The 123650-nt window shown below is 46.0% G+C and overlaps 3 protein-coding genes and 1 long non-coding RNA gene across 8 annotated transcripts; 3 read left to right on the top strand and 1 right to left on the bottom strand.

The window, feature by feature from the left end:
* Positions 1–34084: 34084 nt before the first annotated feature.
* On the top strand, positions 34085–34743 carry LOC128340230 (uncharacterized). Its single transcript, XR_008313534.1, has 3 exons — positions 34085–34211; positions 34349–34553; positions 34643–34743. It is a non-coding gene; the product is annotated as an uncharacterized LOC128340230 (long non-coding RNA).
* Positions 34744–55652: 20909 nt separating this feature from the next.
* On the bottom strand, positions 55653–104487 carry LOC128340228 (uncharacterized). Of its 3 annotated transcripts, XM_053285153.1 has the most exons (10): positions 104395–104476; positions 67112–67434; positions 66715–66885; positions 66382–66509; positions 63817–63912; positions 61629–61764; positions 61066–61160; positions 60421–60573; positions 60202–60298; positions 55653–59333 (listed from the first exon to the last, which is right to left on the bottom strand). In XM_053285153.1, exons 2-9 carry the CDS (start codon positions 67335–67337, stop codon positions 60257–60259), a joined length of 1047 nt encoding a protein of 348 aa, XP_053141128.1. In that variant the 5' UTR covers positions 67338–67434; positions 104395–104476; the 3' UTR covers positions 55653–59333; positions 60202–60256. The 3 variants fall into 3 exon arrangements, with proteins under 3 accessions (XP_053141128.1, XP_053141129.1, XP_053141130.1); XM_053285154.1 differs by lacking the exon at positions 67112–67434 and having other exon boundaries at positions 104395–104487; XM_053285155.1 differs by lacking the exons at positions 66382–66509; positions 66715–66885; positions 67112–67434; positions 104395–104476 and adding exons at positions 64508–64607; positions 65247–65312.
* LOC128333511 (uncharacterized) lies at positions 82129–85791 on the top strand. Its single transcript, XM_053269034.1, has 7 exons — positions 82129–82383; positions 82616–82777; positions 83007–83171; positions 83387–83514; positions 84357–84488; positions 84930–85009; positions 85647–85791. The coding sequence occupies exons 1-7, from the start codon at positions 82158–82160 to the stop codon at positions 85789–85791; spliced, it is 1038 nt and encodes a 345-aa protein (XP_053125009.1). The 5' UTR covers positions 82129–82157.
* Positions 86248–108031, top strand: LOC128340229 (maestro heat-like repeat-containing protein family member 1). Of its 3 annotated transcripts, XR_008313533.1 has the most exons (8): positions 86248–86444; positions 87803–87907; positions 91112–91247; positions 91719–91813; positions 92312–92464; positions 92568–92664; positions 105905–106418; positions 107738–108031. XR_008313533.1 is itself a non-coding variant. In XM_053285157.1 (7 exons), the coding sequence occupies exons 1-7, from the start codon at positions 86385–86387 to the stop codon at positions 105985–105987; spliced, it is 729 nt and encodes a 242-aa protein (XP_053141132.1). In that variant the 5' UTR covers positions 86248–86384; the 3' UTR covers positions 105988–106518. The 3 variants fall into 3 exon arrangements, 2 of the variants coding, with proteins under 2 accessions (XP_053141132.1, XP_053141133.1); XM_053285157.1 differs by lacking the exon at positions 107738–108031 and having other exon boundaries at positions 105905–106518; XM_053285158.1 differs by lacking the exons at positions 105905–106418; positions 107738–108031 and adding an exon at positions 93538–93666.
* The last annotated feature ends 15619 nt before the right edge of the window (positions 108032–123650 follow it).

Here is a 123650-nt window from a genome sequence, read left to right as displayed (position 1 = left end):
GCGCACATGCAAGTTCCGGGTAACTGCAGTGTGGTTATTTCTATTAGAAATGGATGGTGTAAAAAACAAACAAACCCCAAAGCAGAATAAAGCACCAGGGTTGCCCTAATCATGTGGATAATGGGGAGAAAGGTATGTGGTGTGGGGGTGAGGGACGGCCATGCACCCTCCAAGAAACGAAAAAACGAGACTCTTCAAAATAGCTGTAGAAATTAGAATGAATTGCAAAACCACATCATATGCCGGAATGCACCACATATCTGGGGGAGGAAGAGGCTGCCACAGGGTCTCCCCAGTCCCTAACGAGGCCATCCAAGGCTGCAGCCCGCGTGGGGCAGGACCCTTGTTTGGAGTGACAAGGACACTTCCAGAGGTCTGGTGGGCAAAGGATGTGTTTTCCCCTCCCCACCCTCCCCAGACCTTCCCCAAAACCAGCACAGAGAAGGCCCCGTCCTGCGTGTACGACAATTGAACTTCAGCAGGGCTTGGCACATAGAGCAGGGTATTCCCAACTGATCTTGCGTGCTGGGAAGCTTCACTTGGCAGAAGGCCGTGCTTCAAGGAGCCGGGGCCCAGACATGGCTGCTGTGTGAGATGGGTATGCGAAAAGATTGCTCCGGGAGCTGGAAGGGATGAGGTCGTAGCTCAGTGGTCGAGCGGATGGAGTCCTAGCTCAGTGGTGGCTCTGGGCACGCAGAAGGTCCCAGATCCCATCCCTGCTGTATTCTCCAGGTAGGCTGGGGAAGAGTTCCTGCCGGAAACCTTGGGAAAGCCGCTGCCTGTCAGTGTAGCCCATCCCAAGCTAGATGGACCAAGCATTGGGGGATCATAGGGCTGTAGCTGAGTGGGAGTGCATCTGCCTTGCAGGTAGAAGGTCCCAGGTTCCATCCCCGGCAGCATCCCCAGGAAGGCTGGGAAAGCGTCTTCCTGAAAAGCTGGATGGACCAGTGGTCTGATAGGGCAGCTTGGTAGGAGTGAGAGGACAGACAGGAGAAACCTTGGATGCCGAGAAGGGAGAAGGAGTGAAATCAAGGATGGGTTCCCTGGTACAGCCGTGGAGCTGTTGTTGGTGCTGACCCAGAGAAACAGGCTTTCTCATCTGCCCTCCTCATCTGGCCAATGGCATCACCTCTACCAGATCTGCATTATTCTCCTCCAAGCAGAGGCGTAACTAGGAAAAACAGCGCCCGGGGCAAGCATTGAAATGGCTCCCCCCCCGCCCCCCCCAACATACTACATTATACTTAGGTTTTTCCTCACAAGCGCCCACCGCCAAGCCAGGCCACTGACTGGCCGCCAGGTGCCAGCAAAGCAATGGGGGGGGGCGTGGGCAGAACGGAAGGGACCGCTCATGGGGAAGGGGGCGCCGACGCGCTCGCTTGACTGCTGCAGCGCTGCTGCACTGAGCAGGAAACATTTGTATTAACAAAAAAATTTTAAAAAAATTAAAAAAAAATTTTTTGTCATGGCGGCGCCCCCCATGTGACCAGAAAAGATGGCGCCTGGGGCACGTGCCCCCCCTGCCCCCCCTATAGTTACGCCTCTGCCTCCAAGAGTTGTATTAACTCTTCAGTCCAGCACCCCCTGCTGGCTGATGCTGGAATATCCAGCCAAATGTGGCCTAGATCCAATGGGGTCTGTGCTTATGCTCTTTCCCCACAAAGCAGGGTTCTCCCACTTGGGTCCCCAGACACTGTTCGACCATCACTCCCATAATCCCCAGCCACAATGGCCACAGGAGATCTGGGGTTCTCGCATTCCCAGATGGCCAACACGGAGAATCCCAGCCATAAGAGCTCTGCAAAGACCTTCTGGTGGAAGAGGCCATGGCAGGACCAGAAATCTCCTTGCTTTCCCCTCTGAAAAATGCATTCACAAAAGGCAAGAGAGAAAGAATTCTGGCTCTGCATACTGAAAAATAGCAGTGTTTCTTTTCAAACTGGCGAGCCCTCCCTTTGGAATCATGAGAAGAATCAATTGCACGATGGCGATTCAGGGAGATTAAGCATCCCAGCCTTGTTCAGGAGCTGTGCGTGCTCCAGTTCGGTCAGCCTGTGCGAGGGGACAAGCCAGGTCAGTTTGGGAGAGAGGCGCTGGCATGGATGGTGCTGTCCCACCCTGCTCTGGTGCCCAGCACTTTACCCAGGTGGGCGGAAATGCCGCCAGAGGAAGCTCCTCCCCCTCCGACCTTGCTGGTCATCAAGAGGACCGGATCACCAAATGGGAGCACCCACCACAGCTCCCAACTAGGGTGGGCTGCTTGGCCTGCCCCGATCATGTGGATCTTGGAGATTCCCAGATGGAGACGGAGAGCAGGCGATTCCAGACGGAGTATTTGGTGAACCTGTTCCACTTGCACAGATGAAAGATGCTCCCTGAGAACTTGAGCCCTCCACTCGCCCATCTGCTTGCAAAACCCAAAAGGACCTTCCCATCCATTCCCTGCTCTGGGTGCTGCTGGAGGGGAGGAGATGTGGAGGGGGGGGCCTGACTGAGATCATGCAGGGGCTCTACTCAGCAGCAGCAGAAGGTCTGGGGAGGAGACCCACCCGAAAGGGCACCCCCTTTTCCGCCATGAGGAAAACAGCCTCTTCCAAAGTCTAAATTCATCGAAGGCTAAGCAGATGCTTGCACTTCCCACAAAGCTCTCCGTTTGCTTTTGGACAGCCAGCTTTGGGGATATTTGAATACAAGTCAGTCTGGCTTTTGGTCTAGGGCCACCGCAGGAAGTCTCCACTTGCATGAAGTATCAGCATCCAGAGCAGGGAAAGCTGAAGGCGGAAAACGGAAGCAGCAGGACATGCATTTCAGTTCTCCAGGGGAGAGCTCCAGTTCTCAGCGGGTCTCCATCCTCCCTCCCTGGAAGTGGAACTTCTCTTCCAGGTCTCACCCCATACACAATGGCCGGGGTTCCCTGAATTGGGTCCCCTAATGTGGCTGGACTACAACTCTCATTATCTTCTGCTGCCGCAATTTCCTTTGTGGCAGTGGATGATTGGGGGAGTTGTAGCCAGGGGTGAGACATCTCAAATTGGGGGTGGGGGGGCGGATGCACTGCATGGCATATGGGAGGCCTTGGGGTAGTACGCATGACTGGTCCCCTTTGCTAAGCAAGGTGCACCCTGGTTTGTATTTGCATGGGAGATTCCAGGTGAGCAGGGCAAGACTTTCCCCTTAGGGGATGGGACGCCACCTGCATGCAGAATAAGCACCACCACTTGGGGAGCGGTTCTGCTCTCCCACAGCGGCAGCGGCAGCAAGCCCCGCCCCCGAGGAGGAGGAGAATGAGGAGGGGAGGGGCTGCTGCAGCCGAGGCCAAGCTGGGGTGGGCGGGGCAATGGGAGGAGACAGCGGGGCGGGAACTCGGCCCCGGGAGGAGGAGTTAGAGCGTCTCCCCTCTTCTCAGCCAGTTGCCCAGGCTTGGTGGGGGTTTCCAAGGTTAGGAGACAGGCCGCCATCAAAGAGGTGTCTGCTAAAAAGTGTTGAGAGCTAATGATGACCACACAAAATGCCCCAGTTGGTGCAACTTAATGAGGAGCTGGACATGGAAAACTGACCCTCTCTGATAAGAAGAGAGATCTGCACACTGAGCAACCGCTTCCTCTATGCAGAAGCCACACATTGCTTCGCTCTGATTCCATTCCTCTCCTTGGCCTGTTTTTCTGAAAAGAGAAGCTGGCTCATTCCCTTGGTCCTGCATTCTCTGGCCATCAGAGCACATGCAAGTCAGACCGGCAAGAATCTGCCTCTGCACCTGGGAAGAAGCTGCAAGGTGGCCTTGGTGAGCAGGGCACCTTCTGGCTGTGTTCATTTCCACCTCACCACAGCCAGCTCTCCTGAGGCCACTTGGCAGAACCAAGCACTGCCCTTTTGCCCCCTTTCCCCATGCCGGGCAAGCACGGAGGAAGTTTCTCTTTGGCCCTGAAGAAATAGCCGTAAACACCACTTGGCATAAGCATCTGCGCGACCCCTTGCGCGGAACTCCTGGCCCCAGACATGAAGTGTACAAGCAGCACACTCTCGAGGGCAGACCAGAAACCGGCCAGTTTCCGAGCAGAGTTCAGGCCATCTCGTTTGGGCTCAAGCTCTACAAAGGCGGGAAATGGGAACCGGAGGCTGACGCTTTGACAGAACTGCCGCCACCACCTGATCAGCTGTGATGTTGTGCAACGTCAGCAATTGTGCTGCCCTGCAACTTGCCGTCTGTGCACCCACACTCCTCCTTGGTCTTGGAGGCCCAGGTGAAGATGAGGAAGATGGAGATGCTGGCCCCAGCCATGATGCCCCATGGTGTCCATGTGGCTGCATCCAGGCAAGAATCCACGAGGCGAGGGGTTCCCAACCTGTGGGACTCCAGACTGCAACTCCCATCATCCCCAGCCACCATCAATTGAAGCTGGGGATGATGGGAGTTGTAGTCCAGCAACATCTGGAGTTTTACAGGTTGGGAACCCCTGCACTAGGCATTTGGTGGGTCAGCCTTCGAGCTTCATTGCAGGACGAAGGATCCCCACCTCTCTCTTTCTCAAGGGACTTAATAAACTGGGAAAGAAAGTTTACTCAGAATACTGAGTCCCATTAGCTCTGCCCAGCTGGTTGCCTGTAAACTGCTCTTGGAGTCCATGAACATTCCGCTCCATGGAGTTCCATTGGGCAGTTTGGGGTGAATTGCCCCCTTTGGATTCTTTTCCTTCACAGGTTTGTGAAACCAATTTATCTACTGGTATTTCTGAGTCCACCTTGCCCACAGGTGTTCCGGTTCTGCCTCCATAAGAGATTCCATCTCTTTCAGAAATAGATCTGAGATGCTGTTCCTGAAACTCTATTTCTGTGCCCCACAGGGCTCATCGAAGCTTGAGGGGCAATTTTAGATCAAGAAAAGGGAACTCGGGAAAAGATCCAAGAGTCATTGCTTGAGGAAAGGGAAACTGCTGCCAGCCAGAGCTGGGCGGTGCTGGGTGAGACGGAATGTTGGCGTGTCTGCCAATCTGCTGTCTAGTTTGAAATCCCAATTGGGGGAAATAGATATCTTTGGCCTGAATGCAAATAGGTGACTTTTCCTTCTGTTTTGGCATGCACAGCACATGTAATGCTTCCATTGGCTAATACTCAACATAAATAAGTAGATGGCATGTGTACAGATGTGTATTTGCTTAGGCCCCTGATATCCTGCCCTTCCTTCAGGATGGTGTACACAGTTCTGCCTCCCCACATTTATTCTGACAACAGTCTTGTAAGGAGGGTGAGGATGAGGATGAGAGAGAGAGAGTGTAGTGGCCGAAGGTCACCCAGTGAGCGTTAGGGCTGCATAGAGAAAGATTTGCACCCAGGTCTCATCCAGCCCTCTAACTACCCCCCCCCCCCGGACTCTCAGTTGTGCAGGGAATTGGCTGCAGGAAAACAAGGAGATGGAATTACCTCATTTTAGCAGGGAAACAGGGTAGTGTGTTGGCTACATGTTGTTAAGATTGGCTGGCATAAACTTTTAAGCAGTTGAATCTTGTTTCATCTTAGGAGCTCCTGGAAACTGGTCTTGCTTGGGGCCGAACAAATGTTAGAGAAGGAGGTCCCACATGTTCCAATTGGTGCACAGCCCCACATCCCCCCAGGGACGGCCCTGCTGCAAGCTCTGCACTGCTTTTCTGGGCTTCTCAATGTCACCATTGGGAACCTTTCTGAAGATAATGCATCTGAGCATTACTCTGCCAACGATTGGGCACTTGGATTTGGAGGCCATGATTCAACAGCCACCAGGTGTGGATCACTTCAGCGTGGACGAAAGCTCACCCCAGCCCCAAACTTGATGGGCGACATCTTGTAGGTCCATCAGGAGAATGTTTTGTATGGCCCTAGTGATGTACAGTAGTATCACACCTCAAAGGAGAGAGATACTGTAGGAAAATGAGGTTTGAAAATCTGTCTATAAGGCTAAGGCCGGATGTGGCAAGCCCCTCCCACACAGTGCTTTGCCAGTCGGAAAAGAGAAGTTGGCTCATTCCCCGGGTCCTGTATTCTCTGGACATCAGAGCACATGCAAGAGCTGCAAGAATCTGCCTCTGCACATGGGAAGAAACTGCAAGGTGGAGTTGGTGAGCAGGGCACCTTCTGGCTGTGTTCATTTCTGCCTTACCACGGCGCTCATCCCCTTTGCTGAAGCCTGTGGGCTGTCTCATGCATGCCCAGGGGGTCTTGGCCTGGGTGCTGTTGGAATTGGGGATGGGCAGGCGGACATTGGTGCCCTACCCTCTACGGCTAGGTGGCCATCCCCATCTCCCACCGGGACCAGGAAAGCCCACAGCTTGATCGCGGACGGTGTGCCTTCTCTACAGAACGGGCCAGGTTCCCTCCCTGGCAGCATCTCCAAGATTGGGCTGAGGGAGCTTCCTGCCTGCAACCTTGGAGTAGTCCCTGCCAGTCTGTGAAGACAATACTGAGCTAGATAAAGCAAAGGTCTGACTCAGGATATGGCAGCTCCATGTGTTCCTAAGCAGGCAAAACCTAGTTCTAAATGACTCCTTAAGGGGAGGTCAATATCCACTTCACTGCAGTTGCCAGAGCACCCGCAAGCAGCTCCCAGAGCTTGGCCCCGAGAGCGAGCCCAGGCATGCCGAAGGCAGGAGATGTGCACCCAGCACCTGGACATGGCCGCATGCTTCCCACTCGCCCATCTCTCCCCACAGTGGCGCTCTGAAGCTCTCCTCCCGTCCCTCACAAAACCAGGCCTCCGTGGCTGAGCTCTCTCCAGTCCAGCTCTTCCGACCCGGCGGCAGCTCCACAGTTCAGCCCCAAGCGGCGTAGCTCATGGTGCCGTTCTTGGATGGGCGGTTGGGCTTGGGCTGCTTTTGAGGGAAGGGGATTCGGGGAGGCTACGTGATTCTGGGTCCGTGCACACAACGGACTCCCTCTGCATTTCACATCCTACCCCCAAATGTCGGAGCTTGTGCCAATTTCCAGCTCAAAGGCTTCTCCTGGAGGTCATAGAGCATTTTTAGTGGGGTGAATCGGTTGTCCCAGAACTGGGTCCTTGCCTGGCGTGTGTTGAGCCAATAAAACACAGCCAGGGTGGAGATCTCGAAATCAGCTTTTATTCTGCAGAATAAATGGTTCTCAAGGGAATCATTTCCAAAGCAAAAAGCACACCCAGCACATTCAGCCTCAGCGTTATATAGGAAAAGCCACACACATCGCACTCCGCTAGTCCTCCTCCCTTTCTGCTAGTCAGGCAAACATGCTTGAACATCCAGGATCCCTCTGCCCTCTTAGCCTAACCTGCTTTGCATTGATCTCTGGCAGTTACAGAACCAAGAACCAGGAAGAAAGAACCATTTTCTTCCTTCTTTCGCAGGGGAAAGAGAGGTGATTCATACAGGGAGTCATGGTGAATTTGTTGCAAGCAGAAGGCTAAGCTAAGCTGGCAGTTAAAGCCCTCAGCTGACTTAGTGGCCTTACATCCAGGGGAGGGCCAAAATGGCTGCACCCTGGCTCTTCCAATCCATTCAGCAGCTCCCCGTTAGGCAGGGTTGTGCTTCCCCCACCAAGCCTCCTGTTTTAAGAACTTCTTTTAAAAAGATGATATACTTTTCCCCGGCAGAGTCCAAACGCTCACCCATGGGCTGAGGGGATTTCCATGACGGGAGAGGCCTGGCTGAGTGGTGTGGACTTGCTTTGCCATGAAGGCTGGGAAGTGGTTTGGAAAAGGACATGCAGGAAACCTGCCCTCTGGACCTCCCTGCAGGACTGATCCCAAGTTTCGATGCTGGCCAAGAAGGTCACGCTGCAGGGGAGAGAAGAAGACCACGAGGTCCGTGTAGCTGGAGCTGGTTCTAGGACGCAAAATAAACTCTCCCAGCCCCAAAATATTGCCCTCCTGCATGGTGTGCCGGTATGGGGGGCAGGGGGGTTATTTTCCATTTTTCTCCCCCTTGCAGAAATGGTAGTGTGGCTGTTCGAAGAAAGGGAGGGAGCGGGGAGCTCTTTCTTGCTTCTTTAAAGACTTTTTCCTCAGAAACCGCTGGGAAGAATTTCTGACGGGGCTGGTGAGATCTGCCCCACCCGCCCCCCAGGGATGGAGAAAGCTCTTGGCCAGAGAAGGGCGGCCATTCTGGCACTGGAGTGATGATGTCCCTCACGTCTCTGAGGTGACGAGGGAGACTGGCTCGCTCACAGAGGCCTGGGCTCCATGGCCTCCTCCCTCGTCCCTCCCAGCGGGCAGTGGCCTCTCCCTTCCTTTGACCTCAGCACTGCCAGGCCTCAGTGCTCCTAGTGGGCGAAAGGAAGTCTCTTCTTAAGAGTGCAGAGGTTCCCAGCCATGTTACTCCAGGTGTTGCTGAACGACAAATCCCATCCTCCACAACCATGAATTGTAGCATGGGGGTGATGGGAATCGTAGTTCAACAACATCTGGTTGAGCACTGGCTGGGGACCCCCATCTGAACCGGTTCCCCAAAAGATGGGCGGCTTATTTCAGCCCAGCGTATCGGGACTGATGCTCTGCTTTTCTGTTTCTTTTTCCCAGAGTGGGGAGCTTCCTGTACAGAGCTCCAGAGGAGCAGCTGACGGACATTTCCTCTGAGGCTACACCTGTCCTCAGTTTCCGGTGAGAGACATCCCTCTTACGACTTTGGAAAGGTATCCTCCATCTTCCTGCTCCTTGTTCAGACCTATCCCATGCCCCTCAATCCTCTAGTCATTCCTTGTCCTTCTTTAGGCCCATTCAGACATTATGCTGTACAACTTGAACACATGTTGGTGTGAATTACTGTACCGGGGTTCATTACAAAATTGAACCTCGTTACGGGACCTTCAAATGCATTGTACAGATTGGGATTACACTGTACCTGTGTTCAACATAACATGGGAATGACTGTAGCTGTGCACAGAATTGTACCTGTGTGTATACTCATTGTATGTGTGTTGAACATCATGTGTGAATGGGCCTAATGTCTTTGCACTTGGAGAGAAACACCCAGACACCCACAAGGGCTTGACTGTGTATGTGAGTGCTGTATATTCACCACCTGCAGAATAGGATCAGGCCTGTTCTCTCTATTCTCATCCCCATATACTGCTGATAAAAAAAATTCACAGAATATCATTAGGAGTTATGATTAACATTCATGGTGATGATGATATCTTTGACCTGTGTTCTTTTGGAAAATAAACTGGTTAAAGAAAAATAAAACACAAGCCAGTTTAAATGGAAAAAATCAGATTTTTTTAAATTAAAAAACAAACAAACATGGGTTTCTATCAACTCTGGATGCAGCCTGAATTCTATGCAACATGTAGTTTATGTGATTTGAAAATTAAGCCATATAGATCACAGACCTGACCAAATCATGCATGCGGAAGATCTCTCCTTTCAATACAACAACAACCACAAAATATTTATAAACTGCTTTTCAACCAATGTTTCCAAAGGGGTTTACATGCAGAAATAATAAATAAAAAAGATGGATTTCTGTCTCCAAAGGGCTCACAATCTAAAAAGAAACATAAGACAGACACCAGCAACAGTCACTGGAAGTACTGTGCTGGGGGTGGAGAGGGCCATTTACTGCTCAATAAAGCAGAATCACCATGTTAAGAAGGTACCTCTTTGCCCAGTTAGCAGGGGCAAAGGATTAATTCCTCTTTAAGAACCTGGGTTTTCAACTGTTAATGAAACACACAGAGAGAGAGAGCTATTTAGAAATCTTTGCCCTACACATCAGTGAGCATAAACGAGAGCAAAACAAACTCACTTTTTGACTGAGAATGTACGTAGCATATTGGTCTGTCATCTTATTGTGATCTTCCCCTTCCCCTTAGGTTGTAAGTAAGTGTGATACCGCAACAGGGTTTGGGTGGGTATACCTGCTCCTGATGACAAGCTGCTGAAGCAGGTCAAGTCACAAAGGGGGAAAGAAAATGACGGCATCAAATATGAGAAGAGAAAGAAGAGAAACCTGCTCCGTTCCACACACACTCGCACTGACACACAGCATCAGAGTGGGGCAGACAAGACAACGGAAACCATGTGGCCCTTCCGCACAGGAAGAATTCCTCTTCCTCCTTCCTGAAACTCCAGGAAGCAGCAGCCGGCCTCTGTAAGTAGAATGCCATGACCACATGGTGCCTGGGGGACTGTGTAGAGTATTCCGCTTTGTCCAAAGCTGCACACAGGCCCAAAGAAAACTCTGTCACAGTCAGGATTGGACAGCCACTTAGGCTAAATGGGCCTGCCGCCAAAGAACACTACTCTGAGGGGGAGCAAGATTCTGGCAGGAGGTTCAGGACCTTGGATAGCTCCAGACAGGGACCCTTGAGCCGGTGGGGGAGATTAGAGCAGTGTAGACGTTGCTTCAGCAATGTTGACAAGTCCAGTGCAGGATTGGATCTTTGGCTGGCTAGTTAGGGTGGCTGGCTAGTGCCTCAGTTTTGGACTTCTGCAACCTCCTTCCACCAGTGCTCTGCTGCTGTTCTGGAAGGAAGCCACCACCCTCTGAGCAAATGTGTTTCTGGCCCTCCTGGTACTGAGCCTGTGCTGATCCTTTTTGTTGCAGTTCAGAAAACCTTGCTTCGTACGAGCACCTGTCACGTCTCATATTGAATGTGAGATGCAGACCGAGCAGCCAGGACCTGTCCACATAAGTTTAATGCAAGCCTTATGTTCCCTATGGACTAAGAATGGGGGCTGGAACCCGAGGTGGGGGCTCCATCCTTGGGCCATGGAGGGAGCGCTAGATTTTTCTCCCATCCCACTTGTGTAAAGGGTTCCAGTGAAGTGGAGCCGTCTCCGTCTGAGCATGGGGACTTCATAAGTCAGGGATAGGACAGTGACTTGGAAGAGATCTTTCCTTCTCTTCCTCCTCCCCCCACTGCTTGGTATCACGACTGTTCCAGGGAGCAGAAAGAAAAGCAAGAGAGGGATGCTTCAAGGTGAATCACTGCCGCATCTGGTACTCTCCGTCTAGCATGACTTGGTCCAAATATCCCCCCTCAGCAGAAGCCTTTTCAGGCTGAGGGACGCCTCAGCCTTAGGCCAGCTAGGAGAACCGTCAGTGCCGAGCATGACTCTCTTTCTTTTGCTCATCCCATGCCCGCTTGCATATGTCTGCGTAAGGCTTGCTATTGGAGCTTGTCTACCCCTCCACACTTCAATGGGTTGAATCTCCCGCCATCCCCCGGAGCAAACTTTTATTGTGTTTTCTTTGCATTGCCACTGAGGTCAAGCAGCAATTCATACAATGAAAAGAAGAGAGATCTCTCCTTTGACAACATTACAGAAATAGCTTGGAAAAGAACATTATTTACAGGTCTGGAAAGAATATTCGCCAATGCACTGGATAGAATAGAAAAAAGAATTCTCTTAAGAGAATAGAGAGCCAGTGTGTTGTAGTGGTTAGAGTGCTGGACTAGGACCGGGGAGACCCAAGTTCAAATCCCCATTCAGCCATGAAACTAGCTGGGTGACTCTGGGCCAGTCACTTCTCTCTCAGCCTAACCTACTTCACAGGGTTGTTGTGAGTAGAAACTCAAGTATGTAGTACACCACTCAAGGCTCTATGGAGGAAGAGCGGGATATAAATGTAGTAGTAGTAGTAGTAGTAGTAGTAATAATAATAATAATTATTATTATTATTATTATTAGTCTCTGAAATATTCTCTTCATTTCTAATCAATGCATTGATGAATATTCTTTTCCAAGTTGGGGGCTGTTACACTTGCAGGGCATACTTTCAAACTCTCTCTTCAAGAGAAAATGGATAGGCTAATGTGCTGGTGTATGCAGGCACAGTCAGTTAATCATGAAGCCTGAAATATTGCACAGCCTCCAGATTTTTCCTCCCCTCTCTTTCCTCGGGGAGCAGGAGAAATCCTGCTGCAGGCCTGTGTTAAGACCCCTATTCAAAAAGCAACACTTTTGTTGTGTCCCTTATGATGATTCAATAGACAACACACTACAGAGCTCTTCTCATGGCCATTCGCTTGATTGGACAAGCTCCCAAGTCTGTCTCAGGAGCTGTGCGCCTTCCCAAGACTGAGTCATGTATGAATCAAAAACTAGATCAGAGAAGAGTGAAATGAAGCCGTGGGAGGTGGACACAGACTCTGACAGTCTCATCCTACCCAGTCTATTACCCAAGGGGGAGGAAATAACTTTCAAGTCTCAGGAGCAATCCAGAACTCAGAGCAGTGATCTTGACACTTTTCCAAGTAGGGTCGATTTTGGCAGAGACCTTTCTCCGTGAGAGCCATTTCCCTGCACAGCCATTTCCCTGCACAGTCCTGTGCTTGTCTCAGTCCGTGGAGGGCCGTTGCAGAAAGAGGAAGCCCTCTCTGAAGAGCTCTCCGGGAAGGGCTGCCCTTCCCAGCCCTCTCTGCAGGCCTTCCCAGACAGTGCAGGGGCTCAAGTGGAATCTGTTCTCCTTAAGGGAGCCTCCACCTTCGGGCCTGCACAGATGGCAGCACTATCCTGCGGGGATGGTCGTTCCAGGGTTTTCAGCTTTCGCTGAATCTGCACACAAGCCCAATCAACAATTGGTCAGACTTAGGGCTAGACAGGCACCAAGAGTTCAAGGAGCCTGCCGCTGAGGATCGGCTCTGACGGGAGAAAGATTCGGTCAAGAAGACCAGGAACTTGGATATCTGTGGGCAGGGACAGTTGAACTGGAGAGGGACAGGGTAGAGGTTCTTTCAGCAATGTTGACAAGCCTGCTGAAGGATTCGATCTTTGGCTGGCCAGTTAGGGTGGCTGGCTAGTGCAACGGTTTTGCACTTGGGCAGCCTCCTCCCAGCAGTGCTCTCCTGCCACTCTGGATGTCAGCCAGCATCTGAAGAAATGCATTTTCAGCCTTCTGGGTACCAAACCTGACCTGAACCTTTCTGCTACAGCTTCCAGAGCCTCGGCGTGCCCAATGACTAGTTGGATTTTGCTGTGAATATCAGCACTGGCTGAAAGAACCAGCACATCCCACGCCAGAATCTGTCCATGTACCTTTGATGCAAGCCTTACTGGGGCGTAGGAGCCCAAGGGGTGTGCTGAATGCTTGGGCTATGGAGGGAGTGCTGGATGCACTTTTGCAAGGGGATCTGGTGAAGTGGGGCCATCTGAGCTGAGGGGACTTCCTAGCTCTGAGTCAGGGAAAAGACAGTTCCTGGGAAGAGAGCTTTGCTCCCCCTCTCCCTCTTCCTCCTCCCACTGCTGGGCATCATGACTTTTCTAGGGCACGGAAAGAAGAGCAGCAGAAGGATGCTACAGAGAGAGTCACTGCTGCATCTGGCAGTGTCCCTCTAGCTTCAGGTGGTCCAAACATTCCCCCTCCACGGAAGTCTGTTCAGGCTGAGGTACTCCTCACTCTTCGCCCAGCCCTAGGGACCATCAGGGCAGTATTCCTGGGATGTAGCTGAGATTTCAGAGTTGGGTCTGTGTTGTTTTCTGGATTCCTTTTAGAAGTGGAGACAGTTTGTGGCCACGGAGGGTTTAAGGGAGCTCCGCAGTTCGGCCTGTAGGATCCTGCAAGCGCTGGAAGCCACACAGGTAATGTTGAATCAAAAACTTCATCAATAAAGAGGGAAAGGAATCTGTGGGAGGCGGGTGCAGATTCTGACAGACTGTGACTTCCTACCCAGCATGTGGTCTACCCAGCAAATAACCAAAGTAGAAGAAAATACCTTCAGAGTCCCAGGAGCAGTCCAGACCTCAGAGCAGTCATCTTGACTCTTTTCCAAGTGGGGGCATTTGGGCAGAGACCCTTCAGCGTGAGAGCCATTTCCCTCTGTGCTGACCTCTGCACCGTCCTGCACTTTTCTCAGAGGGGGAGGGCCCTTTCAGAGGGATGGAGCCCTCTCTGCGAGGGGTTGCTCTTCTCAGCACACTCTTTGCAGAGGCTCAAGGGGCTTCCTTTTCCCTTAAGGGGGCAACCGGACACCCCCGGGGCGGCACAGAGAGCAGCACTGCATTGTGGAAATGGTCACGCCCACATGAGGACAGGGGGACTGTATAGAGTTCTAGGTTTGGGGTGAAGCTGCACACAGGCCCAATCAACATTTTGTCAGGGTCCAAGACACTCACCTCAACCCAGGACTGGGTGCCTCTCACCGTGAATGTGAGCATCGCCCTGAGCAACCAGTCAGTCGCATGGCGAGACCTGTCCATGTACGTTTTGGTGCAACTCTTAAATTCCCAATGGAAGAGGATTGGTGGTTGGAACCCGAGGTGGGGGGGGGCTGCATCCTCGGTCCATGGAGGGCCAGATCTTTCCCCCATTCCACTTGTGCAAGGGGACTTCAGACTTCAGTTTGTTGAATCCTGCTTCACTTTTATGGCGGGATCCTGGAGACTGTTGTGCTGTGAGAGTGATGCAGGATATTGGAAGAAGACTATGCCACATCTTCACTGAACGGCAATTCCCAGGAGTCTTTGGGGAGCACCATGAAAGCTCATGCACTTTCCAACGACTATATGCAGATGCGCTGCCAGTCTTGGTGGGGGGGGGGGTGTTCTCAACTGTGAAAACTGGAGCCCTGAGAGGACATTGACTATTCCCGTGCCGTAGCTGAGATGTCAGGAGTGGGTCTGTGTTCATTTCTTGCTTGCTTTTAGAAGTGGACATAAAGTTAGGGAATGCAGGTTTGTGTTGGCCACTAATTGGCACATTGTTAACCTTCTTGCCACAGGAATTCTTTGCAAGAAAATCCATGGACGGATTCTATGGGTCAGGCAACTTCCATCATAGCATTATGGAAACCGTGAAGGTGACAGAAGCCATGCAGGTAATGTCTGGAAAATGCTAGTAATTATGAACAGAAGATAGGGAGGACCAGCAGAGCTTCACCAGACAGCGCACTAAAGAGCTGTTCTCATGGCCATCGACTGGGTAGGACAAGCTCCCAGCCAGTCTCTGGAGCTGTGCGCCCTCCCAAGCCCCAGTCATGAAGAAATCAAGAACTAGAACAAAGAAGAGGGAGAGGAACCTATGGGAGGCGGGTGCCAACTCAGACCGTGTCCTCCCACCCAGCATATTATACAAGTATGAGGGAAAAGACTTCAGGATTCGGGATCCGTTCCCCTTAAAGCAGCCTCCACCTTCGGGCCTGCACAGATGGCAGCACTATACTGTGGGGATGGGCATTTTGGGACCTCCGGGTACGGAGCCTTTACTGAACCTTTCTGTCGCAAGTCCCAGAGCCTCGGCTTGCTCCAGGAATGGGTAGTTTTATTCGAAAACCTCCCCATCACAGGTTGAGACCCAAACCTGTATGTATGATGCAAGTCATTCCCGTACGTTCCCTACGTAAAAGGAATGGGGGGGGGTCGGAACCCCAGGGAGGGACTGCATCCTCGGGCTAAGGAGGGAGTGCGAGATCTGCCACCCATTCCACTTGTGCCGGGCTTTCAGTCAAGTGGGGCTATTTGGGTCTAAGCTGAGGGGACATTCCTCAGGCAGCTTGGAGGGTGAGCAAGATTCTGGCAGGATGGTCAGGACCTTGGATAGCCCCAGGCAGGGACAATTGAACCGGAGGGAGACACTGGAGCAAGGTAGACGTTGCTTCAGCAATGCTGATAAGCCCACTGCAGACTTGGATAATTTGCTGACCAGTTAGGGTGGCTGGCTAGTGCATCAGTTATGCACTTGTGCAGCATTCTTCCAACAGCGTTCTGCTGCTGCTCTGGATGTCAGCTACCCCCTGAGGAAATGCATTTTCAGCCCTCTGGGTACCAAACCTGACCTGAACTTTTCTGTTGCAGGTTCAAGAGCCTCGGCCTACCCAAGGTCTAGTTGCATTTCGCTGGGAATATCAGCAATGGCTGAAAGAACCAGCACATCCCACGCCAGAATCTGTCCACATATGTTTGATGCAAGTCTTATGTTCCCTATGGAAGAGGAATGGAGGTAGGAGCCCTAGGGCTGTGCTGCATCCTTGGGCCATGGAGGGAGTGCTAGATCTGTCCCCCATTCCACTTGTGCTAGGGCTTTCCAGTGAAGTGGGGCAGTCTGAGCTGCGGGGACTTCCCAGCTCTGAGTCAGGGAAAGGACAGTTCCTGGGAAGAGATCTCCACTCCTCCGCCCTCTCCTCCTCCTCCTCCCACTACTGGGCATTACGACTGTTTCAGAGCACAGAAAGATGCTACAGAGAGAGTCACTACGGCATCTGGCAGTGTCCGTCTAGCATCAGGTGGTCCAAATATCCCCCCTCCGTGGAAGCCTGTTCAGGCTGAGGTACACCTCAATCTTCGCCCAGCCCTAGAGCAGTATCCTGGGATGTAGATGAGATTTCAGAGTTGAGTCTGTGTTGTTTTCTGGATTCCTTTTAGAAGTGGACACAGAGTGTGGCCATGCAGGGATTGGGTGAGCTCCGCAGTTTGGCCTACTGAATCCTGCAAGCGCTGGAAGCCACACAGGTAATGTTGAATCAAAAACTTCATCAATGAAGAGGGAAAGGAATCTGTGGGAGGTGGGTGCAGATTCTGACAGACTGAGACCCTGAGCCTTTACAGGCTGATTTACTCTTCAGTCTGAGGTCATCCTACCCAGCATGTGTTCTACCCAGCAAATAACCAAAGTAGAAGAAAATAACTTCAGAGTCTCCGGAGGAGTCCAGACCTCAGAGCAGTCATCTTGACTCTTTTCCAAGCGGGGGCATTTGGGCAAAGACCCTTCAGCGTGAGAGCCATTTCCCTCTGTGCTGACCTCTGCACCGTCCTGCACTTTTCTCAGTGTGCGGAGGGCCCTTTCGGAGAGATGGAGCCAAGGGATGTGCACGGAACCATGGAGGCGGCGTTAGGGCTTTAAAGGCACATAGGATTGATGGGGCCTGCCGTGGAAGAACACCATCAGCTGCGTAGGACAAGCTCCCAGCCAGTCTCAGGAGCTGTGTGCCCTCCCAAGCCCCAGTCATGTATGAATCAACAACTACATCAGAGAAGAGGAAGAGGAACCTGTGGGAGGTGGGGGCAGACTCAGCCAGGGTCATCCTACCCACCACTTTCACCCAGCTTATCACCCAGCTTATTATTAAGTAGGAGGAAATGCCTTCAGAGTCCCAGGAGGAATCCAGACCTCAAACCAGTGACCCCCCCTTTTTTTAAAAAAAGAGATTATTATTTAAAAACACCAGACACCATTACAATACATTTATAAAAACTATCATTAAAAAGAAAAGCAAGAAGAGGCCCAAGCCGATGACTACAAAACATTCAACATATAATACTCTACAATGTCGTTCTTGGGTTGTCCTCTCCTTACGATAATGTTTCTAGTTCAAAAATAATCATAGATTCTGCTTGGTCCTAATAAAAGACTAGGATGGAATTACACCTTTTCGAATCTTTAAAGAAAGTTAAAAGTTGGAAATGGTAAGGAGGAAAACAAAGTTGGACTGCATGGCCTAGGAAACAGAAATGAAACAGGAGAATGACTTCTTCGTTTCTGCCAAGCCAATGATCTCTTCATTGTTAACACATTCTTCAAACAACCAAAGCACGCCTATACAAATGGACTTGACCAGATGGAATACGCAGAAATCAAGCTGATTATGTTCTTGGTGCAAGGAGGTGGAAGAGCTCAGTTATAACAGCAAAAACGTGGCCGGGGACCGATTGAGGAACAGATCACTAACTGCTCATGTGCAAGCTCCAAGTCAAGCTAAAGCAGAAAAACCAAAGCTATCCGGCTTCCACGATATGACCTCGGAACGTAGCCACCATTTTCAAAGAGCACATCAGGAACCACTTTGAAGTTCTGAACCTCATTGATAGGGAACCAGAGGAACTGTGGAATGAAAAAAGAAGTTGCTAAGGACGAATGTGAAAAGAGACTGCCAAAGACCAAGAAACAGAAGAAAGCAAAATTGCCCAGAAGAGGAGAGAAGCCAAAGTCAAGAAAGAGAAAGACCTCAGGAAGGAACTTAATAGGGAATTTCAGAAAGCTGTAAGAAGAGATAAGGAACAGTACTACTATGACATCTGTCAAGACCTTGGGGATGGAAATAGACACGGAGAAATGAGGAAGGTTTTCCAAAAGATCTCTGAACTCAGAAGCTGGTTCCAACCTTGAATTTGTATGTTCAGGGATGCCAAAGGACAGACAGTCACTGATTCAGAGAAGAGCCAACAGAGATGGAAGGAGTATACTGAAAATCTGTACAGTAGGGATGACAACATCCAAGAGACTCTAGAAGATATTCCCTACTTGCAAGAAGCTCTAGTATGGGAAGATGAAGTTAGATCAGCATTCTAAGAACATAAGAACAGCCCTGCTGGGTCAGGCACAAGGCCTATCTAGTCCAGCATCCTGTTTCACACAGTGGCCCATCAGATGCCTCTAGAAGCCTACAGGCAGGAATTGAGGACACGCCCTCTCTCCTGCGCTTACTCCCCTGCAACTGGAACTCAGAGGCATCCTGCCTTTGAGGCTGGATGTGGCCTATCGGCCTCCAACTACCGTAGTAGCCATTGATAGACCTCTCCTCCATGAAGTGATCCAAACCCCTCTTCAAGCCATCCAGGTTGTTGGCTGTCACCACATCTCACGGCAGAGAATTCCACAAGTTGATTATGCGTTGTGTGAAAAAATACTTCCATTTTTTGGTCCTAAATTTCCTGTCAATCCATTTCATGGGATGACCCCTGGTTCTAGTGTTATGAAGAATTCCTCTCCATCCACGTTCTCCACACCATGCATGACTTTATAGACCTCTACCATGTCTCCCCACAGTTGTCTTTTTTCCTAAACTAAATAGCACTCTGGACATTACCAAATCAGAAGGCTACAGGAATTGCTAGAATAGCTACAGAAATATGGCAAGAAACAGAAGAAGAATCAGTCAAGGCTCTAACCAAACTATGCCAGCAAATTTGGAGAACAACACAACGGCCAACAGATTGGAAGAGGTCAGTCTACATACCCATACCAAAGAAAGGAGACTGAAGAGATTGCGCAAACCATCACACAATATCCTTCTTTTCACATGCTAGCAAAAGAATGCTCAGGATCATCCAATGCAGATTAGAGCCCTACGTGGAAAGAGAAATGGCGGATGTTCAAACTGGTTTCAGAAAACGCCGAGGAACAAGAGACATCATTGCTGACGCACGCTAGATAATTGAGAAAGCCAAAGAATACCAAAAAGAAGTCAATGTGTGCTTTATTGACTACAGAAAAGCCTTCGATTGTGTCGACCCTGTCAAGTTGTAGAATATCCTTAGGGAGATGGGTGTCTCAGAACATCTCATTGCTCTCAAGAGAAACCTATACACAGGACAGGAAGCCACAGTCCAGACAGAACATGGTGAAACAGACTGCTTCCAGATCGGCCAAGGAGTAAGACAAGGCTGTATACTTTCTCCTTCTTGATTCAACTTACATGCTGAACCTATAGTGAGAGAAGCTGGATTGGAAGAAGATGAGTGTGGTTTTAAAGTTGGGGGAAGAAACATCAATAATCTGTGCTATGCTGATGACACCACTCTGATAGCTGAGAATGTGGATGATCTTTTCCTCTAGTAGGGAAGGTCAAGGAGCACAGTGAAAAAATGGGACTACGACTAACTGTAAAGAAGACTAAACTAATGACAACGGGTACAGCAACCAGACTCAGAATTGACAATAAAGACGTTGAAGTGGTGGATAGCTTCTGCCTTTTAGGATCTACCATCAGCAGTCAAGATCCAGCAGTCAAGAAATATTCCACAGAGTAGCACTTGGTAGGATTGCCATGAAGGCCTTAGAAAGGATAACTAGATGCCGTGACGTGTCTATACCTACAAAGATTCGAATTGTTCGGAGAGTGGTTTTTCCTGTGACACTCTATGGATGCAAAAGCTGGGCTTTGAAGCAGCAAGACAGGAAAAGTATGGACACTTTTGAACTCTGGTGTTGGAGAAAACTTTTGAGGATACCATGAACAGCCAGGAAAACAAATAAATCATAGAAGAAATCAATCCAGAATTTTCACTCGAGGCACAAATGACCAGGCTGGGAGTTGATCTTGCATAGCTTCAACATTATTGGATGTTTCAAAAGTTTCCAAGGTACTCACAGCCTCCTCAGAGTTTAGATTTTTTGGGGCATCCTAGCTTGTTTCTCCCCGCAGAGTTCTCAGGGCTATTTCTCTGTTTCCTTTTTTGTTTCCCCCCATCCTTCACGCAAGGTCTCACAAATGGGAAAACAATAATCAAAAAACTGCCAGAGAATTCCAAACAAAATCCCAACAGACTGTCATTTTGAGACATAGAAGACATCAAAACCAAAAGCAAGGCAAGACATTCTCAGAAGAGGACGTGATACAGACTTCCACTCTGATGCCATCTTAAAATGCCATCTGATTTTACCCAACTGATGGGTAAAAGTGCCGGGTAAAATGACACTGAGAGTCTGTGCCCGCCTCCCACAGATTCCTTTCCCTCTTCTCTGATCTAGTTTTGGATTCATATGTGACTGGGGATTGGGCGGGGGGTGGGTTGGGTTGGGTATGCGGACATATCGCACAGCTCTTGAGACAGGTTGGGAGTGTCACGCCCTCGGTCTCAGATAGCGAGGAGGAAGGGGAAGCTGTCAGCTTTCTATTCACCGCTGGAAGACAACGTTTGTCAACCTTCGTGTCGACAGCTTTCAGCCCAAGCCAGATAGAAAGAACTATTCTGAGCCGTGTCTTGTTTCTGCAGCCCAGTTTGTATTGTGGACTTCCCTGCTGGGTGGCCAGACTGCTGACAGGGAGCATGTCCTACCCAGTTGATGGCCATGAGAACAGCTCTTTAGTGTGTTGTCTATTGACCCTTTACATGCTCCGCACAATTCAGCACTCCACAGAGGCTGCGAGTGCTGAACTGGGATCTAAACACAGGCCTGCAGCAGAATTTCTCCTGCTCCCTGAGGGAAGAGAGAGGAGGGCAGGGAGGAGAGAGGAAATCTGGAAGCTTGAGGTCTACTTAAGGCTACACCGTTAAGTCACTGTGCCTGCATATACCTCCCCATCACTTTACTCCCTTCCTTTTATTGACTTAAACTATTTCTATACCGCCCAAAACCTGCGTCTCTGGGCGGTTTAAAATGAAAATGATTTAAAACATCAAATCAATTTTCAATTAAAATCATTTAAAAGATTTAAAACATTGGAAACCCAGTATTAAAATTTCAAAACTATCAATCTAATTCAAAGCCTGGGTGAATAAATGTGTCTTCAGTGCCTTTTGAAAAGGTGTCAGAGATGGGGAGGCTCTTATTTCAACAAGGAGTGCATTCCAAAGTCCAGGGGCAGCAACCGAGAAGGCCCGTTCCCGAGTAGCCACCAAACGAGGTGGTGGCAGCCGCAGACGAACCTCTCCAGATGATCTTAACAGGCTGTGGGGCTCATGGTGAAGAAGACATTCTCTTCAATACCCAGGAACTAATACCGTTCTCTTCAATACTCAGGGTTTATGGCTTTAATGGTAATAACCAACACCTAGTATTTTCCCCGGAAACGTATCGGCAGCCAGTGCGGTTCTTTCAAGAAAGGAGTAATATGGTCTCTCCGAGATGTCCCAGAGACCAACCTGGCTGCCGCATACTGGACCAACTGCAGTTTCTGGACTAGGTACACAGGCAGCCCCACATAGAGCGCATTGTAGTAATCTAGTCCGGAGATGATCAGCAGTTGTACTACTGTTCTGAGGTCTTTCATCTCAAGAAACGGACGCAGCTGGCGTATCAGCCGAAGCCGGGGGAAAGGGCCATTAGCCTATCCATTTGATCTTTAAGACAGGTTTTGCAAGTCTGCCACCAACTTGGAAAAGAATATTCACCAATGCATTGACTACCACTGAGGAGACTATTTCAGAGAATTCTTTTATCCCTAACTGCAACCCGCCTGGGAACCAGGGAAGCACAATGGGAGCCCGAGTCCCTCTCCCGGCGGCATCATCGCTCCCGCCTTCTCATCGGCCTCACCGGCTGGCCAGGAAACCACCTGCCCCATCCAGAGGGCTTGATCGGGGCCACAGAGGCTGCGGTGCAGTGAGGAGTTGCTGAGAGAGAAAGGCGAAGGGGCCTCCACAGCTGCCTCCATCTGGCTGTAGAGGCCAAGAAAGGTTCCAAATCAGAGCGGGCACATCGGATGGCACGGGGGCGGGGCCTCGAAGCCCTTCTTTGGAGGGTGTGTCACACCCAGACATGACAGGGCCAAACAGACCAGCCGCGGTGGAGCCCCTGGTACCAGTTGACCTTCATGGGGATGCCCCCTCCACCCCGCCTTCAGGTGTGCTTTAAACAGAACCACCCACATGGCAGACCTGGTTTCAAGATTGGCAGGATAAGTCTCTCCAACAGTCCAGGTCATCCAAGGGCCAAGGTGTCCAAGACCCAGGAGGGACCCATCATCATCTTCTTCTTCCTCAGGAAGCCAGACTCCCAGAAAATCTAAAAAGAAAAGCAAGGCAAAGAGTATAAGGCATATGCCAGATGCAGGGGGAGAGCAACAGGCCCTGTCTATCCCAACAGCACAGCATCCCTCCAGTGGCAGTTGCTGGGGTCTGTCTTATGTTTCTTTTTGAGACTGTGAGCCCTTTGGGGACAGGGGGCCATTTTATTTATATCTATGTAAACCGCCTGCAGAAGTTCTTGTTGAAAAGCGGTCAATAAATATTCATCGAATTCTTATTTGTAAGTCGTGCCTCACCTTCCGGAGGGCCAGGATGCAGCAGGCAACCTCCTCACGCCTTTCTTCCTGTCCTGGAATCCAGGGGACTCAGCTGCCCACCAGACCCGGGCCAGGAACACCACCGCAGCCCCTTCCTCCAGCGCCAACTCCAGTCCCGCCCAGCACTGCAGGCTCCCCCGAGAGCACCGGAGAGGAGGTAAGCAAGCACTGCCCCTCCTGCACGGCCTAGCCCAGACGGGAAGGAGCGCCCCATCTTCCAAGCAAACGTGGCCAGCCAGAGGTCCCCCGCCCCAGGCCAGGAAAGCCCACGGCTCAGTGGTAGACTGGGTACCTTCTCTGCAGCAGCTCCCAGCTTCCATCCCTGGCAAAGGGCAGAATCCTGTCCAGTCTCTCCCAGGGACCCATGAAGGCGAATGTGCCGTTTGGAGGGCAAGGCAGAGTTGCAGGCCAGGGTGGGAGACAGAAGAGGAGCAGGGAGCTCCCCATCCAAAGATGAGGGCAGAGGCACCTCTTCCGGCCGTAAAGGTGTCGCCTTGCCTAGCGAGTGATTCGGGCTCACGGGCAGTGGGCATAGATATCGTTGATATCTATGTAGATTGCCTGCAGAAATTCTTGATGACAAGTGGTCAATAAATATTCACCAAATTCTTATTCGTAAGTCGCGCCTCAAGGCTGGGTGTATTCCACGTCTCTCACGTGCTCACTGCATACAGCCTGGGAATCTAGCATGCATTGGGCTTTCTGCATCTCAGCAGAAAGAATGAAACATGAAGGTCCAAAGCGACCTTTGTCGCTTGAGACCCTTAAGCAGTTCAAGCTGATTTTCTCATTCCTGTCCCAAAACTGGACCCGGATGGTAATTAAGAGCCACTTACGGTTCCTTTCCCAGATGAGGTTCCTGGACCATCCAAATCTGCATATCCTGTCAACCTGAAGAAAAGTGTCATTAGTACATTTTATTTATTTTAAATAAAATTTATCTTTATTTCGTTCATTAACTTAATTTATACCTATGTCAACCGCTTTGAGAACTTGTGTTGAGAAGCAGTATATAAAGATTCATCAGCTTTGTAGAATTACCACACGCAAAATAGAAGCCATTATTTAAAACTATATGGAAGGGAGAGAGAGAAGAGAGCTGGAAAATGGCCCATTATGGCTAGGAAGAGACTGTTTACTCGACCTATGGAGTCTGGCAAGATCTTCCAGTCAGAACCAATATCACCCCAAAGAATCACTGTAGTTTTGGAAACCCTCTACATGACTTTCTTTCTTTGAGGTCCTCCAACTGGGTCCCCGTATGCTGTTGGACTACAACTCCCATCATCACCCCTGAAGGCCACTGTGGCAGGGGATGATGGGAGTTGAATTCAAATGACCTCTGGTGACCCAGGCTGGAGAACTCCTGCTCTAAGAAAAGCAAAGCCAACTGAATTCCCACACTGAAGCTCCCTAGGCTGATAGGTTCTGCAGGAGACCAGCATGGACAGAGCTGGATGTGCTAAGCCCTGTTTTAATGGGCTCCATGTTTTGAGACTTCAAATGCTTTTTAGTCTAAATAGAAGGTTTGAAGTAAAGGCCAAAGATGAGTTCCCTTGGAACCTTCATACTTGCAGGAGGGAGCAACCAGGGTTTCCAGACAGCATAGAAGGTCACGGCATTGCTGACCGACAACAAGATGGGAGAGATCAACTCTTTGGTACCCAAGCTGTCACTCTTCTAGAGAGGCAACCCATCATTTTCCAGGCAAGGACACACACAGTTCTAGACTGGATGGCACAGCAGCAGATAGGCCACATCATGCCACCACAATCAGGTCTGCAGCGAGGTTGCAAAGCTGGCAACCAGAAAAGACTAAAAAGACTCAACAGACTTGTGTCTCGATGGGATGGGTGGGAAAGCGATGTCCTTTCCCTGCAGCGCCCCCATGCCCTGGGATCCTGGAATAGACACGTGGCCAGTATCCCCAAGTCAGTCCATGAACCCCACCCCCAGAGCTTAACGTGCAGGTAGGGAGAGGAACGTCACCCCCCATTTATGCTCGCGGGTTTCAGACGCTCCGGACTCATTCCAGTTACTGAATGCCATGACCAGGGGCAAGATGTACTCTGAGTCTGCTGAGGATCTTGCCTCACATACTCAGCAGTCTCTCTTTTCAAGGGATTGCAGCTGCGAGGGGTGTGTAGTGGGCTGTCCTTAGGTTCAGCTTGTCAAATCCCTGCAAAACCCAAAGCAAGCAAAAATCAACACAACCACCACGACACCGACCCGTTAGACAAGGACTCCAAAAACAACCAGCCAATAATCAAATCCAAAAGTGCTCCTGCGCTTGGTTGTAGGACTGGGCCAATTGCTTGGGGCCAGAACTACCACAGACCTCTCATCCCAGATCTCCCTCTCTCTCGGCAAGGTTTTGTTTCATGAAAGCTTGCCAGATCAAGCCTTTTAAAACGATGCACGAGTTACAAGCAGCTCGGTCCCTTTCGAGAGCTGGCAATTTCTGTTCTCAGCCAACGCCATTCAATATCTCCCTGGGAGAAGAGAAGAGCAGCCTTACTAGATCAGACCCAAACCTCTCGAGTCCAGCCTCCCGTACCACACAGTAGCGCACCAGTGGAGCCATCTGGGAAGCTAACCACCAGGAGATGACGGCATGCGTCCTCTCCTGCTGTTGCTCCCCTGGAGCTGGTATTCACAGGGGCCCTGCCTCTGAACCTGGAGGTAGCCTCCAGCCATCAGGACTAGCTGCCACCGAGAGCCCCGCATGGATTGATGTCACTCTCTTTATATCCAAGGAGCCCAGTGTAGTGAACAGGGTTCTGCTTCCCCCCACAACCACCCTGTGAGGCAGGTTATGCTGAGAGAGAAGTGACTGGCCCAGAGTCACCCAGTGAGGCTCAGGGCTGAACGGAGATCCCATCTCCCTGCTCCTCGCCCAGCACTCTAACCACTACACCACGCTGGCTCTCAAAAGAACCCTTTTCACCCCAGAGGGAACAAGTTTCAAAGTTGTTTATTGCCAGCACAATTAAATACATACATCAAAGATCGTTTCAATGGAACTTTGAGAACTAGTTCTAATTGGAAGATTTGGGTTTCATTTTTTTTTAATGGTGCGCAGCTAGAATGCAGTACATTTCATCGTGACCATTCCTAGGAAGAGATGAGTTGCCCTTCTCTGCCCCTTGAGACGCAGAGGCCACTGCCATGTGTCCAGCTGAGCCCCTCTGGATTTGGGCTTGAGAAGGAATTCTTCGGAGTCCTACAATGTCCTGGGGGAAATGGAAAAGATGGAGGATTCACGAGGATTGGCTGGAGAAAGGACGCCAGCAGCTGCTCTTGCAGGAATCCACTTGGCTCAGAACAAGCTGCCTCTCCCAAGCAAAACTGCAAAGATGCTGCCTGACCAATTCTTCACGGATGCTTTCCAGCGCCGTTCTGGGGACCATCATTCTGAGCCAATTCAGGGGTTCTGCAGCAGCCCACCAAGTGAAACAGCACACGATGCTCCTTCTTTCCCTTCACTGGAGGCTTCCCCAACTTGGGTCTCCCAAGTTGTCATGGACTCCCATCATACAAATCCTGGGCTGCCCCGGCTGGGAATCCCCACTCAGCTCATCAGGAAAACGGGCAGTCACAGCATGCTGTCCTGCAGGGGTTCGAGGACTGGGAGGGCTGCCAGGGGGCCCTCTTGCCCCGAGGTGGCCCCTCCCCAGGCTGCAGCCAGCTGGGTGCTGAAGCTCTGCATCCCCTCTTCTCTTTCTCCCCAGCCTCGAACCCAGCACTCCCCTTGACATGGACCGGACAAGACTTCCATGAGACGGCTTCTTGGCAACTTGGGAGGGGACAGAAATAGCCACGAGCCAGTGACTGGAGTCGCCCCCACCGCACCCCCTGTTGTGTTTTTAGGAGAGCACACACACACTCTTAGAAGGTGACAGTTGTGAGATGGGCTCCTCCAATCCCTGACTTGCATCCAGATTCAGTTCCTCCTCCTCCTCCTCATCAACTCATTCTAATGGGACATGTAAACCTGTCCCATTAATTTTAGTGAGTGTACTCATGAGTAAAGTCTGGATATCAGTCAGTGACTGGCGTCTCCTGTCTCATAACGGCCGCATTTATGATTTACACACACACACACACACACACACACTCAGTTGCTGCTATGGGGTACCTGAGCTGAAGGTTTGCCATGGGACGGGTACACTTCTTGTACAGGGTTGGGACCCCTGCTCTCTAGAACTGTACAGAACATGATTCGGCTGCATGCCACTGCATGCTCCCTCTTCAGGTTCTGTTTGGGCAGGAGGAAGGGAAGTGGGGTCTGTCTATCGCAATTAGAATTGCCTTGAGATCATTGGCCTCTCTGAGGGCAATTTGTTCAGTGCTGCGTTGTGCCTCCAGTGCCTCCTCCTTATGGTTAGGATCTGGTTTCATCTCAATTGCTGCCGCTCCTGCTTGGCTGCATCTCTGGAGTTCTTGGCTGAAGCTGATCTTTCCCCCAATTGGTTTGGCAGCAGAAACACTGACTGGGAGGCTCATTCCAAACTGGCTGGAGGAGACCCCTGCCGGAAAAATGATCCATCTCTGGGTCTCCCTCTCAATACTCCTTATCTCTGGGATACCAGAAAGCCAAGATGAGTATATGGGACACTGACCTGCAAAGAGACCTGAGCTTGGCCCCAATGCAGGAGACTGGAGAATTCTGCTCCCAGCAGATTTACTCCTGTCCTGCTAGAGATTTTGGCAATCTCACTGCCTTGCGCCATCGGAGAGCGTTCTTCAGGCTGGCCTGCTAGAAGACTGGGCAACCCTGGAGGAAAGATTGCGGGACATCCCTGACCCTGTGTGTCTCTGGGATTCGGCTATGAGCTCTGGCCCTGTGAACACTCTCCTTATCCCACCGATTATAACCAATTATTATCATCTGGGTGGACCAGGTGAGTTTGACTTTACCTGTTGTGATCATCCTCATCAGACTGCGGGGCTCCTCCTTCCCCTGCTCTTCTGCTAGGGACAGAATCGAGGGCAGCTGCTCCTCTCAGTGGCCAGCACAAGAGGAGGACATATATTTCAAAATAAATATGCTGCCAAGAAATACATTTCACTGAATACACACACACACACTTCACAATAGATAGTGATATACATTGAATACTATATATTTGTGCTACTTTTAATGCCTAGAACACACTAGAAACACTAATGATTAAAATGGGCCCCTTGCTGCAGATTAGCAAAGGAGACTTTCAACCATGCAGGGTGAGCCTATGTCTGTTTTCTCAGAATTCTGAACCAATTCAGTCAAGTTTGATTCCAGGAGGTTTTTCACAAGAGGCTTTGAAAGCCCTTTAACACACATCTCCTCTGGAATGGAGGTGCTGCATTCCCATGTTGGCCAGATTTACCCTGAAGTCCCTGCAAGTTATTGGGGAGCAGTTCACACACAAGAAAAATAAAATAAAAGCACCACACATGCTTCACAGTTCTCACTCAGACCTTCTGGGTTGCAAAACAACTTGAACATAAGTGCATTTATAAATGAATGAATGAATGAATAAAATTAATAAAATACTGTTCCAGAAGTTTTTGCAATTTTCTGCCATGAAACAAGCCACTTATAGGACTTTTTAGATAGTTTTTTTTAAGCCAGCAAATTTTCCAAGCTGTTTCAAAATAAATATTCAGAGACTTCTCGGTCCCTCCCCCCCCCCATTTCCAAGCCCTATGGCAAGCAGATCCCTATATATGGGAGGGGGGGCGGGAAAAGTAACCACAAAAAGGAGTTCACACTCTACCTGGCAAATGCTGGTCTGGGTTAAGCAGGGCAGCAAGGGGTCTTCTGCTGCCGAGAACACTCTGGCTGCCTCCTCCTTCCTGGCTGGCTTGGGCCCTACTCGAGTTCAGGCTTCACTGCGGCCTACACGGAGGCCTCCCTGGAAGCCCCGCCCACCCGCCCATCAGCTGGGAGGCGCCCGGGAGAAAAGGAGCTCTTTGCAGCTTGTCTGCTGCCTGCATTGCCGGCCAGGAGAACAAGCTGGAGAGACGGCGAACAGGGCAAGTGGCTGAGAGGCTATGGGGCTGGGCAGGGGGCAATGGGGAGTCACATGAGGTGCCTCTGGGGGGCCCCTCCAGGCAGTGGGGCCCCCAGACAACTGTCTCCCCTTGCCCTATCATTGTTACTCGCCTGGCAGATCTATTCCTCTCTCTCTCTCTCTCTCTCTCTCTCTCTCTCCATCTTTATTTCTATCTCAGTTGTTTATTCTTTCCCCCCATTTGGGAGGGTTTCTTTTGGCTCTTTAAAAATGTCTTTTTAAAAGCCCTTCCCATTGCGCCTCTCTGTTCTCTGGGGTGGGTAATAAAGGGCAGCTCAGTCTTCCAGTAGAGTTTTCTCCCTCCTGCCCCAACTGGGCAGACGATCCAAGTGCCTGGACTCACTCCTGAGCCAATTCACTTCAGAGATACTTTATGGGCACGATAAGTTTGCATGCCTAACTAAAAATCTTGGGGCTGACTCAGCTGTGTCAGCTTTGGAAGTGCACAAGGCTCCTCAATGAGCACTATGGAAGAGTTCTGTGTAAGTTGAAAGTTTGCAGATTGGTCTGGTTTTTATTTTTATTTTTGCTTTATCCTGCAAATTCTCCCGTTTCTGTATCTCTTTCAATGCCAAGGCTTATGTGGTGATAAGTGCCCTTCGATCCTAGATAAAATGTGTAGAAAAAGCAGGTTCTCAAAATACTTATGTCGGGATGGAACTGGGAATGATAATGCTCATATTAATAAGTATTAATACTATTATTAATCATATTAAATGTGCATATCTCACCATCACACTGATTTCTAAGCAAAATACAGCTATGAAATGGTTCCTTTGCTTAGTCCAGCCTGGTTAGAGAAGAGAGAAACTTTCACTCTGGCTGACAGAAGCCCCACGGGGTTTAATTTGGGGTAGTGTCATTAGGGTGGAAGATGTCGCCACAACAACATCCCAAATGGCCAGAATGATGTCATTCACTGGCCATTCATAAAAGAAGCTGCAGTTCTTGGAGGAGAGCTGGTCTTGGGGTAGCAAGCATGACTTGTCCCCTTAGCTAAGTAGGGTCCACCCTGGTTGCATTTGAATGGGAGACTACATGTAAGATATTCCCCTTAGGGGATGGAGCCACTCTGGGAAGAGCATCTGGGTTCCAAGTTCCTTCCCTGGCATCTCCAAGATAGGGCTGAGAGAGATTCCCGCCTGCAACCTTGGAGAAGCCACTGCCAGTCTGTGTAGACAATACTGAGCTAGAACGACCTATGGTCTGACTCAGTATATGGCAGTTTCCGATGTTCCTAATTTTGCAAAGTTTTCCTTTCAGGAGAGAATCATGAAGCATGTTTCCAATTTGGCAAATCCTGCTTTTCTCAGCAGTTCTGGTCTCAGTCATCCTGCAGAGAGCTGGTCTTGTGGTAGCAAGCATGAATTGCCTCCTTTGCTGAGCAGGGTCTGCCCTGGTTTGCATTTCAGTCAAGTCAAGTCAAATTTTATTTACGGTCTTAGACCAAAACAGAAAACATATACCTCTGTGAATACAATTACATCTATATGATAATACATTACCATCCTAAAAACGATTCCCCTATATACATCCTGGAAGCAATATAACAAAACTTAGCTACTGAGTTAGAAACTGGGGCACCCTCATCTGAAAGTGAAAATTTAACAAGATGTTCATCAGACTGGTTTGACAATCTACATATCAAGGGGAAAATAAAACATATCCTGTTTTTAGCTTGATGTTTTTACTGTTTTTTACTGTATGTTTTTAATTTTTGTAAACCGCCTTGGGGTTTTCTTTTAACGAAAGGCGGTATAAAAATGTAAAAATAAATAAATAAAATAAAATATCCTTACGTTTGAGTGTAATCGACAGTGCAAGAAAATGTGGTCGGTGGTTTCTATTTCCCCGGATCCACAGCTACAACAGCATGCTTCTATGGGGATACCTTGGTATCTCCCTACTAACGCTGAAGAGCTATTAACCCTAGCTCTTGTGAATACCCAGCGGAGTTTACTAAGGAGAATGGAGGACAAATAATCAGCGGGCGAGAGAGCCATCCCAGACCTTTTTCCTTTCTAAAACTCTGGTAGAGAGGCTCAGTTATTTTGCAACTCAGTATCTACCAGACGTTGTCTCACTGCTCTTTTAGCCTTAGTCTGGCCCAACTCCACCAGCTGTTCAGGAGCTATTCCTAAAGAGGTGAGCTTATTGCTTACCGCTGAATACCAAGTCGGCTGAGGAACAGCCACTAGGAACTTGGGAATTAACCCAGTCGGCCGCAAGTGTACTCTCAGCCAAAAATAAATAATTAGGAGCCAAGCACGTGATTCAATTTTTAGAAAACCAGCCTCCATACGCAAGACCACATTTAGAGTGCATCTTGAAGTACCAAATAAAGTTCTCAAAAACCCAGATTGATTCCCCCCCCCCCCAGCATAATAGGAACTTGAGTATGAACCCAATTGAATGCCATACAATAACTGAAGGATTACTTTGGCAGAATATAATGTTAAGGCTGCAGGGATAAAACCTGCGCCTTGCGTTCTAAAGAATCTATTAGTTGCCGCCACACTGCATTTTGCCGACTTGGCTACCATTCTCATGTGCGCAGATTTCCTGGCATTTTGTTGAAAAACGACCCCCAGATATTTTCTTTGAGTGACCTGTTCTAATTGAGGTCCATTCAATGTCCATATAAATTTCTTTGCTTTGTTCTTAAAACACATAATTTTTGACTTATCATAATTGATGTTTAACTGCGCCTCATTACAATACGAGGCTAGGACATCTACATGTGAGCACTGTACATTATGTTTTCTCAACATAATTCTCTTCCACTATGATGATGCTCCATCATTTTTTATTTGTAACATTTTTTAAAATATTGATACCCGACTTCTCTTTCTGAGAAGCCCAGAGGTTTCATGGTTATTTTTAGCCTCACAACCACCCTGTGAGGGGGTTGGGCTGAGAGATTAGTGACTGGCCCAGAGCCCAGTGAGTGTCATGGCTGAATGGGGATTTGAACTTGGGTCTTCCTGGTCCTAGTCCACCACTCCCCAATATACTCCAAGGTATATTACCTAATGGTCACAGAGGGCTTCTGGAGCTCTCCATTATAACTGGATTCCATTCCTATCTGTTTTCAGTACAAGTGATATATTGTGCTCCTTTTGCATATACAGGTGAAACTCGGAAAATTAGAATATTGTGCAAAAGTCCATTAATTTCAGTAATGCAAATTAAAAGGTGAAACTGATATATGAGACAGACGCATTACATGCAAAGCAAGATAAGTCAAGCCTTAATTTGTTATAATTGGGATGATCATGGCGTACAGCTCATGAAAACCCCAAATCCACAATCCCAGAAAATTAGAATATTACATGGAACCAAGAAGACAAGGATTGTAGAATAGAACAATATCGGACCTCTGAAAAGTATACAGTGTACTGTGCTTGATTGGCCAGCAAACTCGCCTGACCTGACCCAATAGAGAATCTATGGGGCATTGCCAAGGGAAGGATGAGAGACATGAGACCAAACAATGCAGAAGAGCTGAAGGCCGTTAATGAAGCATCCTGGTCTTCCATAACACCTCAGCAGTGCCACAGGCTGATAGCATCCATGCCACGCCGCATTGAGGCAGTAATTGCTGCAAAAGGGGCCCAAACCAAGTACTGAATACATATGCATGCTTATACTTTTCAGAGGTCCGATATTGTTCTAGTCTACAATCCTTGTCTTCTTGCTTCCATGTAATATTCTAATTTTCTGGGATTGTGGATTTGGGGTTTTCATGAGCTGTACGCCATGATCATCCCAATTATAACAAATTAAGGCTTGACTTATATCGCTTTGCATGTAATGCGTCTGTCTCCTATATCAGTTTCACCTTTTAATTTGCATTACTGAAATTAATGGACTTTTGCACGATATTCTAATTTTCCGAGTTTCATCTGTATATAAAATGTACACGGTTTCTCCTCCTCCTGTGGTCTGTTATTGTTGCGTTACCCTGTTTTCTGTGGCTTCTTTGTTTTGGGAAGGGGGGGGCCTTTCCCCCTCCCATTGGTCTCCCATCCAAAGGATTGGTTGAGTTCACCCCTGCCCAGCTTCAGGAAACATTTGGAGAGCCTTCTTCCTGCCCCATGTCCTCCCTTAGGCCTGATTGTAATGTATTATCATTTGTTGCTTCAAATTCCATGGCTTCCCCAGTATTGTATCGGCTTGAACAGCCTGTAATTTGTGCTTCCCTGCATGGTGCTAATGCTGTCTGGCACTTGGGTTACATCCAATTGCACCTTCTGGGCAACCCTGGCGGGGAGGATCACCAGTTTGGGCAGCAGAACTAGTTCAGCCATGGGATCCGTGAAGTGTCCCTGAGCATGTGGTTTCAGCGCCAGAGCCCAGCAGTAGTAGTTTATATACATACCTGGGCGGAGCCTAAGTAAGGGCAAGTGAAGTCAGAGCCTAGTAAGGGCAAGACGTCATCAAGCCCCACCCACTGAAGGGCAAGATGTCATCAAACCCCTCCCCCTGAAGGGCATGACGTCACCACAGCAGGGAGGAGTTGAAAACCCTCCAGAGAACATCTCCAGGCATGCCCAGAGCCTCCTGTACTATGAGGGCTACCCACCTGACCTGTGAGGACCAATAGGAACGAGGTCCCACCCTGCGTGTCATTGAGCTCTTATTGGTTGAAAAGGGATACTGTAGGATATAAGTAGCAGGCTAGGGTGTAGGTTCCTGCAAAAGGGGTTGTTGTACACTTTTGCAGAGAGGATGTCTGATTACAGGACACCCTTACGCCCCATGACCCTACCTTTACCGATGGCACCAGTGAAACCTAGAAGGGGTCGTTCCAAATATGGTGTAATGAGGAGCCTCTCCTACTCTCCACCCTCGAGCCTGAAAAATGGACTAGATCTGGACCCCTGTGCCACTCCTGAAGGTGTGCCTGTGGAAACGGAGAACAGAGACCCTCAAGAAGTAGAGTGGGAATCTGAGAGCCGAGAACCACCAGTAACAGCCCTAAAGCAGAGAAACGTAAGTTCATCATCATCAGATTCTGAAACAGAAGCTCCTGTGAAACCAAAGCTGCGTAGGAAAAAGCAACGGTTTAGGAGCAGACCCCACTTTGATTGGTGTGATGAGCAATGTTGTGATAGTTCATGTGGGGAGTATACTTATTCTGATGAGTGTGGGTGCGGATCTGAGCAGTGGTCATCCAGGCCAAGGGTATCCTATCGTGTGCTCAAGTGCTGCAGTTCGAGCGAAGATTGGTCATCATGTGAATGTGAGACGCCGAGTCCTAGCCAGAATCATTACTCTTATTGTAGGGCTGTCTGTTTCACATCAGCATCTGAGAGTGAGGAGGATGTCACTGATGGCTGTGTACTTACAATACCTACAGAGAAAACAGCAGCTGAGGAGCAGGACGAATCGGTCAAAGAACCATCTATGGGAACTGGACCCCGAGAGTCTGAAGAGGTGATTGTGGAACCTGAGGGGAGAGAACGAGTACCCCCCAATCCCAGAAACGTGAGTTCATCATCATCAGATTCTGAAACAGAAGCTCCTGTGAAACCAAAGCTGCGTAGGGAAAAAAGGGTGAATAAGAAGCATCAGCTGAATAAGGGTGCTGATGAGTGTGGCTCCCTATCTTTCATGTCAAACAGGCCTCGGGAGTACCGGTGTGTCGATCAGAGTTGTTGGATGTGCAAAGATCGTGAGACACCATGGCCATCCAGCCCTACAGAGGATTACTTAAGGGATGTAAGCGTTACATCAGCAGCTGAAGGTGGGGAGGAATGTATGGATAGTGGTCTGGTAACCACGGCCATGCCTGAAGAGCAAAATGTAAATGAGGAGGTTCCCAAGATGGTGAGCCATATGTCTTTTATTTTGTATGATTAGTTTGTTTTACTTAATGCTCAGTTTTATTAAAGTATTGTCCCCTCTTATTTGTACAGGCCAGGACCATTGAGAACATGCATCTAGGCGATGTCAGCGTTTCCTGTATCACATGTGTCTGTACTGAAAACGATCAATAAAAGAATTTTGTTTGAAAAAATGTGTGTTCATACCTGTGTTAAGTAGCACCATGGCGGAACAGGAGAAAATCCTAAAGAAAATATATTATACACCAGGGAATGTAGGGAGCTATGGTGGTGTAGAACCTCGATATCAAGAGGCCCGGCAGAACACTAAAGAGTTGAGTAAAAGACAAGTGAAGACATGGCTGTCAGAGCAGGATGCTTACACTCGGCATAAACCTGTGAGGATACACTTTAAAAGAAACAAGACGGTTGTTTCAGGGGTTGATGTACAATGGCAAGCCGATCTAGTGGACATGCAGCAGTTTTCTAAATACAACGATGACTACAAGTACATATTGACAGTTGTGGATATTCTATCTAAATACGCATGGTGTGTACCTCTAAAAGACAAAAAGGGTAGGGAAGTGGCCAGGGCTTTTAAAGCTATTTTCAGTGAAGGCCGAAAACCTAGAAAGCTCCAGACGGACAGAGGGGGTAAATTTTTAAATAAGACAGTAGGTGCCCTATTAAAGGAACAAGAAATACACCATTTCATCACGAACAATGATGTCAAAGCTGCTGTGGTTGAACGTTTTGACCGAACACTAAAAACACGAATGTGGAGGTATTTCACAGCTCACAACACCTTCAGAGATATTGATGTTTTACCTGAACTCATAAAGAGCTATAACCACAGTTTTCACAGAACCATACAAAACAGGCCTGTGGATGTGAAGCCTTCCAATGAGTTGGCTGTATGGAAAACTGTTTACGGTAACACTAGCCACAAAAAAGCCAAGACTCTTACGCTAAAAAAAGGTGATCATGTCAGGATTTCAAAGATTAAAGGAAGGTTTGAGAAAGGCTATGAACAGAACTACACCACAGAATTCTTTATAGTGGACCAAGTCATCAGAAGAAGGGAAAGACCTGTTTACCTGTTAAAAGATGACATGGGGGAGGCTGTTCTCGGCAGCTTCTATCCGGAAGAAATGCAGAAAGTTAAAGAGGGGGTGGACAAGGTGTACAGGGTTGAAAAAATTATAGATACAAAAGGCCGTGGAAGAGTAAAACAACATTTAGTGAAGTGGGCAGGTTGGCCTGATAAGTTCAACAGCTGGGTGCCTGCTTCAGATCTATGCAAACCGGTGTAGAATGGCAGGCAGAGGGTTTTCTGTTACTCTGCCCAGTAATGCCAGCCATAAGGCCTTCCCACAGAACACTAGTTCTGCCTACACGATCCAATTAGCAAAGCCCCTGGATCTTCCTGGAGAGTGGGAAGTGGGCCTGGTTGAGATACAGTACCCGCACAGCTAGAACACTATTACGGAGGAGACACCCTTTGAATAGACCAGGTGGCCAAGGACGCGGCTCTTTACTGTACGAAAGGGGTATTACCCAAGCATTACAGATTGGGTTGACAATAGTAGTAGAATAACCATACTTGATTTCAACATGATTAATGACCCTAGGGTCAGGAGGTCAGGCTTACGTCAACAGTGAAAGAGAAGCATGTTTATGGCAGATACTGTTTTAAGGAGGTACAAGCAGACAGCTATAACTCTATAGAAAGTGCAGCTGTTTTGAAAGCTGTATTTCCTTTTGGGGGAAGTCGAGCAGAATTCTGAAAAAAGCACTATAATGTATACATACATGTATAAAATATATATATTGGCGAATAGTACCGTTTTGATTATATTGATTTGTCCTTCAGTTTCTTTTGGATTAGCAAAATGCCCATCGCTTCTTCAGCTGCAGTCCCTTACCCCCACATTTCTTATTGTGTGTCTATGGCTGTACAGTATATGTATGCTGAATATGAATCTGAGAGTTCCAAGATAAGTCTTCTGGATCATGGTTGAAGCATCTTCATTTGTTTAGGGTTTGATTCCCCTGTATCACCTATTGGCTAAGTCTACCTGTGCAAGTCTGTGGTAGATGGTGAGAATGGAGTGCCCATGTAACTTTACTCACACTGATCAACAAGATTTAAGGTCACAGCCAAACTCACATGCATAGGCCTCCTTGAGAAAGATTTGGAATTATTCGACACAGTCTGCTATAGAAGTGAATAGTTTCTTAGAATAGCTTTGTGCCACCATCCTGTATCAACATTCTCTTGACATCAGAATTGGCAACATGGAACTTTTGGGAATTCAGTCTCTATGTAAAACTATATATTTCTTTATTTTTATTTTTTATAATTACATTTTGAATTTTCATTACAAAAAGACTCAGTACAAAATACAAAAAACCCTGAAACAACACATTTCCTAGCATATCAACATAGCCATACAAAAAATTTCAACATTCATAATACTAGCTTCATATAAACATTAAAATCCATATCAAGTTTTCTCTTCCAGATACCCCAAAGTGGATCCCACCAAATTAAAAAAGAAAAGAAAAGAAAAAAGATGATCTCATTTGCCTCCCTTCTTCCTATCTTATGAATTCTGTTATTTTTATCCTTTATCACTTCATCTGTAACAAAGTAAATGGTACAACATAGATGTAAAATCATACACTTGGCAATCATTGCTAAAGTGTTTGGAATAAACCCGTATAAATTTGAACCACCCCCCAAACCCTTCTGCACCATTCAGTTACAGAGAGAGATTCATAGTCTTTCAAGTGTCTTGAAATTATCTTTTTAGCAGCAGTCAGGCCCTATTGTCAGAGTTCCCAGTTTAGAGGGGAGATTTACAAACCATTCCATCAGAACCACTTATTTATTATTTTATTTTATTTTATTTAACATATTTTTATACCGCCCAAAACTTATGTCTCTGGGCAGTTTACAAGAAGATAAAAACAAAAGTAAAACATTAGTAAAAAAAACAAAAACAAGAAATTTAAAACACAATCATTTAATTTAAAAACCAACCAACAAACAAAAAAAATATTCTAAGAACAATATTAAAACAACCAAAACAATATCAGTTAAAAGCCTGGGTGAACAGATGTGTCTTTAAAGACTTTTTAAAATTTGTCAGAGATGGGGAGGCTCTTATTTCACTAGGAAGCGCATTCCAAAGCCGCGGGGCAGCAGTGGAGAAGGCCCCGTCCCTGAGTAGTCACCAGAACACTTAGATGTTCTTTCAATTATTATGTTTGTTATTCTTTCTAAATTATCTAATACCGCCTTCCAAAATTTATGAACCACAAGGCAATTCCATTTCATATGGGAAATTTCTGCATTTAAATCTCCACACTTCCAACACCTCACAGAGCTTTTGTATACCTTATTAAGTTGTTTAGGTGTCATATACCATTGATACAATACTTTAAGAAAATTTTCTTTCATATTAATACAAATAGCTTTCATTGCTTGGCTGTTGAAAATATTATGGGATGCTTTTTAATTGGGTAATGGGGGGCACATGAGAGTAGGTTGCTTATTTAGGAGAAGGGGCAATTTTGGAGGGGCAGCACTGTTGGGGAGAAACAAAATGATTTCAAAAAGACCACATACATGAGAGTTATAGATTATTACTGTTGTTTTCTAGATGTCATTGTGGTTTTGCACAATTCTTATCATAGTACATGTGTACGACAGACAACCAGCTAGGGCATCAGCACATTTAATGTCAGCATGCCAGTCACCTGCAAAAGTATGACTGCTAGCAGCAAAAGCAGTTATCTAGAGAAATTCATGGTTACTGCTTGACTTGTCTGAGTCCCCATTTCTTAAGGGTCAAATTCACACATGATATTCATTAGTGCCCCAAACTAACATCAAGTGATGACTTGCATACATGAAAGAGTTATCACAGCTCAAACACAACCGTTTTTAGTTATAGCAATTCACACAAGGTCAAGTAATGGGCATCTAGTGATGCACGCGAACGTGTGAATCAGCCACCAGGCAAGCCTTGAAGATAAATTCTTAAGAGTTTGAAAGTAACAATTCCGGCTGTTGTTGGCTTGTAGTCTTCCATTGTTTTAAAAATCAACACACACACACACCCGACAAAAAATAAAAATTACCAGAAGTGAAATTCACAGACAAGAAATACTTTAATTCAAGATTGTGTAAAATGAACATTTTTATACAGTTAAATATCTGAAAAAATGTACAGATAAAACAATCTTATTGTAGGGTCTTTAACAGTAAAATCTACCATTTAGTGCAGTTTTCCGTTTGGAGACAATGAAGCAATGAGTGCATTGACTAATTAATCTAAAACACAAACAGATTGCAATTATGAAGAAATGTGCAAACTTTCTAACATTTGGAGGGGCAGAAACAGGGTGTGTGGCCGCTCTGCAAACATGCCCCACCAGTTGGCATGAGTTTCATGGCTTTGAATCACTCCATGCTGCTTGTGTGGAAAAGAGTGGTGCTTGTAGTCCCACCAATGTAAATTCATTTTTGTTTACCTACTGTAACACAGAGCTTCAGAAGATGAGCTTTTTAGGGGACAAGCTTAGTATATGAGACATGCTGATGGAACCAGTATCTTCAAAACACATTGAAATGCTACAAAAACTTTGTTTAAAGATTTTATTTAAACTGTTAAGAATCAACCGACTGCTTCATGAACAATTCCATTTTATTTCCTGATCTTCTCTCATATTTTCACATTTCTTGGTCCTGAAGAATAAGGAAAAAGCCATACCTACTTTGTATAAAGTTTCTGATTACGTCTTGGCTATGTCTAGTACTTGCTATGTATGTGTCGGGGAAAACTTTGTGGATGCACCATTTTGATTATCATGAAACACTGATGAAAACGCCTCCAAAACATGTATCTCTATAATGTGATTTTTATTTTTTAATTTAATTTAATTTAATTTATTTATTTTGGTGGTATAAAAAGGGGGGCCAAGGAGGTATGAGCCAACAAAACTGGGAGGAAAGGATGAAAATATGATTTAGGATAATTTTGGGTGTTGGAGGGTGGGAGGGTTTTTCATTGCTTAACTTCATCTTAATGAAATGAAACTTTGTAACTTATTATAGTTAGAAATTGTAACTTTGATACTGAATTCTCTTGCCTTCAACAAGCACACTGACAGAGACAGAATGCTACAGTCTGTTGGTTATATATATTTCCACTGCTAGAGCTTCCTGTTAAGCAAGTGCGATCTGCAACATTCCCCCCCCCCAAAAAAAAAGTTTGCTAGCACTATATAATGTTGCATTCTTAGGCTACTGTGAAGTCTATGTTTCTTGTACCAGAAAATTGCCCTTTTGACTTCTAGATCCTGCTTCCCTAATGTGTTTTGTAATTGGTTATAAAATTGTAGACTTTTGTGATTTTGCCAAAGTTGTAGCTAAATTTTTATACACTTGTCTTGATTTTCCCCCCCAGATCCACTTAAATATTTAGAAAAGTAAATTTTATTCCTTAAAAAGATAAGGAATAAAATAGTCATACTTTGCAACACTTTCTTTCACATAAACACTTGCAATCACCAGGGGAATGTATTTTGTAACATATCAATTATAAATATCGTATTTACCTTTGAAATTTTGTATATTGCTTTTCATCATTTTTTCTTGTATGTATGTTTTTGGTCACTTGACTGGTATTGTGATGTTGTGAAAAGCATTAAGCCAAGAACAATTGCCGCTCGGCGTTGGGGGAGAGTCCCGACATCCATGCTAGGATCTTTAGGAATTATATTATCTCTCCATACCATGCATAATTTTATAGACTTCTATCATGTCTCCTCTTAGTTGCCCCCCCCACCCCTTTCTAAACTAAAAAGCCCCAGAGGTTGTTCTAGGCTTGCCTTGCCTTGTAAGAAAGGTGCTCTAGGCCCCTAAGCCTTTTGGTTGCCCTCTCCCGCAGCTTTTCCAATTCTAAAATATAGTTTTTGAGATATAGTGACCAGAACTGTACATCGTACTCCCAGTGTGGTTGCACCATAGATTTGTATGAAAGTATTATAATACTTATAATACTTGTTATAAGTATTATCAGGGTGCTGATGAAACCCAAATCTATTTCTCCTCCTCCTCCTCGTCCTCATCCTCATTATCATGAAATTTGCTGGTCAATGACTGAATAAACTTATAACTTATAACTCATCATGAAATGGCATTCACTCCCTAAACGCCTGCTTAAAATTGAGCTTCAGGGTAGAATTTCCCCAGTGTGCCTCAGTGTGCCTTGTATACATATGCATCTGTAAAACTGTGATAGTAAATAAATGCTTCAGGTCATATAGCTCCATGTTTCACTATTTCACTAAATTCACAAAACATACAAGGACATTTCTTAGCATACTATTCTTAGCATGATATGCTGACAGTCTACCATACTCTGTGAATAAACTGTGTCTTTTGAAACTCCTTTTATTCGAACTTGGACACAAATCAGTTTATTCATGGATCGCTGTAGTTTTTCGGCAGATGGCACTAGGAATACCACACAATCGTCTTGTACATTGTGTGTATTTCTTGTTTTATTTAAGCTGAACTATATCACCAATGTAGAAAAAAAACCTGATCCATACATTATGGCTGAGTTCAGAGATGGCATGAAATTGGAGTTAAATGGGGATTGGTTGGAACTCCAGTAATCGAAAATCGAATAAATAAATAAAATAAATGTCTGAATTCGTGAAACCATGTTTTTGCAGCAAAAATGATCTGCAGTTTGCCTTGACAACCTCCAAATTGAACCTTCAGTTTGCACAAAAGTTTGCCACCAAGACCACTGGTTTGGTCACTAAAGGGTTATGTCTGAGCCCAAAGGCTGCTATAATCATGGGTTTGTGCTGATTTTCAAAGTGGTGGTGGCACAAATGTGCCAGGGATTGCAGCCGCTTCATTGCTTCTGTGATTCTCACTGGTCACCTCTCTGAGCACCAGCCCCACCCCTCCTGTCACCTATCCAGCTATAGAGTTGCCCCCCAACAGGGACACCACCACATCCCACCCCCAGATTTGTCAGCCTCACAAGCAGTGTAGTCACACAAGGGCATTCCCCTCTTCCCACTTTGTCCCTTGCTCCCCCCGACCCACAACCTGGCAAGCAGGAGGGAAAGGGGACGGGGTGATAGGATGGACACTAAGTGCTTTGCTCCCCAAGGAGGAAGCAGCAATGATATATGTTCACAAGCACAAACACTCTAGGTGGCAACATAAGCAGGGCACCCCATCACAGCACTGGGAGGGGAACAAATGGCTGGTGGTGTGGTGCCTGGGATCAGGTTTAAAAAACAGCCCCAACCAGGAATTCTTGAGCAGCCAAATTCATTTTTTTTCCCCACAGAAAGGTTGGGGAAAGGGGGGCCCCAGAGTTGGCAGATCCCCTTTCCCAGCAGATCTGCATATGATGCAATGCCAGGCCAGGCCTGACTTAGGAATTTTGAATAGATTAAAAGATCCACCCACTCACCCACCCACCCCCATCTATGTGCACGGTCAGGCTCTGACATATAGAGTGTCAAAATCTCCTTTGGGTGCACAGAAAAAGGGGTGGGTGGGGTTGCAGGGATTCTTTTTGTATATTTTTTTTAACCATGGAGAGTTGGGGACCCCACACAAGCTTTGTTGGGTTAGCTCCACTCATGAGTATGTAGTCTACAGGGAGACCTAGGGGTTTCAGCTGCATGGGCCTCCCTAGTAGACTGAACCTCTAATGAGAGGCCTAGCTTACCAGCAGCAAGCTGCCAGAGGAGCAGGATTTTGGTTTGGTCTGCATGGACTGCTTTGACAGGGTGATCCCTTGCAACACCATCCTAGGTCACAGTGGAACAGATACCCCCACCCCCACCCCGGCAGCAAGGACCCTTTGCCCTTCCGCATACACATGTCCCCTCCTAGGAAGTCTTCATGTTCCCTTCACTTTCCTCAGAAACCGGGAAATTATGTCCCCCATAGACCCTCTGCAACTGGAATCGCACTTCATTAAACCATTTCATTAAAATCAGCTAATAAAGTTAAACACGTTATCTTACTTGTATTCACACTTCTTCTCCTTTGCTTTGACTTACAATGGCCCCTGTTGCAATTTGGGGGCCATTTACATTGCACCAGACGTCACAGGATGTCTGTTTGGACAACACCATATCATATGAATTAGAGAACCTTTAGCAACATCACAGCATCAATATAAGGGAGAAAGCAGTGATATGTTTATGAAATAAACATTACGGTATCCAATAGGTGGAGAAAATCTGTTGGATGAGCTTCAATTTAAGAATCAGTGATTGCTCATACGACCAACCCAACAGGGGCAGGACAGGGCTACCCCAGGTAGGGTGGGTTGTGCGCAGTGCCAGGATCACTCCCGATCCTGGCACTCCACCTCAGATAGCTCTGCTTTCATTCCCAGGCTAAAAGTGAAGTCGTAGGAGGCATATGCACTTCCTACCTCATGCCCAGGCCGTGGGGTGCTTTGGCTGCCACAACCACCATTTCCATAGAACTGGGAAGAGGGAGGGGGAGTGGCCCCGCAGTGGGAATTTCCCAAATGCACCATGCAACTCACACAGTGCATTGTGGGACTCTAGGAGGCCCAGTTCCCTCCCCCCTGCTCTTGATTCCCGTATCATTGGCCACTTGCCACCATGCCATTCTTCTGGGCATGCAAGTGGCAGAGCACTGAGGAGCCACCATTCATGTGGGGGAGGTCAGGTGGGCTCCTGCCTTCTCCCCAGACCCAGCTGATTTGGTCATGTGAATGATCTTCTAGTGTAGAGGATTTTTTGCTTCCTAGAACATTGGTCCATTCGACTGGAAGGATCTGGGTTTCCAACTCCTCATGTTGCTCGGCACATAGGAGCAATAAGTCAGACTTATCATGTGATGTATCTACGGTATATGGATATGTTTGGTTTCGGCTGGTCACCAATGCAAATGATATCTTCTAAAACTTTAGGGACCTCAGAAGCACTTAGAGCAGAGTGCCCAAATCTGGAAGTTATAGTGTGTTTCAGCTGCAGGTATTGCTACTTATCTGTCAGGGGCAGATCATCCTGTATGCACAAAAGGCAGGAAATTGTGATCGGTGTCTAATATCTGGTCAAGAGTTAGAAGATGATTTATGGCCCCATTGTTCTCCATAAACATAATACCAGATGTTTTGACTGCAAGATTATATCAGAGGGTCATTTTGTCATGTAAGGATCAGAGTCATTATGTCAGCACAGGTAGCTCCAGTCTGTTAAAATCTGGAGCACAGTCCAATCCAGTCCAATTTGGAGCCCAATACAGGTCTGATTGATAGAGGCTATACAAGCAAACCTCAAGAGTGGACCATGCTGAAGGGTTGGGAAGATCATATTTTAATTTAAAGATCCAACTAAGCCAATTTGTTCTATGATGTTGTAAAATAGCTGAGAAATTAAGATCCCCTTCTAGGACTGGTAACTGTAAGCTATGAAGGGAAAAACTGAGATTGTATGTATGTATGTATTTAGTAAATTTGTATTCTAGCCACTACCAAAGTCTCTAGGCGGTTTACTGCATAAAACAAACCAAGAATAAAACAAACCAAGAATTTAACTGTTTAACATAAAACTAGATTTAAAAATCCATAAAAACATTATGCCATATAAAGTGTCAGAAAAGTTTGAGAAAGTGTCTGAAGGGTTTTCGGGGAATGAATAAGAGGAGACTCCTTAATACATAAATCAAACAGGGAAGAAGATTTATTTTAATTATGTTTATTGTACTCCAAATGCTGTTAGCTAAGGAGATCCATGTATCCACATCAAGTTTCATTTGAGTGACAGTTTATTTTGTTTACAAAAACATAAAACAAAATAAAACAGACATTAAAAAACGATTTAAAACCACAAGTCTAGTTAAAAGGCTTTGGTGAAAAATGTTTCTTGAAAGGCTTCTTTAACGTTGTCAGAGATGGGGAGGCTCTTATTTCAGCAGAGAGCACATTCCAGCGTCTGGAGGTGGCAACAGAGAAGGCCCGTCCCTGTGTAGCCAACACTTGGGCTAGTGGCAACAGCACTGCTCTAGGGCTGGGAGCTTGTGCTTGGCCCCATCCAGGACTTCAAGCTCTTTCCCTGTCTCCTTTGGCCCCTCCCCAGCAGCCACCCCTCATGCTAGCACAACCGAGAGGTATCACTGGGACCCGGGCAGAGGAGCCACCTTGCCAGGATTCTAAGTTTGCATCTCTTCCTCCCACACACTGCCCGTCTTTTGCACCCCATCTCCGGACCTTATTTCATTTGAATGATTTGGTTGGTGTTCTATAGTGTTCAGTCCTGCTTCTTTAAGAATGCTTTGAAAATCATCATTTTGAGTGGCATCATTTTGCAGTGATGCCATTTCTTCTCAAACTGCCAGGATGACATCAAGGGCATGGGAAACAGAAATATCTATTGAAAACAATTCCAGAATAGCATTAGCTGGATGTATCAATTTTGACATTTGTTGGGCGGGGGGTGGGTGGTGTCAAGAAGTGTGCCAGAAAATGGGTGGGTAATTTTTTAGAAGCAGTCCTTTGGCTTCAGTGCTGATGGTTGCATCACATTCAGGGTCACTATCAAAGAATTTGAAAAGTTGTACTAGTGGCTATTCACTCCTAGGTCTCCATCACAGTTTTTAGAAAGCATGTTAAAATGTGTCTTTTTACCCAGGCTTCTATTTGATTGTCTCTGCTGCTGCTCTTTTTACTCTGTAGTGCTTTTATGCTTTCATTTTAAATTTTTAATCAGATTTGTTTTATATTTTTAGCTTAATATTTTAATGGTGTCCTTTTTACAACCTTGTTTTTAAATTTTGCTGTAAACCCCCTTGGGATTGTTTTAATTAAAGGCGGTATATAACTTTAACAATTAAAAATAAATTAAAATAGTTCCTTGTAACTTCAGACAATAGCTTCTATAGATGCAAAATGCCCTATTCAACATTCTTCCAAGAGATATTTCAGTTTAATGCTACTGTATTTCACTGAAATGGCTGGCATGAATGAAATTGTCAGAGGGAAGGCGGAGCAAGCCACGGACAAGATGGTATGTTAGCTCAATCTCTCTCTCCATGTCAGCCCTTTTATCAGACCTAGCCTTGAGAGTTTGGCAGCTACATTTGTTAATTTGAAGTGATATTGGAGGAAAAATGTCCAAGAAAGAGTTAAGCAGAAAGGGAAAGGAATTAGTGCCTTCTTGGATGATTTGAAGCCAGCTGGTATCCCCCCCGCCCCCAATATCGGAGCGGAGGACCAAGATGACGAGATCCAGGAAGAAGCTCAACTGCAGTTACAAAAACAATAAGAAAAGCCTTTGGATACCTCTGGGCGAACCTTGGAATTACAATTAATTGAACATTTGATAATGCAGCTTAATAATGAACTACAAGTGGAATGGAGTAACTTGTTTACAACTGTCCGTCAAGATTTGGCAAGTATAACTGATCAAATTAATAAGCAATTTAAGGACCTTTCACTGCAAATCTCTGATATTGGACAAACAGCTAGTAATGCCTTTGATCTGGCGAATAAGAATGCCCTAGAATTATCTGCTACTCAGAAGAAAGTGGAAGAAGTATGATAAAATATGATGATTATCCAAGATCGCGATAGAAGAAATAATTTAAATATTCGGGGCATTAGTGCAAACTTGCCAAATGTGGATTTAATGAGCTATGTTATCACTAAAATGAAGAGGTGTCTTCAAACTTGCAAATTGTAGAAAGAGATCTGGAACTAGTTCATAGGATCTCATATAAACTGAGAGACGTCCTGGTGAGATTCGTTAATTCTGGCTTGAAGGACAGAGAGCTATATAAAGGACGTCAAAAAGAGGTAATCTGGGATAATGAGAAAGTACCATTTTTTCAAGATATTAATACACCAACATTGCAGCGGCATAAAGAATTCAAGCCCTTGACTGAGATTCTCTTTTCAAAAGGGATTCGATACCAAGCGGGGTTTCCCTTTAAAATAATTGTCTTCAAACCTGAAGGGAAGCAAGTTATTACATCTCTGGAAGAAATGCAAAGAGAAGTAGCTGAGCTGGAAAGTCTCACAGAGAACTAAACAACTTGGCCTTGAGTTAACTGGGAAACAGAAGAATTCGTTTAAGATATGCGTCTCTGCTAAGATTTTTTTTTTTAACTGTCTCCTTTGAAACTAGGCCATTTGGAATCTATGAGAAGCAGCTGGAAGATTTGATAAATTACTATAGTAAGTGAATTTTAAAAGAGAAATGAGGAAGAAGGGAGGAGAATGCTAAGGTGATTAGCTACGCTGGTTGAATATAGGTAAGTAGTTAAATAGTCATTTGGTTATAAGGAATATTGGGCTGGAATGGAGAGAGGGCGAGCTGATGCTCCTCTCACCCCCCCCCCCACAAAAAGTTAGATAATTTATCTCTTCTGCAACAATGTTTGCTTTCGGTCTGAGTGTACCAGGGAGGGAAGAGGGGGGGAAGGGGTGACAGGAAGAGGAGGCAGTTGGAGGGAAGGGTTTTCTGGGAAGGGGGAAGCATATTTTAAAAAGGAACAGTTAAATACATTGTTTTGCATTCTATAGATAGATATACTAAAATAGAAATGGGTGATGTGAGGGGATTGGAACTATCTGGAATTTGGAAATTAAATCATTTCTAGCTGACCCCGTACAGAGCATCTGTGTGCTAGTTGGGCCCAGCTGTGCCCCCCAACATGCTGGCATGGCCGGCTTTCTGACTGGCCAGCCAGCCGACTGGCCGTCCCCGTCCCCCACCCTCTGCCTGCTTTTGGCCCCCCTCTACTTTCTCCCCCCTCCTCCCAGCGGCCAGGCCAGGGCCTGCCACCACCTCCTCCTCACTTCAGCAGTTGGGCTGGGTGAGCCAGGGCCAGCCATTCGGCTGCTGCCTCCTCCTCATGGCGGCCTTGGGCCGTCAGCCACCCTCCTCCTCAGGCCGGCGGGGCTTTGCCCACTGGTGGTCCTCCTCCCCAGTGGCCGCCCTCCTTCTCAGGCCAGCGGGGCTTTGCCCGCCAGCCATCCTCATCCCTGCCAGCTGCCTTCCTCCTCTGGCTGGAACGTTCCACCAGGCATCCCTGCGCATCCCCATGCATTCTGGCATAGAGAAATAAGTTCTTCGTTCTTGCTGACAATCTATATAATTGTCAGCAAGAACTAAGAATCAAAAATGAGTGATTACAGTACGGTTGTTTCCTTGAAAATGAGAGGTTTGGGGGATGCAATTAGAAGGGCCAGGATATCTAAACATATTAAGTCCTTTAACCCTGTTGTGGTCTTTGTTCCCAGACCCTAGCCCAAGAAGACACGGAGACATGTATATGGTGAAAAGGGCCACAACTTTATTAAAATTACAACATGGCGAACTGGAACTTTAGGTGATTAATCACCGCTAAACAACAGTGCGGGCTCCTAGGCATGAGCAAGGACCCAAAGCCCTGCACATAGCCTGCATGGGTGACACACCCTGGCTCAGGAAATAGGGCAGGAATGACCCGCCCAATCCCTTCACAGCCAACCACCCCCTTTTCAGGAAGTGATCTGGATCCTTCAAGGACTTCAACCACCCCGGACCGCAGAGCCCAAAGGCTGGTGAAGTCTTGAAGCTGGTTTCTTGGCAATCGTTCTCCCCGTGCCGCACAGGCAACAAAGGAGCGATTAACCAATCAACCTTAGAATACCCAAGGGTGCTCACCGAGATCTAACCTCAATTTCCCTTAGCCCGCACTGCTACTGCCACACAGGGAGGTTAGCCCACGCTTGACCTCCCTGCCCCATAAACCTCCAAGAACTCGGCAAGCCCCCTCCGAATATTGCTCAGGTACAAATCGCACCAAACCTCGGACAAATGAACCCCGTCGGGTCGGTACAGCTGAGGTAGGCGTGCAGCTATCCCTGGTTGGAGTACAACTTTACCTCCAGCAGCCCTAACCATATGGCCTAGGGCCGCTGAAGCCTTGCGACGGGCTTTCTCCACCCCAAGACCCGAAGACACCCCCCTCCAGACTCTACGCTGGAGCCAGTTAACCCAAAGGATGTATACCCCCGGGATCCAGCTCCGAAGAACCTTGAAATCGGATGCGGCTTGCCGAATAATTGAGAGGCCAGTTCGCCGGCCCAAGTCATTCTCACCTAAATGTAAAATTGCCACTTGAGGGGCAGGAAAACTATCTAAATGGTTCCTAACCGTGGGGAGCAGCTGGCCCCATAGCATGCCACGCATGCCCAACCAATATATAGAGGCCCTCCGGCCGAAACCCAACTGTGTGCCCCACTGCGAGGTGCTGGCCCACCTGAAGGCCTAGAAGACCAGCGAATGGCCACACACCAGGACCTGGACTGGAGCCGCCGCTCCACCAGCACCTGCAGGGAGAAACACAGAAGAGAAACCATGAGACGTTGGCCACTGTCAGCGCACATACCGCCTGACCGCCACGGACCTCCAACGCCCAATCCGCCGCACGGCATCCTCAGTCATGCCCAATCCGGAAGCAGTAGAGGCAGCCCCTATCCGGAAGAAATGAAGGGTGAGCCCAGCTGTGGGGATCCTGGCTTCCTTAAGGACCTTCCTGATCACTGTCAGAAACTGATATTGCGTCAATGGGCAGCCGCTCCCATGAAGAAACAAGCATCCCCCAGGCCGGGGACACAGTCCAATGTAATGCCTAAGGGCTGCCACCGGGCAGAGCGCAGAACCAGTAGCCTCTGCTAACTTGACCAAGTGACCCTTGCCCCTCTGATCCGTCTTAGATCGACGGAGGCACAGGTTAGCCGTACCGGCCTCAAATGTTAAGTCAGAAAGTTGGAGACAACAATCCCGTGGGGAACAGCTGCTACGCGGCAGCAACTCAGAGGGGCGAAATGCGCCAAAAAAGGCAACCAGAAGCGCTGCCCTAAAGAGGAAAACTTCCCAAGGGCTGGAGCAACAGCCGTCCAGGCGACCCAAAATGGAAGCCAACATGTCCAGCATAATCGGGCGCCTGCTGTCAATCAGCGCCGGAGACATCCTGGCCCATCCCTCCAACATACGCCTGATACGTGGATCGGAGGAGGAATCCCCGACCCCCCTAACCTGAGCCTCAAAAGACAAGGCCGACAAGTAACCGCCCAAAGTAGACCCAGATCGCCCCGCTTTGTGTAGTGAGACTAAAAACTGCTGCAGGTGACCAACCGGGGCAGGCCAAGACTCTGCCAAACCTTCAGCCTTCCGGAATTGGGCAAAAGCCTCTATCTTGGCTGCGTAACTCGCCCTGGTACTAGGTGCCAGTGACGCTGCTATGGCCTGCTGGGCTTCCAATTGCCAAGCTGCCACAGGACTGCTGGCATGGGGTCCGGGAGCCGCGCTGCCTCGGGAGCTAACGCCCTGAATCTGTCTATCTGAAAACGAGACAAGGCGTCAGCGATCTCATTTTTTATCCCCGGATCATGGCAGGCCTGAAAGACTATATTCGCCCGCAGGCATTGGAGAACCAGTGCTCTGACCAAGCACATGACCCTCCGTGAGTGTGAGGTTTGGGTATTGACAATGTGCACCACGGCCTGGTTATCACACCAGAACCTCACAGAAGAGTTGGCAAACTCCCCCTCCCAGATGTGGACTGCAACCACAATGGGGAACAACTCGAGAAAAGTCATGTCCCTAACTAACCCTCGTTCGACCCACAATGCAGGCCAGGGGGCAGCACACCACCGGCCCCTAAAATAGATCCCAAACCCGGCCCCTCCAGCCGCATCCGAATGGACCTGCAAGTCGGCTTCTAAAAGCTGTTCAGACCGCCAGAGAGAGGTACCATTAAATGTGAGAAGAAAGGTTTCCCACAGGGCCAAATCGGCCCTGACTCCTTCGGAGATCCGCACACTGTGGTGCGGGGCCCGAAGGCCTACCATGAGATCGCAGAGTCTTCTCAGAAAAGCCCTACCAGGGGCAACCACCCTGCAGGCAAAATTCAGGTGACCGGCTACCACCTGCAGTTCCCTCAGGGAAGCCTTGCGGGCCTGCCCTAGGGTCCTAACCAAAGCCAGCAAGGCTTGCAACTTGTCAGGGGGCAACCTGGAGCACCCTGCTACTGAGTCAAGCTCAATGCCTAGGAAAGACAACCGGGTAGCTGGGCCTTCCGTCTTATCTTGCGCTAGAGGGACACCAAGTTCCGCTGCTAACTCCATGAAGGAGCACAGCAGGTGACAACATTCCCCAGAATTGCCCCTCCCTACAAAGACAAAGTCATAAAAAAAAATGGGCCGTTGACACAAGCCCCGCCCTCCGCCGCACTGCCCATTCTAAAAAAGTGCTAAAAGCCTCAAAGGCCGCACATGAAATCGAGCAGCCCATGGGCCATTAAGTACTATGTACTTAAGTTTGTCTTTCACAACAACCCTGTGAAGTAGGTTAGGCTGAGAGATGTGTGACTGCCTAGTTTCATGGCTGAATGGGGATTTGAACTCGGGTCTCCTCTGTCCTAGTCCAGCACTCTAACCACTACACCACGCTGGCTCTCGTGAAAAATGAAAAGGTTTGCTGGTAATAATATAGTGTTGGGGGGGGGGGCTTTAATATTGATGCCACTAAGTCATCTAACGAGAATAAATCAAGATCTTTACAATATAAGAAACAAGTCTTACTATAATTGAACTTTCAAAGATTGATGCATAAATATGAGCTTATAGATTCTTGGCAAATGCTTGATCCCTCCGCAAAAGTTTTACCTTTTTTTCAGGAAGACACCAATCTTATTCTAGGTTGGATTATATATGGGCATCTAATACTTTTTTAACACAAATCCATTTCATAAAATTTCATAAGGGAGAAATTGGACCCATTCTTGTTTCAGATCATGCCCCAGTGATCTTTAATTCTATCTTTCTATTTATTTATTTGATACATTTCTATACCGCCCCAAACGCAATTTCTCTGGGTGGTTTATAGACGATGAAGGCAGCCAATAAAAGATTAAAACATTTCAAAAATTAAAATTAAAAAGTTAAAAATTTTAAAGCATAATTAAAACACAATTAAAACAGTATCTAATTAGAGGAGAAATTTTTATTCTTCCCGGTTTGGCGTTTTAAACCTAGATTACTTGTGGACTGGGTGTCAAAGCAACAATTGGCCTAAACATTAAGAATTTTTTTTAAAATGAAAATGATAAGGAACATACATCACTAGTAATGAAATGGGATGTGATGAAAGCTGTTATTAGAGGGGAGTGAATTGATCAGATGAGCAGGATTAAAAAAGAATCAACACAAATGCATGATAAACTAGAATTGGAGAGTAAACACTTATTGGCAATATTTCATAGAACAGGGTCTGTTAATGCCTTTAAGCAAATAGAGAAGAAAAGGAAGGTGCTCGTGGTTTTGGAAATGACAAAAAATTCTACTCAACCCATTTATTTGAAACAAAGTTATTATGAATATGATAATAAAATTACAAGATCGTTAGCCTATAAATTAAAGAAAGTTAAGGAGAAGAGGCTTATAAAAGTAATAAAGGATTATAAAGGTCGAACCATCACTAACGCTAAAGATATCAGTGATCAGTTTGTTAAGTTCCTTGAACAATTATATAATTCTCATAACCCAACACAAGGGAAAATCCATAACTACTTAGATAAGACTAGTACCATGGTATCAAATACCATGGCTAGTTTGGTTTCAAATTAGATCTATATTGATGGATAGTAGTAGTAGTAGGGGGGAGTCTGGGGAGATTCCAGGCTTGAAAAAACCTGGAGGACCCTGGATGAACCCTCAGGAGAGACCTTTCTGCATTAAGCATCAGGCTGAATGGAGACAGGCTTAACAACATGCCTTCTGAAGAACGGCTTGCTATTTATCTACTTTTTTCTTGCCTATCAAATCTCTGAGATGACCATGGCTTTTGAGCTTGCAAGATCTTTGCCATTTCTTTTTACTTCTTCTGGCCTCCCCTTTTTTTGGTCTTTATTACTTTTGAGCCTCCTACTGACTTTTCCAGAGGGAATGATGTAAACGGCATTAAGAAGAGGCTTGGCTGGGAGAGGAATGAAGTCTTACATGACCAATGTGTGATTCTACTGCTTAATTTTTTGCAGAACCCAGCCTCTTATTTCAATCAGTTTTTAGTTTTACCTTGAAGAATTCCTGCGAGTGGTTTTGCAAAGCGTTTGATGCTCTAGTTACTAATTACTCTCATTTTGAACTCTAATCACAGCACTGGAATTCCGGCACTGATAAAAGTGTTTTATGGCTGGTAATTAAGTTCTTTGCTCTTTGTGTGGCACTCTCTGTTTCGAACATTTAGTAGCATTATTGAAGTTGGGATGGAATAGATAAATGAATGAGGGTTTTTTGTTTTTAAAGGTTTGAATACAGTATGTATATGGAAGTTTGAATACAGAAGCTCACTTGTGGTACAATTATGTTTATGTCTCTTGCTTGCTGCCTGGAACTTTTAGCAACATTATTGAAGTTGGGACTGTAGAGACAAATGGAAAGGGGATTCTTAATTTCTGAGCTTTTGATGCCTCCTTTTCATTATATTATGGATTATGGTGATGGAAAAACAGGGGAAAAGAAAAAACTCTGAACGTTACGGCATCCTTTGGGAATTTTGGACTCTCTTTATTTTCTGCTGTTGACTAATTGGATGAATACCTTCTACCACCACTGATGGAGTATAAATATTACCCAGCATTGCAAATCCTATTCAGAAATCTGGCCTGAAAGTCAACATTTGAAATAGGAATAATCACAAATAGAAGACCTAAGACTTTTTATATTTACTACACGTAACCTGATAACACACTTTCCCATGCGCAAGCTTTCTTTCATATGGAGCTAGTTCCGGCAGTGTTTAGTCTCCCAGCAGAGTTTCCTCTTATCTTTCTACCTGGAATGTTTTGAAGACTTTCAAGTTAACCCCTTGATGGACTACGAAAGACTCTTAATAGTATCTACTTATTTGATGTGATTTTTTCTGGGACTCTTTACTATTTTGCTTTGATGTTGGAAAGTAAATGATACCTGAGAATTGTAGTCCCTTGATGGGGGTGGTTTGATTTGAACCGGTTTGAACTGGTTTGAACTGGTTCAGACATCAAAAAATTGGTAGGATGATAGCTGGCACCCAGGGGTACCTGCCACCCAAACCCAAAAGCAATTGGACACTCGTACGGTTTTTAATGAATTTTTGAAATTTATTTTTATTTTTTTCTTAGGTATAATGGGACTCGAACCAGCCCATTATTCCTTATTGTGGAGCAACCATGGGTGCCAACAACCATTGAAATCCTGAAGCAATTGGACACCCCTATGATTTTTTATGAATATTTGAAATATTTTTATTATTTTTCTCATAGGGTATAATGGGGCCCAAATCAGCCCATATCCCCTATTGTGGAGCACCTAGGGGCACAAAGGTGGGGTTCATGGTAGACAACCAGGGGTGCCTACTATCCACAAAGTTCCAAGGCAATCAGACACTCCTCTGATTACTGGTGAATTTTAAAATTATTTTGGAATTCCTCATAGAGAATAATGAGGATTGCAGCAAATGTATAGCTTCACGTCAGGGAGAAAGGGGTGTCCTAGAGTGGAGTGTGGCGGGTGGTAGTTCCCAAGGTGGGCAAGGAAGCTATCAGAATTATTTGAAAGGAATTGGGCAAAGGGCTGATTTTAAAGTGATTTTTGAAGTTTACGTGACTTTAAGGTTTTTCTCCATAAAGAAGCATGGAGGTGTCAGCAAATGTATAGCTTCATGTCGGGGGAAAAGGGGTGTCCAAGAGCAGAGTGTGGTGGTGGTAGTGCCCAAGGGGGGCCAGGTAGCTATCAGAATTATTTGAAAGGAATTGGGCAAAGGGCTGATTTTTGAAGTTTATGTGTCTTTAAGGTTAGCAATGAGAGTGGATTCAGTTTGTCATTGAAAATCTCATATGCTACCAAAGAATGTACACTCAGAACACTTCAGAAACAACAAAACCCAGTACCCCATGGGTTAGCAACCCATGGGGGTGGTTGGCACCCTCTTTGCACTAGACCACCACTCACTCTGGGCCACCCCAGCACCTCACAAGTGGCTTTAAGGTTTTTCTCCATAGGGAAGAATTCAGGTTTCAGCAGCCCCATAACTGCACTTGGGGGTGCTGGGGTGGCCCAGAGAGAGGGTGCCAACCACCTCCATGGGTTGCTAACCCATGGGGTACTGGGTTTTGTTGTTTCGGAAGTATTCTGAGTGTAGATTCTTTGGTAGCATATGAGATTTTCAATGACAAACCATGAATCCACTCTCATCTGCTAACCTTAAAGACACATAAACTTCAAAAATCACTTAAAAATCAGCCCTTTGCCCAATTCCTTTCAAATAATTCTGATAGCTTCCTGGGCCCCCTTGGGCACTACCACCCACCACACTCTGCTCTTGGACACCCCTCCCCCCGCCCCGACCTGAAGCTATACATTTGCTGACACCTCCATGCTTCTTTATGGAGAAAACCCTTAAAGTTGCATAAACTTCAAAAATCACTTAAAAATCAGCCTTCTGCCCAATTCCTTTCAAATAATTCCAATAGCTTCCTTGCCCACCTTGGGAACTACCACCCGCCACACTCCACTCTAGGACACCCCTTTATCCCCGACGTGAAGCTATACATTTGCTGCAATCCTCATTATTCTCTATGAGGAATTCCAAAATAATTTTAAAATTCACCAGTAATCAGAGGAGTGTCTGATTGCCTTGGAACTTTGTGGATAGTAGGCACCCCTGGTTGTCTACCATGAACCCCACTATTGTGCCCCTAGGTGCTCCACAATAGGGGATATGGGCTGGTTTGGGTCCCATTATACCCTATGAGAAAAATAATTAAAAATATTTCAAATATTCATAAAAAAATCTTAGGGGTGTCCAATTGCCTCGGGGTTTGCGTGGTTGTTGGCACCCATGGTTGCTCCACAATAAGGAATAATGGGCTCATTCGAGTCCCATTATACCCTATGAGAAAAAAATAAAAATAAAATTCAAAAATTCATAAAAAATCGTACGAGTGTCCGATTGCTTTGGGGTTTGGGTGGTAGGTACCCCTGGGTGCCAGCTACCATCCAACCAATTTTTCGATGTCCAAACCAGTTCAAAATTGTTCAAATTCAAACCGAACCAGGGGGAGGTTTGAGCAAAACCAAAACCAAACCACCCTCTCCTGGTTCTAACCTCGTTCGAATTTGAACCGAACCGGGCAAACCGGTTTTGTGCACATCCCTAATTTTTAATTCCTATTGGTTTATTTCAAGATAAAAATGTATACATTTAGATTATCACAATTTATACTAATATGTTTAGTTTGTTATTTTAGCTATTATTATATGCTTATTTAGAGCCCCTGGTGGAGCAGTGGTAAAACTGCCGCCCTGTAACCAGAAGGTTACAAGTTCGATCCTGACCAGGGGCTCAAGGTTGACTCAGCCTTCCATCCTTCCGAGGTCGGTAAAATGAGTACCCAGAATGTTGGGGGCAATATGCTAAATCATTGTAAACCGCTTAGAGAGCTCCGGCTATAGAGCGGTATATAAATGTAAGTGCTATTGCTATTGCTAAGTGCTATTATTTAATATGAACATATTCAATTTATTCCCTCTGATGAAATAGCAAATGTATGATATTGGTGAATATGGAAATCTGTGTTTAAAGGCATATAGGTGAATTTATCTGTTGAAGCTATTAGGTTGAACTTACTTATAAGAGATAGATTTTACTGAAAGCTGATTAATTTTCCCCCATTGGATTCCCTGTTATTGCAGTTTCCAAAAGTATTATAGAGACTAGGGAAATTAATTTATACATTTATACGTTTCATCTATAATTATAATTACTGCTATGTTTTTGGCCTGTATGTGTAATTAGTCTTTTCCAATATGAAGAATTGGTTTTATGGATTCCCTGTTAATTTAACAGCTGTTATCAAAAATTCTTGTGAAGAGGAAAATCTTTATACTAAAGGGTATTGTTTTTTCTCTATTTTTTTCAAATCATGGGTTAAAACTGAAGTTTAATTGGATGGTATTGCATGAGATTATGGCACTGAAGATGTGTTTGGTTTTCAGAAGATTGAGAGTTCCAGATGCAGTTTGTTTGTTTGATTTTTCATTGAGGAATTTCATTTTAGTATTTCATAAGATCTCCTCTTCTCTTTAAATTAACTTTTCCCCCTTCTCTCAAATTCCTCCCTGTTGTTCATCTCTTTTTTATATAATAGGTTCTAGATGCCAGTCATGAACATTTGCCAAAACGTCTCGTATTTGGTGTGCATGGGTTGGGAATTTTGTCTTGGCTCTGGGTTTAAAATATCCATACTTCATGTCTTCGCATGGTCAGTTTCTTCCTCTCTAATAATTAACTTTCTTCTTTCCTAAGCCCTTGGATTATCTGGACAGTCGAATGGGAAGTTCAAAATCCATTTTTAAAATCTTTTTCATTAGACTTTAGATCTATTTTTGTCGCTATCCCTTTTGTTTTAAATGACACTCCCACAATTGAGAATACCTTTTGAGCTTATAAGTACTAACAGGATTCCTTGCATTTTTGTTCCTCAGTCTCCGTGTTTCCATCATTTTTGAACCTCCCATGGACTTTTTAGGAGGCAACTATGCTGTATTGTGTATTGAGAAGAGAGCCAGTAGGAAGGGATTAATTAGTTCTGCTTGAGGGATCCTCCTGCTTTATTTGGTTTGCATTATGAAGGGTTTTATGACCAGATAACTACATTCTCACTTTAGAGCTTTCACTACCAGCACTGAACCTATGGTGACGAAATTTACAGCTTTCATTGGGGAAGTCTGCTGGCAGGAGCTTTTCTTTTTCTAGATCTTTTCTTATTAGAATTATGCTTCTTTAAAGACTTTGAATTTTTCTAATCTTTTCTCGATTTTTAGTCCCCCCCCCCCTGCCGTCTATTAGTTTAGCACCACTAATGGAGCTTGCATTCATTGCCTATACTACTCAGTATTGAAACCCTGATTGGAAATTTTGTCCAAATTCCTTCATCTGCTATTCACAGAATGAAACTATGACTGGAGAGATAGGTGTGTCTGAATGGAATTTATAGCTTTTCACTGAAGCTTTTTTATGTCTTTGTGTTATCAGAGTAAGGATTTTAAAAGACATTGAACATTTCTGGCATTTTTCTAGATTCGTGGATTCTTTTTGTCTATCTTAGACTCTATCCCTCCATTAGCTTAATAAATAGCATTATTAATGGAATTTGTACTCATTACTTATATCATTCAGTATTCTACATGGATTTTTTAAATTTGCTATTCAGAGCTGCTGGGACAGAAAATATTAGAAGATTTATGACTTTTTATAACCCTTTTAAAAATTTAGCACTGGAGAACATTGTAAGTTTTTTAAAATTCATCTCTTTCTGTTAGACTCAGGATTCTGAAAGCTTCAGAATAATTCTGAATAAAAAAAATTGGAGTGGGGAAATTTACATTCATTGATTTTATTGATCTGTTTTGTATGCGGACCATTAAGTTGTGGATTTCTTATGTGGATACTCTATGAAGGTTTTATTTCAGTGGGTTTGAGTATTTCTTTATTATGCGACAGCCTTTAAAAAAATCTATTTAATTAATTATTATTATTTAACTAATCAATTTTTCTCTTCTTTCTTTCTGGGTGCTTGAATTACTGATATTGCCTATACCTGCAGTACTTCCTGGCAAAAAGACTCCTGTGTGGATGGAACAAAGGGAAATTGATGCAGCAAGAGAAGCTGTAGGTGTGGATGTCCCATGGTGGCTCCTCCCATTATCGTTCATCATGATGTGTGTGAGCACATACAGTTCATAAGATGGCAATGAAGAATGTCATGTTAGCAGAGTCCAAGGGCAAGTGACAAGAAAAGAGTGATGGCCAGATGTTGCAGATGGATGAAAGGTGCTCTTAGATCTCCATATCATTGAGGCTATGGTGACCTGAGCTGAAATATCTGCCCATAGGTTGTTCTTTGTTGAGATGGCAGATTTATGGTTCCTGAAAGATGGCTTCAGGTCTGAGGATGTTTTGCCTTCATAGCGCATATGGCAATATGGATGTTTGCACTCTTTAATATATACGACAGGTGGATGTATAGGTGAGTTTCCCCCAGATATAATAGGTTTTCTTGGTAGTGGTACTGCTAAAAGTGATGATATCCCTTAGAAAAGTGAAAGTAATGAAGTGGCTGGATTGACAGTGATGTGATCCAGGATTGCTGATGAGTGATTTTTGGACAACTCTCAGTAATTGCCTGTACAGATTAGGTGGTTGATGGAAAGCAACAGCTTTAGCTGTAAGCAAATTCTGAACTTCTGGGAAAAGCTCTCAGGGTAGTGGCTGTCTTTCTACTGCCTGGTGATAGTCTGGTGAGGCAGGATGAAAGTCTACCAAAATGGGACCCTCTCTTCTTTTTGCATATTTTGCCTCTGTAGAGAATCCCTTGATATGGCTGATGTCCTATTAATGTTGTAATCTTTGAGGGTATCCACATTTTCAAAGGTGTCATTTCAGTTTCCTGATTCCTTTGAAGAATTTTGATCATGATGACTGATACATTTAATTCAGATGATATGTGATCTTTCTCTTGATATGTTTAGGGTGGAAGGATGTATCGTTCAAGTATGAGTGTTTCATATGGAAAGGAAGGAAAGGTGTCATGGGAGGGAAGGAAGAAGGTTTCATGGGAGGGTAGTCGGCTTAGCTACACTGCCAAGGTCCATCAGTAAGTCACCTGAATGGAAGAGAAGAGAAGGAAAAATATAATGATGCCAGCACCATTTGACTAAGGAAAGTGTTAGGGATGGGAATCGCTGTAGAACTCCTAATGTAATAAGTGGAGGAGTTGTATGTGGAGCTGGTGTTAGCATTCAGGCTCTCAAAGCAAATAGTACCGTCTGCTTCCAAAGCAGTAGGTTCTTTCGCAGAAAGAACCCTGTTGGACCTATGTCATGGCTGGTATTTTTTTCTAGAATAGTCCTGTGGTAGTAATCATTTGAGGCCACAGCATATAAAAGATGCAGCTAGAAAGCAAGTCATAGGTGTAGCTTGTATTAAGTGCCATGGAAGTTAGGTGGGCCGCTGAAAATTGGCTCTGAAAATAATCCCGCATTAGTGGATTCATTTTCTAGATAAGCATCCACGTTCATAAATTCCGCCCGAATTCTGCATTAGGTCCACATTGAATTTCTGGGTCCTGGCAGCAGGAGGAGAGGGTGACTAGGAGGGTGACATTCACAATAGGATTACTAGATTTAGATTTGAGGTCCTTGGATGTTGCCTTGAGCCTGTAGCCCCTGAAAAAGCAAGGAACTATAGGAATTTCTCTCCCAAAAGTTCCATCTTCCCAGGATGCACTGCACATGTGCATGTGGCCTTAAAAGCAATGACTTAATGCAAGAACTTGGATAAGGTTTTCTGACTAATCAAGACATGACCCCTTGGGAAGTCCGGGTCACACACATTACAGCAATATGTTTGGGACCTTTAACTCCTAAAACCAGCTATGGTACAGGGGATGGGTTTCGGTGGGTGAAAGTACTTGCACTGTGGCTCCAGGGATGTGGTTCTCCCCTCCCCAATTCCTTGGAAATAGAGATTACCTTGGTTTTTATAAAGACCTTGGAGTTCTTCAGGCAGCCCTTTGCTCTTTTTAAATTAGCGGAGACGACACCAGATTTTCCTCCTGATTTCCTCCTCCTGTGGAGATGGGGAAAATGCCCACCCCGCCAGAATCAGAGGCCCTTTTTGATTACAGGAAAGGGCTGGGGCTGTGTGCCATCCCCCACCCCCACTGCCATGCAGCTTAACCAGTGGCTCACCTCATGCCCCATCAGTGCATCGGCCTTGCCCAGGAGGGAGTACAGCAGAATCAGACCAGCCTCTTTAATCCTGTGGAGGGGATGATCAATGGCCCAAAGAGTGGTCCTCAGGAAGGATCTTCGCTGATCTTTGTTAAAGATCTCCCCGAAAACCTAAAATCAAGAATCAGCCTCAATTAATTCCCCTGAAGCCCAAAGATGTGCAACTTGATTCACATGCATTCAGCTCATACGCACTGCTTCTCCTATTCTCCCTCTTCATTCCTTCCTTCTTTGATCTCCTCCACAGTCAGAATTGAGATGACAAGCTGCTTGGGGAAGGACCTGCTCTTCTGCTCAGGCTACTCAGTAAAGGACCATGTGCATTGATAGATGTAGATATTCCAAATTAATCATCATTATCTTATCAAGGTGTCATGCCACTACAGCAGGTTGAAAGTTGCGTTTCCATGAACTAACATGCTCTGCAGTTATTTAGCCCGTTGTGTCTCTGGAGAGTGTTCTGTCAAGATGTCCTAATGCTGATTCTGGCACTTCTTGAATGCAGAAAGTGATGAGGACGCCTCTGCCCATCTCACACTCTCAAAAGGAGGGACAACGGGCCATTCTGGAACCCAAGGGAGCCACACAGAGGGATCTTCTTACCTCCCCAACTCTGGCTGTGTTGAGATAGGCCAGAATTCTCTCATCCTGCTGCCATCTCCGGCTCCACAGCTCCCCAGCTTCTTTGCTGCTCTGGCCTGAGAAGGAAACATCAGGGGCTAAATAGTTATACATCCTGATGACATAGGGGGTTTCTGACAGAATGGCTGGAAGTTTTTCTGGATTCCCCCCCCAAGAGGAATTGCTCATTGCAGCAGTGGTCCGAAGCCAGACTTGAGAAATAAGAGGTTCGAGTCTGGTTTATGAGAGGGCCTGTATACTCATTGTCTCCATGTTTGCTTATGGGATGGGGTCTAGTGGAGAAGGGGAGATGAGGAAATCCAGCTGAATCAGCTGCTGGTCACTCACTAGTAGAGTCATCTTTGTGGAGGACACATCCTTATTGAAGCACCTTTCAAGGGACTCGGCTGAAATCAGTAGATATAAATGGACGAAGCCAAAAGACCAGGGGCTATAATCTTATTTACTGGTATTTGAAACTAAGGCATTTGTTATAGAACACATAATAATCTAGAAAGCAGTGTTGGTCTCACCAGCTTCCTTACCTTTGTGGTGGAGAAGCACCTCTAGGAGCCGGTAGATTCCCTCCCTGGCGTATCGGCTCACATCCCTCCTGGAATCCATAATGCAGATTCCCAGTTTGGGCACATTGTGGCCCAAACTGGGGAGTTCTGCAGAGTTCTAGCAGGAAGGAAAATGAGAGGGATCTCTGTCATCGACATTTCTTTGTCAGCCCTTCCCCTTCTTTCATTGGCAATTGATATTCCTGGGTTGGGTAGACCAGTCATCTCTTCCCTTCCTAACGCGAATAGACAAGTAGGTCCCTCCAAGGGGGTGCATTTTCCTCTCTGTCTTGGCAAGGGGTTGGTGACAGGATGAACTTGATACCTACAGGTATATTGCCAGAAGAGTAAACTTCTCTAGTTTCATTTGCTTTCTATAGATATTATATAATCTAATGAGATCTATGGTTTTAAATTTGTAATGTTGGTTTTAAACTATTTTAATGTTTAAATAATTTCCATTGGTTAATTGATTTAGTTTTGATTTTAATTGTTAATTGATTTTATTTGTTTTGATTTTGATGTAAACAGCCCTGAGCCATTTCTGGGAGGGCGGTATATAAATCAAATCAATCAATCATTTTTTTTTAGTTTTTGTGTTTTTTAATGTTGCTTTCAACCATCACAAATTCTAACTTCCTTTTGCTCTATACTAGTTCCCAGCCTATACTAGTGCAGTCATCCCTTGCCAACTGCAGTATTCCCAACGGTTCCCGCAGTTTCAGTCTCTGCGACTGGGAAATGGTGTCCGGACTCACCAACCGCAAACCAAGTATCCGTCCACATGGGTTTTGGGGGGGAATCGGGTGGTTTCAGGGGTTCATACTGTTCATTCCTCTTGCTGGCCCTTGATTACCCTTGCCCATTTAAAGTACAATTGAGTGTTTCGCCGCGGTGTGTGCGTGTGTGTGTGTGTGTGTGTGTGTTGTCCAAAAATTCCCAGAGGTTGCCTTTTGCAAAAGGCAGAGCATCGGATGTGGCAAGGAGGGAAAATGTGGAAGGGCAGTAGCAGTAACTGGCAAAGGAATGTTGGGGTGGGGAGACAATGACAGGTCGAGGAGAGCTGTAGTGGCTGAAGGCAGTGGCAGGTCTGTGGAGGCAGCCAGTCTGCTTGTCTGCCAATCCACCACTGTAAGATGGACTGCCACCCTTCATCTCTTGGGAGCCAGAGACCCCTGATGTCAGGGATAATCCTGGGCTGAACCCTCCTCCTAACCTATTTTGTCTATGCCTATGGACTATTGCCTTTCATTTTTATCCCTATGGAATCCTTTAAAACATTGTTATTGTTAAAGAGGAGCATGAGGATTAGTCCAGTTTTGAAGTCCCTTTTGTCTCTGTCACGCCTTCTGAACTCTTGACTATCCCCGGGCCTCATCACACAACTGCCTCCCGCATGGACTTAGTCAGGAACTCCTGTGAAGCCTCTGGTCTGGAAAGAAGGAGTCAGATTTCCTCCCATTCTCACCTCTCCTCTGTTTTTCTGTGGGAATCTGTCAACTGCTCATACTGAGGTGTCGGAAGCCTGTGTGATGCACCTGTGAGGGACCTATCTAGCTTTCTCATGCCCCTTTGCCTGGATTTGAAACTATTCCTCCAGCCACTCCTGTACACGTATAGCAGAATTTCTTCACAGAGCTGGTGGCAGTTCTTCCCCTATGCCCTTATATTGGCTAAGAGTCAAGTTGAGAATCCTTTTGGGGGGAGCCAGGGTCAAGGGCAGTACTGATTTGCCACAGGGAGCATTTAAGTATCTGCTCAGCCACCTGCTCCCTAAAGTGGTGCTTTCAAGGAGAAGCTTTACCTCTTGAATCTGTGCATGTATAGTCTAGCCCTTTGTGTCCAGGAGAGGAAGTGAGTGGCTTCCCAGAGATCTCTAGGATGGAACAGGTGAGTCTGCTCAGTTGTTTCTCTCCTGCGTCTCTTTGATTTGGGGATACTGTTCCTGATCAAGCTTTTATTCAGAGATGTGTAGAGCATATGTGATGCTGTTCAACAGCATGTTGTATGAGATTGCGCATGATGTTCCTGCCTTTTCCGTTGGGCTGCCAATCACAGAAGAGCCACAGTGGTGCATGGTGGGCATTCCCGCTGACTACATGTGGCCCAGGTGTCCATCTCTCCCTGCTGGGCTCTCCTTCCCACCTCACCACCTCTTCAATGTTCTTACCTCCAGGAGGGACAAGAGATGCTGTGTGGTTGGGGCCTCTGACAAAAACCCCCTCAGCATCAGCTCCAGATTGTCTGCTGCGAGTTTGTGCAGAGCCTGAAAGAAAAGAGAGAGCCAGTGTGTAATTGCGGCACTCCCCCCAGGCCCCGCCCTCCAGCATGTCAACAAAGAGGAGCTCAGCACAGTCAAGGCGAGAGCCTTCCATCAAAGCCATTCAATGGATGAGAAAATAGACCAGTGACCTTCACTGGTTATGCGGCAGAGGCTGCCGGCACTCGCCCATTCTGCTGCCACTTCCACATCTCCTTCTGCCTTCTGCCACAGGCCTGTGATTGGTCCAGTGCCCGCACCCCTAGCAGCATGTGACCCAGTGGCGAGCGGGGAGTGTGCACACTGAGGGGGCTCTCCAGGCACCTTCCTGTCTTTCCCGTCTCTCGCTGCTACTCAGAAGGCACAGCAGAAGGCATGGGGGAGCATGGGCCTCGTCGGCCGAGGGGTGAGGACAGGGAAGTCGAGGCCACCAGCGGCCCACAAGCCATGCAATGAAGGAGATGGAAAGAGACTGTGTCAGCACCCGTGAATCACCTCCTCTGCTTTTTTTCCCTTTGCACCCCTGAAGATAGAAGGTATCTCAGGGAATTAACAATCATGGCTCCAGGAGGTGTGTTTGATGAATTCCATAAGAATGTACCTGTTTGTGGACATTTCCTGCTTGCACTGTTATGAGCCCACGAACAGCGAAGTGCAGGATCGCAGACTCTAGTTCTGGGTCAGTTGGAGGCTTGATTTTGCTGGCAGGGTAGGGGGGAAGTTAAGTTATGCAGGGTGGGGGAGAGGCTGTCATCCTCAGGTGCAGCCCAAGGCATTTGGGAGCCTGAGGTGAGGTGCAAATTGCTGCCTCACCTTGCTCCCCCCCAAGTCCTACCTGGAGCTTTTACACACATGGCTTTTAGTTTGAATATCCTCCAGAATAGAGAGCGTGAGTCCACATATCAACTGGATTTACCCCAAAGTCGTTGCAGGCTATCGGGTCAGTTCAGACACGACTCTGTTGCCTCCCGAATAATGGCTCCGCATTCTGGCTTAGCCCGAATTACTGTATGTCCAGCAATAAAAAATCCTTGATTTTCAGCAGCTTCCAGAGGAATCAAAACTCCTCTGGGGCCCATCACAGAGCCAATACATCCCCGTTCTTTTCCCAGCCACTTGTACTGATAGTGTTGTGGGCCAAAGGGAAGACCCCTTCTTTTTTATAGGCAATTTCCATTTCCTTTTCTGCCCGTGTCTCTCCCCTTTATTTTAACTGCTCTGGTGTCTTTTGTGCAAGTCTGAAGGTTTTCTCCCCTCACTCGCCACTTTCACTGCACCCCTTTTTGCCAGCCATCTTGGCTTATTGTGAAGAGAGATCCCCCTTCTCCCAGAAAAGATACCTGAGGCAGGAGACGGCAGCCATGGCATAAAGCAGGAGAATGGTAGGCCCAGACTGCACAGGGGACTTCTCCATCACCACCTGAGAAAGACCAAGGGCCAAAACAAAGCAGAGAAGCATCAATTCATGATGCTTCCTAGTGTGGCTATTTCAGCCCACTCTTGAGCTTTCCTTCCAACCTCACACAACCTTCCAAGCAGAGATCCAGACTCTCCTGGCCGCTCTTATATGAAGCCTTGCAGCAAGCACAGATGACAGCCAGGAAATGGACATCCTCATCCTGATTGTTGGCTCTCTGAAGTTGCAAGAGAGTCAAGCAGTTAGGTAAGAGAAGACATTCTGATAGGGTCCAGCACCCATCCCACGGTGGCTCTGAATGGAGAAGAATTGAGGACCTTCCCACCCTGCATAGCATTCTGCTAGTGCACAGAGAGAGGGCGGAACTGAAAAGGGGATGGAATCAAAAGGGGTGGGATCCGTAGGCCACCATGGAAATTGTTCTGGACTCCGTGGCTGCTTCTGCTCCAGTCATTTCGTCCCAGAGGCACACATTTCCTCCACTCAGTGTTTTCAGGGGATCCAGATGACACGGAGGGGAGAGCAACCCAGCACTTTCCAGTAATTCCAATGATGCCCTCTTGTCTTTTTCCACACCCTCTTTGTGGTGCAATTTGGGAGTTAAAATGCAAGGGCAGAGCCAGAATATCCAGGCAGGGCACTCTGGAGGCTTCCCAGGACTTCCGTCCCTTAAAGGAAATCCTTAAATAGGCTTCTGCCCCTTGTCTCAGTTGTTTCCTGTTCACTTGTGTGCCTCTGAATAAGCCCAAGTTGCAGAAGCCTCTTGGAAAGAAAGGAGTGAGGACTGAGGAGGCAGAAATGGAATAAAGGAGCAGGTGCTGAATGGGGCTTAATTCTGAGTCTCATCATGCAGTAAGATCATGACGGTCGGGAGAGGCATTGCTGATTTTCACAGGGAATATGGCCGTGACAGTCCTATATGACATGTCATGTGGAACCACCGTTCGTGCCCACCCCCCCTCCCTTCCATCTGATGGCAGAAAAGCCATTGGAAAGGTAAAGGTCCAGAACATGGAAGCAACCTGTGGAGGAAGCACCTGGGATGTGGGGTTTTGTACCTCCTCTCTGTCCTCCATATGCCTGTGGATGATTTTGATTAGTTCTTCATCCACTTTGCAGTCCTCCACCTCAGACTGGTAGGAGCTGGAGGAAAAAAGGGAGCAGTGCATGCTGCTGACTGATGAATCTGGGGGAAAGAACAGGAAGAATGTGCAGACATATTAATGCACCCATCTGTGTCCTTCTTCCAAAAAGGACCCAGGTTCTTCTCACTGAAACCCTCTTTGTTTAGGAAGAGTATAGCTACCTTGGAACCTGCTCTGCCTCCCATCCTCACCTATTGGCCTCAATTTCTAAGATTTTCAACCCCTAAATCCTGAGCATCTCCTCACCTCCAGATTGGTTTCCAAGTGCTCTGGAGCTTTGCCTCTCAGTATCGCTCAGGTCTTCCCAGACCATCTGTGTGGAGCGGTCCACCATGAGCTCCTCACCCAGTTTTAGGTCCTCCAGCTCTGATTCATCTGAGGAGATGAGGGTGCAGTGCATACTGCTGACTAATGAATCTGGGGGAAAGAACAGGAAGAATGTGCAGACATATTAATGCACCCATCTGTGTCCTTCTTCCAAAAAGGACCCAGCTCCTTCTCACTGAAACCCTCTTTGTTTAGGAAGAGTATAGATACCTTGGAACCTGCTCTGCCTCCCATCCTCACCTATTGGCCTCAATTTCTAAGATACTCCATTCCCAACCCCTAAATCCCCCCCCCCCAATCCTGAGAATCTCTTCACCTCCAGACTGGTTTCCAAATGCTCTGGAGCTTTGCCTATTTTTGTGTGCATCTCTCCCATCCTTGACAGCGAAAGCCTCCCTCCTCCTGCACAGATGGTACCATTTGGTTCTGGGAGGGGCTGATGGAGTGCTGATGCCAAAACTCCCCTGCCGTTCAGGATCCTGGTGGTCTCTTGGCTTTCTGCAGCAGGCTATCAAGTGCCAGCTCTTGGGATAAGCAGCCATGGGCACTGTGGCACCCTCTTCTTATCTTTTGCTGCTTCCTTCTGGTGGACCAGACTTGGGCCTCCGCTTGCGCAGGAGGTTCCGCAGCCTTTGCAGCCTAGAACCGAGTGGAAAGAAGATGAGAGGTGGGGCTTGCAGGGTCCTCCTGCTCTTTGTCCCTAGAGTGAGCTTGGGCCACCTGTTTGGAAATGTTGCTGTAATATGTCCAGCCAGTAGGTGGCACTAGCCTTTGCTTAAAAGGGTCAAATGAATGGTTCAGCACCTGGACTCATGAAGATACACACACAGGTGTAGTGAAGCATCAGAGCATGCCCTGAGGACAATCTCTATTAAAAAGATCCTTGCCTTAGATAGAGAAGAGGAAGCCCCAAGGCTCTCCTGAAATCACAAAGAGAATGATAGAATCAGAAAGTAGAAACCTCTATGAAATCCTACTTACATCTTGCTCCCTTTGTGTTTCTCTGACTAACAGAAAGCTCAAGCACAAACACAGATGCACGTGTGCACGCTTTCTTTCTCTCTCTTTTTGTCAATATAGTGATCCAACACTATAACACAGCAGAGAAAAGCATATGCTTCTGCTCCCAGATAGCACCTCTGCTCATGTGACCGATGAGTGAGCAGGGGGAGGTGTAACAAGAGAGGTCATGTCCCAATGGACCATTTTTCCTCCTGAGTCCCAATGTTTCATTTCTCTGAGTGGCTTTTGATCTATGTTGAGCCTCTGAATTTACTTCTGATTTTCTAGATATGTTTTCAGTGGCTCTTGGACAACCGGTTCCATAATCAGAAGGGCACCTAGGGAATTTTGGAGCATGGACCTAAAGGTTTTTGAAGGCCCCTCCCACACACACAAACAGTATTTCACACACACTTTTAGCGTGACCACACCACCCGGGACAGACTAAAAAGGATTTGGGGTCCCCCAAGGGGACTGGAGGCCCTGGACTTCAGCCTGGAAGTCCAGGGGTAAGAGCGCCTCTGTCCATAACCATGATAACCAAAATACTTTAGACTTATGACTAGAGAAATAAGAATGAGAAGGAATCAGAAAACCCTCTTTCTTTATCTTTGGAAGATTGTTAAAAGTAACTCCTCAGTGCTAACTGCAGGGCCGGTGTTACCATCAGGCCAACTAGGCAGCCACTTAAGGTGCAGAACTCAGAGGGGCGCAGAGTACAGAACTCAGAGGGGTCACAAAATAGTCTGGCACCGGCCCTGGCTATCTGGCCTTCCCACAATTCTAAGTTGGCATTTCAAAGTAGTGCTAATGGACTGACAAGGCCACCACACCTATTTGCATGGCATTACTTCGTTTTGCATTCCCTTTGGGGTTTATGATTAGTGCCGCTTATAGCAGATTCAAGCTGTATGCAGCATTGTGCAACCCTCTTTTGAATGTAACATGGTAATAGCTTTTCTTTTCCACCGAGAGTTGAGAATTAACTTGAGCACAAAAAAGCTTTCAAAGCAGTTATTAGCAAATTAGCAAAATAATTGAGAAAATGGCTCCCTGCCTAAAAAAAAATCCATGAATCTAGCAAAACCAAAAACGAGTTCAGTGAATTTTAAAATCCTTGTTCTATCAAAACAAGGGTATAACAGGTTTACTGCAGGAACCTCAGCAGCAGACCACCACCAAATGTTATAAAGTTCAGTTGCACCTATCTTCCACTTAAATTTCAATGTTATAAATAAGAGATGAAGGAATCTAAACGGAATTCACGAATTCAATCCTGCTAATAAGAACTCTAAAATAGAGATGTAGTTTTAAATGTATCTCAAATGTACGTCTCACATATGTCTTAGTATGTAATTTTAAATGTGCTTCAATGCACTATATAATTCCAATAAAATAAAGGGGGAGGATCCCTCAGACAGAAGATACGCTGGTTCTGCATGGTTCTGCGCCCAAAGCACACCATAGATCACATCAGTCACTTCATACTGGCTGTCTTCTCCAAACGCAGTTCAGCACAGCTACCTCCTAAAAAATCCATGAGAGGTTCAGAAGACAGCAATACAAAAATCATATTAGTATCTGTAAGCTCAACTATAAATCTAATCGTCAGAGAAAATAGAACCTAAACCTCTCACAGAACACTCCCCCTGAGTTTAATTAGTTATTAGGCAACTATATATTCAAACCATTCCAAACAAGATTGATCAATGGAGAAGAAAACAATTTTTAAAAAACACGCTAGTTTTGCCATAACAGAAATAGTATGTGTATTGTAAATACAAAGCCACATATCCACCAATAAATAATCAAAATTCCCATCTCGTCCTAAACAGGTGAACAAAACACCACAATAAAGTAATTGACAGAAATCAGCTAAGCCTTTAATAGTCCCCCTCCTTATATAATGAAAAAATAAACAAACCAACCGGAGAGATAAATGGAAAGATATCCTTTCATGAAGAGGGAGACTAAATTCAGCCATAACTGATCTTTATAACCTACAACTGGGAGCATCAGCTATCACACACTATGACAGTGAGATCTCCCCCCTATATCTAATCCTTCACAATTTCCTTCCAATTGTTTCCATCACAAACTGTTCATTCAGTTAAGCTTCTCAAAGTATTGTTATAAAGTATTCATAACAAATAATAAAACCATTGCGGAAGAGAAAGGAATATCATCATCATCTTGAAAGAAACCGTGGAAATAATAAAGATATATATTTCTAAAAAATTGAAGATCAGGACATTTTAGTAGAGCATACTGTCAAGTTTAAATGACCACCTAAGTCTCCTTGAATTGATATTTCCAAGAGCTTTAAGATAGGCTCAAAATACTTTTTGTGCAAAGGGAAGACCGGCACGTTCATTCTTAATTCCAATGGTCTGCTGATGGTCACTAAAGACCTGGGTACTTATTGTAAAGCTATTGACACTTGTTTGACTTAGAGATTAATATCTCATCAATAGATCAACTTCCTGCTAGAGTGCTGTAAGTATATTTGCCGGTAAGGTCTCCACAAGTGGAGCCATGTAAGTGTCTCAAGCGACTCCTCAATTTAAACTGAAATCATGTAAAACCTGCAGCATTGATAATATTGTCTTTAGAAACTCTTTACTCCAAAGTCCTCATCATTTCCTCCTGCTTTATTAGACTTAGAGGAATAAAAGATATAATCCATTCAAGCATTGAAATCTCCAGCCATGACCACGTAAGCTGATGGGTGTTGAATTCCTGACTTCAATAGACATTGTTCTTGATTAGTCCAGCAGGTCCCCTTACAAATTTGAATTGGTGGGTTGGAGAGATATAACTAATAATCAGATAAATGTGTCTAATTTTAACAATAAAAGTTATTGCTACTGCCTAAATAAGCTCGTGTGGCATTTAAAGTAGAAGCTAGAACGCTGGCATCTCATCCACATGGTCTACGTTTCTGCTCGGCTGCAACTGCTTCTAATGTCAAACCCTGATGCCTATTTAATTCTATTCTATTTTGGGCCCAAGTTTCTTGAAATCATAATATATCAAACTGATGTATATATTCCAAGAATCATTGAAGCTATTCTCACGAGCAGCAAAGACCAGGCGAGGGAAGCCCATCCCGGTTTTTGCTGCTCGTGAGAATCGCTGGGAGCCACACGACTCCCGGTGGTGGCGCGGCAGTGAGGCCTCTTACGTAGCCCACCACTTCACTCAGGTTTTGGCCGCGAGTGTGCCCAAACACCGGGCTACCTGATCGTGTGCCTGCTGCAGCTGCTTGCAGCCGTGGCGGACAAACTCAGAGGGGAGAGGGGCTCCCAGGAATGCACTGCGCACTTGCACAATCGTGATTGGGGCCCTGGGGGTAGGACACCATGCAGCAGTACTTCCATGCGCCAGACCCCCGGAGCTGCTGGGCAAGGCCTGGCGAGGTTTGTAAAACCTTTATCTATTTCTATATGTAATTTAGCTAAACAACCACCTAGCATTACTAAAACTATCAAGATTCCTCCTAACATGAAAAGAATGTCACTAATTAATCCAGTTAAAGAAGCAATTCTGAGTCCAGAAACAAGTTCTGTCAAAAAGGGTTTTAAGTGATAGATCTTTGCAAATAGAAAGCCCAGAACCTGAAGAACAACAACTATTTCAATCCTTCTCCATCTTGCTTTAATTGAACAACAAGCTATTATAAATAGATCAGTGTCTTTAGAATGCGTTAGTAAAAGAAATGAAGAGACAACTGAAGAGGATTTGACCGTTTTTTCAGAAAATCCACAAACACGTGCAGTAGTACATCCACAAATTACCATTGATAAGAATAATGAAGTAAATCGAAGTCAGTAGCCATTTTTCTCCAAAGGAAATTGACTCAGTATTAGTTAATTTAAAATCAATGCTCCTTCAAGAATAGCAAAGTCACCAACATAACTAACCAGGTTGAGCTCAAACCCTACGAAATCACTTACTGAAATGAAGGCTCAGAAATCAGAATAAACCCCAAAACTGGCAGTACCTACGTTAATCAGCTAGGAATAACTGAACCTACATGTAGACAATCTAAGATCCAAAACATATTCCAGTTATTTCTACTTTCTTTCATGGAATTAGCTGGATGGGCTAATAAGACAGCAGATAATGAAGCCCATCTCACGATGGGCGAGAAGGGCTACCCTCTTATGCGGGGAGGAAGCCTGAAAGCGCTTACCTCCCCACAGAGGATCACAGTGAGGTCTCTGGGCGTGCAAATCGCCCTCCCAGATGGGTGTTGGCTCTCCTGCGGGCCACCTGTGCTTCGCCAGGCCTTGCCCAGCAGCTCCGGGGGTCTGGTGCAGGGAAGCACTGCCGCATGGTGTCCCACCCCCAGGGCCCCAATCATGACTGTGCAAGTGCGCGGTGCATTCCTGGGAGCCCCTCTCCCCCCTGAATTTGTCCGCCGCGGCTGCAAGCAGCTGCAGCAGGCACACGATCAGGTAGCCCGGTGTTTGGGCACACTCGTGGCCAAAACCTGGGTGAAGTGGTGGGCTACCTAAGAGGCCTCACTGCCGCACCACCACCGGGAGTCGTGTGGCTCCCAGCGATTCTCACGAGCAGCAAAAACTGGGATGGGCTTCCCTCGCCTGGTCTTTGCTGCTCGTGAGAATAGCTTCAATGAGTTCTTAGAATATATACATCAGTTTGATATATTATGATTTCAAGAAACTTGGGCCCAAAATAGAATAGAATTAAATAGGCATCAGGGTTTGACATTAGAAGCAGTTGCAGCCGAGCAGAAACGTAGACCATGTGGATGAGATGCCAGCGTTCTAGCTTCTACTTTAAATGCCACACTAGCTTATTTAGGCAGTAGCAATAACTTTTATTGTTAAAATTAGACATATTTCTCTGATTATTAGTTATATCTCTCCAACCTGCCAATTCAAAAAATTGTAAGGGGACCTGCTGGACTAATCAAGAACAATGTCTATTGAAGTCAGGAATTCAACACACATCAGCTTACGTGGTCATGGCTGGAGATTTCGATGCTTGAACGGATTATATCTTTTATTCCTCTAAGTCTAATAAAGCAGGAGGAAATGATGAGGACTTTGGAGTAAAGCTGAGAAACTCTAAAGACAATATTATCAATGCTGCAGGTTTTACATGATTTCAGTTTAAATTGCGGAGTCGCTTGAGACACTTACATGGCTCCACTTGTGGAGACCTTACTGGCAAATATACTTACAGCACTCTAGCAGGAAGTTGATCTATTGATGAGATGGTAATCTCCAAGTCAAATGACTGTCAATAGCTTAACAATAAATACCCAGGTCTTTAGTGACCATCAGCAGACCATTGGAATTAAGAATGAACGTGCCAGTCTTCCCTTTCCACAAAAAGTATTGTGAGCCTATCTTAAAGCTCTTGAAAATATCAATTCAAGGAGACTTAGGTGGTCATTTAAACTTGACAATATGCTCTACTAAAATGTCCTGATCTTTTATCATTAAAACCATAGAAAGTGATTCATTAGTCTCAGAATTAGTAGCTTATGACACCGTGATTGTAGTTCTCTATAAACATTTGACTATTACCCAGTCAATTGGATGTTTCAACTCAATAAGGGGAAATCGTTAGTTTGATAGAGATTGAGGCTGGTCTCACGATCAGTGAGACCTGCCAGATAGCGTTCTGCGGGGAGAGCGGGATTAAGCCGCTCTCCCCGCAGAGGGAAGCAGCCCATGGCAGCCGAACCAATAGCCGACTCTGTCACGGAGCTGGCAAGGGATCAGGGGCCACACGGTGCCACGTGAGCGCACAGGGCATGATGGAGAGACCCCTGAGCCGGGAGGCTGCATTAGGCTCTCCGCCAGGGGTCTACTTGTGTTTTGCCACAGTGCAGAGTCATACCATGGCAACACACGACCAAAATACCCGGGTTAGCGGAGCGCTCGGTCCGCTAATCTGGGCTAAGAGGAGGGCTGCCTCATTGTATAAAACTGAAGAGGAATGTTCATGATCAATATTAGCAATACAGAGCTTCTAGTGTCAAAGTATTACCACATACCTATGTTCAGCTGAGGAATAATTATAAGAATCTCTTAACCAAGAAAGAAAACAGCAGAAAAAAACAGCTGGGAAATATTGATAGTGGCCACAATAAATAAGAACAGTAAAGTGTTGGCAAATGATCACAGCAACACTTACTGGTTATGACATAGCAAACGATTCCTGAAAATCACATGGGAACATTTCCCCCCACTTGTAATGGTTTTGCAAGAGAATTAAAAGTAAAGTGTGCCGTCCAGCCGGTTCCCTATTCAGAATGTTAAATCAGAGTTCCCCACTGAAGGGTTGCCTGAGTAGAAACCAGTCTCAGAGCTGGAGATATTCAATTTTATAGCACAGTTAAAATCTGAGAAGGCTCCAGGTCAATTCCTTCTGAATTGTTCAAATCTAATGTTCACTGGTGAGTAAAACCTCTCACTTCATTGTTCACCCATATTGATATTTTTGGCTGTATTCCCCAAAGCTGGCTTAAAACACTTTATAAAAAAGTTGATCTAGCAAGAACCAATCAGCCTACTTTCCTTTCACTGTCTCTTCATCTGGACTAAATTTGGTGCAAATCAAGGTCCACAAGTTCGATCTCTTGTGCCTCAAATGTTCATATGTCCACTATCTTGGATTGGAGTGGATGTCATAACTACGAACTGCACCATTGAGGTGTCCCTGTGTGTCATTCACTACAGCTGTTCCAAATTTGGATCAAATCGGCTAGACAGTCCTCAAGTTAGTGCACTTGCGCCTCAAAAGTTTATGCATCTGCCATCTTGGGTTGGGTTGGGTGATATCACAACAAACTACCCAGTCAACCAGATAGCCGTTGAGGTGTCTCTATGTGTCACTCACTGCAACTGTACCTAATTAGGCTTAAATTGGTTAGACAGCCCACAAATTAGTCCGCTTGCACCTAAGAAGTTCATGTGGCCACCATCTTGAATTGGAGTGGATGACATCATCACACACCACACCATTTATTATTTATTTGTTTATTCAATTTCTATACCATTTGGAAAGCCCTATGTGTCTCTACATCTGTAGCAAATTTGGTTCAAATTGGTTAAGCGGTTCACAAGTTAGCTCACTTGAGTCTCAAAGCTTTATGCTTCCACCATCATGAGTCAGAGTGGATGGCATCATCACAAACTACTTCACTGAGGTGTCCCTATGTATCACTCACTACAACTGTACGTAATTTGGTTCCGATCAGTTAGAAAGTACACAAAATTAGCCCACTTGAACCTCAGGTGTTCATGTGTCCACCATCTTGGATTGGGGTAGATGACATCATCACAAACTAGCCATTGAGGTGTCCCTATGTGTCCCTACAGCTGCAGCAAATTTGGTTCAAATCAGTTAAGCGGTCCACAAGTTAGCCCTCTTCGGCCTTAAAAGTTTATGCGTTTGCCATCTTAAATCGGCTTTGATGACATGATCACAAGCTTTGCCATCAAGGTGTCTGTGTGCGTCACTCACTGCAAACATACCCAATTTGGTTCAAATAGGTTAGGCAGTCCACAAATTAGCGCACTTGTGCCTCAGATGTTCATGTGGCCGCCATCTTGAATTAAAGTGAATGACATCACACACACCACACCATTAGGACATGCCTATGTGTCGCTACAGCTGTAGTAAATTTGGTTCGAATCGGTTAAGTGGTTCACAAGTTAGCCCACTTGAGCCTAAAAGTTAGTCCGTCTGCCATCTTGGATCAGCATGGATGACATCATCACAAAGAATGCCATTGAGGTTTTCTTATATGTCACTCACTGCAACTGTACCTAATTTGGTCTAAATTGGTTAGACAGTCCACAAATTAGACCACTTGCTCCTCAGATGTTCACGTGGCTGCCATCTTTAATAATAATAATAATAATAATAATAATAATAATAATAATAATAATAATAATAATAAAGCATATTTTAAAGAAGAAACAATGCTATTCTGGGGAAAATTATGGGACAATCCAATAGATTATAATAAAAAAGCAGACTGGATGAAAGAGGTCAAAAAATGTAACCAACAAATGCAAGATCTAACAATAACCAGAATTAATAAGTGAAAGAGCAAAGATAATTAAAAATTGGAGTGCTCCAGGCGACGATGAACTGCATGGCTTTTGGCTTAAACACCTAACAAGCCTTCATAAACAACTATCAAAACAGTTCAATCACATTTTGCAAGGAGGTGATATTGAACAACGGCTAACAACTGGGAAAACTCCCCTCATAATGAAAGACCCAGCAAAAGGTGCATTTCCAAGTAATTATAGACCGATAACCTGTCTGCCAACCATGTTCAAATTATTAACTGGAATAATAGCAGATGAAGTGATGCAACACTTATTAACTAACAAACAGCTTCCAGTTGAACAGAAAGGAAATTGCCCAAACACCAGAGGCACAAAAGACCAGCTGCTGATTGACAAAATGATTTTAGAAAATTGCAAGAGAAGAAAAACCAATCTAAGTGTTGCATGGATTGACTACAAGAAAGCCTTCGATTCATTGCCTCACACATGGATACTAAAATGTTTAGAAACAACTGGGGTCAGCAAAAACATTCAGATATTTATATAAAAAAGCAATGAGCATGTGGAGTGCACAGTTAACAATCAATGGTGAGACACTTGGACAGGTTAACATTAGAAGAGGCATTTTCCAAGGGGACTCACTATCCTCTCTGTTGTTTGTAATCGCCATGACCCCACTTTCACAAATACTCAACAAAACAGGCCTCGGATACCAAACATCTAAAACATCCAGTCAAATCAACCATCTGCTGTACATGGACGATCTGAAGTTGTATGGAAAGTTCCAGTCAGAAATCGAATCACTGCTAAACACTGTCCGTATATTCAGTAGCGATATAGCAATAGAGTTTGGACTAGACAAGTGTGCTGCATTAATAATGAACAGAGGGAAAATAAGAAAAACAGAAGGAATAGAACTGCCCAATGGAAGCAAGATCAAGAACCTGGAAGAGAAAGAACATTACAAATACTTGGGCATTCTCCAGGCTGATAACATCGCACACACTGAAGTGAAAATAAAAATTGGAAGTGAATACATCAGGAGAGTTAGAAAAATCCTCAAGTCCAAACTCAATGGCGGGAACACCATACAAGCCATAAACACCTGGGTTATACCTGTTATCAGATACACTGCAGGAATAATAGACTGGACCCAGGCAGAGCGAGAGATGCTAGAGCGTAAGACCAGGAAAATCATGACCATCAATCATGCTCTTGCTCTGCACCCCCGCAATGATGTCGATAGGCTATACCTCCCTCGCAGCTCAGGTGGAAGAGGAATGCTGCAAGTCCATCAAACAGTAGAGGAGGAGAAAAGAGGCCTTGAAGAATATATCAAGGGCAGTGAAAAAGATGCACTTCAAATGGTCAATAATGCGAAACTATTCAACACCAATGAAACAAAGCAGGCCTACAAGAAAGAACAAGTCAAGAACCAAGCAGAAAAATGTTGAAATAAGTCCCTGCATGGCCAATATTTGCACAATATAAGTGGAAAATCAGACATCACCAAGACCTGGCAATGCCTTAAGAATGGCAACTTGAAGAAAGAAACAGACGGTTTAATACTGGCTGCACAAGAACAGGCACTAAGAACAAATGCAATAAGAGCAAAAGTCAAAACATCAACCACAAACAGCAAGTGCCACCTTTGTAAAGAAGCAGATGAAACCGTGGACCACCTAATCAGCTGTTGTAAAAAGATCACACAGACTGACTACAAGCAAAGGCATGACAAAGTAGCAGGGATGATATACTGGAACATCTGCAAAAAATACAAGCTACCTGTAGCCAAAAATGGGTGGGACCATCAAATTGAAAAAGTTGTAGAAAATGGAAGATGTAAAAATATTATGGGACTTCCGACTACAAACAGACAAACATCTGCCACACAATACACCAGATATAACTGTAGTCGAGAAGAAAGAAAAACAAGTCAAAATAATCGACATAGCAATACCAGGAGATAGCAGAATAGAAGAAAAAGAAATAGAAAAAATCACCAAATACAAAGATCTACAAATTGAAATTGAAAGGCTATGGCAGAAGAAGACCAAAATAATCCCAGTAGTAATTGGCACCTAGGTGCAATTCCAAAACAACTTGAAGAGCACCTCAATACCATAGGGGCCACAGAAATCACCATCAGCCAATTACAAAAAGCAACTTTACTGGGAACGGCCTATATTCTGCGACGATATGTATAATAATATCAGCAACAACATTGATAATAAAATTCAGCCATCCCAGGTCCTTAGGAAGGACTCGATGTCTGGATAAAACAAGCCAGTCAATAACACCTGTCTGACTGTGTAAAGAACAACAACAACAAACATATTTATACCCTGCTCGGCTTGCAGCACACTAGCAATAGTAATAGCAATAGCACTTACATTTATATACCGCTCTATAGCTGGAAGCTCTCTAAGCGGTTTACAATGATTTAGCATATTGCCCCCCAACATTCTGGAAGGATGTTGACCTCGGAAGGATGAGTCAACCTTGAGCCCCTGGTCAGGATCGAACTTGTAACCTTCTGGTTACAGGGCGGCAGTTTTACCACTGCGCCACCAGGGGCTCTACTACTTGGGGCAGCTCATAACTACTTATCTACTGATCTGTTCCCCTAAGACAGTTGTAATTAGGGATGTGCTACATTTTAAAATGACATAGGAACATAGGAAACTGCCATATACTGAATCAGACCATTGGTCTATCTAGCTCAGTATTGTCTTCACAGACTGGCAGTGGCTTCTCCAAGGTTGCAGGCAGGAATCTCTCTCAGTTCTATTTTGGAGAAGCCAGGGAGGGAACTTGAAACCTTCTGCTCTTTCCAGAGCGGCTTCATCCCCCGAGGGGAATATCTTGCAGTGCTCACACATCAAGTCTTCCAGCTAAATATGTGATGTAGTTTTATGTTGTTTGCCATCTGAAATGACAGAAAAATTAGTGACATGCCATTTTATGTGGTGCTGTTTGAAAAGCTGCTTCACTTTCACCCACAGAACACCACCCTGATCAGAGTGAAAGACCAAATCATGCGTGTGACCTGCAATGTGCGTTGGTCTCGAGACCACCTGAGATAGGCCCATAATCGTCATAGCTGCTATGAACTCCTGAGCCTGGACAAATTGGTCCCGAAATGAACATTGAAGTTGCCCAGCACCACAAGCCTAGGCGACTCCAATACCAAACCCGAATTGGAGTGGATGACATCATTCATTCTTTCATTCATTCATCCGATTTCTATACCGGCCTTCCAAAAATGGCTCAGGGAGGTTTGCACTGAGAAATAACAAACAAATAAGATGGAACCCTGTCCCCGAAGGGCTCACAATCTAAAAAGCAACACAAGATAGACACCAGCAACAGTCACTGGAGGTACTGTGCTGGGGTGAATAGGGCCAGTTACTTTCCCCCTGCTAAATAAAGAGAATCACCACATTAAAATGTGCCTCTTTGCCAAGTTAGCAGGGGGATGCCATTTGGATGCCATTTGGAAATCCCTGTGTGTCTCAACAGCTGTAGCAAATTTGGTTCAAAGCGGTTAGGCGGTTCACAAGTTAGCCCACATGTGCCTAAAGGTTTAGGTGTCCGCCATCTTGGATTGGGGGGGATGACATCATCACAGACTATGCCGTTGGGGTGTTCCTATGTGTCCCTACAACTCTACCCAATCTGGTTCATATTGGTCCAGGCGTTGCAAAGTTGATGGGGGGCGGGAACACATGGATGGACAAACACACGGACGGACACACAGACACAGACACAGAATGCCGGGTGATCTCATAAGCCTACTGGAAAGTAGGCTAAAAAGGTTCTAAACTAGATCCTTAAAATTATAAACCTATAAGTCTCCTGTCAATAACTGGCAATCTGTTGGAGATTCAGTTCCGCATGGCATCAACCTTTTGCACCAGTAACCCTAATGACAACTAGGCATTGGGAGTAGAGATAGTCAGTCAGGGTCTCCTACTCTTTCCCGATGATCTCTGCCGCTATGACCCCTCAGTTGATTGAATGTACTCAGAAACTTCCTGGGAGTGACTTCCTCCTTCTCCACAGAATGCTTCTAGCTTGCTCGCTCAGCACCATGTTTCTATAGGTCTCTCACTGACCAACATGTAGCCAGAACCTAGACATAGGTTCATTTCATTGTAAGTCATTTCCTCCAACACAAACTCTATGCCATATATCTTAATTAAAAATTAGTTGAGGGGTGAAGTGAATAACATCTTTAGTACTGAACAAACTGCATTCTGAAGGGGCCACTCCACTTTAGATCATGCTACTGAAAGTTTCTGGAATGTAGGGGGTTGCCCACAACCCATATTAGCATGCTGGTGTCTACCTTATTTTCCTGTTTAAATTATGAGCCCTTTGGGGACAGGAAACCATCTTAATTTTTTTAAAAAATTCTGTGTAAACCGCTTTGAGAACTTGTGTTGAAAAGTGGTATATAAGTAGTAGCAGCAGCAGCAGCACAATTGAACTTGCTTGTGTGAGTTGGGGGCTCAAGTACTTTTATTTCAGGCATCCAGCCTGCCTGGAACTGCCGGTGGTAGCAGAGAAAACCCTTCTTGGAGGAATCTGGGGGTGTAAAGGCTTGGAAAGTAACATTTCTCACATTGCTGTTGATGGTGTTTCAGTTGTGTTTATTTCTAGATTGTAGACAGGGAGCCATTTTCTCAATTATTTTGCTATGTAAACTTTTTTGTGCTCAAGTTAATTCTCAACTCTCGGTGGAGAAGGAAAGCTATTACCATGTTACATTCAAAAGAGGGTTGCACAATGCTGCATATAGCTTGAATCTGCTATAAGCAGCACTAATCATATGACCCAGAGGGAAGGCAAAACAAAGCAATGCCATGCAAATAGGTGTTGTGGCCTTGTCAGTCCATTAGCACTACTTTGAAATGCCAACTTAGAATTGTGGGTAGGCCAGTTAGCCAGGGCCGGTGCCAGACTATTTGCGACCCCTCTGAGGTCTGCATTCTGCGCCCCTCTGAGTTCTGCGCCCTAATCGGCTCCCCAGTTGGCCTGATGGTAACACCGGCCCTGCAGTTAGCACTGAGGAGTGACTTTTAATAATTGGACAATCTGGGCAGGAGACCAAAGCTGCCACCAAAAATAAAGAAAGAGGGTTTTCTGATTCCTTCTCATTCTTTTTCTCTAGTCATAAGTCTAAAGTATTTTGGTTATTATGGCTATGGACAGAGGCGCTCTTACCCCTGGACTTCCGGGCTGAAGTCCAGGGCCTCCAGTCCCCTTGGGGGTCCCCAAATCCTTTTTAGTCTGTCCCAGGTGGTGTGGTCACGTTAAAAATGTGTGTGAAATAGTGTTTGTGTGTGTGAGAGGAGCCTTCAAAAACCTTTAGGTCTATGCTCCAAAATTCCCTGGGTGCCCCTCTGATTATGGAACCGGTTGTCCAAGAGCCACTGAAAACATATCTAGAAAATCAGAAGTAATTTCAGAGGCTCAACATAGATTAAAAGCCACTCAGAGAAATGTCACAATGGAACTCAGGAGGAACAATGGTCCATTGGGACATGACCTCACTTGTTACAACTCCCCTTTGCTCACTCATCGGTCACATGAGCAGAGGTGCTATCTGGGAGCAGAAGCATATGCTTTTCTCTGCTCTGTTATAGTGTTGTATATTGACATATACAACATATATAGTTGTATTATATTATTATTATATTACATATATCGTTGTATATATGTTGTATATACAACATATATAGTTGTATATAGAGAGAGTATAACATATTGACAAAAAGAGATAGAAAGAAAGCGTGCATACGTGCATCTGTGTTTGTGCTTAGGCTTTCTTTTAGTGAGAGAAACAAAGGGAGCAAGATGTAAGTAGGATTTCATAGAGGTTTCTACTTTCTGATTCTATCATTCTTATTGTGATTACAGGAGAGCCTTGGGGCTTCCTCCTCTCTATCTAAGGCAAGCATCTTTTTAATAGAGGTTGTCCTCAGGGCATGCTCTAATGCTTCAATAAACCTGTATCTTCATGAGTCCAGGTGCTGGACCATTCATTTGACCCTTTTAAGCAAAGGCTAGTGCCACCTACTGGCTGGACATATTAGAGCAACATTTCCAAACAGGTGGCCCAAGCTCAGTCTAGGGGCAAAGAGCAGGAGGACCCTGCAAGCCCCACCTCTCATCTTCTTTCCACTCGGTTCTAGGCTGCAAAGGCTGCGGACCCTCCTACGTAACCGGAGGCCCAAGTCTGGTCCACCAGAAGGAAGCAGCAAGAGAAAAGAAGAGGGTGCCACAGTTCCCATGGCTGATCATCCCAAGAGCTGGCACTTCATTGCCTGCTGCAGAAAACCAAAAGAGCAACAGGAACCTGAGCAGCAGGGGGGGGTTGGCATCAGCACTCCACCAGCCCCTCCCAGAGCAAAATGGTATCATCTCTGCAGGAGGAGGGAGGCTGTCGCTCTCAAGAATGGGAGGGATGCACACAAAGACAGGCAAAGCTCCAGAGGACTTGAAAACCTGTCTGGAGGTAAGGAGATGCTCAGGATTGAGGGGGCAGGGTGGATTTAGGGGTTAAGAATCTTAGAAACTGAGGCCAATAGGTGAGGCTGGGAGGCAGAGCAGGTTCCCAGGTCGCTATACTCTTCCTAAACAAAGAGGGATCCAGTGAGAAGAAACTGGGTCCTTTTTGGAGGAAGGACACAGATGGGTGCATTAATATGTCTCCACATTCTTCATGTTCTTTCCCCCATATTCATCAGTGAGCGGTATGCACTGCTCCCTCGACTCCTCAGACCAGTCCCAGCTGCAGAACCTAGAACTGGTTGAGGAGGTCATGGTGGACCGCTCAACACAGACGGTCTGGGAAGACCAAAGTGAAACTGAGAGGCAAAGCTCCAGAGCAGATTGGAACCAGTCTGGAGGTGAGGAGATGCTCAGGATTTGGGGGGATTTAGGGGTTGGGAATGGAGAATCTTAGAAATTGAGGCCAATAGGTGAGGCTGGGAGGCAAAGCAGGTTCCCAGGTCGCTATACTCTTCCTAAACAATAGGAACCAGTGAGAAGAAACTGGGTCCTTTTTGGAAGAAGGACACAGATGGGTGCATTAATATGTCTCCACATTCTTCATGTTCTTTCGCCCATATTCATCAGTGAGCAGTATGCACTGCTCCCTCGTCTCAGACCAATCCCAGCTGGAGGACCATAAACTGGATGAGGAGCTAACCGTGGGCAGCCCAAAAGAGCGGGTCTCCAGATGGGAAAACATGGGCTACATGGACAGCCAAAGCTCCAGAGCAGTTTGGAACCAGTCTGGAGGTGAGGAGATGCTCAGGAATTGGGGGGATTTAGGGGTTGAGAATCTTAGAAATTGAGGCCAATAGGTGAGGCTGGGAGGCAGAGCAGGTTCCAAGGTAGCTATACTCTTCCTAAACAAAGAGGGTTTCAGTGAGAAGAAACTGGGTCCTTTTTGGAAGAAGGACACAGATGGGTGTATTAATATGTCTGCACATTCTTCCTGTTCTTTCCCCCAGATTCAGTGGTCAGCAGCATGTACTGCTCCCTTTTCTCCTCCAGCTCCTACCACTCTGAGGTGGAGGACTGGAAAGTGGATGAGGATCTCATGGAAATCATCCACCGGCATATGGAGGACAGAGAGGAGGTACAAAACCCCACATCCCAGGTGCTTCCTCCACAGGTTGCTTCCATGTTCTGGACCTTTACCTTTCCAATGGCTTTTCTGCCATCAGATGGAAGGGAGGGGGGTGGGCACGAACGGTGGTTCCACATGACATGTCATATAGGACTGTCACGGTGATATTCCCTGTGAAAATCAGCAATGCCTCTCCCGACCGTCATGATCTTACTGCATGATGAGATTCAGAATTAAGCCCCATTCAGCACCTGCTCCTTTATTCCATTTCTGCCTCCTCAGTCCTCACTCCTTTCTTTCCAAGTGGCTTCTGCAACTTGGGCTGATTCAGAGGCACACAAGTGAACAGGAAACAACTGAGACAAGGGGCAGAAGCCTATTTAAGGATTTCCTTTAAGGGACGGAAGTCCTGGGAAGCCTCCAGAGTGCCGTGCCTGGATATTCTGGCTCTGCCCTTGCATTTTAACTCCCAAATTGCACCACAAAGAGGGTGTGGAAAAAGACAAGAGGGCATCATTGGAAATACTGGAAAGTGCTGGGTTGCCCTGCCCTCCGTGTCATCTGGATCCCCTGAAAACACTGAATGGAGGAAATGTGTGCCTCTGGGGGGAAATGACTGGAGCAGAAGCAGCCACGGAGCCCAGAACAGTTTCCATAGTAGCCTACAGGATCCCACCCCTTTTGATTCCATCCCCTTTTCAGTTCTGCCATCTCTCTGTGCACTAGCAGAATGCTATGCAGGGTGGGAAAGTCCTCAATTCCTCTCTCATTCAGAGCCACCGCGGGATGGGTGCTGGACTCTATCAGAATGTCCTCTCTTACCTAACTGCTTGACTCTCTTGCAACTTCAGAGAGCCAGCAATCAGGATGAGGATGTCCATTTCCTCGCGGTCCTCTGTGCTTGCTGCAAGGCTGCATATAAGAGCGGCCAGGAGAGTCTGGATCTCCCCTACAGCAAAGGACAACTGATAAAAGCAATCGTGGTGAGTGAGAAAGAGGACCAGAAATCGAGTGAAAAGATGGAAGTTAAATAAGGGGTGGGACTGGGAGGTCAACACATTTGTGTAATCAATATAGATTCCGCCTTTTAACACCAAACTGCTCCCAGGGCAGCTCACAAGCTTATCTTGAGAAGGTTCTGTAAAAGAAAGGCTTGCGGATTTGCTAGAGAGTAGGACAATGCAGCCTTTTGGAACAGGACCACTAAGTCCACTTAAAAACAGCCACAAGACTGCGGAGTAATTATAATTCCCACTCAAGGGAGTTAAGTGGTCGATGAAGATAAAGACAAGTGCTTTGGAAGGAAGGTTGGAAGGTTGGATGGGGTTGGAAGGAAAGCTCAAGAGTGGGCTGAAATAACCCCTACTAGGAAGCATCATGAATTGATGCTTCTCTGCTCTGTTTTGGCCCTTGGTCTTTCTCAGGTGGTGATGGAGAAGTCCCCTGTGCAGTCTGGGCCTACCATTCTCCTGCTTTATGCCATGGCTGCCGTCTCCTGCCTCAGGTATCTTTTCTGGGAGAAGGGGGATCTCTCTTCACAATAAGCCAAGAAGACTGGCAAAAGGGGTGCAGTGAAAGGGGCGAGTGAGGGGAGAAAACCTTCAGACCTGCTCAAAAGCCCCAGAGCAGTTAAAATAAAGGGGAGAGACACGGGCAGAAAAGGAAACGGAAATTGCCTATAAAAAAGAAGGGGTCTTCCCTTTGGCCCACAACACTATCAGTACAAGTGGCTGGGAAAAGAACGGGGATGTATTGGCTCTGTGATGGCCCCAGCGGAGTATTGATTCCTCTGGAAGCTGCTGAAAATAAAATATTTTTTAATGCTGGACATACAGTAATTTGGGCTAAGCCAGAATGCGAAGCCATAATTCGGGAGGGAACAGAGTCGTGTCTGAACTGGCCCGATAGCCTGCAACGACTTTGGGGTAAATCCAGCTGATATGTGGACTCACGCTCTCTATTCTGGAGGAGATTCGAACTAAAAGCCATGTGTGTAAAAGCTCCAGGTAGGACTTGGGGGGGAGCAAGGTGTGGCAGCAATTTGCGCCTCATCTCAGGCTCCCAAATGCCTTGGGCTGCACCTGAGGATGACAGCCTCTCCCCCACCCTGCATAACTTATCTTTCCCCTCTACCCTGCCAGCAAAATCAAGCCTCCAACTGACCCAGAGCTAGAGTCTGCGATCCTGCACTTCGCTGTTCGCGGGGTCATAGAGGTGCAAGCAGGACATGTCCACAAACAGGTACATTCTTATGGAATTCATCAAACACACCTCCTGGAGCCATGATTGCTAATTCCCTGAGATACCTTCTATCTTCAGGGGTGCAGTGGGCAAACAAAGCAGAGGAGGTGATTCACGGGTGCTGACACAGTCTCTTTCCACCTCCTTCATTGCATGGCTTGTGGGCCGCTGGTGGCCTCGACTTTCCTGTCCTCACCCCCGGCTGACAAGGCCCATGCTCCCCCATGCCTTCTGCTGTGCCTTCTGAGTAGCAGCGAGAGACGGGAAAGACAGGAAGGTGCCTGGAGAGCCCCCTCAGTGTGCACACTCCCCGCTCGCCACTGGGTCACATGCTGCTAGGGGTGGGGGCACTGGACCAATCACAGGCCTGTGGCAGAAGGCAGAAGGAGATGTGGAAGTGGCAGAAGAATGGGCGAGTGCTGGCAGCCTCTGCCGCATAACCAGTGAAGGTCACTGGTCTATTTTGTCATCCGGAATCCATGGAATGGCTTTGATGGAAGGCTCTCGCCTTGACTGTGCTGAGCTCCTCTTTGTTGACATGCTGGAGGGCGGGGCCTGGGGGGAGTGCCGCAATTACACACTGGCTCTCTCTTTTCTTTCAGGCTCTGCACAAACTCGCAGCAGACAATCTGGAGCTGATGCTGAGGGGTTTTTTGTCAGAGGCCCCAACCACACAGCATCTCTTGTCCCTCCTGGAGGTAAGAACATTGAAGAGGTGGTGAGGTGGGAAGGAGAGCCCGGCAGGGAGAGATGGACACCTGGGCCACATGTAGTCAGCGGGAATGCCCACCATGCACCACTGTGGCTCTTCTGTGATTGGCAGCCCAACGGAAAAGGCAGGAACATCATGCGCAATCTCATACAACATGCTGTTGAACAGCATCACATATGCTCTACACATCTCTGAATAAAAGCTTGATCAGGAACAGTATCCCCAAATCAAAGAGACGCAGGAGAGAAACAACTGAGCAGACTCACCTGTTCCATCCTAGAGATCTCTGGGAAGCCACTCACTTCCTCTCCTGGACACAAAGGGCTAGACTATACATGCACAGATTCAAGAGGTAAAGCTTCTCCTTGAAAGCACCACTTTAGGGAGCAGGTGGCTGAGCAGATACTTAAATGCTCCCTGTGGCAAATCAATACTGCCCTTGACCCTGGCTCCCCCCAAAAGGATTCTCAACTTGACTCTTAGCCAATATAAGGGCATAGGGGAAGAACTGACACCAGCTCTGTGAAGAAATTCTGCTATACGTGTACAGGAGTGGCTGGAGGAATAGTTTCAAATCCAGGCAAAGGGGCATGAGAAAGCTAGATAGGTCCCTCACAGGTGCATCACACAGGCTTCCGACACCTCAGTATGAGCAGTTGACAGATTCCCACAGAAAAACAGAGGGCAGAGGAGGAGAGGTGAGAACAGGAGGAAATCCGACTCCTTCTTTCCAGACCAGAGGCTTCACTAGAGTCCCTTACTAAGTCCATGCGGGAGGCAGTTGTGTGATGAGGCACGGGGATAGTCAAGAGTTCATACGGCGTGACAGAGACAAAAGGAACTTAAAAACAGGACTATGACTCCCTGTTTCCTGGAAAGAGCCCTGAGTAGCCAAGCATTCCTTTTATACGAAACATACCTGTTTGTTTGTTTGTTTGTTCGTTCAATTTCTATACCGCCCTTCCAAAATGGCTCAGGGCGGTTTACACAGAAAAATAATAAATAAATAAGATGGATCCCTGTCCCCAAAGGGCTCACAATCTAAAAAGAAATGTAAGCGAGACACCAACAACAGTCACGGAAGGTACTGTGCTGGGGGTGGATAGGGTCAGTTGCTAAATAAAGTCAGGCTTTTGGTTTATCATTTTAAAGTTTTAGGTTTTAGAGTTTTTAATCTGTGTTCTAAACTCTTTTAATTGGGTTAATATTTTAACAGGGTTTTTTTTAAGATTGTGAACTGTATAGGGACTTGCATCTGGGGTGGTATAGGGCCATGTTAAATACTGTAAATAAATAAATGTTAGCTGCATGTAATGAGATTCTGCGGTGCTGTTTCTCTTTCAGCACATCAACATCTGGATCCTCTCCAGGAATGCCCAGGAGAGAGCACGAGCCAGCAAACAATGCGCCAGCTTGCTCCGCTTTAGTGTCATGATGCCTGATTGTGATGTGAGTATTACCACACACAGGTTGGCATAACTTGGTTTTGAAGGCCAAGAGAGTCCTTGTTTTGGGAGGCAACCATAGCAAGAGAAGCAAGTGGAAATCCTTATTCTCTTCTTGCTTTGTGGAGTGAGTCTGAAGGCTGGACTCCTTGCATCGAAGTGGCCTGAAGACTTGTCCCAGTCTCTGGAGCTGTTTCCTTTTGAGCTCACATTTGTCCCTTCGATTTGAGGGCAACAGAGGGAAAGCCAAGAATCAAAGTGGGGAAGTGAGATTGGCCTTGTCTGCACCTTCCTCTGGTCTCCGAAGACCAGAGATGCATTTCATGGAGCTCTGAAACCAGGCACAGTTCTAGCTCAGGATAGCGGGACTCTGTGTACTAAATTCAAAGCGAATCAGTCACTTGGCTGATTTTTAATTTTTTTTTTTTCCCTGACAGGGAGGGCATTTCACTTTTTTCTTTTTTTAATTTCCCTGTTGATCTTGCACAAGACTGCAATCAGCCACCAGGTGGCAGCCTTGTGCAAGAGCAACAGGGAAAGCACCCTCCCTGTCTAAAAAATTATTAAAAATCAAACCATTGTCTCAAGGGCTTCAAATTTAATACACAGAATCCTGCTATCATGTGCTACAACAGAGCTTGGTTAAAGAGCTCCATGGCCAGCCCTCCCCAACTTAAGAATTTTTTTATAATTTTCCATTGATTCCTACGTTAAAAAACAAAACAAAAAACACCCTTGTAGCTGGCAATAGAGACATGTCGCTGCTTGGCCAAGATCCATGACAAATTAATTTTAATTTTAAAAAAATGAGTTGAGCTTTTCAGGAAGGAAGAATTTTTAAAATTAAAGAAAAAAGAGAAATGAATGAATGGAAGTTGATTCCAGGGCACAGGAAACAAGTCTGCCCAGAGTGCTATCATGTCAGCAAAGACTCGGCAAAGCCACCCCTCCATCTCATCTTGATCCACTTTATCTGTGGGGTCTCTCCACACATCAGCATCGTATCTGCAGAATGACAGAGTATCCCAGGAAAACATTTTAGGAAGTGCAACTCTTTTTGGATGCAGATACTCTGAATTAAGCTCCATTTGTAAAGATAAAACCTGTATAATTCCGCTTGCTAGGTGAACAGTACCTTGCTGACATAGTAATGAATTTGGTCTAAATCCCACCCTCATAGGAATACACCCCAAGCCCCATGTGGAAAAGCTCCAGGAGGGGGCAGGCAGAGTAAGAGAGAGGTGATAGTTAAAAATCAGTTGGATGACAATTGGTCAGACAATGAAGAGGGAGAAGCTAAGCTGGAGGCTTGGGTCAAGGGAGGAGTAGTGAACAGGAGGGACTTTTCTGGAGAAGAGAGAAGTGAGGCTTAAGGAGAGGCAGAGGATAAATCCAGAGAGGCGGAGGGTAGATCTGAACGTCCTGAGAGGGGAGGCACATCAGGAAGAAAGCGATCAGGTTAGGCACCTAACCCCTATGTGGAGAGGAGGAAAAGTAAGAAAGAAACTTAACTCAGAACATTTCTGTAAGCTGTAAGTTATAAGAATTTTAACATCATTCTGAAACCACTATGCTTATGTATATCTGAAACCTTGTTGTAATCATCACGCTTAGATTCCCCCCCCACGCAAAAAACCCAATAAAACTTGTTACTTAGGTATGTTTTATTTCCTCTCCCTCAACACCAGCAGAAGGACTATGCTATCACACAAACAAGATGGGGGGAAAGTGAGAGTTGGTCTCAGATCCTTTCTAATGAGGTCTGAGTGGTGGTAGCAAAGTTACTCTTGGCAGCAACGTTACTCACAGGCCTCTTATCCTTTCATCTCAGAGCTAAATGGGCTTCTTTCAGCCTGACGTGTGGCAGAGTTTGCTCTTCTGGCAACATACCTGTAGGTCAAGGGCGTAGCAAGGTTGGAGTGGGCCCAGAGACGAGATTTTAAAAAGCCCCCCCTCTCAAAGTCCAGGGCCTCCACACACCCCAGGCCCCCAAGGATTTAAGTCTGATATTTCAAAATATGTATGCTGCCTAGAAATATATTTCACTGAAGACACACACACACACTTCACAATATATAGTGATATACATTGAATACTATATATTTGTGCTACTTTTAATGCCCAGAACACACTAGAAACACTAATGATTAAAATGGGACCCTCGCTGCAAATTAGCAAAGGAGACTTTCAACCATGCAGGGTGAGCCTATGTCTGTTTTCTCAGAATTCTGAACCAATTCAGTCAAGTTTGATTGCAGGAGGTTTTTCACAGGAGGCTTTGAAAGCCCTTTAACACACTTCTCCTCTGGAATGGAGGTGCTGCATTCCCATGTTGGCCAGATTGACCCTGAAGTCCCTGCGAGTTACTGGGGAGCAGTTCACACATAAGAAAAATAAAATAAAATAAAAGCACCACACATGCTTCACAGTTCTCACTCAGACCTTCTGGGTTGCAAAACAAGCCAGCAAATATTCCAAGCTGTTTTAAATTAAATATTCAGAGACGTCTCAGTCTCTCCCCGTCCACATCAAAGCCCTTTGGCAAGCAGATCCCTATATATGGGCGGGGGGGGGGGACCACAAAAAGGAGTCCACCTTCTACCTGGCAAATGCTGGGCTGGGCAGAGGGTCTGCTGCAGAGAGCTGTGGGGGCCACTCTGCCTGCCTGCCTGCCTGCCTGCCTGCCTCCTTCCTTGCTTGGGGCCTCCCTTTAAGCCAACTCCAGTTCAGGCTTCACTGCGGCCTACACGGAGGCCTCCCTGGAAGCCCCGCCCACCCGCCCATCAGCTGAGAGGCGCCCGGGAGAAAAGGAGCTCTTGGCAGCTGGCCTGCTGCTTCGATGGCCCCCCAGGAGGACAAGCAGGAGAGAGGCAAGCAGGGCAACTGGCTGAGGGGCCTTGGGGCTGGGCAGGGGGCAGTGGGGAGTCCTGTGAGGTATCCCTGGTTGGGCCCCCAGGCAACCGCCTCCCCTTGCCTAATAGTAGTTACGCCCCTGCTGTAGGTATCCAGTTCATCCTGTCACCAACCCCTTGCCAAGACAGAGAGGAAAATGCACCCTCTTGGAGGGGCCTGCTTGTCTATTCACGTTAGGAAGGGAAGAGATGACTGGTCTACCCAACCCAGGAATATCCATTGCCCACGAAAGAAGGGGAAGGGCTGACAAAGCAATGTGGATGACAGAGATCCCTCTCATTTTCCTTCCTGCTAGAACTCTGCAGAACTCCCCAGTTTGGGCCACCATGTGGCGAAACTTGGAATCTGCATAATGGATTGCAGGAGGGATGTCAGCCGATACGCCAGGGAGGGAATCTACCGGCTCCTAGAGGTGCTTCTCAACCACAAAGGTAAGGAAGCTGGTGAGACCAACACTGCTTTCTAGATTATTATGTGTTCTATAACAAATGCCTTAGTTTCAAATACCAGTAAATAAGATTATAGCCCCTGGTCTTTTGTCTTGGTCCATTTATATCCACTGATTTCAGCCGAGTCCTTCAATAAGGGTGTGTCCTCCACAAAGATGACTCTGCTAGTGAGTGACCAGCAGCTGATTCAGCTGGATTTCCTCATCTCCCCTTCTCCACTAGACCCCATCCTATGAGCAAACATGGAGACAATGAGTATACAGGCCCTCTCGTAAACCAGACTCGAACCTCTTATTTCTCAAGTCTGGCTTCGGACCACTGCTGCAGTGAGCCATGGTGGGGTTCAGGCAATTCCTCTTGGGGGGGAATCCGGAAAGACTCCCAGCCATTCTGTCAGAAACCCCCTATGTCATCAGGATGTATAACTATTTAGCCCCGATGTTTCCTTCTCAGGCCAGAGCAGCAGAGACGCTGGGGAGCTGTGGAGCCGGAGATGGCAGGAGGAGGAAAGAATTCTGGCCTATCTGAACACCGCCAGAGTTGGGGAGGTAAGAAGATCCCTCTGGGTGGCTCCCTTGGGTGCCAGAATGGCCCATTGTCCCCCTTTTTGGGAGTGTGAGAATGGGCAGAGGCGTCCTTATCACTTTCTGCATTCAAGAAGCGCCAGAATCAGCATTAGGACATCTTGACACAGACCTCTCCAGAGACACAGTGGGCTAAATAACTGCAGTGCATGTTAGTTCATGGAAATGCAACTTTCAACCTGCTGTAGTGGCATGACACCTTGATAAGATAATGATGATTGCTTTGGTTTGGAATATCTACATCTATCAATGCACATGGTCCTTTACTGAGTAGCCTGAGCAGAAGAGCAGGTCCTTCCCCAAGCACCTTGCCATCTCAGTTCTGACTGTGGAGGAGATCAAAGAAGGAAGCAATGAAGAGGGAAAATAGGAGAAGCAGTTCTTATGAGCTGAATGCATGTGAATCAAGTTGCACATCTTTGGGCTTCAGGGGAATTAATTGAGGCTGATTCTTGATTTTAGGTTTTTAGGGAGATCTTTAATAAAGATCAGGAAAGATCCTTCCTGAGGACCACGATTTGGGCCATTAATCATCCCCTCCACAGGGTTAAGGAGGCTGGACTGATCCTGCTGTACTCCCTCCTGGGCAAGGCCGATGCACTGATGGGGTATGAGGTGAGCTACTGGTTAAGCTGCATGGCAGTGGGGGTGGGGGGTGGCATGTAATCAAAAAGGGCCTCTGATTCTGGTGGGTTGGGCATTTTCCCCATCTCCCCAGGAGGAGGAAATCCGGAGGAAAATCTGGCGTCGTCTCCGCCAAATCAAAGAAAGCAAAGGGCTGCCTGAAGAAATCGAAGGTATCTTAAAAAACCAAGGTAATCTCTATTTCCAAGGAATTGGGGAGGGTAAAACCACATCCCTGGAGTCACAGTGCAGGTAGAAGTCCTTTCCCCCACCCAAAGCCATCCCCTGTACCATAGCTGGTTTCAGGCGTTAAAGGTCCCAAACATATTGCTGTAATGTGTGTGACCTGGACTTCCCAAGGGATCATGACTTGATTAGTCAGGAAACCTTATGCAAGTTCTTGCATTAAGTCAATCCTTTTCAGGCCACATGCACATGTGCAGTGCATCCTGGGAAGATGGAACTTTTGGGAGAGAAATTCCTATAGTTCCTTGCTTTTTCAGGTGCTACAGGCTCAAGGCAACATCCAAGGACCTCAAATCTAAATCTAGTAGTCCTATTATGAATGTAACCCTCCCAGCCACCCTCTCCTCCTGCTGCCAGGACCCAGAAATTCAATGTGGACCTAATGCAGAATTCCGGCGAAATTTCTGAATGTGGATGCTTATCTAGAAAATGAATCCACTAACGTGGGATTATTTTCAGAGCCAGTTTTGAGCGGCCCACCTAACTTCCATGGCACTTAATACAAGCTACGCCTATGACTTGCTTTCTAGCTGCATCTTTTATATGCCGTGGCCTCAAATGATTACTACCACAGTATTATTCTAGAAAAAATACCAGCCATGACATAGGTCCAACAGGGTTCTTTCTGTGAAAGAACCCACTGCTTTGGAAGCAGACGGTACTATTTGCTTTGAGAGCCTGAATGCTAACACCAGCTCCACATACAACTCCTCCACTTAGTACATTAGGAGTTCTACAGTGATTCCCATCCCTAACACTTTCCTTAGTCAAATGGTGCTGGCATCATTATATTTTTCCTTCTCTTCTCTCCCATTCAGGTGACTTACTGATGGACCTTGGCTGTGCCGCTAAGCCGACTACCCTCCCATGACACCTTTCCTTCCTTTCCATATAAAAGTATAAACATATCAAGAGAAAAATCATATAACATCTTAATTAAATGTATTATGTATTATCATAAATGTATGTTTCATATGTATCATATCATAAATGTATTAATCATGATCAAAATTCCTCAAAGGGATCAGGAAACTGAAATAACACCTTTTAAAATGTGGATACCCTCAACGATTACAACATCAATAGGACATCAGCCATATCAAGAGATTCTCTACAGAGGCAAAACAAATATGCAAAAAGAAGAGAGGGTCCCATTTTGGTAGACTTTCATCCTGCCTCACCAAACTATCACCAGGCAATAAAAAGACAGCCCCCACCCTGAGAGCTTTTCCCAGAAGTTCAGAATTTGCTTACAGCAATAGCTGTCAGAACATCCACGTGTTGCTTTCCATCAACCACCTAATCTATACAGACGATTACTGAGAGCTGTCCTAAAATCACTGATCAGCAATCCTGGATCACACCACTGTCAATCCAGCCGCTGCATTACTTTCACTTTTCTAAAGAATACCATCACTTTTAGCAGTACCACTACCAAGAAAACCTATTACATCTGGGAGAAACTCATCTGTACTTCCACCTGTCATATATATTAAAGAGCGCAGATGTCCATATTGCCATATGCGCTATGTAGGCAAAACATCCTCAGACTTGAAGCCATCTTTCAGGAAGCACAAATCTGCCATCTTAACAAAGAACAACCTATGGGCAGATACTTCAACTCAGCCAACCATCATCTCAATGATATGGAGATCTAAGAGCGCCTTTCATCCAACTGCAACATCTGGCCATCATTCTTTTCTTGTCACTTGCCCTTGGACTCTGCTAACATGGCATTCTTCACTGCCATCTTATGAACTGTATGTGCTCACACACATCATGACGAACGCTAATGGAAGCCACCATGGGACATCCACACCTACAGCTTCTCTTGCTGCATCATTTCGCCTTTGTTCTAGCCACACAGGAGTCTTTTTGCCAGGAAGCACTGCAGGTCTAGGCAATATAAGTAATTCAAGCACCCAGAAAGAAAGAAGAGAATAATTGATTAGAAATACATTTTAAAATGTCGCATAATAAAGAAATACGCAAACCCACTGAAATAAAACCTTCATAGAGTATCCACATAAGAAATCCAACACTTAATGATCCGCATATTAAAAAAGATCAATAAAATCAATACATGTAAATTTCCCCACTCCGATTTATTTATTCAGAAGCTTTCAGAATCCTGAGTCTAACAGAAAGAGATGATTTTTTAAAAAAAATTCTCAATTCTCCATTAGTGGAGCTAAACTAATAAACGGGGGTGGGGGGACTAAACATCTAAGAAAATGTTAGAAAAATTCAAAGTCTTTTCAGAACCATAATTCTAATAAGAAAAGATCAAGAAAAAGAAAAGCTCCTGCCTGCAGACTTCCCCAATGAAAGCTGTAAATTTCGTCTCCATAGGTTCAATGCTGGTAGTGAAAGCTCTAAAGTGAGAATGTAGTTATCTGGTCATAAAACCCTTCATAATGCAAACCAAATAAAGCAGGAGGATCTCTCAAGCAGAACTTAAGCTGATTAACATAAATGCAGAACTCTGTGCCAAAACTATGAAGCAAGAGCTTAAGCAGATCACATTAATCACTTCCTACTGGCTCTCTTCTCAATACACAATACAGCATAGTTGCCTCCTAAAAAGTCCATGGGAGGTTCAAAAATGATGGAAACACAGAGACTGAGGAACAAAAATGCAAGGAATCCTGTTAGTACTTACAAGCTCAAAAGGTATTCTCAGTTGTGGGAGTGTCATTAAAAACAAAAGGGATAGCGACAAAAATAGATCTAAAGTCTAATGAAAAAGATTTTTAAAAACGATTTTGAACTTCCCATTCGACTGTCCAGATAATCCAAGGGCTTAGGAAAGAAGAAAGTTAATTATTAGAGAGGAAGAAACTGACCATGCGAAGACATGAAGTATGGATATTTTAAACCCAGAGCCAAGACAAAATTCCCAACCCATGCACACCAAATACGAGACGTTTTGGCAAATGTTCATGACTGGCATCTAGAACCTATTATATTAAAAAGAGATGAACAAAAGGGAGGAATTTGAGAGAAGGGGAAAAGGTTAATTTAAAGAGAAGAGGAGATCTTATGAAATACTAAAATGAAATTCCTCAATGAAAAATCAAACAAAAAAATAACTGCATCTGGAACTCTCAATCTTCTGAAAACCAAATACATCTTCAGTGCCATAATCTCATGCAATACCATCCAATCAAACTTCAGTTTTAACCCATGATTTGAAAAAATAGAGAAAAAACAATACCCTTTAGTATAAAGATTTTCCTCTTCACAAGAATTTTTGATAACAGCTGTTAAATTAACAGGGAATCCATAAAACCTGTTCTTCATATTGGAAAAGACTAATTACATGTACAGGACAAAAATATAACAGTAATTATAATTATAGATGAAACGTATAAATGTATAAACTAATTTCCCCTAGTCTCTATAATACTTTTGGAAACTACAATAACAGGGAATCCAATGGGGAAAAATTAATCAGCTTTCAGTAAAATCTATCTCTTATAAGTAAGTTCAACCTAATAGCTTCAACAGATAAATTCACCTATATGCCTTTAAACACAGATTTCCATATTCACCAATACCATACATTTGCTATTTCTTCAGAGGGAATAAACTGAATATGTTCATATTAAATAAGCATATAATAATAGCCAAAATAACAAACTAAACATATTAGTATAAATTGTGATAACCTAAATGTATACATTTTTATCTTGAAATAAACCAATAGGAATTTAAAATCTTATTAATATTAAAAAAGGATAATAAAAGTAATGGATTTAAAGGGGGGAGAGGAAAGAAAAACATATTATTTAATTCTCAGGTATCATTTACTTCCCACATCAAAGCAATATAGTAAAGAGTCCCAGAGGAATTCAGATCGAATAAGTAGATACTATTAAGAGTCTTTCCTAGTCCTTCAAGGGGTTAACTTGAAAGTCTTCAAAACATTCCAGGTAGAAAGATAAGAGGAAACTCTGCTGGGAGACTAAACACTGCCGGAACTAGCTCCATACGAAAGAAAGCTTGTGCATGGGGAAATGTGTTATCAGGTTACGTGTAGTAAATATAAAAAGCCTTAGGTCTTCTATTTGTGATCATTCCAATTTCAAATGTTGACTTTCAGGCCAAACTTCTGAATAGGATTTACAATGCTGGGTAATATTTATACTCCATCAGTGGTGGTAGAAGGTATTCATCCAATTAGTCAACAGCAGAAAATAAAGAGAGTCCCCAAGTCCCTAAGGATGCCGAAACGTTCAAAGTTTCTTCTTTTCCCCTGTTTTTCCATCACCATAATCCATACTATAATGAAAAGGAGGCATCAAAAGCTCAGAAATTAAGAATCCCCTTTCCATTTGTCTCTACAGTCCCAACTTCAATAATGTTGCTAAAAGTTCCAGGCAGCAAGCAAGAGACATAAACATAATTGTACCACAAGAGAGCTTCTGTATTCAAACTTCCATATACATACTGTATTCAAACCATTAAAAAGTAAAAAACCCTCATTCATTTATCTATTCCATCCTAACTTCAATAACGCTTCTAAACGTTCGAAACAGAGAGTGCCACACAAAGAGCAAAGAACTTAATTACCAGCCATAAAACACTTTTATCAGTTCCAGAATTCCAGTGCTGCGATGATGACGACGACGATGATGATGATGATTAATTCGATTTCTACACCGCACTTCCAAAAATGGCTCAGGGCGTTTTACAAAGAGAAACAACAAACAAATAAGATACCTCCCTGTCCCCAAAGGGCTCACATTCCCAAAAGAAACATAAGACACACACCAGCAATAGTCACTGCAAGTACCGTGCTGGGGTTTGGATAGGGCCAGTTACTCTCCCCCTGCTAAATAAAGAGAATCACCATGGTAAAAAGTGCCTCTTTGCCAAGTTAGCAGGGAGATAATTAGTAACTAGAGCATCAAACGCTTTGCAAAACCACTCGCAGGAATTCTTCAAGGTAAAACTAAAAACAGATTCAAATAAGAGGCTGGGTTGTGCAAAACAGTAAGCAGTAGGATCACACATTGGTCATGTAAGACTTCATTCCTCACCCAGCCAACCCTCTTCTTAATGCCGTTTACATAATTCCCTCTGGAAAAGTCAGTAGGAGGCTCAAAAGTAATAAAGACAAAAAAAGGGGAGGCCAGAAGAAGTAAAAAGAAATGCCAAAGATCTTGCAAGCTCAAAAGCCATGGTCATCTCAGAGATTTGACAGGAAAGAAAAAAGCCGTTCTTCAGAAGGCATGTTGTTAAGCCTGTCTCCGTTCAGCCTGATGCTTAATGCAGAAAGGTCTCTGCTGAGGGTTCATCCAGGGTCCTCCAGGCTTTTTCAAGCCTGGAATCTCCACGGATCCCACCCACCCCCGGGGGGGGAGGGGATGCGCCCTGCATGCATTCTGATCTTTATGTAGCCGATGAAAGATAATTAGACCAAATGGGAGCGGAAAGCCCTGGCAGCCAAATTGTCAGGTACTTCCCAGAAGAATGCCATCTTGCTTCTCTGTCCATTCCTCAAACCTATTGGGGGATCTCCAATCTCTATTTGTATTAAAATCGGGTAGCTGAACTATCGATGCTACTATCCATCAATATAGATCTAATTTGTAACTATACTAGCCATGGTATTTGAGATCCTGTTTCTTGTTCAATCTCAACCTTCTTGAATAACCTCTTATTTCTATGGACGTCTTTTATTCTATAAAAATTCTTTCCCTTCAACATCTTCAAATAAGCCAATCCATATTGATCTTCCCCACTATCCAGATATGTTAATAAAGGTGTTAGTGGAGAAATATCTTTCTTATAGAATTAAATAGATTTCTCCTAGGAATGAATCGATAGATTGATCGATATGAACAATTTTATAACTAATTAATTTAAGTCAATTTGCCAATAATTTAGTATACTGTATAATTTATAATCAACATTAAGTAGCAAAATTGGTCTATAAGAGCTGACTTCCTGTAAATCTCTACCTATTTGAGGAATTAATGTTATTTTTTGAGTCATACCACGAGGGTGGGAAACATGCTCCCTGACTCAGAGCATTCATTAAAATTACAAACTTTGGTATAATAATTTCTTTGAATTGGCTAAAAAATTCCCCTATCAAACCATCCGGTCCTGGAGATTTGTGATTCTGAATGGTTTTAAAAACCTCAAGCACTTCTGCCTCAGTAAATGGTGCATCCAAAATCTTAATATCCTCTGGAGTTAGTTGTGGGGTACTAATCTTATCTAAGTAGTTAAGAATTTTCCCCTGTGTTGGGTTATGAGAATTATATAATTGTTCAAAGAATGTAACAAACTGATCACTGATATCTTTAGTGTTAGTGATGGTTCGACCTTTATCATCCTTTATTACTTTTATAAGCCTCTTCTCCTTAACTTTCTTTAATAACGATCTTGTTAATAACTATCTTGGCTAACGATCTTGTATTTCTATCACCATATTCATAATAACTTTGTTTTACATAACAGGTTGAGTAGAAATTTTTGTTGTTTCCAAAACCACTAGCTCCTTCCTTTTCTTCCATATTTGCTGAAAGGTATTAACAGACCCTGTTCTATGAAATATTGCCAATAAGTGTTTAAACTCCAACTCTAGTTTATCACTCATTTGTGTTGATTCTTTTTTAATCCTGCTCATCTGATTAATTCACTCCCCTCTAATAACAGCTTTCATCACATCCCATTTCATTACTAATGATGTTTGCTCCTTATCATTTTCATTTAAAAAAAAAAAAATTCTTAATGTTTGGGCCAATTGTTGCTTTGCCATTTGTCCACAAGTAATCTAGCTTTAAAACGCCAAACCGGAGAGAATAAAATTTTCTCCTCTAATTAGATACTGCTTTAATTGTGTTTTAATTATGTTTTAATAATTTTAACTTTTTAGTTTTAATTTTTGAAATATTTTAATCTTTTATTGGCTGCTTTTATTGTTTGTAAACCGCCCAGAGAACTTGCGTTTTGGGAGGTATAGACATGTATCAAATAAACAAATAAATGGAATTTAAAGATCACTGGGGCATGATCCGAAACAAGAATGGGTCCAATTTCTCCCTTATGAAATTTTATGAAATGAAATTGAGTTAACAAAGTATTAGATGCCCATATATAACCCAACCTAGAATAAGATTGGTGTCTTCCTGGAAAAAAGGTCAAACTTTTGCAGAGGGATTAAGCATTTGCCAAGAATCTATAAGCTCATATTTATGCATCAATCTTTGAAAGTTCAACGATAGTGAGGCTTGTTTCTTATAGTGTAAAGATCTTGATTTATTCTCATTAGATGACTTAGTGGCATCAATATTAAAGTCCCCCCAGGCTGCAACACTATATTAGTACCAGCAAACCTTTTCATTTTCCTCATTGTTTTCTGAAGGAAGTCAATATGTCTCTGATTTGTAGCATAGATAGAGGCCCAAGTAATATCCTTATTGTGCAACTTCTCCTTAATAAAAATAAATCTTCCATCCTTATCTTTCAAAAAAATTTCAACAACAAGATCAATGTCAGCTTTAAATCAAATACCAACCCCTCTTGCTTTGTTTGGAAAACTGTTTTCCAAAATATTTATCTCAGTATCATCTATCTTATAAGTCTCTTGTAAAAAGACCACAACTGGGTTAAAGGATTTAATATAGATATCCTGGCCCTTTTAATTGCATCCCCCAAACCTCTCACGTTCAAGGAAAAAACCATACAGTAATCACTCATTTTTAATTCTTAGTTCTTGCTGACAATCTATAGAATTATTTCTCTAAGCCAGAATGCATGGGGATGCGTAGGGATGCATGGGGATACCTGGTGGAATGTTCCAGCCTGAAAAGGAGGGTGGCCTGTGGGGAGGAGGACCACCGGTGGGCAAAGCCCCGCCAGCTTGAAGAGGAGGGTGGCCTGTGGGGAGGAGGACCACCGGTGGGCAAAGCTCTGCCAGCCTGAAGAGGAGGGTGGCCTGTGGGGAGGAGGACCACCGGTGGGCAAAGCCCCGCCAGCCTGAAGAGGAGGGTGGCCTGTGGGGAGGAGGACCACCGGTGGGCAAAGCCCCGCCAGCCTGAAGAGGAGGGTGGCCTGTGGGGAGGAGGACCACCGGTGGGCAAAGCCCCGCCAGCCTGAAGAGGAGGGTGGCCTGTGGGGAGGAGGACCACCGGTGGGCAAAGCCCCGCCAGCCTGAAGAGGAGGGTGGCCTGTGGGGAGGAGGACCACCGGTGGGCAAAGCCCCGCCAGCCTGAAGAGGAGGGTGGCCTGTGGGGAGGAGGACCACCGGTGGGCAAAGCCCCGCCAGCCTGAAGAGGAGGGTGGCTGGCGGCCCAAGGCCGCCATGAGGAGGAGGCAGCAGCCGAACAGCTAGCCCCGCCTTGCCTGGCCCGGCTGCTGAGGTCAGGAGGAGGTAGCGGCGGGCCCTAGCCTGGCTGCCAGGAGGAGGGGGGAGAAAGTGGAGGGGGACCAGAAGCAGGCAGAGAGGGGAACAGCCAGTCGGCTGGCTGGCCAGCCAGAAAGCTAGCCATGACAGCATCGGGGGGGGGGGGACACGGCTGGGCCCAACTAGCGCACAGATGCTCTGTGTGGTGTCAGCTAGAAATGATTTAATTTCCAAATTCCAGATAGTTCCAATCCTCTCAAATCACCCATTTCTATCTTAGTATATCCATCTATAGAATGCAACATAATGTATTTAACTGTTCCTTTTTAAAATATGCTTCCCCCTTCCCTGAAAACCCTCCCCTCCAACTGCCTCCTCTCCCTGTCACCCCTTTCCCCCCTCCCTTCCCTCCCTGGTGCACTCAGACCAAAAGCAAACATTGTTGCAGAGAAGTTAAATTCTCTAACTTTTTGTGGGGGGGGGGGAGGAGCATCAGCTCACCCTCTCTCCATTCCAGCCCAATATTCCTTATAACCAAATGATTATTTAACTAATTACTTATATTCACCCGGCCCAGCTAACCACCTTAGCATTCTCCTCCCTTCTTCCTCATTTCTCTTTTAAAATTCACGTACTATAGTAATTTATCAAATCTTCCAGCTGCTTCTCGTAGGTTCCATATTTCACAGTTCTAAGGTCAAATGGCCTAGTTTCAAAGGAGAGAGTTTTTTTAAAAAAAAATCTTGGCAGAGATGCATATCTTAAACAAATTCTTCTGTTTCCCAGTTAACTCAAGGCTAAGTTGCATAGTTCTCTGTGAGATGTTTTAGCCCAGCTACTTCTTTTTGCATTTCTTCCAGAGCTGTAATAACTTGCTTCCCTTCAGGTTTGAAGATAATTATTTTAAAGGGAAACCCCCATTGGTATCAAATCCCTTTTGAAAAGAGAATCTCAGTTAAAGGCTCAAATTCTTCACGCCACTGCAATGTTGCTGTATTGATATCTTGAAAAAATACTACTTTCTCATTATTCCAGATTACCCCTTTTTGATGCTCTTTATAAAGCACTCTGTCCTTCAAGCCAAAATTAACTAATCTCACCAGGACGTCTCTCGGTTTCTGTGTTGAAATCTTATATGATATCCTATGACCTCCTTCCAGATCTCTTTCTACAGTTTGCAAGTCTGAAGACAACTCGTTCATTTTAGTGATAACATAAATAAGCTCATTAAATCCACATTTGGCAACATCACACTAATGCCCCCAATTTTTAAATTATTTCTTCTATCGCGATCATGGATAGTCGCCATAGTCTCTCTTACTTCCTCCACTTTTTTCTGAGTAGCAGATAATTCTAGGGCATTCTTAATCGCCAGATCAAAGACATTACTAGCTGTTTGTCCAATATCAGAGATTTGCAGTGAAAGGTCCTTAAATTGCTTTTTAATTTGATCAGTTATACTTGCCAAATCTTGACGGACCGTTGTAAACGTGTGACTCCATTCCACTTGTAGTTCTTTATTAAGCTACATTATCAAATGTTCAATTAATTGTAATTCCAAGGTTTGTCCGGAGGTATCCCAAGGCTTTTCTTGTTTTTGTAACTCAGTTGAGCTTCTTCCTGGATCTCTTCGTCATCCACACATCCATTATGGGTGTGTGGGGGGGGGGACATACCAGCTGGCTTCAAATCATCCAGGAAGGCTCTAATTCCTTTCCCTTTCCACTTCAACACTTTCTTGGACATTTCCCCTCCAATATCACTTCAAATTAACAAATGTAGCTGCCAAACTCTCAAGGCTAGGTCTGGTAGAAGGGCTGAGATGGAGAGAGCGATTGAGCTAACACACCATCCTGTCTGTGGCTTGCGCCACCCTCCCTCTGACAATTTCATTCATAAGCCAGCCATTTCAGTGAAATACAATGACATTAAACTGAAATATCTCTTGGAAGAATGTTGGATAGGGCATTTGGCATCTATAGAAGCTATTGTCTGAAGTTACAAGGAACTATTTTATTTATTGTTAAATTTATATACAGCCTTTCATTAACAATCCCAAGGCAGTTTACAGCAAAATTTAAAAACAAGATTATAAAAAGGCAATCCCAAGGCAGTTTACAGCAAAGTTTAAAAACAAGATTATAAAAAGGACACTATTAAAATATTAAGCTAAAAATATAAAACAAATCTGATTAAAAATTTAAAATGAAAGCATAAAAGCAATACAGAGCAAACGGAGCAGCAGCAGAGAGAATCAAATAAAAGCCTGGGTAAAAAGCCACGATTTAACATGCTTTCTAAAAACTGTGATGGAGACCTAGGAGTGAATAGCTACTAGTACAACTTTTCAAATTCATTGATAGCGACCCTGAATGTGATGCAACCATCAGCACTGAAGCCAAAGGACTACTTCTAAAAAATTACCCACCCATTTTCTGGCACACTTCTTGACACACACACAGGGGCGTAGCAAGGTTGGAGTGGGCCCAGAGACGAGATTTTAAAATGGGGCCCCCCCACTCTAAGTCCAGGGCCTCCGCACACCCCAGGCCCCCAAGGATTTAAGTCTGATATTCCAAAATAAGTATGCTGCCTGGAAATACATTTCACTGAATACACACACGCACACTTCACAATATATAGTGATATACATTGAGCACTATACATTTGTTTTACTTTTAATGCCTAGAACACACTAGAAACACTAATGATTAAAATGGGCCCCTTGCTGCAGATTAGCAAAGGAGACTTTCAACCATGCAGGGTGAGCCTATGTCTGTTTTCTCAGAATTCTGAACCAATTCAGTCAAGTTTGATTCCAGGAGGTTTTTCACAGGAGGCTTTGAAAGCCCTTTAACACACATCTCCTCTGGAATGGAGGTGCTGCATTCCCATGTTGGCCAGATTTACCTTGAAGTCCCTGCAAGTTATTGGGGAGCAGTTCACACACAAGAAAAATAAAATAAAATAAAAGCACAAGACATGCTTTACAGTTTTCACTCAGACCTTCTGGGTTGCAAAACAACTTGAACATAAGTGCATTTATAAATGAATGAATGAATGAATGAATAAAATAAATAGAATACTGTTTCTTCCACAAGTTTTTGTAATTTTCTGCCATGAAACAAGCCACTTATAGGACTTTTTAAATAGTTTTTTTTAAGCCAGCAAATTTTCCAAGCTGTTTAAAAATAAATATTCAGAGACTTCTCAGTCCCTCCCCCCCATATCCAAGCCCTATGGCAAGCAGATGCCTATATATGGGGGGCGGGGGGGCGGGGAAGGTAAGCACAAAAAGGAGTTCACACTCTACCTGGCAGCAAGGGCTCTTCTGCTGCAGAGAACAGTGGTGGCCACTCTGGCTGCCTCCTCCTTCCTGGCTGGCTTGGGCCCTACTGGAGTTCAGGCTTCACAGAGGCCTACACGGAGGCCTCCCTGGAAGCCCCGCCCACCCGCCCATCAGCTGGGAGGCGCCCGGGAGAAAAGGAGCTCTTTGCAGCCTGTCTGCTGCCTGCATTGCCGGCCAGGAGAACAAGCTGGAGAGACGGCGAAGAGGGCAAGTGGCTGAGGGGCCTTGGGGCTGGGCAGGGGGCAATGGGGAGTCACGTGAGGTGCCTCTGGGGGGCCCCTCCAGGCAGTGGGGCCCCCAGACAACTGTCTCCCCTTGCCCGATCATTGTTACTCGCCTGCACACACACACACCCCGCCCGCCCACCCCACACACAAATGTCAAAATTGATACATCCAGCTAATGCTATTCTGGAGTTGTTTTCAATAGATATTTCTATTTCCCATGCCCTTGATGTCATCCTGGCAGTTTCACAAGAAATTGCATCACTGCAAAATGATGACACTCAAAATAATGATTTTCAACTGAACACTATAGAACACCAACCAAACCATTCAAATGAAATGACCAATGCCAAAGAGGATATGTAAGTCTCTCTTCCACCTACAAAACATGTATGAAAGCAATGCTGACTGTGCTGTGATCGAGAACTGTCCTACAGATTATCAAACTTTTAGGAGAATATACAGGTGAAACTCGGAAAATTAGAATATCGTGCAAAAGTCCATTAATTTCAGTAATGCAAATTAAAAGGTGAAACTGATATATGAGACAGACGCATTACATGCAAAGCGAGATAAGTCAAGCCTTAATTTGTTATAATTGTGATGATCATGGCATACAGCTCATGAAAACCCCAAATCCACAATCCCAGAAAATCAGAATATTACACGGAACCAAGAAGACAAGGAATGTAGAATAGAACAATATCGGACCTCCGAAAAGTATACAATGTACTGTGCTTGATTGGCCAGCAAACCCGCCTGACCTGACCCCATAGAGAATCTATGGGGCATTGCCAAGAGAAGGATGAGAGACATGAGACCAAACAATGCAGAAGAGCTGAAGGCCGCTAATGAAGCATCCTGGTCTTCCATAACACCTCATCAGTGCCACAGGCTGATAGCATCCATGCCACGCCGCATTGAGGCAGTAATTGCTGCAAAAGGGGCCCAAACCAAGAACTGAATACATATGCATGCTTATACTTTTCAGAGGTCCGATATTGTTCTATTCTACAATCCTTGTCTTCTTGTTTCCATGTAATATTCTAATTTTCTGGGATTGTGGATTTGGGGTTTTCATGAGCTGTACGCCATGATCATCACAATTATAACAAATTAAGGCTTGACTTATCTGGCTTTGCATGTAATGCGTCTGTCTCATATATCAGTTTCACCTTTTAATTTGCATTACTGAAATTAATGGACTTTTGCACGATATTCTAATTTTCCGAGTTTCACCTGTATTTCAGTGCAGTTGATACAGAGAAAGGTGAAATGGCAGCTCCATCTGGGGAGAAGTATATGGATATTTCAGTTGCCATACAAACTTTAAAGATTACAGACAAAGACGACTTTCTCGACCCAAAGAAGCTTCTACCACTGTGTGAAATTTCCAAATGAACTTCAGAAATTGAGGAACTTCAAACATGCAAAGAGGTCTACGGATGAAGTGCAAGGATATGGCAGAATCTCACCAACCCCCCTCCCCCCCATCATTTCACAAGCTTACCAAACATTGTACCTTTAAAAGGAAGCAGGATAATGCTTTTTGTCCCAGAGGAGGAGTCACAGAAGTCTGAGAGGAAGGGGGGAAACTGGGGATTGAGACAGAACTATTAAAGGAGCTGAGCAGTCTCCAAATTTGACCTCCATCCCTGTAGCCCACATCCTGCTTCCTTACCTACATCTAGAGGATGAGGTGACCGGACAGATGGAAGGCCTGCATCTGCCTCCACCTAAGAACCCATCCTGCTTCAGCTACAGGTAAATTAGTGCCTAATTACCAGCCTATAACAGACTCAGTAATCTGTGATTACGAGTTGGGTTTATACTGTGTGCACGTGTGTGTTTATATGTTCTTCATTATAACACCCTTTGTTTCATAAAATACATGGTTTTTAATGTAATACATGTGAAAGGGGCTACTAACTGTTCACGTATTATTACTAGCCTACTGTTCCCCCCTTGCCCTGTTAGGAAATATTGTAACTACAGACCTATGTCTTTTATCAATGTTGACATGCAAATCCTGGCTTCCGTTCTGGCCAATAGACTGCAGTCCATTTTATCTTCAATAGTACATCCCAATCAAGTGGATTTCATTCATGGTTAACAAGGCGCAAAGAATATCCCAGCCCCCTCATGGCCAACAAGGCGCAGTCAGTTTACTGAATGATCTCACTATCCCAGGACAAATCTATTCCTGCTGCTGTCTCTCTCTTGTTGGTGCTTTCCAGATTACATGCTACAACAGGGGTAAAATGCTTGAGCTTGTCAGGACCGTATTGGAAATGATCCCCAGAATCTCAAACTCCTACAATGGGGAAATGCAGCTCTTTTTCTGCAATGGACTTGTGATGTTGTAGCACTATAACGCAAAGATCAAATCTGAAGGAAGGCATCAGAAATGTGAACGGCACCCTGATGTCAGTGCGGAGACTGTGGTATCACAACACAGGAAGTATGAAAGCACACTTAGCAGATCGGTAGTGACACTGTTGTAGGGTTTAATCTGGAAAGCACCATTGCAAAGAAAGCCTTTGATAAAGTTTCTTGGTCTTTTTTGAATTATGTTCTATTCAAATTTGGCTTTCCTCCTGAATTCATTCACTGGATAGGCATTTGATACTCTGTGCCTCAGTCTCAAAAGTTTTCCAGCGGAGTTTTGTTATTGCCCTTCAGGCTTTCTTGAGCCACCAGACAAGGCTGCCTTTTTATCTCCTTTTTAATTTAGCATTAGGTCTTCTGGCTTGTACAGTCAGACAACATCTCACCATTTAAGGTATAATGATTCATAATAATTAGAGCATAACATAGCCCTCTATGCTGATGATACTCCCCCCTTTAAAGGGTCCTGTTTCTTCTATGCCTGGTTTCCCTCCTGATTCAGAAATGTAGTCAGCTCTCTGGCTACTGTATTAACTGGCCCAAGTCTGAACTGAAGCATCTGAGAACGTGTTCTCCTCTCTCCTTATTTCAAAATTGGAATTTAATAATTTGCCAAACAGATATTAAATACTTCAGAATTATTGTCACCTGCAGTAGTTGCTTGTTAATTAATAGGAATCTTCATCTCATTTTAGGCGTCTTCATCATGAGCCCTATCACCCAATGAAATCATCTGAAGAGGTTCATCTGCGGTTGCCACTAGCCCAAGTGGTGGCTACACAGGGACGGGCCTTCTCTGTGGTCGCCTCGAGACTCTGGAATGTGCTCTCTGCTGAAATAAGAGCCTCCCCATCTCTGACAACGTTCAAGAAACCTTTCAAGAAACATTTTTTCACCAAAGCCTTTTAACTTGACTTGTGGTTTTAAATCGTTTTTAAAATGTCTGTTTTATTTTGCTTTATGTTTTTGTAAACAAAATAAATTTTCACTCAAATGAAACTTGATGTGGATACATGGATCTCCTTAGCTAACAGCATTTGGAGTACAATAAACATAATTAAAATGAATCTTCTTCCCCATTTGATTTATGTATTAAGGGGTCTCCTCTTATGCATTCCCCGAAAACCCTTCAGACACTTTCTCAAGCTTTTCTGCCACTTTATATGGCATAATGATTTTATGGATATTTTAATCTGGTTTTATGTTTTAACAGTTACATTCTTGGTTGGTTTTATTCTTGGTATGTTTTATGCAGTAAACCGCCTAGAGACTTTGGTAGTGGGTAGAATACAAATTTACTAAATACATACAGACATACAATCTCAGATTTTCCCTTCATAGCTTACAGTTACCAGTCCTAGAAGGGGATGTTAATTTCTCAGCTATCTTACAACATCATAGAACAAATTGGCTTAGTTGGATCTTTAAATTAAAATATGATCTTCCCAACCCTTCAGCATGGTCCACTCTTGAGGTTCGCTTGTATAGCCTCTATCAATCAGGCTCCAGATTTTAACAGACTGGAGCTACCTGTTCTCCTACCATCAAGACTTTGAGAGAAGCATGTTTATGCTCTGTGCTGACATAATGACTCTGATCCTTACATGACAAAATGACTCTCTGATATAATCCTGCAGTCAAAATATCTGGTATTATGTTTATGGAGAATAATGGGGCCAGAAATCATCTTCTAACTCTTGACCAGATATTAGACACCAATCACAATTTCCTACCTTTTGTGCATACAGGATGATCTGCCCCTGACAGCTCAGTAGCAATACCTGCAGCTGAAACACATGACACTATAACTTCCAGATTTGGGCACTCTGCTCTAAGTGCTTCTGAGGTCCCTAAAGTTTTAGAAGATATCATTTGCACTGCTGACCAGCCGAAACCAAACATATCCATATACTGCGGATACGTCACATGATAAGTCTGACTTATCGCTCCTATGTGCTGAGAAACATGAGGAGTTGGAAACCCAGATCCTTCCAGTTGAATGGACCAATGTCCTAGGAAGCAAAAAATCCTCTACAGGAGCTTAACTACTATTAGGCAAGAGGAGGCGGCCGCCTGGGGCCACCCATGCCTTGAGGGACCCCCAGAGGCAAGTCACATGACTATATATTGTGAAGTGTCTGTATCAGCGAGGGGCCTATTTTACAATTTTGTCTCTGGGCCCACTCCAGTCTTGTTACGCCCCTGTCCTCTACATTAGAAGATCGTTCACACGACCAAGTCAGCTGGGGCTGGGGAGAAGGCAGTAGCCCACCTGGCCTTCCCCACATGAATGGTGGCTCCTCAAGGCTCTGCCACTTGCATGCCCAGATGATGGCAAAGTGGCAAGTGGCCAATGATACGGGCATCATGAGCAGGGGGAAGGGAGCTGGACCTCCTAGAGTCCCACAATGCACTGTGTGAGTTGCATGGTGCATTTGGGAAATTCCCACTGCGGGGCCACTCCCCCGCTCCCCCCAGTTCTATGGAAATGGTGGCTGTGGCAGCCAAAGCACCCCACGGCCTGGGCATGAGGTAGGAAGTGCATATGCCTCCTATGACTTCACTTTTAGCCTGGGAATGAAAGCAGATCTATCTGGGGGTGGAGTGCTGGGATCGAGAGTGATCCTGGCACTGCGCACAACCCACCCTACCTGGGGTAGCCCTGTCCTGCTCCTGTTGGGCTGGTCGTATGAATGATCACTAATTCTTAAATTGAAGCTGAAGCAGCAGATATTCTCCACCTAGTGGATACCTGTATGTTTATTTCATAAACATATCACGGCTTCTCCCTTATATTGATGCTGTGTGATGTTGCTAAAGGTTCTCCAATTCATATGATGTGGTGTTGCAATATAAAGCTCCCTTCTGGCAAGAAGTGATTGCTTGCATCAACCTAGTTTTGAATTCTGATTTTAGATTTTGTGACAACCTATTTATTTATTATTTCTCTGTGTAAACCGCCCTGAGCCATTTCTGGAAGGGTGGTATAGAAATAGAATTCATCATCATCATCATCATCATCATCATCATCATCATCATCTATAACTAATCCTTCTTCGTCATCTAATAAGCTTCTCTTATTCATTTCTCTTGTGAAACTTCTCTTGTGGTAGCAGATCATGTCTCTCCTTTTGCAGTATGTCAAGCCTTCAGTTTATCAGTAGATGCAGGGGTGGATGAATGGATAGGCAAAGCAGGCACTTGCCTATGGCGGCAAATCAGAGGGGCGGCAAATCAGCCCGACTCTACGACAATAAGGATCTTGTGTTGCCACTGCAAGGCAGGCAGCGTCGAGGTCCGGGGGTGGGGTGCAAAAGACGGGAGGTGCGTGGGAGGGAGGGAGGCAAACCCGGAAGCCTGGCAAGAAGGCTCCTCCTCCCGAGTCCCAGTGATACCTCTCGGATGTGCTAGCATGAGGGGTGGCTGCTGGGGAGGGGACAAAGGAGACAGGGAAAGAGCTTGAAGTCCTGGATGGGGCCAAGCACAAGCTCCCAGCGCTAGAGCAGGGCGGCAGTGGTGCTGTGCTGGCTGCTGCTACTGCTGCTTCCTGAAGGGACTGTCTGTTTGCCTCATGCTGCCGGAGATCGTAGCTGTTGCTGCTTAATCTGCAGTGCGCTACTCCCATTGCAAGAAGAAGAAATAGGAGGAGAGAAGACCCCGAGTGGGGAGAAGCAGAAGGCTGAGAGACCGCTCAGCAGCCCGTGCCCCACCACCTCGCACAGTTTGACTCCAGCTTTCCCTCCCTATTGCTGCTGCTTCGGCAGTCCCAGCCAACAGCCATGCTGGAGGACCAATGCAAAGGAGACTCAGGAGGAGGAGGAGGAGGAGGAGGTTGAGGAAGCGCTGGGCTGGCTCTGCTGCATTTCATTTCTGCATGTGATGCACGGAATACTATATACAAAGTAGTTTTTTCGTGTTGAGAGTCGGACAGAGAGGGGTGGCAAATCCTTGGTTGCCTACGAGTGGCAAAAAGATTAATGCGCACTGAGTGGATGGAAGATCTCTCTGACCTGGCTACATCTGAAGTCACAACTTACTGTTGTATGCTCAAAGGAGACTCTCATACCAAGATCTGGCAGGTGTATTTAGATTTGTGTAATTTCTTCCAGACTGATAATTATCTTTATCCCTTCATCCTCCATTCCCATTTCTTGTTTGTTTTGGTTTTTGTTTCATATCCCCACCTTGTTCTCTCTCCCTCTCTCTCTCTCTCTCTCTCTCTCTCTCTCTCTCTCTCTCTCTCTCTCTCACACACACACACACACACACACACACCGCACCATCCAGAGGCTCTGGGCGGTGGACAACAACTTTTTAAAAAGACATAAACCCCACAATTCAAACACAATGCTAAAAACGATATTAAAACAACCCAAACATGATTAAAACCATTTAAAACTAATTAAGATACTTTTAAATATTTTTTTAAACAAGCCTTGGAAGGCCAGGCCGAACAAATAGGATTTTAGGGCTCCTAAAGAAAAGGTTGTGCAGAGCAAGAAGCCTCTTCTCTGCCGCCATTCCCCTGCCTGCATAGGCCAGACACCTATTGGCTGCCCTGCAACAATGCCATGTTTACTTTGGGCAAGCCTCCCCTGCACACAGCCATCCCATTGTCTTCAGTCAGCTGAGCAAGAGGTTTCTTGTTTGCTGGCATCACCTTTGAGGCCATAAATCACGGTGATGCCGTAACTAGGGGTGTAGCCTCAAGACCCTTGTTTTGAGAGGCCTGGAGGCTTTCCCCAAAGCTAAGGAGGAGAGAGCAGTATTGCAAAAGAGCTTTTCCTGAGTGTGGAAACCTGAAAAGTGCCCACCAAAGTTAGGTGATTAGTCAGCCTGAGGATGAATCCTATCCTAAAGGAGCTCCTAAAGAAGAAGGGTGTGGAGAGCAAGAAGCCTATTCCTCAGACTAGTCAAGGTTGGCCAGAGAGTCGGGAGGCCATCCAAAGCCCAAGCTTTCAAGCATCATCAAGTTCCCAAGATCCACCCGCCCAGAGAACATCCCCGTGCTTGCCGCTCTAGGTCAAACCTCTTGTGCCAGCATCTGCTGAGCTCAGGGAGCAGTCGCAGCCAGTAGCCCTCCCCGAACTGGTGCAGCCTCCATCCTCTGAGTCTGATCTAGGGGCTAATAGGAGAGACAAGAGGGAGCCACGTCGGGTTCTAGGCAAGCCTTCCAAGGAACAGGTCGTTTTGCCCAAGCTGCCAGCCGCTAAGCCAAAGCCGAGCACCAGACCAATACCGAAAAAGAAACTGCCAGAGGGTGGAGCACCTTTATCGTCAGAACTCTCTGATGAGCATTTCTGATATCTGTGGGACAGCAAGAAGCTGCAGAAAGGGAAAACTGTCCTTTTAGCAGTGCAGATGATGGATGAGAGCCAAGTCCTAGATACCATCCTGGCTCACCTCCAGCAGCCTCTTCAGCAGACTCCTGCTACAGACCCCAGGCAAGCTGCAAGAAGACATCTCTGCTACAAGCCAGAAAAAAGCAGGACCACAAAAGGGACCCAAAGCACATAGCCAAGAGAAGTCTTCCAATTATAAGTACTATGGGGTAAAACTGCGAGAATCAAAGCATAAAGAGTTGGTCCCCAAACTCCTGAATATGCTTCTGCGGTTAACAGGATGAGAAGGGGGCGGAAAGGGAATCGTAGAAGCAGTCAACCGGGTGGCTTTTTCCAATTTGCCTGAGAACATGGCGACAATTAAGGATTATAGGCACTTGATGCTTACAAGGCACTCTTTGCAGCGAGAGATGTCTGAGTGACAGAAACATGTCCTTGAGAGAAACATGCGTGCCACTCTCATTTTGTGCTATGATTTCGCAGGAGACAATTTACAGCTTTGGAATGTTGGAATGTGTTAAGAGAGCTGTTTATGTGGAAGACTGCATGTTCCAAGGTCATGTTAACTAGGAAGCTATATCGCAAGCAATTAAGAGCCGGGGAATGCTTGGAAAAGCATCTGGAATATATGCTTGCAACATTTTCTGAACTGTCTGAGCGTGGGATGGACTTTACAGAGAGTCACAAAGCGTTTGTGATTCTGTCCTCCTTAAACGAATCTTGGGACACACTTGTTATGTCCCTGGAGGCTTTGGACGAGAAAGAGTTAACTGTAGACCTGCTATCTGCCCGGTTGCTGGAGGAGGAAAAGAGACGAAAAGAAAAAGCAGAGTGTCGGCTGGACAGCTGGAAAGCTTCAAGAAATGAGGAGGCTGAGACCGTCCAGAATGTAACGAGGTGCTTCAAATGTGGTTCCCGTAAACACTTACAAAGAGACTGTAAGCAGAGATTGCCTGCAGCGCGAAAAGGAACTCGGCAACAAACAGGCGGTCGGCACGTGAACCTGACACGTGAGAGAGACAATGTGAGTAGCTCAGAGTGGATAATAGACAGTGGATGTTCTCAACACATATTCGTGGATCCTGAACTCTGTCCAGAACTGAGGCCAGCTACCGGCAAACATGTGAGCCTGGCTAATGGCAAGTGTTCGGACATTATGGGGGAAGGAACTGTATGTATTCCAGAGTTATGTGTGAAGCAAATGCTTTGTGTGTGCCAAGCATTAGGCAGAACCTAATCAGCGTTCCTCGTTGGATAATTCACATGTATATCCAACTCATTTAATATCTGTTTGTACCATGTCAATTCTGTACACAGATCAGACAATGAAGCATATTCTGCTTCTGCTGTGGACGTCGCAATACTATTCTGCTTTTGCGTCTTCCATCCGATTAAACTACCACCAAGTAATATGACATATCCTGTGGTGGACTTTCTATCTTTTACATCGCCAGCCCAGTCACTGTCCACATAGGCTTCAATTTTTAGGCTTTCATCGGGTTCCAAGTGCAACCCCTTGCTCATTGTACCTTTTAGATATCTTAAGACTCTTTTAACACCTACCCAATGTCTTTGCGTGGGTTTGGTGGAATATCTGCTTAAGATATTTACAGCTGTCGATATGTCAGGCCTTGACCACTGGGCTACGTACAATAATTTCCCAATTATAGATTGATATAGTTCCACATTTTCAAATGGTTCACTTGTACAACTGTCTTCGTTTAAGAAACCTGTCACCATTGGTGTTTCTACTGTTTTACATTGCTCCAAGGTGCATTCTGCTAACATCTGTGCAATTTTATTGTCTTGTATTAGTATGTACCCCTCGTCTGTATGGTCTACATGCATGCCAATATAGGTTTGGATCAAGCCTAAACCTATGAGGGTGAATACCTTGCCAAGTTCCACCTCAATTCTCTTTCTTTGTTTTTCATCATGCACGAGCACTAACAGGTCATCAACAAGTGTGTCCCAAGATTCGTTTGAGGACAGAATCACAAACGCTTTGTGACTCTCTGTAAAGTCCATCCCACGCTCAGACAGTTCAGAAAATGTTGCAAGCATATATTCCAGATGCTTTTCCAAGGATTCCCCGGCTCTTAGTTGCTTGCGATATAGCTTCCTAGTCAACATGACCTTGGAACATGCAGTCTTACGCATAAACAGCTCTCAACACATTCCAACATTCCAAAGCTGTATCGAGGCCTCTCGCATGAACCAGCAAGTTATCTTCCAAACATAACACTATGCTGGCCAACGCCTTCTCATCCAGCCTTTGTTCTTCAGCATCTGGTTCATCAGGGGGGTTAATCACAGCTCCCCACAAACCTTCTTTCCGCAGATACATCTGCATTTTCAGGCTCCAAGCCAAGTAATTTGTCCCGTTTAACTTGCTTACCAGGATGTTATGTGTTTGTCCACATGCCATAGTCCACACTTCACTCTCTACGTTACTAGGGGTACTCAATCCTCCTTCTTCAGGGCTTCACATTTCATCACAGGGCGCAGCGGAAGCGTGCTGGGCCCAGAACCTGTTGGTGTTGCGCCCTACTCGCAGAGTCACGTTCCAGTACCCCAGTGGAAAAGTTAGAAGACTCCAACACACAGGCAAGGGTTTAAACTGAAGAATATATTGTAGAAAAGGCAATCACATGATATTGCAGCCCAGTAAGTCCATTACACATAAATATGTATATACATCAGGCACATGGATACAGCATTCACATAGTTAAGCCGGGTGGACCACAGTGTAGCAGCATCTGCCACTGTGGACTCTTTGCTCTTCTCTGAGCCTCCTTCTTATACAGGCCTTGGCCAATCACTGCAGATCATTACTCAGCAGCTTGTAATTGGCCTCACATGTTGCTAGTCACTAATCACAGTAAATACAGTGACTTGCAGTTTTCACCTGAAGGCATGTTACTACAACACCTAACAGAGATATATCCTGACAAGGCGCCAGGGAGAAAAGCAGCTTGCCTGCTGCTTGGATTGCCGACCGGGAGGACTAGCAGGCGAGCGGGCAAACAGGGCAAGTGGCTGAAGGGTCTTGGGGCTGGGCAGGGGGCAATGGGGAGTCATGTGAGGTGTCTCTGGGGGGTCCCTCAAGGCAGTGGGGCCCCGAGACGACTGCCTCCCCCTGCCTCATGGTAGTGACGCCCCTGGGTCTCCCTCTTAGCCCCCCCATTGCAGAAGGCGGGGCTCTCAGGACGGGTTGTGTGTGCTGTGTGGGGTGTGTGGCTCCCCCTCCTTCCCCTCCTCTTTCTCGGGGGTCTTCCACTCCCGTGAGGGGCTGCCTGACCGGACTGAGAAGGGGGAGTGGCTTCCTTCCTCCTCGTGTGGGGTTGTGCCCCGCCCCCTGAAGCCCCGCCCCCCTCCCGCCCCCACCCAGCCAGGGAAACTGCCTGCGAAGAGGGAGAACGCTCTAACTCCTCCTCCCGGGGCCGAGTTCCCGCCCCGCTGGCTCCTCCCATTGCCCCGCCCACCCCAGCTTGGCCTCGGCTGCAGCAGCCCCTCCCCTCCTGTTTCTTCTCCGTCTCCTGCTCGGGGACGGGGCATGCTGCCGCTGCCACTGTGGGAGAGCAGAACCGCTCCCCATGTGGTGGTGCTTATTCTGCATGCAGGTGGCATCCCATGCCCTAAGGGGAAAGTCTTGCCCTGCTCACCTGGAATCTCCCATGCAAATGCAAACCAGGGTGCACCTTGCTTAGCAAAGGGGACCAGTCATGCATACTACCCCGAGGCCTCCCATATGCCATGCGGTGCATCCGCTCCCCCCCTCCCAAATTGAGATGTCTCACCCCTGGCTACAACTCCCCCAATCATCCACTGCCACAAAGGACATTGCGGCAGCAGAAGATAATGGGAGTTGTAGTCCAGCCACATCAGGGGATTCAGTGCAGGGAATCCGGCTCTCAATATATTTCATTATTGATTTATTATTACTATTAGTATTAATAAGGTATTGTTGTTCTTGAATAAAATCCGTTACTAAAAACATTTTCCTCCAGTATGTCTCTCTTTTGAGGCTTCATAGTATGGTATGTCACTCAAGGTAAAGCACAGGGCCATAAAAAACATTCTCCGGAAGGACTGACATGATGAAGCCCATCTGGGTTAGAATGGGGGGAGCTTTCTTCCACACTGGCTGCCGTTGGGAAATGCCGAACAGGTTTTTAGCACTTTGCCCCTTGTTTACCCACTCTGGCATCAGATGCTTTTCTTCCTCTCTTCTCTTTGGACCGGCAAAACAAAGACCCGAAATTCAAGCACCCAATCTTGGGCAGAGAGTCAGGCTCAGGGAATCTGGCAGGTTGTTTTGTCCAGATTCAGCCGGAGAAACCTCCCTGAGATCTCTGTGCAGGAGAAGCGTCTGTGGTTTGGGTCTAGCTTAAACACTGGCCTGCATTCATTGCGCACATGCAAGTTCCAGGTAACTGCAGTGTGGTTATTTCTATTAGAAATGGATGGTGTAAAAAACAAACCAACCCCAAAGCAGAATAAAGCACCAGGGTTGCCCTAATCATGTGGATAATGGGGAGAAAGGTATGTGGTGTGGGGGTGAGGGACGGCCATGCACCCTACAAGAAACGAAAAAACGAGTCTCTTCAAAATAGCTGTAGAAATTAGAATGAATTGCAAAACCACATCATATGCCGGAATGCACCACATATCTGGGGGAGGAACAGGCTGCCACAGGGTCTCCCCAGTCCCTAACGAGGCCATCCAAGGCTGCAGCCCGCGTGGGGCAGGACCCTTGTTTGGAGTGACAAGGACACTTCCAGAGGTCTGGTGGGCAAAGGATGTGTTTTCCCCTCCCCACCCTCCCCAGACCTTCCCCAAAACCAGCACAGAGAAGGCCCCGTCCTGCGTGTACGACAATTGAACTTCAGCAGGGCTTGGCACATAGAGCAGGGTATTCCCAACTGATCTTGCGTGCTGGGAAGCTTCACTTGGCAGAAGGCCGTGCTTCAAGGAGCCGGGGCCCAGACATGGCTGCTGTGTGAGATGGGTATGCGAAAAGATTGCTCCAGGAGCTGGAAGGGATGAGGTCGTAGCTCAGTGGTCGAGCGGATGGAGTCCTAGCTCAGTGGTGGCTCTGGGCACGCAGAAGGTCCCAGATCCCATCCCTGCTGTATTCTCCAGGTAGGCTGGGGAAGAGTTCCTGCCGGAAACCTTGGGAAAGCCGCTGCCAGTCAGTGTAGCCCATCCCAAGCTAGATGGACCAAGCATTGGGGGATCATAGGGCTGTAGCTGAGTGGGAGTGCATCTGCCTTGCAGGCAGAAGGTCCCAGGTTCCATCCCCGGCAGCATCCCCAGGAAGGCTGGGAAAGCGTCTTCCTGAAAAGCTGGATGGACCAGTGGTCTGATAGGGCAGCTTGGTAGGAGTGAGAGGACAGACAGGAGAAACCTTGGATGCCGAGAAGGGAGAAGGAGTGAAATCAAGGATGGGTTCCCTGGTACAGCCGTGGAGCTGTTGTTGGTGCTGACCCAGAGAAACAGGCTTTCTCATCTGCCCTCCTCATCTGGCCAATGGCATCACCTCTACCAGATCTGCATTATTCTCCTCCAAGAGTTGTATTAACTCTTCAGTCCAGCACCCCCTGCTGGCTGATGCTGGAATATCCAGCCAAATGTGGCCTAGATCCAATGGGGTCTGTGCTTATGCTCTTTCCCCACAAAGCAGGGTTCTCCCACTTGGGTCCCCAGACACTGTTGGACCATCACTCCCATAATCCCCAGCCACAATGGCCACAGGAGATCTGGGGTTCTCGCATTCCCAGATGGCCAACACAGAGAATCCCAGCCATAAGAGCTCTGCAAAGACCTTCTGGTGGAAGAGGCCATGGCAGGACCAGAAATCTCCTTGCTTTCCCCTCTGAAAAATGCATTCACAAAAGGCAAGAGAGAAAGAATTCTGGCTCTGCATACTGAAAAATAGCAGTGTTTCTTTTCAAACTGGCGAGCCCTCCCTTTGGAATCATGAGAAGAATCAATTGCACGATGCCGATTCAGGGAGATTAAGCATCCCAGCCTTGTTCAGGAGCTGTGCGTGCTCCAGTTCGGTGAGCCTGTGCGAGGGGACAAGCCAGGACGGTTTGGGAGAGAGGCGCTGGCATGGATGGTGCTGTCCCACCCTGCTCTGGTGCCCAGCACTTTACCCAGGTGGGCGGAAATGCCGCCAGAGGAAGCTCCTCCCCCTCCGACCTTGCTGGTCATCAAGAGGACCGGATCACCAAATGGGAGCACCCACCACAGCTCCCAACTAGGGTGGGCTGCTTGGCCTGCCCCTATCATGTGGATCTTGGAGATTCCCAGATGGAGACGGAGAGCTGGCGATTCCAGACGGAGTATTTGGTGAACCTGTTCCACTTGCACAGATGAAAGATGCTCCCTGAGAACTTGAGCCCTCCACTCGCCCATCTGCTTGCAAAACCCAAAAGGACCTTCCCATCCATTCCCTGCTCTGGGTGCTGCTGGAGGGGAGGAGATGTGGAGGGGGGGGCCTGACTGAGATCATGCAGGGGCTCTACTCAGCAGCAGCAGAAGGTCTGGGGAGGAGACCCACCCGAAAGGGCACCCCCTTTTCCGCCATGAGGAAAACAGCCTCTTCCAAAGTCTAAATTCATCGAAGGCTAAGCAGATGCTTGGACTTCCCACAAAGCTCTCCGTTTGCTTTTGGACAGCCAGCTTTGGGGATATTTGAATACAAGTCAGTCTGGCTTTTGGTCTAGGGCCACCGCAGGAAGTCTCCACTTGCATGAAGTATCAGCATCCAGAGCAGGGAAAGCTGAAGGCGGAAAACGGAAGCAGCAGGACATGCATTTCAGTTCTCCAGGGGAGAGTTCCAGTTCTCAGCGGGTCTCCATCCTCCCTCCCTGGAAGTGGAACTTCTCTTCCAGGTCTCACCCCATACACAATGGCCGGGGTTCCCTGAATTGGGTCCCCTGATGTGGCTGGACTACAACTCTCATTATCTTCTGCTGCCGCAATGTCCTTTGTGGCAGTGGATGATTGGGGGAGTTGTAGCCAGGGGTGAGACATCTCAAATTGGGGGGGGGGGGTGGCGGATGCACTGCATGGCATATGGGAGGCCTTGGGGTAGTAAGCATGACTGGTCCCCTTTGCTAAGCAAGGTGCACCCTGGTTTGCATTTGCATGGGAGATTCCAGGTGAGCAGGGCAAGACTTTCCCCTTAGGGGATGGGACGCCACCTGCATGCAGAATAAGCACCACCACTTGGGGAGCGGTTCTGCTCTCCCACAGCGGCAGCGGCAGCAAGCCCCGCCCCCGAGGAGGAGGAGAAAGAGGAGGGGAGGGGCTGCTGCAGCCGAGGCCAAGCTGGGGTGGGCGGGGCAATGGGAGGAGCCAGCGGGGCGGGAACTCGGCCCCGGGAGGAGGAGTTAGAGCGTCCTCCCTCTTCGCAACCAGTTTTCCAGGCTGGGTGGGGGCGGGAGGAGGGCGGGGCTTCAGGGGGCGGGGCACATCCCCGCACGAGGAGGAAGGAAGCCACGCCCCCTCTTAGTCCGGTCAGGCGGCCCCTCACGGGAGTGGGAGACAAGACCCCCGAGAAAGAGGAGGGGAAGGCGGGGGAGCCACGCCCCCCACAGAGCACACACACCCCGTCCTAAGCCCCGCCCTCTGCAATGGGGGGGCTAAGAGGGAGACCCAGGGGCGTCACTACCATGAGGCAGGGGGAGGCAGTCGTCTCGGGGCCCCACTGCCTTGAGGGGCCCCCCAGAGACACCTCACATTGATGTGAATACCCGGCTCGACTTGGGTCCGCATTTTAGCCAATCAAACAGACTCAAGGGAATCAGTCAGAGGCTTTATTGCTTCGCGATAGCAAGGTAGACAATGTAGCTCACGCATCACATTGAATACAATGAGTTACAGCTAGAGATGTTCTATTTATACAAACAACAACATGAATGCAAAAAGGCTCTTGACCCTAATGCACATACCAACTGAGACCTAACCCCTTTCAAGCACGCATGCGTGACTTGACTATCGTCCATCAGGTGATTTCCCTAATATGGTTAGATCCGCTCTTTCTTCAGCGTTAGCATTTCAAGTGTTTCTCATGGGAACCTAGCTTGGTTAGCATTGCAATTGCTACTATGCAAGCTAGAGAGATAAGAGTAGTGACGGCTATTGTTAAAGCAATGTTGCAGAGTCTGTGTCCTTGGCCTTGCTGAGGTTTCTCTGAGTTAGAGCTTTTGCTTTAAAAGGAGAGTTTCTTTGGTTTACTAACAAAATGGAGTAGCTTTGGTTTACTAAAACACATCAACATGACTCCCCATTGCCCCCTGCCCAGCCCCCAGACCCTTCAGCCACTGGGCCTCTTGGCCCCCTCTCCTGCTCCTCCTCCTGGTCGGCCATCCCAGCAGCAGGCAGGCTGCTTTTCTCCCGGGCGCCTCTCAGCTGATGGGCGGGTGGGGGGGCTTGCAGGGAGGCCTCCGTGTAGGCCTCCGTGAAGCCTGGATTCGAGTAGGCTGGCCAGCCCCAGGAAGAAGGCTGGCAGTCCGAGTGGCCGCCACAGCTCTCTGCAGCAGACCCTCTTCCCAGGCCAGACAGATCAGCCTTGGCCAGGGAGAAGAGGAATCCCTTGATGTGGTTCCCCCCACCCCCCGCCCCACCCCCTACAGGTAGGGATCTGCTTGCCATAGGGCTTGGATGGGGGGTGGGGAGACGGAGAAGTCTCTGAATATTTCATTTAAAAGTGATTGGGAAATGTGCTGGCTTCAAAAAACCCTCTAAAAAGCCCGATAAGTGGCTTGTTTCATGGCAGGAAGTTACAAAAACTTCTGGAACAAATTTATTTATGTATTCATTCATTCATTCATTCATTCATAAATACACTTATGTTCAAGTTGTTTGGCACCCCAGGTCTGAGTCTGAACTGAGACATGAGTGAGAACTGTGACGCATGTGTTGTGCTTTTATGTTTTTTCCCCTTAGGGTCAATCTGGCCAACATGGGAATGCAGCACCTCCATTCCAGAGGAGATGTGTGTTAAAGGGCTTTCAAAGCCTCTTGTGAAAAACCTCCTGGAATCAAACTTGACTGAATTGGTTCAGAATTCTGAGAAAACAGACATAGGCTCACCCTGAATGGTTGAAAGTCTCCTTTGCTAATCTGCAGCAAGGGGCCCATTTTAATCATTCGTGTTTCTAGTGTGTTCTAGGCATGAAAAGTAGCACAAATATATAGTATTCAATGTATATCACTATCTATTGTGAAGTGTGTGTGTGTGTGTGTGTGTGTGTATTCAGTGAAATGTATTTCTTGGCAGCATACTTCTTTTGAAATATCAGACTTAAATCCTTGGAAGCCTGGGGTGTGTGGAGGCCCTGGACTTGGGGGGGGGGGGCATTTTAAAATCTCTTCTCAGGGCCCACTCCAACCTTGCTACGCCCCTGAGCACATTCGGCTCCGCTCTTCGAGCTCTACTTCGAAAACGGAGCACAATGCAGAGAGCTTCACGATTGAAAAGGAAGCTGCATCTGCTGTCCACAGAGCCACCACCGGCTATTACTTGCTGGCAGACTGGAAGTCGCTTAGATGAACTTCAAGCTCAAATCCTTGGTTTTGCAAATACACCATATGAAAAAGGAATTTTTGACTTGGAAATACTTGTGCCTGAAAGGTATCCATTTGAGCCTCCAAAGATGCGCTTCCTGACTCCTTTTAAAAAAGGATTTACTCCCATATAATTCTTCTCTTCTCATTTGCTCAATTTTGTACATCTGTTTTTTGTATGTTTTGAATGAGGACAGAAATGTGAGAATAAAAGCCCCCTGCTTACTGGGCAAAGAGGCACCTTTTTCTCTTTGTAAATCGCCCTGAGCCATTTTTGGAAGGGTGGTATAGAAATTGAATTATTATTATTATTATTATTATTATTATTATTATTATTAGTAATAATAAATTTCTCGGCGGGGGGGCCATTTAAGAATCTTGTCTCAGGGCCCACTCCAACCTAGTTACGCCCCTGGGGAGACCCCAGGGAGACTCCCGCTCGGCCCGCCTCTCTCTGGGAAGGGCCGGTGCGGAGGCTGCTCTTTTGTTTCCCCCTCTGCCAGGTGGTGTGGAGGAGCAGCCAAGAGAGGGCGGGGCAGTGGGGAGAAGGTGGGGCTGGCCGTGCCGGGCTCCCTCCCTCCTCGCCGCCCAGCCCAGCCCACTCAGCCACCCCCCTGTGAGGTGAGCAGCGGCAGCAGCAGCAAAGAAGCTGGGCGGAGGGAGGAGGACGGAGCGATCCCCGCTTCAGGCTCCCTGCTTGCCCCGCCCCACCGGCCGGACAGCTGCCTGGAGGAGGGGGGCTCAGCAGCAAGCAGCAGCCAAAGCCGGCAGGAAAAGAGCTCTGCAGCCCATGATGGGTGCCCCACTGGCGGCCGCCCCCACATGCTCTGGGGCTGAGAACCCTCCTCGGTCTGTGCACCGTCGCCCTCCCGCTCCCTCCGTTCAGCCGAACCCGGCTGTGGGGCTGCTGCTGCCTGTTGGGTCCTTGCCTGAGTGGAGAGCCTGGAGGGCAGGCCAGAGGCCGGCAGGGAAAGGACTCAGGATGCCGGGTGCCACAGACCTCAGGAGAGGCCTCATCCATCCCCTGGTGGTGGGGGCTCCAGAGGGGACCCACTTCCTCCTCTTGTGCTGGTCACTGAGAGGAGCAGCTGCCCACGATTCTTTCTGTCCCTAGCAGAAGAGCAGGGGAAGGAGGAGCCCCGCAGTCTGATGAGGATGATCACAACAGGTAAAGTCAAACTCACCTGGTCCACCCGGATGATAATAATTGGTTATAATCGGTGGGATAAGGAGAGTGTTTACAGTGCCAGAGCTCATAGCTGAATCCTGGAGACACACAGATGTGTGCACAGGGTCAGGGATGTCCCGCAATCTTCCCTCCAGGGTTGCCCATTCTTGTAGCAGGCCAGCCTGAAGAAGGCTCTTCGATGAGGCAAGGCAGTGAGATGCGCAAAATCTCTAGCAGGACAGCAGTAAACCTGCTGGGGGCAGAATTCTCCAAAGAATTCCAAAGCATTGGGGCCATGCTCAGGTCTCTTTGCAGGTCACTGTCCCATATATTCATCTTGGCTTTCTGGTATCCCAGAGATAACGAGTATTGAGAGGGACACCCAGAGATGGATCATTTTTCCGGCAGGTTGGAAATGAGTCTCCCAGACAGTGTTTCTGCTGCCAAACCAATTGGGGGAAAGATCAATTGAAGCCAAAACTCAAGAGATGCAGCCAAGCAGGAGCGGCAATTGAG

The sequence above is a fragment of the Hemicordylus capensis genome, chromosome 1, assembly GCF_027244095.1.
Source record: "Hemicordylus capensis ecotype Gifberg chromosome 1, rHemCap1.1.pri, whole genome shotgun sequence".
Lineage (NCBI taxonomy): Eukaryota > Metazoa > Chordata > Lepidosauria > Squamata > Cordylidae > Hemicordylus > Hemicordylus capensis.
Note: the sequence above shows the minus strand (reverse complement) of the source record. Positions and strands in the feature narration are given on the sequence as shown.

Coding starts and splice junctions, on each gene's coding strand:
- LOC128340228 (XM_053285153.1), bottom strand. CDS start 67,337: ATGGCTGCTTATCCCAAGAGCTGGCACTTGATAGCCTGCTGCAGAAAG. Junction 66,510..66,714: donor ACTTGGAAACCAATCTGGAG/GTGAGGAGATGC, acceptor TCTTTCCCCCAG/ATTCATCAGTCAGCAGCATG. Junction 61,765..63,816: donor ATCTCTTGTCCCTCCTGGAG/GTAAGAACATTG, acceptor CCTTCCTGCTAG/AACTCTGCAGAACTCCCCAG.
- LOC128333511 (XM_053269034.1), top strand. CDS start 82,158: ATGGCTGATCATCCCAAGAGCTGGCACTTCATTGCCTGCTGCAGAAAA. Junction 83,515..84,356: donor ATATGGAGGACAGAGAGGAG/GTACAAAACCCC, acceptor TTGCAACTTCAG/AGAGCCAGCAATCAGGATGA. Junction 85,010..85,646: donor GCTGCCGTCTCCTGCCTCAG/GTATCTTTTCTG, acceptor CTACCCTGCCAG/CAAAATCAAGCCTCCAACTG.
- LOC128340229 (XM_053285157.1), top strand. CDS start 86,385: ATGCTGAGGGGTTTTTTGTCAGAGGCCCCAACCACACAGCATCTCTTG. Junction 86,445..87,802: donor ATCTCTTGTCCCTCCTGGAG/GTAAGAACATTG, acceptor TTTCTCTTTCAG/CACATCAACATCTGGATCCT. Junction 92,665..105,904: donor AGGTATCTTAAAAAACCAAG/GTAATCTCTATT, acceptor CCTGTATTTCAG/TGCAGTTGATACAGAGAAAG.